Source organism: Lytechinus pictus, chromosome 11 (genome assembly GCF_037042905.1).
Source record: "Lytechinus pictus isolate F3 Inbred chromosome 11, Lp3.0, whole genome shotgun sequence".
Lineage (NCBI taxonomy): Eukaryota > Metazoa > Echinodermata > Echinoidea > Temnopleuroida > Toxopneustidae > Lytechinus > Lytechinus pictus.
In genome coordinates this window covers 27,817,611-27,953,140 of record NC_087255.1, presented here as the reverse complement: position 1 = coordinate 27,953,140, position 135,530 = coordinate 27,817,611, and the positions used below count along the sequence as shown (strand labels likewise).

Genomic DNA, 135,530 nt, shown 5'->3' with positions numbered 1-135,530 from the left:
TACAAAGAAATAGTGAGTGGATGACATCATCAATCTCCTCATTTGCGTACCAACAAGGATGTGCATATACCGGTAACTATTTTGTGAAATTAAGGGAAACTTTAAAATTTTCTTTTCGTAACTTTATTTTACATCTGATTTCTCAAAATTTTCAGTGATATGCTTGTTGGATTTTTCTCTTTTTATTCAAATCAACTTTTGGTTGGGGTAGACCTGTCTTTAATGATCAAGACTATCATAAAGCACATGGCTTATGACAGGAGATGCATTGTGTGATTGAGGTCCTCCTTGGACAGTTCCCCTTTCCACACAAGATGTCACGGACACGAGCGATCCTGGCAAAATCTAATGTTATTTCAGATAACATACCATCTATGGTTCTGGGGGCCGTTTCATAAAGTTGTTCATAAGTTAAGAGTGACTATAAGAATGACTGGTGATCCTTTCTTGTGGTCAGTGGCGTAGACAGGTTCGTACACCTGGGGGGGATGACTGGGCTGCCAACGCTAATGAGGGCGCGAAGCGCCCGAGCGAGGGAGCGAAGCGACCGAGCGGGGGGAGGGGGTTTGTCCCCCCTCCCACGGTAGGGAGCTTTTGCAATTTTGAACTTGAAATCGTGCAATCTGATGCATACTTAATGAGGTAAAATAACACACACAAGCGCGCACGCACACACACACATACTCACACACACACGGGTGCGCGCACCACACACATACTACGCCTTGAATGGACAGACATACATCGACAAGATCTACACACCGTGGCATACGAATACAGAATGGACTGACACATAGTATTGCATATTGAACCACACTACGTATTTATTTATCTCTGTGAATTTTGCTGTTACACCTCTTCAGAAAAACGCAAAACTCGTGGTTATCTTTTGGTTTCCACACCATGAGATTGCGCGCACTGCAAAATATGCGCGATTAATCTTGTGGTTTCCAAACCACAAGATAACCACAAAATACTTGTAAGATTTTCTTTTTTTTACCGTCTGAATTGGCTTTCACCGTGTGAATGCGGCTAATAACAATAAACACAATTACAATAATGATGAGGATTATTATTATCATCATCATAATTATTATTATTATTAATATTATAATTGTTATCATTATTATTATTACTATTATTATCATCATTATGACTTATTAAGTAACCAAATATCATTCCCCAAAACCTGGGGGGGATGATTGTACATGCCATCCCCCCCCCCACCTTGTGAGGTGGGGGGGGATGCATCCCCCTCATCCCCCCCGTTGTCTACGCCCCTGCTTGTGGTGATATTCACCATTTGGTGATTACCGGTATTTAGCGCGTAAGCAAGGATCACCAGTCGTTCTTAAAGTCGCTCTTAACTTACGAACAGCTTTATGAAACACCCACCTGGATTGTTGGTGACTGTAGTAGCATAACAAAGTCCATGAGTGAAGTTCACAGTGAACTTCTAGTTTGATGAAATATTTCAGATTATCATCATTATCTTCAGTGAGATTGATAGAGAGAGAGAGGAGAAGATAGAGGGAGAAGGAGATACAGGTGGGAGAAAGTACAGATGAGAAAAGAGAGAGCAAGAAATGGTGAGATGGAGAAATGAGTGGAAGAAATAGATATAGAGAGAGCCTAATCCAAAGATTAGAGAGAAGGGGTGTTGATGAACATGAGGAAAGGGATGTTTGGAATTTTGTGCTTTGATTCTTTCTGTCCCCCTTTTTTGTCCTTTCTCTATCTTCCTTTTCTTTCTCTTTCTGTCTTCGTTCCTTTCTTTATTTAGGGAACTTTCTTTCTCTGTTTCTTTTTTTCTCTCTTTTTTCTTTCTTTCCCTCTTCCTCTCTTTTTCCATTTTTATTTTTCTTCCATCTTTCTCTCTCCCCTGCCTACATATACTTTTCTCCCTCTATCCATTACGATAAAGCTCCCCCTTCCTCTTTCCCAATTACTCTCTCTCACTCAACACACTAACACACGTACATAAATGTAAAATACATAGTTAAGTTCCTCTTTAATTACCTATAATTACTAACTGACCTGACAGACAATAAGCCTTGACAATACATACAATATACAAGAGTTTGATAACTTTTATTTATCTAAAATTTATGTACAAATATGGATATGATACAAACAACCTCATATCAAGATATTTCCACATAGGGTATCATGAATATCTATACAATAATTATGGGCCTGCTCTTGACCTACTGTATGGTCAGAATTTCTCATTTCTATTTCTTCTCATGATCTCTTTACTGCACCATGCTTCAATATGCCCCAATTTTTATTTTTTTTACAAAAATGGCAAAATGAGGACAAAAAATTGATATTAATAATAACAATAATAATATAGGTATATTTACCCAGGGTAGCCACTTCAGTTCCAAAAACTGTTCTCCCAGCTATTATTATTATTACCCCGGCTTTAGCACGGCTACCTTGATTGGGCGCTCGAGCATTCAAGGAATTTCTTCCTACCGGGTACCCATTCACCTCACCTGGGTCGAGTGCGGCACAATGTGGATAAATTTCTTGCCGAAGGAAATTGCGCCATGGCTGATGTTGGGGAAGGATATTCACAGAGAATGCTGTATGGGAACAGAAAACTCCCCTCTCCCTGTGCGTGTCAATTTATCAGAGCATTTAGGCTCCTGTTACATGTAGCTGCCAGTCAGGAAAGCTAAATGGCTCAGTACTTAACCATCGATTATCAGTGTAAAATAACATTGAAGCGAATTTTCAAATGAAATATTCACAAGCATGTGCAAATTATTTCCTACAGACAGTGTCATTTGAACTGAAAGATCATGGTATGAAGGCCATGATTTATGTTTTTGCAAATGATCGCTGAAAAAGAATTAGTAGTACGAAACTACGACAGTTGCAATGAAACTGGACTTTGTTTTTTTTTTCTGTAAAGCTGATCTTCAGTGCTAAGTCAGCCAATTAAACTGCCTGTGCCTGATTTGGTCAATGTTGGACTAGGGATGGTTGAGATAATATATGACTTAATACACAAATAACATAATGTACACAACAACTACATAACTTCCCTATTATATGTTGTAAATACTGATTACACCCTTGGTTACACATGTAAACAACACCTTCTAATGGATTTAAAGATTCCCAATATGATGATGTCTGACAGTTGTTAGGCATAATGCAGAAACAATGGCACAATTATGGGTTCACCAATAGCGAATTGAACATAAGATCAATCATCTGATACTCTATAATGTAAACATGTACATGTAGGAAGGCCATTGTGGGAAGGCTACCAAGACAAGAAGATCCTTTTTCAAAATATTTCCTGCATGAGTCATGAAATTTGATCAAATCCAACACCTTGCAGAACTTTCATCATACTGCCAACATATATGCAATCAAACCCTCATCCGACAGTCCATTATGGCATCTTTGGCAAAATGACATCTGAAGAACCATTTATGAAGACCAACATGATTGGGATGAGGGGTCTCTTTATAAAATGAAATCATTCTTAATGCTTTGATCGGTTGTTCTAGTTCCATTCAAGAGCTCCTGAAACAGGAAAAAAAATATGTATCAGATCAACTCATTAATAAATAGCTGTAAGAGTTAGTGTCACAAATACTTGATAAAAGATTTAGAGACAACATCCTTAAGGACATTAAATCCCATTCCACGGTATATGTGTAACCACTTGGTCTAAGACACAAGGGTTGTGATTCATAAATCTTCTTACACATAGAGAAGCCTTCTTGTGCACTTAGACCTGGGGGTGTTTCACAAAGATTTAAGTATGACTTAGAGTCGCACTTAAATACCAAGTTGCGTACGGTATGAAAGGCTTGACCGCATTGGTCAGATCGTGTCATGAGGACGCGCACTACTGCGTGTCTATCAATAAGATCGCGCTTTCCATATCACGTACGCGTAGGCATTTAAGTGCGACTTAAGTCATACTTAAATCTTTGTGAAACACCCCCCAGGTGTTCATGTAATGGAAGTGTCTCGAGAACAGTTTTTAATTCCCTTTGAAAAAAATATATAACATGAATGACAAATAGACTGCCCCCAAACAGAATTCCAATTAAAGCATGCTATGAGCTACTAGAGATGAGCCATCCGTCCACCTGAATCTTTTTTTTAAATAATTGATGAGGATTGATACATACATGTGGAATCCAGTTTGCATTTAATTAACTGTTGCTATTTCAACAAATACTTGAAATTTTATGTTAGTGAGTTTTACATTTTATTTCATATTTTAGAATTCAGTTTAAATAACCCTCATGTATCTGCTCAGTGCTCATTCTGTCATGCACTTATCTATAAACTCGCTTATTTAATACCTGTTCATGTTTCATTCATGTCATATAACTACATGGTTTTCTACAAATCATCTAATTTCATTTTGACTGTATAAATGGATGGTCAAAATATCCAGTTTGGCTAACCGAATGTTGTCTATTTTCATACTTGAGCAGTTGAGCTACAAGATAATACATTAATCAGACCAAGTAATAATTAGCCCAAGAAGAAGACAATCTGGTAATTAGACCAAGTACCAGTTAGACCAAATGAAACGTTGTAAAAAAGGGTTAAGCTTGGATGAAGCCGGCCTATCTTGAATGTGGACCAAATTGTTGATCAAGCATGCATATATCCAAGATTTTTAGTAACTTACCTTCAAGAAAGGCATAGGAATCGTGTGCATCAATTGAGAGATCTGAATAAAGAACAATGATGTGAATATTTCTTAATCGATCAAATTTGTATGTTTATGTACATGTTATTTCCTTGGCTAAGGCATCCAACAATTACTCTTTACAAACATTAAAAAGAATGGGGGGATCTTACAACTTTGCATGAAATTCAGTCAAGTGTAGATTTGGTTTTTCCACGAGGCAGTGCATACAATCACACTTGACAAAGATTGGTCAGAAAGAAAAAAAGGCTACCTAATACTCCAACCTGTGCTTTTGTTTTATTATTACTTTGGTTAGTTTTTGCTCCAAGGAGATGGGGGATTGAGAATGCTTTGAATGAAATCAATCAATTTTAAGGACTGGCCGGATTTTCATCATCATTTGTTTTCTGGCAAGTTGTCAAGCTTGACCAAATATCCTTGCTTTTCATTTGTGTTCTTGTCTAACAAGATCAGATGTCTATTACTATAGTGTTTGGATATTGTAAGATAAATTGACAGCATGTCAGTGTGGTCAACTTTCATGAAATGATTCTAAGATATTGATACTCAACACAGCATTGTTGTTTTTTATCTTTTATTTATTTACAAGATAGGATGTGAGCACCTGGATGAAATGTTCACAAAGTTCAGAAATGCATTCTCTATGATACTGATATGTGTAAATTGTAAATAAATAATTGTCTTACCAATATCTTGTTTCCTAATGGTCTTCTTCTTGCCCCTTTCAGTAAAGCTGTATGCAGATTTGGTAAAATTCTCGAGGAAATACTCCTGAAAAGATACAGATATTGATGCAAAAGTTTCAATTACTCACCTTATAGTACATACCCAAACATGTCAAACTCATACATGCTGGGATTGGATGCTGATCTTTTTCTCTTTTTCATGACGAACTTGAAATCATGAGTTGGAGGGTCATGTTTTTAAGATGGATTAAACAAAAAAGAATCGATATTAGTCAAACTTTCCGTTTAGTTAAAACTATTAAGTGAAATATCATGGACAGATACCTTGATATCAGCCACCAAAGTCGAGGCTGCACCTGCATAGAGATGCGTAGCTGACCATGCCAAGATTAAAAGTCAAATGTTTTTGGATAAACTTATCAAACTTCACAAGCACACTAAACAAATTCCTCCCAGTCAAAATGAACAAATTTTGACACAGGTTGACTTCATTAATAATCTTTACTAAGTGCATGTCAATAATTAAGAGATTGGTTTAATCACAAAGAGGCTGTAGCCCCTCAAATCAATTGGTTCCGGAATCCAAAGTCACAAAATGGCTATTGTGAACGGGGCCGAAAATACACTCAATCACGCACACAATCACATACATTAACCAACAAATTCTGGAAGGTTGTCCTACATCATAACCTCTCACTCGACTCCGTGATCCCACTTTGACTTGCACACACAGTCACAGACGTGACGCCCCGTGTCGTCTGCTTCTGACTTTACTTAAACTAAACTACTGTCTTTGTACTGAGACTGACTGACCCCCTCTACCACTATATGGCAAAAGAAAGACCAATGAAAATAAGATGTGATTAAACAAACTTACCAGCTTATTGAAGTTCACAGTATGGCCATCGGCCTATCGGCATGTTTAATTGATTGCCTCAATAAGTTACAATACAAGAAGAAGTTAAAATCAACATTTTTTTTACACACCTCTTGAGGTCAAAGAAACATAATGCATAAATGAATGGACTCAATAGCAGTCAAGCAAATAATGACCATTTGGTTTATATCCCATCCCATTTTCATTGGTCTTTCTTTTGCCATTTTGTGACATTGAATGATTAGTCATTATTGCCATTATTGGATTCCGGAACCAATTGCGCCTACATAAATAAATTAATACCGGTATACCTAGTTGTTGTGTGTCCAGACGATCAGCTTTAGAAAGTCATTTGGAAAAATTTACAAGCGAAGTTTCATAAATGTTTAGTACAAAATGTTAGGAAATATTATAGAGAACAAAATAGAAGATGATTACAACTATTGAATTCATATTTTTAGTGTAATCCAAAGACAAAAAAGAAGGCTTCAAAAATATAAAGTGTCCGGACACCCGACCCCCCATCCTACTCTAAGTCTAAAAAGTCTCTAGAGCAGGGGTTCTCAAACTACGGCCCGCGGGCCGGATCCGGCCCTTGGAGCCTCTCAATCCGGCCCGCGAGACTCTGCTGGTTTTTTTTTAATCACTTTTAAGTCACAATATGAAACATAGCTTAATATGATTACATTGTGTATCCATGTAGACCTAACGGTAACCGTAATAAAAGTAATGGCAGTCAAATTAATTTGGCTTTTAAACAAAGTTTAGTGGAGTCTTTTCTGTCTGTTCGATCTACTTTCTTATTACATGACCAGCGCTGTTCTCACCATGTTTGGATTTACATACAGGTGCGAAAGTGCATTTTCCAGAATGAACAGTTTAAAGAACTAACTCATACCGAAGTACATTGACAGGGGCCGCGGAACGGTTTTAAAAGTGGGGGGGGGGGGCTGGCCATGCAAAAAATCACAATCATTATGGTCACTACGTTTTTTCACATGGTTTTGGAAAAAAGTGGGGGGGGGGGCTGAAGCGCCCCCCTTCCGCAGCCCCTGCTTGACCAGTGAACATTTGCACCAGAGCCTTCGTCTGGCAAACCTTTTGTGCCAAGGTTCAAGCAACTTGTTGCTGACAGACTGTCACTTTTCCCATATTGAAAGTGACTAAGAGACTGACATCCTTGTTAGAGTCTACAACAGACTAGACAGGAATAACCGTCGTTTCTGGGGATTTATTCAACAATTTCTGACATTTTACTGTAATCCCCATTTACCGACGGTAGGGTGTACGTGTGGGCTCGCATGTGTTCTCATTCCCTCCCTTTTGTCAATTCACAGTCCAAAGTTTGATGTAATTTTACACATCGAATTTACAATCTAAGGATGTATAAACAACAAACTTTTAATTGATGATATTCTAACATTTAAATACTTTAAACGATATAGATGAAAAAGGCATGAAAAATATACTTTACCGATGTTTAATTGGGTTGAACACGATAAAAATGGTCAAAATGGCAGCCAAACTATAAAATATTTACAAACGAACGTCAACAATCACGAATGTGATATCGATATTGCTTTCGATATTATACGATCTGCTCCATATGCGAACGAAACCAAAGATAAACGATACTAGTTATACTAGTACGAGTACTAGTTATAATCGCGATATATCGATTCGAGACATTAAGTTAATAACGACAATGACGTCATTCAAGATGGCAACTTGCAAGAAAAACCGTCAGGTCAGGTGAAAATGTCTTAGATGACAGATTTCTCAATCATCCAGAGGATTTTTTTCAATAACTCCGGCCCAAGGTATGCAATTACTTAAGTTATATATATTTCCCTGATAATGGAAACCATGAAACTTTCAATTTTGCTTAAAAAACAGTTTTAAATCGCGATCTATAAAACGCTAGTTCACTATACGTTGGCTGTAGGTACGGGGCCCCATCCCCTTCAGTCTATGTATGGTGAGTGGAGCCAACGTAGTTCAGCGGAACAACCAAAATACAGAGACTGAAGCTTTTGGTCTAACAACAGACATGCTCTATTATTCATTCTACTTTGACTACAAAAAATATTGATACTTCAAGACATTATCTGTCTCCCCAATACCAGGTATGTATAGGTATAATCTAGATTCCTTTTAACAAAGTACTACAATTTTGTTATCATTAATATTGACTCTCGCTACATGTATTTTGAAATCTTTTCTAATTTTGCCTGTGTTCCATATGAAACTGTTATAAATTTGTTGGATTAAATGCTTCCAAAATAAGGGCCAAGACCCGGGGCCAAGAGAGCATCTAGGACCCCGACCGCAAGGGTCTTTGCGCTTCGCGGACATTTTTTTAAATCTTAGTATCCACTTCACCCTGGCCCTTTCAGGTTTACTTGGAGTCTCATCTGGCCCTTCATAGAAAAAGTTTGAGAACCCCTGCTCTAGAGTCTAGTCTTATTAAATTATGCCAGCCAATCTCTTAATTATTGGTATGTGCGTAGTAAAGATTATTGAAGCTAGCCCGTGTCAAACTTTTGTTTATTTTGACTGAGTGGAATTTGTATAGCATTAGTGCGCTTGTAAAGTTTGATAAATATTTTGGAACCCAGTTTATTATAATCTACACGACACATAAAACAACGAATGGGACCGAAGGTAAACTTACTGTAGCCTTCGCTAATAAAAATACAGATTCCTGACTTGCTAGTGTCACATCGGGATCAGTTTTCATAATGTTCTTTATCCTCGTCAATGGAAATTTGTTGTTTCTCGTGGCTGTTTGAGATTTTTCATCCTCTTTCGTCTCTGAGTTTTCATTTTCTTCTTGAACTTCCCGCGGAACCGCAGAACTTTCTTCAGCCATGGTTGATTTTTTTGTCACACTAAAGAGGGCGTCCTAGTCGCAACAACTGGGGGCCGTTTCATGAAATTTGCTGACTATTGTATTTTTCCGACAGCCGCAGTAAGTATACAGTCAGAGGCCATGCCTTTCAGCCAAACAAAACTAAGGAAATAATCAGCACTGACAATTTAGTCAGTGCTGACAACTTTCATGAAACACCTACCTGTTTTATTGTCCATGCTCGGTCGCTCCGCTCACTTTGAACACCGCGGCCCCAATAAACTTGAGCATCATTATCTAAATTTAGACCCAGTGCATTTGTACCGGGAATAAATCGTCAGGAGGGACAAAATATTATTTTGACAATTAAATATAAGGTCATAGCCAAGATCCAGGCACGGATCCAGGAAGGGGGCGCTAAAATTTAAAATTTGCACCCCCTTTTGGAAAATCCTGGATCCACCCCTGCCAAGACCATCGCCATGAGATCTTAAATATATGGAGAGCAATCTATCCCTAGAAGCCCCCTTCTGCGGGTCAAGGGCGGAAATCTCTCCCCAAAGGTAGGTTGACCAGGGGCTGGAAAAATTGACAAGCAAAAAAAAAAAAAGGAAAAAAAAGGTTATCACCCCAAGTATCAGGTCATTTCGACCAAAATGAATTTTTCAAGCAAGCAAGCAAAAAAAAAAAGGTTATCACCCAAAAAATTAAGGTCATCTCGTCCAAAATACATGTTTTATTTCGATTTTGAATGATGTATTTCATTTCTTTCCTTAAAAAAAGACCAAAAATAGTAGGGGGACATTTGATATTGTGTCCCCCTACTATAGGGGGGATGCGTCCCCCCCTGTCCCCCCTGGGATTTCCACCCATGCCGCAGGTACATTATTGTATATAAATACCTAGAAAACCCTTTACGTGTATCCAATGCATCGTGAGAGTACGGTTAAAATGAATGATTTTTTAATTTTATTGTGGAACTACATCGAATTATTTTAATCTTTTATTATGATCACTGCATGCCTCCGGCGGGAGAGAGGGGTCACTGCCATTTGAGAGTGGACAACTATTGATTTATTTATCAAAATTAACACCTTTCAAAATACTAAGGCTGGTAAATCTTCCTTATTTTCTGCCATTGTGCGAATTTAAACCTTGGTATTTTATATAGCACTCTGCATTAATACCATTATTGTATCAACAGCTTAACAAGTGCATGCCTCCTCTCCCTCCTCTTCAATTTGCAGACCTTCCCATGATTTTAATCAATTGAGGACAAGTGCCATTAAAAGACTAGCAACTTTGCTCTCTCACGATAATATTAATAAATAAATAACATGATGACATTCAGAACTATTTTATTTTTTTAAAAATCGGACAACCGTACATCCAATCTTTACTAGAACTGCCAGTGACAGCCGATCGATTTCCGAGCATCACCTGATGACTTAATGTATGCCGGAATATGAATTGCTTCTCTGAGATTATGAATGGAATAGTTTGATGAAGATTGATAATTTCTAATGCGCATATATACCACTCCAGGGAATGCGCAATATAAGTTCAACATAAATGTACAGTAAATTAGACAAGTATCAAATCATACATTAATAAAACTCACACACTAATTCATAAGGTGATGGGGTATGTATAGGTTTTCAAGTTTGTTTGGAAGACAGAAGAGAAGATGATATTTGAAATGTGTGGGGGTTGCACGGGCCTAATCACAACTGGCAAGCAAAATATATTCATTCATTCATTCATTCATTTATTGGTTATTGCAACATTTTTCATAACAAAATTCTGGACAAGAAAATACATATCTGAAACTTGACATCAAGATAATGAACAATAGTTTTGTATATAAATCATCAAATATATCTTACATAAATGAAAATCATTAAGTGGTATTTTCTGTTTCACAATAAAAAATAGGATGGTTGCAAGGGTCGTCACAAAAGCAAAGCTTGAAAACGTAACAACCCTGGAATATAGCCAAAATAATTAATATCTATTGTCATTTAAACGTGCAGGTGCATGAGAGACTGGGGGGGGGGGGGGAGATGCTTGGTCCTTAGCATGGAATTTTAGAAAATAAAACGTTTTGTTGTTTGATTTTAATTTATACATGTTCTAGATAAAAGTCAATGTCTAATTAAAATAATGATAACAATGGTAATGATTTTCTTTTTTTTAATTTGTTAGGTATTGGTTTAATTGCATTTCTTTTATAGTTCGTTTCGTATAAAGGAATAAAATGATCTTGTCAGCTTGAGTGAATCTGGCAATGCATTCCAAATATCAGGTCCATGATGTCTTAGTGTTTTATGTGCAAATAGTGTCCTGGGATTGTTTAAGTGAATATTATTGCATGTTCTTGTTGGATATGAGTGTAAATTGTTATTATATGAAAATAAATCCGTGAATACCGGAGGAAGCATGTCGTAATTATATCTATACATAAACAGTGCTATTTGTAAAGTATATTTTCAGACGATAAAAAAGAGGGTCTGTATGTGAAAGATATGCAGATTTGGAACACATTCTAACCGCTTTCTTTTGCAATAAAAGTATATGATTAAGCATTGTTTTGCAGCTATTCCCCCAAATGAGGTTACAGTAGTGAATATATGGTAAAATCAATGTATTATATATCATAACAAGAGATTTCTCTGGTAAGATTTGTTTTAGTCTACATAGTATTCCAATTCCTTTAGCTACAGAGGAAGACACGTTGCTTATGTGCGGAGTCCATGATAAATGATTGTCTATTGTTATACCAAGAAATTTTACGTATTCTTTTTTATCTAAAGGCACATTATAAATTTTTATATCTTGTATACAATTTTCATTTCTATGAGATGATTGAAAATGCATAATATGAGTTTTACTTATGTTAAGAGATAACTTATTACATTTAAACCATGATGAAACTTTATTTAATTCTAAATTCATTATATTTATTAATTCTGGTAAGTTCTTGTGAGATAACAAAATATTAGTATCATCGGCGAATAAGATGAGAGAAAGAATGGAAGATGAATTTACTATATCATCAATGTATATTAAAAATAACAAAGGTCCCAGAATAGAACCCTGCGGGACGCCGCAATTGATAAACGATAAAGGAGATTTAACATCATTGATAAAAACGTATTGTTGCCTATTGGAAAGATAACTCTTAATCCATGACCAAGCAATGCCCCTTATCCCGTAATTATACAACTTATGAAGTAAAATACCATGGTCAATGGTATCGAAAGCTTTACTTAGGTCCATAAATAAAGCAATTGTGTGATTTTTTTCTGAAAGTGAGTTTACAACTTTGTCCAGCAATTTGGTTATTGCGAAATCGGTAGAGAAATTTTTTCTAAATCCAAACTGGGCTGGTGTAATAATCTTATTAAATGACAAAAAGGAATCCAATCTTTTGTAAACAATTATTTCTAATATTTTTGATATGCATGGTAAAAGAGAAATAGGCCGATAATTTGTAACTTGAGTAGGATCATCTTTTTTATGAATCGGGACTACTTTGGCTATTTTCAATAGCTCAGGAAAGCATCCAGTTGAGAGTGATAAGTTAAAAATATGTTCCAATGGAGAAACAATACATGTTACAATTTGCTTTAACAGTTTTGTACTAATACCATCATAGCCTGTTGACTTCTTTGATGTTAAAGCTTGTACTATTTTAATTATTTCATGTCGGTCTGTGGGAGTAAAAAACATTGTATTTTGATTTGGCTGGGAAAGATATTCTTTAAAATTCGTATTGTCACTAACTATCTTGGAAGCTAAATTGGGACCGATGTTTGTAAAGAAACGGTTGAATGATTGTGCGATTTCAGCCGGTTGAGATATTTCTTCATTGTCTATCTTAGGACTGTCCCTGTTGCTATGTAGTTTGCTTTTGTTAATCAATTTGTTTATAACTTTCCACGTGGCATTTAAATTTCCTTCTGCATCTTTTAATTCCTTACAATAATAATCTTGTTTGGATGAGCGGATTACACTGGTAAGAGTATTGCGATATTTTTTATACTTCTTAAGACTTTGTTCAGACGGTTTAGAAATATACGATTTATAAAGTTTATTGCGTTTTTCAATTGAACGTATAATTCCTCGAGTGATCCATGGGTTTCTTTTATCATTTTTGCGTTGTTTTCTTTGAACAAGTGGTATATTTTTATTATAATAATGAGTTAGTTTGTCAATAAAGTATTTGTAAGCTCTATTAACATCATGCTGAACCATAATTTCATGCCAGTCGTCTCTTTCTAAGTCTTCAATTAAGGCCGAAATAGTATTCAAATTTTCTTTTCTATATTTTCTTTTATTCGGCTTTTTATTATCATTAAGCTTCAGAAGTGAAGAAATAAAAAATATTGGTAAGTGATCCGTAATATCATAAGTAAAAACACCACTATGATTATTATCATTAAAAGAATTGGAAAAGATGTTATCAATTATTGTCGCTGACATTGGACTTATCCTAGTAGGTATATTTATACATGGATAAAAGTCATATGAAAATAGTGTATTCAAAAATGTATTTATGATATTCTCACTGGCATCATGATTTCCGATTAAATGTGACGTGCTTTGTATATGATTTGACAAGTCAATATTGAAATCGCCCATTATGTAAATATGTTTATTTTCTCGTGAAATTTTATCCAATTCACTATCTAAGTTTTCAAGAAAGTTGTTAATATTGCTACCTGGGGGTCTGTATAATGTTCCTATGACTACATTTTTTCCAACTTTATTATCTATTTCAATGAATAAACTTTCTATATCTTCAAAATGAATATCTGTTCTAAGTTTATATTTGATATTTGAATTAATATACATTGCCACCCCTCCTCCTCTTCTTTTCCTCCTATCAATGTGTATCATGTGATAACTTGGTAAATTATAGATATTTGGAGAATTTGACTTCAACCAGGTTTCCGAAATACCAATGACTGAAAAAGAATAATTGTTTAGAGAAGTTAAAAAAGTTTCGACAGAGTCAAAGTTTTTGCAGATACTTCTGGAATTGAAATGTAGTAAACTGAAGTTATTATTAACATCAACATTGCCATCGTTATTGTCGTTTAATTCAAAGGCTGATATAAATTCCTGTGAAGTATAATATTTGCAATTTTTTGCATAATTTCGACTATGAATAGTGTCAATTTCATCCAAATGTGAGGTCATTTAAATACCATAATATAAGAGAAAGGACCAAGCAGGAGCCAACCCATTGCTCAATTTTTTGATTTGCTATTGCTGATTGACAAAAATGAATGAATATGACTGACAATCTAACACTGATTCTGAGGAGGGTATACCTACTGAACTTACTTTTTCCAAATTGGAAAGATATATCACCACTATGGAACTATATTTTTACTGGCGGAAGAATTCGGGTCATTAGTCTTCATAAATGCTGAATTATTTTTTAAATGAGCCGGTCGAGGTACCCTTTTCTGGTCAGATATGGAATGTCAGACATTTATCCTATCCATTGGTAGTAAACATTCAACCCTCGAATTTCCTCCTTATTTTTTATGAATTCTTTTTAAGTGCCACTTTAACACACGAGTCTATGGGAAATGAATTACGCCTGTGAGCCCCCCGGGGGGGCACTCGACCAAAAAAGTGGTAGGGGTGTGCCGCGGGCGAGACAAAAAACGGGGGCCTTGGAGCGGGCTCATTGTAAAAAGCAGGGTCCTCGGAACGGACTTCGGAACTACAAATGTTTGTGAAAACGGGGGTGCTTGGAACGGGTCGCCTGCGTGCGAGTGCGTATGCATCCCTATGGAACGTACTTGCAGCTAGCCCGGCGGCACGACCGACGGGCGCGCTAGCGCAGAGGCGATGGTCGGACAGCGAGCTGCGGCCGCTTTTCACCAAAATTGCGACCGGAACGGCGTAACGGAAAATATGCGACGCCCTGGAGCGGATTTTTTTCTTCTTTTTTCTCGAGAAGAAGAAAATGCTATGCTCTGGAGCGGCTTTCTTTGTTCTTTTTCTCAATAAGACAAAAATGCTATGCCTCGATCGGAACGGAAATTTGAGTGTAAAAATGGGGGTCCCCTCCGCGGCACATACCCACTATGCATTATATACTGAGTGCCCCCCCCCCCCCCCCGGGGTGAGCCCTGGGGGAAGTCCCAGGAATTAAAGTGAGTTCCATAGACGGGGTGGAGCAGCCAGGAATGCTCTGACACCCAAAGTCATGTCCTTTTTGTTCTGGGTTATTTTAGTTTGATGGAACGAGCGAAGACCGGTAAGAGGGACCAAGAGGGATGAACGGGAGAGGAAAAGTGCAAGGTTATGAAGTGAAGATAGTCCTTTAACTAAAAAAAATTCCTCAAGAAAAATGAAAATCTATTTTTTAATATTATATAGCTAATGATACACCCCCAAAATGGTAGAATGAAGACATGAAATGACTGATTTTAATGACAGAAATTTTTTCGTCCTAAACGTGGCTGGCCTATTACGCTTTTGCATTATTATCATTCTTGTGTTAGCTAGGGGCCGCGGAACGGTTTTGAAAGAGGGGGGGGGGGGGGGGTGGGTAGACCATGTAAAAAAAATAACAATCAGATGGTATTTTTTTGCGGTTTTGAGACGTTTATTTTTAGCCCCTCCCCCCCCCCCCCCCTCCTGTAAAAGGATAGTTGGCTTCTCATGTGATGTCAAAAAATAGTTTGGAGAAAACATTGCTTATTTTACATACACAAACAAATTGGAGCTTAAAAAGTTCACTGAACTTAAATTTGCAACCTCCGCGGAATCATTGTTTCGTCATAATGGCTTGCGCGCGTACTTGATTCCGCCCGCTGGGCAACAAAAAGTTTGTTTATACTTTTGAAGGAGCCTCTTATTAGCATCTAGCTAGTTCTCGAGATATCATTGCGATTTCATCGTTCTCGTCAATTCTTCGAAAATTTATCGAAGAAATGGGGTGTATTCAGTCCAAACGTCATCATGATGATGATAATGACAAGTATGAACTTGGGATCAACTTACGTCAAAGAATAACCAACTATCATAAAAAGGTATTGGAAAGTATATAGATAAAGACGAGTTAACAAAAAAAAAAACCACTTTACACAATGGTAGAATATTGTTTAAAGCAAACCCGTAGTGAGAGGTAGGGGGGTAAATTTTTCAAAAGTTTGGACTAATAGGGGAGGAAAAGAGAAGAGGAGAAAGCTGGGATTAAACCCCATACTTGAAAATCCTGGCTATTGGTCTGTAAAGCCTACAAAAAGTATTTAGTAAATGTTAAGATTATCTATGATCAATGTTTGAATTAATATGGTCAGATGAAGTGAAATATTCACACGTGATTATACAATCGCATGAAATTCAGTGAAAAAAAATCATGATATAATCTTAATTTATAGCTTTCTGATATACTGTACAACAGTCGATCAGATCACTTTGAAGTGAATTTGAAAAATATCAGAACTTTACCAAAGTGGCGCTGAGTAATGAGTAATATGATAAACTATTAAGTGGAGGTGCCGTGGCCGAGTGGTCTAAGACGCCTGGCTAAACATGGAAAGTCCGGGGTTCGATCCCCTTCCGCGGCACCTATGCCCGTGGTCAAAGCATTTAATCGACATTGCTCTTTTATCCTGCATTCAATAAATGGAAATGCTATAAGCATTCTTGATAAATAGGTGTGCACTTGTTTAACAAAAAATGCAATTTTCACAAAAAATCAATCAGCATGATCAATAGTCATGTTAAAATGAAAATTAAACAACCGAACGATGTCATAAAGCTCAGGGAATTTAATAATTCTGGATATTTCTTTTTAAAAAAATCATGAACAGAAAACCTCCATTATACAACTTTTTGGCTTTACAGACATGTGTGAATTTAAGCTTCAAAAGAGAAAATCAATTTTGAAGAGAAGATTATGATCATCCAACAGATAACATGACAAAATGATTAACAGACAAAATAAAGGGATTTTGTTCATTTTTCAGAGGGAGCAGGAGCAGGACCTCCCGATGATGATCATGATGGAAGTAGATGGGCCAACACAATGGGATCCATCTCCCATTCGACATCATCATGACGACGATGACGACGATGATGACGATTACATCGTATTCCCTGAATCATCGAGGAAATCAGAGCCAATAGATCCCGACTATGACCAAATAACTGTGAGTACAAAATCATGCTTTGTAACTGGAAAATGAAAATGATTGATGTCAAAATGAATTTTGTTTTCAATGCGAACAAATTCATGCATAAAATGTTTGCATATTATTGTTCTATAAATTCTTTCCACGTTTAACACCTAGCCAAAATACTGAAGCAATGTTATGGATTTGGAAAATTGTATTAAAAAACCATACGGTTGGAAATGAAACTTAATGAAAATAAATGCATGTCTCGAATGCACTTTTTTATTGATTGGAAATGAAATTGTATTTGGTTTTCAAGGTTGCGTTAAAGCAGCGCACGACACTGGCACTGGTCCGACGGTCCCAGACCAGTAAAAATTGCTGTTGGGCCAGAAAATGTTCAGAAATACCTAAATTTACTGGTCCAAACATGACCAGTAAAAACATATCAAACTGATACAATTACAAATTATCTTTTCTCCTCTTTTGTAAATTATAAAAATGGCCCTCCAAAATTGAGAAATTGCTCTCATGAATTATGTTGTGAGTGTGTACTGTTTATTTTTTATTTATTTATTTATTTTTTTTTTTTTGGGGGGGGGGTAAAATTAATAAATGACAGCATAATAATTGTTAATGTTTTTATTTATTTTGGGGACCAGTAAATTATAGGTTCAGACCAGTAAAAAGTTGAATATCTGGGTAGCTACTGGTCCGACATGAATAGGTTGGACCAGTAGAAAAAAGGTGGTAGTGTGGAGCCCTGGTTAAAGGGAACTCTTTCTGAAACTGCCCCCCTTTTCTTTTTTATTATTTTCCTTTTGAAGGACATGGTCGGCATCATGAGTCTCGATGTAATCAACAGTCGCGATCACCAAATCGTAGGAGCCATCGTCATCAATAGGGTTGCTGACGATGTCATTGATGTCGACGAAAGGCGATCTCCATCCGTTGACTTATCGGATGAGATTACTACCGTCAGTGAAGATGCGGAGAGTGAAAGTGAAATTGATCATCAATCTGACAAACAAGGAGGCTCTCTTAAAGTTGATGAAGATAAGGGCGTGGTTTTGGAGAGACTAGAACAAGAGTCAGAATCAATCAAGGTAATTTCTTCATGCTTATCGTCATCTGAGTAGAATATTTTACAGATGAATAAATAAAAAAAGGGGAGGGGATGGAGAAAACAAAATGAAAATATATTGAACAGATATGAGTCCTAGAAATAAAAGTTTAAAACAAAGATGGAATGATTGTTCTCAATTAAGCTGCGGAACCAACAAAGATGCAAGACCAATAAATGGTTTCTTCTCTTCGTTCGTTTTTATTTCAGACTTCTTCCTATCCAGGGCTCGACGTTGCGGAGCCATGTAGAGCAGTATGTCGGTCAATCCACAAGCGACTACTCACTGAAGCAGGTGATGCAGGCCGGGCTTGTACGAGGACAACCAAGGAGGTGTCCATAGAAGAGGAGGCAGAAGTGGAGAGTCACCTCAAGGATTTGATGGAGGAGGCAATCGGTTTGACGGTCAAAGTAGCAGAGGAGCAAATGGTAGAGAGGTTCCTGCAAGTGGTCATGAATGCAGTAGAAGTTGCTGCATACGAAAAGATGGCATTCCAAGTGACCTGATGGAAAGTCGGTGGCACAGAGGAAAATATTGTGGAAAGGTTCATTCAGGAGGTCATATAAGGGCAGTTGAGGTACCTGCATACGAAAGGATGGTGAAGACATTCGGAGAGACTAGTCACTTGATGGGAATGTCAACTGGTCACCGGCACAGAACAAAAAGATGGCAGAACGGTTCCTCCAAGTCAAGGCAGTTCAGGATACTCCCTATACATGAAGACGGATGTTGAGCATTGCAAAGACATTCAAATGGCTTTGAAGGGATACCGCAGACCAAAATAATAATAGAAAAGTTCATCCACGTTGGTTGAGAATGCTGTCGATTGATCGAAGGATGATGGTGAGAAGTGTCAAGAGAATCATGGATACCTTGGTGGAGGTCATTTCCATGATTCTTATTGATGAAGGGGAACAGGTGGTATCCGGGAAGGTGACTGTGCATAAAATTGACCGGTGGAACTGAACATTGCATGAAGACAGAATTTGATGATTCTATAAGTCACTCTAGCTGAATTATGCATTAAAAATGAATTAAAAAAAATCATTATACCCGTATACTGACTCATTTGTAAATCAATGTGTCATTTTTCTTCTCAGTTTGTTTGATTACAAACTAGGTTGGTATGAGGAAAATTACCATTCTGGGAACTTTACCCTTCTCATTAGTAGCAAAAAATAGCTATCATGGTATATATTGAGTTCATCGTGAGTGAGGCCAAATCATGGATTTCATTAAACTGCAAAAAGACTGCAAAAGGACGAAATAAAACAAAAATGACAAACGGTTAATGAAAAGTCCATTAGATGGTCGAAATATTGAGCAAGACATGAAGTGGTCACAAGTTTGCTCAAACCCTGTTGATCCAAAATTTGAGCAACTGTTTCGTTTGTTATCCAGTACCAATAATGGTAAAAGTTGTATTGATTGTACAGTAAGTATGACCCATTAGACGCCTCCCCCCCCCCCCCGATTCATTTTCCATTTTTATGTGAGCGGAATAAGTTAGAATGGATGAGGTAAGGTGGAACGAAAGAGAGAGACGTAGGGGGGTCAGACCGCAGCTCGGGCGATAATGAGCATATTCACGGAGATTTATTCAGCGGCCCTCTAGCGGTCTCCGAAGGAAAACGTGCGATCAATTTGGCTTGATTTTCCCACTGAATTGGAGGGGCTGAAGTTATAGCTCTGTACTGGTCGCTAACTTCAGTTTACGTCGAAACGAATTGTGGTAAGTTATTTTCAAGACCTTCATCTACATTTTGGTATATAATTGTCCATATTTCGACATTTTCAACCTACCATTTTTACCTCTTTAATTGATGCTTATTTTAGTAATATTTTAACCGCGATTTTGTAGTCGGAATTTCACTTTTGGTTCCTGACTTTGCTACATAACCAAATTGTTTCGATCGGGGTTTTTTAGAAAGAAGAAAAGTCACTGTTCAAAATATGTCAGAACCAACTTGACGCAAACTCACCTTGTATTTTTATTTTAGAGAAAATGATACCCTAAAAATCAAGAAATTTACGTTTTACCCGGAAGTAACCTTCTCGTTCACTCCACGATGGCGCGAAATAATGCCAAAATTACGTTCGTCGCGGGTTGGTAGAATTTCGCCTTTGGTCCCATACGTTGAAACTTCTGTAATGATGGCAGATGGCTCGCATTATATTTCTGACTGTGGACGGTGGACTTGTTTTTTTTTTATTATTAAGACTTAATATAAACGAAGCTTAATAAGTAGATCCCTTCTAAAGTTTTATTCAAATGATTATCAGGTTTCCGAATTCCATCAAGTTTTTATAGATTGAGATATTTCTTGATTTATGTTGAAAATTGTTAACCTTTTTTCTTAATTAGTCGAAGATGAGCCCCATGATGATTTTTGCCCCAGGCTGCGGTTAAGAATTAAATGATGATTAGCTCAGACAGTCTACTCTAGAGACTATAAACAGTTTAAAGTCAAAGTAAAAAGTCTGGTACTACCGTACTCAGTAGTATTTATAAACCATTTTGTTCAAATAAAAAAATTGTGTCTGTCACAGACAGTACTTAGTTAGTCTCTTAATTGACTTACATGTAACATAATTCATACTTTGAATAATTTAGACTATTTCTCTCTTTTTTGTCTCTTCTACACACAGATCTGCATACTTTCTGACTCTGGTCTCTGCTTGCTACTTCATTCTGGGAGATTCCATCATGTACTATAATGGTCAGACCATGATTTGGACAAAGCCCTTTTTTCGTTTGCAAATTTTGGACTGATAATGATACAACAGAAAATTGATCTTTATCGATATTGGAAACAAAAAAATTAGAGCACAGTTTTGGGGAGGACGAAGAATACTGACTTGGACAGGAATACAGCTTGACAAAAATAAAAATTCACAATTCAAAACCAAAGAACATTTTTGATGCATTGCAAGAAACTTTCTACTCAATCACACATTCCAAAATTAAGGGTAAGTCCTTTGATTAAACACAAACATGTAGTTGATTTGCAATTGAACATAAGTTTCTTGCAATGCCCCATAATTATATTTTGTTCTCAAGCAACTCTGTTATATGTTATCTAATGTGCTGAAGGTTAAGTGCCATGTATGTTCACAATTTTTTTTTTCGAAAGGTATAATATATTTGTCCTTTTATATGGTATTTGAATGTGGTTACGCCTTGTTTTTGTTTTCCACAGTAATTATATGAACAATAGTGAAATATTTGTTGTGAAGCACTGTATGAATGTTGTGTGATCATGGAGCTATGGTGTGATGGTATTATAATTAATTCATAATTTTTGTTATAAGACTGTAAACCTGGTGGATGTGAGGGGGTGGCCTGGATGAAAGGAAAGTGAGCATGTGTCCAATTACTGATTTGCATATGTTTAGACAATTTTGTTCGTGGATAAATATTAATGTGCATTCCCTATTCCAAGCAAAGAGTAAAGGAGAAGTCCACCCCACCAAAAAAATAATTTGAATTTAAAGAAAAATAAAGTATTGCTGAGAATTTTATAAAAACTATGATTCAAAATTCAAAAAATTACTATTTTGACATTGAGAAATTTGCCTAATTTTATAAAACAATTATATGCTCATCTTGGTCAATGTGCAAATTACAGAACCGATTATGTCACACGCACTCTAATTTCTTGTGTATTTTTTTGTTTGATACATGTACATGACATGTATATTTTATTTTAATTTTCATTAACAAATTTTGAGAGGGATTTTAATTCCTCCATTAACATTCGTAGTTTCCATAAATGTAACCTATTGTGATTCGAGAAAGATTTTTTACATCAAATTTGCTAAAATTTATATAATAAAAATGCAACAAAAATTTAAAAAGTAATTTGATGTGAGTGACATAATCAACTCTATTTGCATACCATTGTTTTGTGTATATAACTGTTTTGTGTAAAAACAGGGAAATTTCTTTATTTATTCAAATACTTTTTTGTTGATGTGCACTTGACCTTTAACTCACTTCCCTTCCCACCCCTGCCCAAATAAGTGTAATCAAGAACTTGAAAATCAAAAGCAGTGATTAAGAAGAAGTAAGAATTAATCATAGAGCTATTAATAATAGCTCCATGATTTAATAAATACAGGCCTAAATAGAACTTCATATGAAAGTAAAAAGAGAATAAAGCTGGGTAGGAACGATGAAGGAATACGATTTAAAGAAAAAGCATAAACATATCCCCATCAACCCCCCCCCCCCCCAAAAAAAAAAAAAAAAAAACTCAATTTGGTGGGTTCGAACCAGGGTCCTTGCACACGTCAAAACATAGCGCTCACGCAATTCGCCATCGATCTCTTCCGTATTACTTCCGGGTTTTTTAAGATATATATAATGTTGTAAGTCTGTGCGCCGCTGTTGACCAATCAGAACGCGTCGGCAATTCTACTACAATTCCAATCATTTCGCGATGGACATTGCCGTGGTTTTTTGTGGTTCCTGACTTTGCTACATCATGAAATTTCATAATTTTTTTTCAGTCGTAAATAAGAATGTCTACGCTTTATATTGATTATAATATCAATTTGACGCAAGTATGATTTCGATGCAAAAATGCGCTCTGTTTATTCACATATATTTCTTTAAAAAACTCATTTTTTCTAAGCTAAATATCGGTCTTGAAAATACATTAAATGTGCATTTTATTTAGCTGATCAGAAATTTCAAAGTTTTATCTATAAAATAAGACCAATTATGTGAGGAATAAACGATTCTAAGAGCAAAAAACACCGATCGGAAAGTTCGTCTTCACAGCTCATTACGTATGCATAACCACGGACGGCTATGCATACCGCTGAATAAAATAGAGCACTTTCGGACGGGCTGCGGACTGACTGCATAATGATCGGACAGATAGTGCCAAATGGTACATGTGAGAAGAGCTAGAGAGAAAGAACTAGCATTAGACAATTTCAAAGAAGAGCAAAGCGGATGATGTACATTCCAAATCAACGGGCTGACAATCTATTCGCGAAGTAGAGACGAGCGGGGTCGGGGGGTTTCTCGTTAGTGTGGGTTGAGAGAGATAGGGAGGAGTCAAATCAACGAACCCTTTCGAGACAACCGGGGATGGAGAGAGGGAGAGAGGTGCTTTTAACGAAAGACTGATGCAGTTTTCGTAACCAATCTGAAAACTATATCAAATAGTAATAGGGGAAATGAAAAGAGTTTGCCTTTATTTTGTTGGGTTTGAATAAATTTGTATAAGTAATTAAGTTCACAATTCTAGAAACCTCATCAAACTTGAGACACAAATAAACAAACGGTACAGGAGCTGAGTACTCGATCAGCACAGCCTCCCGCACAGCCTTTCTTGCCCCCCCCCCCATGAAAGGGTGCCCACCCCTATACTCTACTCCACTCCCAACGCAGACTGTGGTCACAAGGTAAATCAACGAGCCTCTCTACATCCAGGGGGCCCGAGGCGGAGCAAAAAAATTGGCGGAGCAAAAAAAAAAAAAGGAAAGAAAGAAAAAAAAAGGAGGGAAAAGAGTAAAGAAAAAAGAAGAGGATGAAGACGAGTGAATAAAATAAGATAAGGGAAAGATTTGGAAAATAATAATAATCTTTCATGTCACTATATAAAATTTTCGCTCGCGCTTCGCGCTCGCATTGCCTGTTAGGTGATTTTCATATCTTGTTCAATATGGAATTTAAATATCAAGTTTGGAAGTCAATATACAAAGCATATTTCACCTCGGAAATCGAACTTTCATTATTTTTTGTGATTTACAAATTGATTTTTAAAAAGTGCTCTGTAAAAATGTAAGTTTTATGGTCTGAATATTGACATTTTCTGCTAGTGCTGCGCACTCGCAAATTTTGATTTATCAGGTACCTATTATTTTCGTGTATTCCGTAAAGTTTTCAAAATATCCCTTTTCAGGTGTGATTGTCAAAACGTGTCAGCTAGCGCTGCGCTGGCATTTTGATTGTAGAGTTATGTATGTCTCAATATTGATTATACAACAAACGTAAAATCCCCATTTAATGACAGTTTATCAAAAAAATTGGCTCACGATTTGCGCTCGCATTAATGGTTAAAAAAATTAACTGATGCATCCTATTTATGATTGAAAAAGTGCTTGAAATGTCCAGTTTTCAGGCCATAATATCATCACATTTCGTGCCCTCATTAGGCATTAATGAGTAAGATATTAATTTAGCAATTAAATTGTCCCTTTGTTTTATCTCGCGCTTAGCAAGAGGAATAGGAAGATAGTCATCATTTTCATATGATGTCCTAAGGATGTCCCGGTCCTATATGTCAAAACTCAAAGTAATAATAATGGAACATATCAGCTCTTTATTAAGTGCGATCCGTTATCCACCTCACAATTTTCTTACAAAGTGCTTGAAATATAGAGCAGAAATTGACTCTTTTTTTCAGTCGGAATATCAAATAGTTTAAACTTTAAACTATTTAAATCATTATCCAGTTTCAGATCACAATATCAACAATTTTCTGCTCGCGCTTTGTGCTCGCATTATCAAGGTAGGACGATCCCTTATTACTCATTCTTTTCATGATTTACAAAACATGAATAGAGTGTCCCGTTTTTAGGTCTAAATCTCGATTTTTCTGCTTGCATGAATTGTTTAGTTATATAGCTATCCTGTTCAAGATTACAAAAATTGACTAAAATTTTTAATTTTTGTATGTAACTGTCAAAATGTTTCAGCTCGCGCTCGCATTATTTGATTGTTCAATAACGTCTTCATGGCTAAGTGCAAGCAGTCCTTAACAGGTACCTTTTCGATCACTTTAAAATGTATACATAGGAAGATCCCCAATTACTCATCCTTTTCATGATTTACAAAACATGAATAGAGTATCTCTTTCAGTAGGTCTAAATCTCGAAATTTTCCGCTCGCGCTTCGCGCTCGCATCAATTGTTTAGTGATATACCTATTTTGTTTGAGTTACAAAAGTGCTAAGAATTTCCATTCTATAAGTAAAAATTTCAGCTCGCGCTTCGCATTATTTGATTTTTAAAGTATTTAACGTCTTCATGGCTAACTGCAAGCAGTCTTTAACAGGTACCTTTTCCATCGGTTCATTTCTGCTCGCGCTTCGCGTTCGTAGTAGTTATTTAGTTGCATACACATCTTTTTCAGGATAACAAACATTGCCCAGGATGCTTAAATTTGAGGAAAAATACATAAAATTTAGCTCGCGCTTCGCGCTCGCATTATATAAATAATGATTATGATATTATACATTTATGTTGATTTATAAGAATAAAACTAAGAAGTGACTATATTAGGACTACCCCCTTCAAAGAAACCAAAAATTATCTTCGAGCGGCCGATCGGGGAAAATATGGCAAACAAAAATCCGGCCCCCCCCCCTATTGGCGAAGGCTGGATCCGCCCCTGTCTCTATAACCCTTGCAAGTTGCAACTATTGTAAACATGGATTTCTGTAGGCTATACCCCCTCATTATTAATGAATTATTCAATTATGATTCAAATACATACCTCTTATATGAAACAGTGGCGATATCAGTGGAAAGTATGAAGAGTTAAGTAGGCTTGATATATTAAACGATGTATAGTCATTTATTTTTTTTAGTCAAAATTGAATAACAGGTGAAATATATGAGTTACACGATGATAATCGTTATTCATTCTCCAATGTTCTTCCTCTTTGTCTCTTCTTGATTTTTTTTCTTTTTTTTGGGGGGGGGGGTGGTGAAAAATGATGGGCGGTTGCCCATCCCCTCCATCGTAACGCCACCCTTATCTTAATAAACAAACGTCATCATTGATAAAATGTGCATTTAAAATGTTCGTGATCATAAACATGATAAACGATCATTCCTATATACATGATATAGGTGATAGTAATATTACCTTGTTCGCGCCTTTATTTCAATAGCTGGTGGTAAAGTCCATGCAACTTGTAGCCCCCCCCCCCTTATTCTGGGCCCCTTCTCACAAAGCGATACGATTGATCAGATCAACCTCAAACTGTATGGAAATCCAACAATGCCATAATTTATTTTTTCTATAGGAAATTTGCACATTGTCCTTTGTACAGACTGGTAAACAAAAAGAAGCACATTGAATTTTCAAGAAAAACAATGAATGTATAAATGTACAGCAGATCTATAAAATATTTTGAACAAACATGCATTTTAGACGTTGACCTTGCTGGCTTTCCATAGTTGTTGTTAATCGGATCAATCGTGGAACACTGAATCGCTGATGAAAACGTTTCAGACGGCATCTATCGCCTCTTTAATAAAAAAAATGATTCAAGTAAACATTTACTTTCTTCCAAAATGACTATTTTTTTCATATAAAGTCATGTAAATCAACCATAGCGTAAAAAAGGGAGATAAGTAAAGAATGAAAATACAGTTTTTATAATCGTGTGTATACGGAGGAAGGCCCAGAAGCAGAAGCTTGTGACGGCGAAGTCGAAGATGCATCCAAAAACATGAAAATGCCACTTTCTCCATAATTTGTCTGCTCGTCTAATATTTTCATCAATCTATGGTTTCATTATACAGATGTACATCTGTCTGTATACCGTTCCTTCTTCGGGCTTCCACCACCCATCTCTCCTCTCAAATCGCTTTGACCCCCCCCCCCTAGTTCGCCCCTCCCACTGAAAGAAACTAAACAATATTGCTCTCCATTGGTCTCTAATAACGACTTGTGATTCTAGATTACGGTTTACGGGGGTCTTTACACGCAACACTAATCCAACATTATTGGACGCTATTTCGATCGAATATAAAAGAACAAAATGTTTAACAAAGATTATGAGAATCGTAAAATATCGGGATTGGAGTATTACTATTGTCTGCATGGTGGCGTTTAAGCAAGTCATCGTAATAAACCACCAGAGCAAAGACGAGTGACTTTTAGCAAGTAGGAGCATTGTATAAAGAATAGCTTATTCATCTGAAAGGTGACAGCGTATAGGTAAAGTAGACATTTTGATTGCATGGGAAACGGATATAAAGTAACCACAATCGTTGTGATATAAGGTCTACAAAGAGGAATACTTCAGCATGAGTTTTATCGGAAAATTATTGTTCAACGCATCTGGATATAGCGTAAATAAATCCGCGTATATATTATCATAAGCGATCGTCAGCATCTCCGTACTCTCATACTCTCATTTTCCAATCCGATCCGATTGAGAAAAAATGGACGTCTAACTATATATAGTTTGAGATTTTCGAACTAGACTGGATTGGTCCCTCGCAGTGGCGTACCTAGGATTTTCCACAGGGGGGGGGGGCACATTCGTCCGCCAAAGAATCTGACAAGAAAAAAAAAAGGTCTTCAACCACAAATAAAGGATTTCGTACCAGAAACAATTTGACAAGCAAAAAAAAAAAAAAGTCTTCAAGACTCGTCAGGGGGGCCAGGGATATGTCCCTTGCATGGGTTGTGACTCGTCAGGGGGCAGTCTGCCCCCTCTGCCCCCCCCCCCCCCGTAGGTACGCTAGTGGTCCCTCGTCATTCTCACGTGCAATCTAAACTTTATGCAATAATTATTAGGATCTCAATAGAATGCCCCTATTTACCATCCCTGCTCATCACAACCTTGTGTTCGTTGATATATCAGTGTTAGGTTGATATATCAGTGTTAGGTTGATGTATCAGTGTTAGGTTGATATATCAGTGTTAGGTTGATATATCAGTGTTTGGGGGATACCTCTTGGCCCCATGCACTAGTTTTGAAAATGTACTTCCTCCATTCAAAATTCCAATAAAAAATAATTAATCAACCAAAAGTGTAGTACACCAGATCATAAAATTTCAATTTTGAGAATGAGAACACTTTAATTCTCACGACCAACTCTGTTGATTCGCTCTCTCGCTTGCATGTTTTCTTGAACTCCTGTACTGGGCCCGTGAGGGGGGGGGGGGACACCTTCGGCATCTCTATTCTTTGTGATTCTCTAGCCCCCCCCCCCCCCCCCACCCCTCCACCAACGAGAAATATGGGAATTAAGTTTAACAATACGGCTTTTTATAGACCACGTTGAAGGTGATGGTGAATTTTCTATACATTTTCAACAAGTAAAATAATTAGAAGCTCGAGTGAAGGTTTAAAGTTGAACGTAAGTCAGTGTAATCTGGTCTTGCACTCGAGGCCTCGCGAATTCAATAGAGGTTCATTTCGAGTCGCGAGTCATTTATCGATTGCTCACCATTCCCTGGAAAGCAACGACAATTATGTTCTCATGGCATTGTCTTCAATATTGATTTTGTTTCTCAAGAAAGATGTCAATCGTGATCGAATTGATCAAGAAAGGACATTGTGAGATCGGTCGATACTTGTTAGTGACTATAGTTTTGTTGATCATCTCATCTATGGTTGAATAAACATTCATTCGTACGTGACTATCTGTTTAAATCATCGCGATTTTTATTATCGGTTGTATGATGCCACCGGTTGTGTTTGTTTTTGGCACAATCGTGACTTTGCTATAGGAACTTGAACGCTGATCCTGTTAAAAAAAAACTCAGTCTGTCGACTCTAAACGAGAAGGATCTTAAATCTTACAACTGATTTTGGATTTCTTCTGTAATTTATCGTAGGACATACTCCGTGTGATATAAGGTGAGAAACATATACCTCTTTTTCATGTTCGAAATGCTTGTTTGTCGGGTAAACACTGTTGGATCATCTGTTGTTACCACAATTCAAAATGTTTCTTATATGACTCGCTTATGAATGGTTGATTAAGTAATATCAGCTTGCCTACCGAGCCCGTGCAAACTTTTAAGGTGAGGGGTCTCTTACTTCGTCAATATATCGTTATCGTGAAAACAAAAATCGACCAGAGAAGTAGGTCGACATTTGGCTTATCAAAAACTGTTAACATGTTCCCATTTCTTGGTATTTACTCTTTTTTTTAGGGCGGGGGGTGTGGCGTTCGCGCGCCCCGAACCCTACACCGATCCCTGTTTCTACATATAGAAATACCCCTTTCGGAAGGTTCAAATCTAAGGTGTTTTTTTTTGCTCTATTTGGCAAGGCTCATTACCGATCACCAGTGAACTAAAACGTTCAATGATTTTCGGATTATCCCTGACGTTGGGAACCATAGCCTGTAGTTTCCATTTTATTATTTTAATCCTTATTCTGGAATTAGGCTGACCTCTTTAATCCCCGAAAACAATACATTCTAAACGCAGACCAGCGAACAAAGAAGATAACGTTCTACCATAGCTCCATGATGGTTCTACCATATATAGAGCTATTAATAGCTCCATGGTTCTACTGTACACTGCTAAATGATGTCAAAGCTGTCCGTCAGATTTAAATTCTAATAATCAATGAGACAGGCAGACAGCAGATATTATCGGTTTTTTTTTTTTTGGTCATGTCTCAGCAAGCCATGTTAGTAGGTCTGTTTCCTTCGGCATTGATATGCAAGAAAGGGTAGCGACCAAGCGGAAAAAATATGAAATAAAAGCCCTTTTCTTTTTGTTTTGTAAAGGGTTGGGGTTCACGAAATTTGGTTCTCGGCTTAACATGGTCGATTGCAGTCGAGGTATTGAGCCGATAGTTTCCTCCCTCGAAAATGTGACAAGCAAAAGATAATTAAAGTTGTCAACATTAGTTTTGTCAAATATATTTTCCTCCCAGAAAAATACACTAAGCAAAGTATAAAGGGCAATTTGAAACATTTTCAACAGAGATGTAATTAGTTTCTAAGTAGTGAACAGAGTATCCTTTAAAAAAATACTGTGACTTTTGAATTGTTGCCTATCAGAAAGTTTTGAGAGGAAAATGCCTCCGATCTTCTTTTTTTCAGGGGGGGGGGGGCGGGGGGGGGGTAATTTTGCTCCAAAGAAGTATTACCCCCACCCTGATAAGGTTAGCCAGATACGCCATGGGGGCAAGGTGGCTTCACTTGACTTAATTTGGTCATAAAGCCCTAAAAATGATCGGCCAGTGGAAAGGGAAAGGCGTAGGCCAACAATGTGACTCTATTTTGGCGCCTCATGATGGTCCAATTAAAGTTTCTTTAATAATCGTATGCCTGTATGTAGGTTTAATCGCTTTACTCGAGTGACTATCATAATATAGACTACTGGGTATGTATTTCTATTTCTTCATTTTGATCTTCAATCAATCAATTAATCAATCAATTAGTCAATCAATCAATCAAAAAATTGATTGCTTTCCAAAATAATACTGAATTTAGATCTCATGAGAAAAAAAATAACAGAGCGAGTGAGGAAAAAAATAAACTAATTTTAATGTTCAAAGTGTTATTATTTTCACCATCAAATATACTAACTAAATTATTATCAGAAGTTCGCGGTAACCTAGATTTCCGAGTTTGTATGCTTTCAGTAACCTGCATGGATGTATTACTCAGATTTTCTTTTGGAGAATACTTATATGAACCTTTGGATCGGCCAAATAATCATAAAAATGGCGGATTTAGTATAACACTCCTCGTTTCAAGTTTGAATCGAACCCGAGTTATTTCATTCACGGATAGATAAACTTGCAGTTGAACGAACTGTATGGCGTCAAAAGAAATTAAAAAAGGTCACGCAAGAGTGGCAAGTACAAAGCTTTCGATTCCAACTCAATACGACATCGGTTTATGTCGTCATGGTAACCAATATAAACAAACCTATATTTAGTTCTGGGCTCTGAATGCTTGCTTGCATGTGGTTAAGAAGAATTCGATATGAGCCTGAGGCAGGACTAAAGAGGACTGAACTGACCTACATCAGAAGTCAAAATCGATTACTTTAAAACAAAAAAAGCTTGGCGGGTCACGATACGAAAATGTTATTTCATGCATCGCGCTCGAATAGTTTATTTACTATAACTCCATGATTTCTTACATGCCAAATGAGTTTAAAACGTTCCTTTTCGGGTCAGTGAAGGCCTTAAGAAAACAACAACAAAAAACATGCTCGAGCTTCGCATTATCTTTTAGTGAGATACAGATACTGTTTGTCATTAAAATTTTAAAAATCTAAAAATTTTCAGGTCTGAACCACAACAATAATCAGCTCGCGCTTCGCGTTCTATCAATTCGATTCATAAATTCCGACATATACTGACTGGCCTTCTCAGGTCTGAATATCGTTCCGTGCTCGAATTATTCAATTTGTGAGACGCAAAGACCCTTTTATGTGTCTAAATATCGAAACAGTCCAGTTTATGCGTCATGATATAACATAACAGATAATGATGGGCAAGTAAAAGATGTGGGTAGGGGAGGTGAGACAGGGTAGCAGATGTGACCCCCATGCACCAATGCATATCAAGCAGTGAAAATGGAATAATAAACCCCTGATACAAACAGCTTTTAAAAACATTCAATCAAGGTTAAAAAAGAAGAAGAAGAAACTAAAGAAGGAATGTCTGGGCTTTGTAACTCTATACCCCCCCCCCCAAAAAAAAGTATGACATATCACATATTGGTTGCGCCCCCCCCCCCCCCCAGTTGGAGGTAAATTTCCAATTCGTCTACTGCCATGCAACTGCCAACTCGTCCACTCATCACGTCGTGGTCTACTTTCATTAAGTATAATGCCATTCAGTCCATCAACATTTTGTCTAACAACCATTCGGTCCAATCATCACTTCGTCTAATCACCATTTTGCCTATGACAATTTCGTCTCATAACCAGTTGGTCTAATATCTATTTCACTTTCATTCATTTTGCGCAATATAACACATAGTCCAATTAGACCAAATGGTATATGGACTATACTGAACCAACTGGTTATTAGACGAAATGGCGAGTGGACGAAATAGCAATAAGACCATGTGAATAGTGGACGAACTGATAGTAGACCAAATTGGTAGACGAGTTGGCATTAGACAAACCCTAGTTGGGTATTAATAGCAGGTGAGAAAGAGAAATCTCCAAGGACACCGAGAGGGAGAGGGCCCGGGGAGAGGGAAAGAGGGAGATGTTGGAGATTGAGATATGTACATGTTTTCGATAATGAGTGAAGGGGGGGGGGGGGGGGTAAAGGAAACTTGAATCATGAGCTGCGTTTCCCGGGGTCACCCCCTAGTGCTCACCCCGACAACATCAAGCTTGGGGTTGCCATGACAACCATCCCAGACAATGTGGTAGCCTGCATTGTGCATTCATCCCAAACTGCGGTGAACTTGGTTTTGTTCTCCCCCAAAGCAGCGATCGATATTATCTCCTTACGGTGTACTAGTAGTGACAGGATAATTATGGAAAGCAGTTGTATGGGACAAAATTTAGATACTTCAAAAGTTTGCTTCATCGATTAAGAAACACAAATTATCGGAGGATTTGCAGCTAAGAGGATTTGAGTGAGAGAAGTTTTAAAATCATCATTTGCATTTCCTAATTTCATCATCGCTGTTCATCTTGTTCCCCAACGATTATCTCATAATAAAAATGATTCAGGACCACTGATTGTATACTTTCATAATTCTTCATCATTGGAGATATCAACGACATCGGATTTCATGTTCCTCCAGGTCATATTATAAGTCTTGTAAACACATCGTTTATTATTGTAAGTGCAAATTTATAATTCTAAAGTATAATGTAAACATGTCACATTCTCATTGACGTCGGTTCACTTCGAAGTCCTACAGATAACTGACTTTAATACAGATGAGGGGGACTTTGGGGCTTTGCCCCCCCCCCCCAAAAAAAGTTCCACGACCAAGAACGAAAAACAATGCAGAAGGAGAAAATGAAGAGAAAGTATACATGTCATATAATTTTTTTAGTATTAAGTAAAATCATATCATTTTTAGCAATGCAAAATATTCACTCGCTCGCCTCGCTCCGCGACTTTTTAGAAAATGTTTTCACATAGCCTACGTCACGCTGCGCCGCCTCAATATGTCTTCATCATTTCACCACTGCTACTGAAAGTGATCAGCTTTCTTTTTTATTTGTGAACGATTGCTTGTTTTGTAGGTCATGTTTTAATGCGTTGAGATTGTTTACGATTTAACGCGGTGATGACTGTGGAGGTCCAACGTGTTGCATATATTGTATAATTATGTATATCATTACGAATATTGTATTTTCAATGATGTTTGTGGATATTGTAATTGTTGGTAAAGGAGGTAAATGATGGAGCTTAGGGATCGTACTTTTCACGAGTATGTCCTAGTTTAAATGGAAATGTGATATTATTGGTAGAGGTGACCTGGCAGATTGATCCTCAATGATGTGTCATTGTTTTCTTGTAGGTCCATGTTTTTACCATGTTCTTCAAGGAGGTCTCAAATAGGTTTAGCGTTTTTTTAATGAAAACTTGATTATTATTTGCATGCAAAGATCCATTTGCAATTTAATTATTAATTTCTCTATTTTTTTTCTTTTCAGCTTAACGGCAACGAAAATCTACCGCAAGGTTCCTGATGTGATAGTGTCTATTCGGCTCCGGCAATTTTGTCGTGGAATCAAGTTCTTAAGCAAACAAATATGTGGATTTCAAGATGAGTTGTGATTAATTGCAAGATTTCTATTTACGATCTGGATAGAATTGATATTCGCATCGTCACATCATCGGTTTGATTGTAACGTGGTGTTTCAGTTTCACCTCTATTTTCATCTTAAAAAGTCAAGTGCTCTTAGAACGCAATATGGCGGCGTTAAGTGAGCGGAATCTAGAACAGTTTAACCAGCAGCAGCCGACCGGTCGACGCAGACCATCGGTAATGTCGCGACGCGCATCGATCGTAAGCAGTCACTCCACATCCAAAGAAGGCGACATGATGGGACCACCTGGTTATCAAGGAAAATTCCGACGACTGTCCAGGGCATATTCTATCTCCATGGGCAGTCATCGAGGCAACCACGCCCTGCGATCGGCTGCCGATTCTCAGCATTCGAAACCGGCGGCCGTGAAGTATGAGAACACCTTCAAGATGAAACCTGATGAGGGGGCGGTCTTCAAGCACGCCGCGGTCCAATCGATCCTGGAAACCGTCCTGGAGCGGTATCTATCAACCGCGCAGTACGCACCGAAAACTGTTTCCATGTTCACGCAGAATATCGTCGACGAGGTGAAAAGGCGAGTCAAGGACTTGAAGATGCCGAGGTATAAGATAGTCTGTCAGGTCTACATCGGGTCCAAGAACGGCCAAAGTATGCAGATGGTCAGCCGAGCGGTCTGGAACACAGAGACAGACAACTTCGCTACGGCAAACTATCAGAATCAGTCGCTCTATGCCATTGCTTCCGTACACGCAACTTATTTCGAATGAACTAAATGACTGAGCAACTCACTTGTACAGACGTTTTAAGACCTTATATGGGCCCTATATAGCTGGAGCGAAGACACAATGTAATGTCTATTTGCCTCACCCTTGGCCATTGAAAAGGTGTAAAAACAACAACAGTTTTGATTTTTCTGAAGGACGATTGATATAATGGATTCAAGAGTAAAGAGTGAGGTTGTTCAGATTGACACTGGTGTGTAAATAGTCATATTAATTCAATTCAATTTATTTATTCAACCATCATCATATCCAGATAGGCCCATCTACTAAAATTGTGATTTTCTTGAAATTCAGTTTTGACAAGGTGCTTTACCTACCAGTTAGCAATTAACTGAGTGCATTGTGAAGAAACGGTCGATTCATTTGGAAAGCAAATTGTATTCTTAGCGTATATAGTCGATTTGACAGTCCCATAGGCTCAATACACCAACCTAGAAATGTTCTTTCCGATGAAGATTTTATATTGAAACGTGTTCCTATGGGGTCCTAGGCCAAATTCAACTTGGTTGCCCAAAGTTGCCGTTTGGGCAATTTTGCTAATTTGCATAAATCCAAAATGGCCGCCAGATGCCATCTTAAAGACTTAACTTTTGAACCCCTTGCCCCCAAATGATGAGTAAAGACTCTTTTTAGAGGTTTAGTGGGATGTAGAATCGATTTCTTTTATAATGTTTGCAATGTAAGGTCATCTTCAGGTCAAATCCAAGATGGCCGCCAGATGCCATCTTGAAAAATTGACTTTTGATCTCCTTGCCCCAGAATGATGAGTAATACCTCTGTTTAGGGGTTTTGGGGTGTGTAGAATCTCTTTCCGCTATCTATTTTGCAATATAATGTCATCTTCAGGTCAAATCCAAGATGGCCGCCAGATGACGCCATTTTGAAAAAACAACAACTTTTGAACCCTTTGTCCAAGAATCATGAATAATACCTCTTTTCGTGAGTTATTTGATATGTTGATTCCATTTCTGGTGATAATTTTGCAATATAGGATCATTCAGATAAAAAAAAAAGATGGCCGCTAAACGCCATATTAAAAAAACTACTTCCCGAGACTATTGAACTTTGAACCTTGAAGATAATCTCCCCAAAAAGTACACGTTGTCCTAAAGAGGGTTACTATTATGTGTAGGAGCTCATGGAAGGGTATTTCAGTAAGAATGATTAATTTCTTTTAATTTCTCCACTTTTAGTGGTCAAGTCAGGTCTCAGATGGTCAGATGGTTGATATATTTCGGCATTAACCGCTCACTTTACAATGAAACCATTCAAGGTTTGGGCTATGACCCATTTCGGGAGTTCTCATCATTTTTTTTTTATGTCCAGCCATATTTTTATATTGAAAGGACTTAAAAGTATTACTTTTTATTAAAAAGTGATAAATCCGTATTTTTCAGAAAATTGGTTAACTTATTACCTTCCTTTATAATAATCATTGGACTTTTCATCCTGACAAAAGCCTTTGACTTGGTCAGCACGAGTGCAGTTTTTAGCCTCCTGTAGAAGATAGGCTCCCCAAGACTGATCCATGGTCACATCATTTACATGAGCACAGTTTGCTACAATGCTGGAACATCTGGTAGCTTCCCTCAATTCCTGTGAGCAGTGGCGTGAAGCAATTATGCTGTGCCTGGCCCTGACACTCATTGGGATCTTCTTCTTCATGCTTCCTCAGTATGCATTTGGCGGATGCAGAGAAGGTATCTACATGTATATCCGTACCAGAGCAGATGGGAAACTCTTCAACATCGACCGGCTTCGTGCCAAAACAATGGTCACGATGGTTCTCATTCGTAAGATGTTGTACGGCAACGACGTGACGTCGCCCTGCCTTTTTATAAAGAAGCGGTAGTAGGCCTACAAGACCTAGCAATACAGCCACCTGTCCTGAGCATGTAAGGAGTTTGGATCACCCATCAGCCTGTACAGCTGTAAGACAGAAATCCTGATAGACTCAAGACACTGACTGTCCTCCAGATATCTCTATCAACAGCACGCACTCGTCTGGTTGTGGTGGACTCCTCACCTACCTTAGATTGACTATCTGTCTCTAGTTCCCTTTCACTGGACAAGGAGATAAGCACCAGGATGGGAATATCTGTCACAGCCATGGCCAAGCTCCTGAACGGAAATAAGTCCTCGAAAACGTACGCCGATCAAGAAAAGCGGCTAAACACCTTCCATGTCAGCTGCCTCGGACGTATCCTGCACATGAAATGGCAGGACAGGGTGAAAAATATAAGGCCCTTCAGCGTACGTGCATGCTGTCATCACCAGCTTATTCTCGCTTCTTAGTGAAAGGTGCCTCAAGTGGTTGGGGCATGTTCGCCGCATGAAACTTTGGCAAATCCTAGAAGGGATTCACCAATGTAAGGTGAGCTATGTGATTGGTCCCCAGATAGATCACACCTCTGTTATAAACACATCTGCAAACGTGACATAAAACTTGGCCGGCATAAACACTAACACTTTTGAAGATGTAGATGATAGTCGTCATCTATGGAGAGCTACTAAGTACAGGGGTCAATACGTCAGAAAATAATCAGAATGCTACATTGGCAGGCCAAAGACCAAGGAGGAAGGCTAGGGCAGCATCACTATCTGAACCTGTTTCAGCGCCATCCTCCTTCATCTGTACAAATTTGCTTTAGAGACTGCCACTCTAGAGCGGAGCTCTACAGCCACTCTCGAAAATGTCAACCCTAGCGACCCCAGACTAACTGATGCCTACCTATCATTGGACACTTTGATTTAGGAAAAATATGGAGAAAATACTTTCAAATTCAAAAAAGACTTTAAAGCCTCTTCAGTACAAAAGTATGGATGGACATTAAAAGAAATAAAATTACACGCGAAATTGATCATAGCCCAAACCTAACGAGGATTCTAAGGTGAGCATTTAATGTCGAACGTCTGACAACATCTAAGATCTGGCTTCCCCTTGAACTAAAAATTGAGAATTAATAAAAAGAAATTAGTATTCTTACTGAAATCCCCTTACATAAGCTCTTACATGGCATTTGGCGGCCATCTTGGATTTGATCTGAAGATTATCCTTTATTACGTCAGAAAATTGAATCAACATACCAAATGACTCACGAATAAAGTTATTATTCATGATTCTGGGGCAAAGGGTTCAAAAGTTAATATTTCAAGATGGCGTCATCTGGCGGCCATCTTGGATTTGACCTGAAGATGACCTTATATTGCAAAATAGATAGCAGAAATAGATTCTACACACTCCAAAACCCCTAAACAAAGGTATTGCTCATCATTCTGGGGCAAGGGGTTCAAATTCAAGTTTACAAGATGGCATCTGGCGGCCATATTGGATTTGACCTGAAGATGACCTTATATTGCAAAAATAATAATAGAAATGGATTCTACACACACCTAAACCCATAAAAGGAGTTCTTCCTCATCATTTTAGGGCAAGGGGTTCAAAAGTTAGTTTTTTTAAGATGGCATGTGGCGGCCATTTTGGATTTATGCAAATTAGCAAAATTGCCAAAACGGCAACTTTGGGCAACCAAGCTGAATTTGTTGTAGGACCCCATAGGAACACAAATCAAGAAAAAAACTTCATCGGAAAGAACATTTCTAGGTTCGGAAAGTGTCAAATCGACTAATAATGGAGATGGGAATGGGGATGTACCCAGCTATTTGAAGTGTATCTATATAGTTATTATGGGGCCATTTCCCACTGACTCGAACCCCGCCCTCTCCCATCATCTCGCCCAGTTATAATGGCTTATGTTAATGTTGCCTTGATATATTATTGTACAGATGTTAATTGGGTATTATTTATGAATGCCTATTATTGTACAAACGTCAACTATTAAGGATAATGCATTTCAATGCGTAATAATTATTGCTTCACTTTAATTTTGTACTATATGCACGTGTTAATCTTTCAATCGCTCAGATTGAATATAAATGGTATTTTCATTTTCACATATAGGATACAAGTAAGGAAAAACAAATCCAAAAACTAAGTTTTGAATTATATTGATATGTGATTATAATGATGAGATATTTATTTTGATGGTTGATTTTCATAATGTTCAGCAAGAAAATAACGCTACACGTGCCTACATGCAATTTTTGTTGCAAACTAACGTGGAAGCACCTGTTAGCTAAAACCGGGTTGATAATGTTTCTAGAGTGCTTACAGCATGTACAGATTTCCCATAGAGCATAGAGTAAAATGATAATAAAAACTATTATTGTCATAAAGCATTGGACAACGTCAGAACAGAATTAAGCTAATAATTATGACAAGAATAGGCAGTTGCTGACGGATTCCTCCGTATTTTATAGAGACGATTGTTATAAACCCATGTTTTATCATTACGGTATCCACTTGCACCGGTCTGAAATTGGATCGGGTAATTTAAATACACGCACGGTCAACACGGTTTAAAACGTTCTTATTCCTATATACATATAGGTTGACTTCACAACTTTATACTTATGTTTGGGGAATAAGCCTTTAATTGTGAACACTTTTAGGTAATAATGAGGAATATCATTAAAATCGTATCAAGTCTTATACAGACATTTTACAAGAGCCCAGAAAGAAACCGTTGAGCAATGGTTGCATTATATTCGTTTGTTGTGCAACATGAGCAATTTTGGACATTAAATGCGATTTATGTCTTCAATAACATGTAAAGCCCCTTTCACAATTGACGTACGACCACTTGCGACCTTTTGGTCGTGCGACAGGCTGCAACAGGCATCAATCGCCAGTCATCTCATAATATCGCACAGAGGCTTTCACAGTTGCAACAGCTGTCGTACAACAAAAACAACCAGTAAAACCCGTTGCACGAGTAAGTCGCTTATGATCCTATTGTGCTCGTGCGATCACATGCGAGTGTTGCACGAGGGATTGCGAGGGGAACGGTCGCACACAACGGTAGTGCAATGTTGTAAGCCGTTGCGATCGGTCTTGCAACAGTCTTATGGCCCATCATATTATCGCACCCAGTCGCAAGACAGGTCTCTGTACATGTAGGTCGCTAGCACATGTGCAAGTACGTGTTGTACGACCTCCAGTCGAGTAAATGCGACTACTTAGTTGTGCCACCTGTCGCACCAAGTCGTGCAACGTTGAACAACACTCCCACGATGATCGCCCGACCGATGGTACGACCCCGGATACGAGCTGATGCGAGTGAATCGGTCGTATTTGATCGCGTTCGGATTTTGAACATGTTCAAAGTTCAGATGTGACCAGTCACGACCACCTTGAGTTCGTGCGACCGTCTACAACGACTGCGAGTGCTCGCAAGTCACCAAGAGATCGATCGTGCAACAGCAGGAAAAAACTGTTGCAGGCGGTCGTAAACTGGTCGGATGTCAATTGTGAAAGGGGCTGTACGGTCGCATACATGCGAATGCAACGGTAGTGGAATGTTGTAAGCCGTAATTTCGATCGGTCTTGCAACAGTCTTATATTATCGCAACCAGTCGCAAGACTGGTCTCTGTAGGTATCTAGCGCATGTGCAAGTGTTGTACGACCTCCAGTCGACTAAATGCGACTATACGTAGTTGTGTCACCTCTCGCACCAAGTCGTACAACGTTGAACAACACTCACACGATGATCGCCCGACCGATGGTACGACCTGATGCGAGTAAATCAATCGTATTTGATCGCGTTTGGATTTTGAACATGTTCAAATTCAGATGCGACCAGTCACGACCACCTCCGACCACCTCAAATTCGTGCGTTCGTCTACAACCACTGCGAGTGCTCGCAAGACACCAAGAGATCGATCGTGCAACAACAAGAAAAAACTGTTGCAGGCGGTCGTAAACAGGTCGTACGTCAATTGTGAAAGGGGCTTAAAGGCGGCCGCACACGGGCACACCTTACGATTGGTGCGACCCGATTTCAGAATAAAACGTAGTAGAATTTGATGCTAATATTGAGACTTGGAATATCTTACTGTGTAATGTGCTAAATCATCGTACAAATACCTATGTTCAAATCTGTGACTATGCAATCATCCTTATTAGAATAAAGCCCCTTTCACAATAATTATTGACGTACGACCATTTGCGACCTTTTGGTCGTGCGACAGGCTGCAACAGGCATCAATCGCTAGTCATCTCATAAGATCGCACAGAGGCTTTCACAGTTGCAACAGCTGTCGTACAACAAAAACAACCAGTAAACCCCATTGCACGAGTAAGTCGCATATGGTCTTATTGTGCTCGTGCGATCACATGCGAGTGTTGCACGAGGGATTGCGAGTGGAACGGTCGCATACATACGAATGAAATGGTAGTGCAATGTTGTAAGCCGTTGCGATCGGTCTTGCAACAGTCTTATGGCCCATATTATTATCGCAACCAGTCGCAAGACAGGTCTCTGTACATGTAGGTCGCTTGCACATGTGCAAGTGTTGCACGACCTCCAGTCAAGTAAATGCGACTACTTAGTTGTGCCACCTCTCGCACCAAGTCGTACAACGTTGAACAACACTTGCACGATGATCGCCCGACCGATGGTACGACCCCGGGTACGGCCTGATGCGAGTGAATCGATCGTATTTGATCGCGTTCGGATTTTGAACATGTTCAAAGTTCAGATGTGACCAGCCACGACCACCTCGAGTTCGTGCGACCGTCTACAACGACTGCGAGTGCTCGCAAGACACCAAGAGATCGATCGTGCAACAACAAGAAAAAACTGTTGCAGGCGGTCGTAAACTGGTCGGACGTCAATTGTGAAAGGGGCTGAACGGTCGCATACATGCGAATGCAACGGTAGTGGAATGTAGTAAGCCGTAATTTCGATCGGTCTTGCAACAGTCTCATATTATCGCACCCAGTCGCAAGACTGGTCTCTGTAGGTCTCCAGCACATGTGCAAGTGTTGTACGACCTCCAGTCGACTAAATGCGACTATACTTAGTTGTGCCACCTCTCGCACCAAGTCGTACAACGTTGAACAACACTCACACGATGATCGCCCGACCGATGGTACGACCTGTTGCGAGTGAATCAATCGTATTTGATCGCGTTTGGATTTTGAACATGTTCAAAGTTCAGATGCGACCAGTCACGATCACCTCCGACCACCTCGAGTTTGTGCGATCGTCTACAACGACTGCGAGTGCTCGCAAGACACCAAGGGATCGATCGTGCAACAACAAGAAAAAACTGTTGCAGGTGGTCGTAAACAGGTCGTACGTCAATTGTGAAAGGGGCTTTAAAGCGCGTCATAGCAGTCGTACGATTTGAAACTAATTTGGCCTTTACTCCAAAATAAGGGCTTGCTATCTTTCAAAATGGCTATATTAGTATTCTTTCAATTAATTTTAACCTCAAATAAAATGATATGTTCCATTCACATTTTCAGAAAATGAGCAAAATGCGATTTGTTCCAAAATCGGATCGCGAACAGTCGTAAGGTGTGCGGTGGCCTTTAGATTCTTCTTCAATTTTGAAGTATATTCATGTATATCTGTACAATAAATTCATGCTAGCTGTAATAGCTGTATATAGTCTTCAATTTAAAACACTAAAAAATCGCCGAGAGATTATCAACTATAAATAAGAGAGATGCTGGAGAGAGCGAGGATGGGGGTAGGCCTATAAATACAATGACAGATAGAAAAGGAGAGAGAAAGACAGAGGCGCAGATGGAGAGGAAAAGGGTAAGGGAGAGGGGGATAGAAAGCGGAGAGAGAGGGGAGGGGAGAGAGAGAAAGAAAGAAATAAAGAAAGGAAGGAAGAAAGAAAGAATTAAAGAAAGTAAGGGGAGGGGGATAAGAAAAAAAAAGAGACAGACATAGAGAGATATGGGGGGGGGGGTCGAGTGAGATGAAAAAAGACGCTTAAAATTTTTTAGTGGTTGTTAGCATTTTTTTTTATTACAACTATATTTTCTCCAAATATATGAAATGTTCCAAATCGATGAAAGAGTTAAAATTCATGAGTGAATTTCAAATTCTAACGCTTTTTGTCTTGTCGAGTAAAAGCTGAAGTGGGAAAGAAAATGTTTGACTTTTATGTTTTTCAGGCGGTTGATGCATCATATTTTTGTAATTGTTTATTACATCAGCCGTATTAGTTCATTATCACTAATACACCATTCTTACATCATGCACATTGTGTTATTCCAATAAGACAGAGGAATTATATTTAATTACAAATTGGCTACAATGATCGCATAGCATAGGTCTACCTAAGGGACTGTGCCATATAAGGAAGAAGGGGAAGCAGCGGTTGATTGCACCAGCACCCAAATTATTTTTCAAGAGTTGAAAAAAAAAGAGTAGAAATAAAAAAAAAATGAAGAAAGATAAAATGAGTGAGAATTTCTTGGCTATAAAATGTACAGTCCTTCACGCACCACTAATTCTAATTATTTACAATTGAATGTACCATCTATACCGCTCTTGTTTATCAATGCATGATAGGCCTATTGCTCATGGCAGTGATGAGAGCGGATTTTCTCCTATAAATTTCAAGGATTCAAAATGAATCCAGATCGGCTGTGCATATTAGTGACCAGCTAAATCTAAAAAAAAATAATAATTATAATATTTTAGCTTTACATCCGGCAATTTACAGTCTCCCTTATTTCTAAAACATTTTGCTGTTATATATTGTCAATTATCATTTATTGGTATACATTGTATTTGTATTTGTAAATTTGTTGGTAACCAGCGAGCACCAAATTTCTATTTAGTTGGACAATAAATTCAATTCAATTCAGTTCAATTCAATTCAATTCAGAGAGAGAGAGAAAAAAAATAAAAAAATAAAGAAACAAAGAAAAGAAAAGAAAGAAAAAAAACCTGAACTATTGATGGCGCTATATAGATTCTTCTTTTTCATAATATTGACTATCCGCATCTGCACCATTCCGCCAATGATTTATTGAGTGTGTATTTAGACACTAATTAATTTCATCACTGGCGTGCACAATCATGAGGAGATAAGGCCATAGGGACACTAGCGTACCTACGGGGGGGGGGGGGGGCAGGGGGGGCACTCTGCCCCCCCTGACGAGTCACAACCCATGCAAAAACGTATCTTTGCCCCCCCTGACGGGCTTGAAAAACCTTTTTTGCCCCCCCTGACGAGCTTTAAGACCTTCAATGCCCCCCTGACGAGCTTGAAGACCTTTTTTTTTTTTTTTTTTTTTTTTTTTTTTTTTTTTTTGCTTACGAAATCCTTTATTTGTGATCGAAGACCTTTTTTTTTTTTTTTTTTTTTTTTTTTTTTTTTTGCTTGTCAAATTTTTGGGCGGACGGTTTTGCCCCCCCTGTGGAAAATCCTAGGTACGCCACTGCATAGGGACCATGGACACCCCCCCCTCAAAAAGAAGAAGATGATAAAAGCACACAAGGGATTGGGTAGGGCGTATAGACTTGAATCCCTAACCTTGATCAGTTTTATCTCCCTAATGATCGATCGCAATAAGAATGGTAAAGATAAAAAAAGATGAAAACTGTCATATATGAGATTAATAATCATTATAATGATGATGACGATGATAATGATAATGATAAATTAATAATAATAATAATGATAATAATAAATATAACAATAACAATAATAGTAATAATAATAACAATAACAATAATAATAATATAATAATAATAATAATATCGATGATGATGATGATAACAACAATAGTAATAATAATAACAATATCGATGATGATGATGATAACAATTAATAATGATAATATAACAGTAACTCTAAATCATATGATCCCTATTAAATTCATCATTCAAAATAACTGGGATCGACTTTGTTCAACCTTGCATGTAAATTAGTAGACTCGATCGAGGCTACATGTGACTGCTTGCATTCAGAATAATCCTTTAAACTTGTGTTTCTCTCGTCAAATATCATTATTCCCAGGGGAGGATCCTGGGTTTTCCAAAGAGGGGGGGGGGGGGCTCATTTTCCCGAGGAAACTTTGACAAGCAAAGAAAATGGAAAAAGGCAAAAAAAAAAAAAAGAAATAAAAAGAAAGAAAGAGAGAGAGAAAGAAAGAAAGAAATAGAAAGAAAGAAAGATCGAGAGAAGAAAGAAAGAAAGAAATCAAGAAAGAAAAAAAGAAAGGGGTTTTAACCTAAGGGGGCACACTTGTGTTAGAACGGCATATATTTATATGTCTCTCTATTGAAAGGGGCGCGGGGGGACGGGCTGGATTAGCCCCCCCCCCCCCGGATTCGCCAGTGATTATTCTCATAATGTGTTTGTTGAGGTATGATTTAATCATGGAGCATGCTGCTACTCCATGATTTAATTAAAAAAAAAAAAATTATATTCTATATTTAAAAAAAGAGAAGGGGAGAGAGGGAGAAAAAAATAGTACCTTCGAATATATCCGGGTGCGAGGTTGGTATTTGTGTATCTTTTTCCCCCTCATGATTATTAGTTTTATGCAGATCCTAGGTTGTGAACACAGGACGTCAGCTATTTCTGAGGTAAGCGTGAAAATCCACTAATTATCTCAATGATATTGGTTATTTATGCTGGTGTTTTTCTTTGTACACATTTCTTAGTTGTAAGTAATCAGATAAGAAGGTATTTTATGGAAAACTATTCGTATAATGTGTCTAAATCTTCGCTTGAATTTTTCGGACACACCTCGCTTTACCACACGGGGATACGGTGATGGGTACACCACCACGATACCGCTAGACGCGGGCCGCGGCCGCCGAGCATAAAGCAGCTGCTGCCCCTCGACCTAGGCCTAGCCTAGACCAAAAGCTTCGGTCTCTGTTATGTTGGTTGTTCAGCTGAACTCCGTTGGCTTCACTCACCAAATACAGAGACCGAAGTTCTAGCGCGATCTGTACAGGGGACTCAATGGCCATATGTTTATGTACTTAAGATCGGATAAAAAGGGGAAGTGAATTTGCGCGACAGCCGAGGTAAGTCACTGTTTTTGTTCCTTTTAACTTGATTTTTCTCATTTTTTTGGCAATTGATGCCAAGAGGGAATATTAATTTGCATTTTGGTCGCATGAATTTTCAAAATTTTGACTCATTAAAGACAAAAATTGAAGAGCCCCGACGGGGGGATTTTGCATTGCAAGTCCCCTAATGGTGGGTGCACGCTAGCGAGCCGTCTGTGTATGAGGAGAATTTAAAAAAAAAAAAAATGTTAAAAAACTCCTCGAAACAGATGGCTGCCAGCTGTCTAGGCCTAGCCTAGTCTTGAGGACGCAATGATGATGACTTTTAAAATAATGAAATATGGTACTTCTTCATCATTGACGTCTTGACACTCTTCCCATAGTCGCAGAAGAGAAGGACCAAAACTCGTCAAAAGGCAAAACAAAGATGGATTTCCCTAGGAAATCCATCTTTTGAAACCAAAATCACGAGAAGTTTATTTATTATGAATTTTATTGATTTTCACATTTTTAAAATTATTATATAAAAATGTAGAAAATAAAGGTTTCTTACCTAACTGATGCCGCGTAGACCCCTCGATCCTCATGTAAACAACGGAAATACAATAGCGTCGACCCTTTAACCGTTTATGTATGACGTACTTCCAGCTAGCAATGCCGTTCTGACGAATAATTCATAGAAAAAAATTATTATTTCACAAATACTAAAATTTATTACGTAATTATAAATAATTATTTTAATACTGATAATTATTTATAATTACGTAATAAATTTTAGTATTTTTGAAATATTAATTTTTTTCTATGAATTATTCGTCAGAACGGCATTGCTAGCCAGAAGTACGTCACTCATACATAAACAGTTCAAGGGTCGACGCTATTGTATTTCCGTTGTTTACATGTGGATCGAGGGGTCTACGTAGCCTGGAGGCGTCTGGGGAGTAAAATGATTTCTACTATACGTAGGCTTTACTCCCCATGACGCCTGGCAGTGCCACGGCAAGGCATTGGGCCACAGGAAGGAGAGTTTTTGGAGAAAACAATTTTGCTCCAAAATACTTGATTTGTTTAACTTGCCTATCACACAATTTTGTAAATGGAAAAGAAGTTCATTTCCCCCCATTAGGCACTTATAAAGTTTTTTTTAAAGAAAAATAATACAAATATTAAGAAAAATCATGTAAGAAGATGAGCAGATACTCACCGATGATCTTGTCGCCATATTTCCTTCTTTGTTCGTAGCCTAGTTACAAGATGCGTATAAGAGAGGGCCACGATATCATGAGCAGTGCCAATTAAAAAAAAAAAAACTTCAATTGGCTGATTAATATCGTGAATTGTAAAATACTTACATTAGCTCATAAATATTTTTTGGCTTTTGGGAAGTTTGTGCTCTTTAAACTTTGAAAGCCTGTTTAGACAAGCTTTGAAGCTTTATTTCAAAGTTTACCTCCAAATAAGGGGTATGATATTCTCAAATAGATTATTCTTTATTTTCTCTTTATTCCTTTTCTCTTTTGTGTTTTGTGTGCATATGCCCTCTAAAAGTGCTGTACAGTACACATGCCCCCTGCTCCCTACATGTAGATATTGTTGGCAAATAAAAAAAATGTTTATAGAGCCGGGATCTCCAATTGTAAAGAAGGGAGTTAAAAATCACTTTCCTTCCATTGTCAATGGACCATTCCAAACTTTTGGACAACTTAACCATCAATATATATATTTCTGTAATTAGCCTTTGCGCAGCAAACTGAGTATGGGAATTTCAGTCAATAGAGTCCTCCTTCATGGTTGGTTTTTTAGATAACATACCGGTACATGTCCTATTGGCACAAGAAGAACACTGGGCAGACGTCCAATTTTGCAAGGAAAAGCTTAAATATTTTTATGATTATTCTATCAAAACATTTGGATCAATTGGTAACCATTGAATGTTTACAAGTTTGATAGTACCATATTGGCCTGAAGAAGGCAAGAAGACTTGCCAGGAATAATATGGATTGACTGATTAAGATTCTCCACTTCATGGAGAGGCTGTCCTGAATGAAAGGGTTTTATTCTCCTGAATCCTTAGGGTTTAATTGTAGAAAAAGTTGAAGGTCAGTCTCTTAGACTCTCTTTTTGGTGTATAGAGGGTTTTTGTCTCGCCTGCATAGCAGAGCGAGACTATAGGCGCCGCTTTTCCGACGGCGGCGTCGTCAACATTGAAATCTTAACCAAGGTTAAAGTTTTGAAATGTCATCATAACTTAGAAAGTATATGGACCTAGTTCATGAAACTTGGACATAAGGGTAATCAAGTATTACCAAACATCCTGCCTTAGTTTCAGTTCACATGACCAAGGTCAAAGGTCATTTAGGGTCAATGAACTTAGACCATGTTGGGGAAATCAATATCGAAATCTTAACCAAGGTTAAGTTTTTGAAATGTCATCATAACTTCTAAAAGTATATGGACCTAGTTCATGAAACTTGGACATAAGGGTAATAGTGTATCACTGAGGATCCTGCCTGAGTTTCGGGTCACATGACCAAGGTCAAAGGTCACTTGGGGTCAACAAACTTTGACCATGTTGGGGGTATTTGTGGAATTGTCATCATAACTTTGACATTTTATGGATCTAGTTCATGAAACTTAGACGTATATTGTAAGAGCAATTAAGTATCCCTGAACATCTTGTGCAAGTTTCATGTCACATGATCTAGGTCAAAGGTCAATAGGGTCGACGAACTTTGATAATGTTGGGGGTATTGGTGGAATTATCATAACTTTAAAGATCTAGTTTATGAAACTTGGGACATAAGATTAACCCTGTATCCCTGAATATCTTGTGCTTGTTTCTGGTCACATGACCAAAATCAAAGGTCATTTTAATAGGGTCAATGAACTTTGGTCATGTTTGGGGTATTTGTTGAATTTGCATCATAGCTTAGAAAGTGTATGGATCTACACATGTAGTTCATGAACCATAGACATAAGGGTAATCAAGTACATGTATGAATGATTGTTTTGCACATGTCTTAGGTCACATGATCATGGTCAAAGGTCATGTTGGGTCAATGGACAAAGTATTCTTTTGTGAATAATTATTTAATAGATGTTTTCAAAGTCAGCACTGCTGCTATATCGAATCGCGTAATGCAGGCGAGACTGCCAGAGGCGTTCCACTAGTTTTTCTAATTTGTTTTAAAGTGTTTGTTGCAGGGATCAGCCTAGACAGGCCAATGGCTTATTGATGCTCCCCCACATCCACTATTAGTTTTGCACATGTTTATCCCATTCTTTATCATTTTATATAGAATTTACATTTCATTTTTTTTCCATCTTGCTGTTGGTTTCTTTAATGTTTATTTGCTTTCTATTAGTCATGTGTATTTATATTATTCTTTAAAATGTTTATTTTTTATTGTGAAAGATGTGAAATATACATGAAAAATTACATAATTTCTCCAGAAGCAGATCAACTTTGGTTTTGGGGACTGTAGATTGAAGACATCTAGGGAAAGACAAGACAAGACAAAATATTTTTTTTTATCTTTGGGCCTGATGTTGCCATCATGAAATGATGAAAATTGGCCCATAAATGCCACAAAATAAACCATAATTACATGTGAATAGTAGAAAGTTTTACATCAAGCAAGCTATAAATAAAAAATATAAATTAACACTATCAAAAATATGAATTAACACTATTCTTTAATCTGTCCATGTTGGGAGACAGCCGAGCTTTCCTTGGTATCAGGGGCGAATACAGGATTTTCCAAGGGGGGGGGGGGCACATTTTCCCAAGGAAAAATTTGACGGGCAAAAAAAAATTAAAAGCTTTTCAACAAAAGGGGGTGGGGGGATCTGCCAGTGCTTGGTATTCCCTACCTCTTTTGCTGTAACTTACACTCCATGCGAACCAAAGCTTGGGGCTAATGAGAAAAAAACATTATAGTGTAGACCGTTACTTTCACTCTGGACAGTCCTTCAGTTAAGATACTATCGAGGTAATGGTACTGGCACTGCTGGCTTTTTGACAATAACTATTGAGTGCAAAGTAATGTACATGTTTAGAAATTATGTCTTGTTCATTGAGAAATACGGTTTGAAAATTAATTGAAAAATCATAAGATTTTGTAACATTGTCGATTTAGATCAAGATTTCTTGTCAGGGCCCCTTTTATATATACATTGTACATGTATATGTTTCTTTAAATGCTTTTCATCTAAGCAAAATTTATCTTGTTTGTTTCCTGTCTACACAGTATATTAAAAGTTAAAACAAAAATGCACCAGTAATATTCTAATTCTATCAAAGTGAGGAGTCGCCAAGTGCAATAAAGCATACAGACCCTTCTGAATGCATGTGTACAGTGAGTGTACTGTATATGCTCATAGTCTACAAGCTGTGCAGTGGCCCTGTTGAATAGGATCAGTGTTTGTCTGATGATGTGAGTCGATACGACAGCCTCAGAGGAGCTCAGGAAATTGAGTTGATGATCGTAGAGGGGAAACCTGACCGTGAAATGACGGATGACCTGAGATGACTAACTATGTGTGAATATCTACATGTAGTTCTTATCCTATGACTGGAATCCTATGCAAATGATTTGATATCCACAGGATCATTGGAGTCCCACCTGTCTCTAAGACCACACTGCATTAAGTCCTGCGTTCTATAAATTTAAGCAAGACAGAGCCTTTGAGCGTACCACATGTTCTGATACTTGAATGCTAGGAAACTCTGTTCTGTGAAGGTAGACTGTAGTGGAAAGTTTTGACTTTGCTCAAAAAGAATTTGTTCCTTATTAGTTCTTCTGATAATACAATTTGGAATATCATTTTAAGGTGAACAACAATATTGGAATAGGCTATCCTAATGATTTGAAGGTGTTCACTCTTTGTTTCTTTTGTTTGATTTTACCACGCCATGCCCCTCACCCGCTCTCCCGTTCTGCCAGTTGGTCTTACCAAGGATGTTAGTAGATACGCCATGGATCAGTTACAGAAGCCTGCACCATTGAGTCCTGAGGATACACCAAAGACCACGCCTTCGTCCCCTTCATTGTCTTCCAAACCCCATGGTGCTGGCAGGGAGGGGGATGTCAAACCCCCCATTCCTCCCGCAAGGGCCCCCAAGGCCACACCCGCTGTTGCTAAGCTGCCTGAGTTACCGGCTGTGATCGTGGACCCAGAGACCGGTGATAGGTACCGAAGAGGCAGACTACTGGGCAAGGTAAGCAACACTGAATGTAAACTTAAAGTGGGTGTGAGAAATGTTGAGAAATGAGAAATCTTTGCAGATACATTTGTTGTAGTAAAAATGGGGAAAAAAATCAAAAAGGGCACAAGAAATCTCAAAGGCCAATGAAAGGTGCAGTAAGCTGCAGCGCGCGACACTGGCACTGGTCCGACGGTCCCAGACCGGCAAAAATTGTTGTCAGGCCAGTAACTTTTCAGAAGAAGCCAGATTTACCGGTCCGACATGACCAGTAAGATTATATAGATCTCACTGATACAAAATATATTTTCTTCTCTTTTGTAAATATTTTAAAAATGGCTCTGGCATCTCAAAAAATGGCTCTCATGAATTATGTTGTGTGTGTACTGTATGTTTGTTCTTGGGGGGGGGGGGGGTAACAATAAGCAATAAAAGACAGCAAATAAACTCAAGTCTTTTGTATATTTGTCTTTATTATTTGGTACCAGTAAATTTTAGGTTCGGTCCAGTAAAATATGGAAAAACTGGGTATGTACTGGTCCGACATGATCAGGTCGGACCAGTAGAAAAAAAGGGTTAGTGTGAAACCCTAAAGGCCAATCGAGGGTATCCAGGGTCATTGCATACCGTAGTTGGTCTTAGGTTAATAAATGTTCTGGGTATACTCTAAAAGAAATTGAAGCGGAAAAAGGGTATCGGAATTGAAAAGTCGACTTGTTTACTGGAACCAGTCCGTCCCTGAACAAAGCCAGTGGGCATTGCAGATTTCCATACTTCAGTAGCCAATGTGTTGTGCCACATTACATACATGTACAGTATCTGACACAAGCTTCTCAAGATATTTGAATGTGCAGCATTAATGAATACTTGGTTTTTTGATTAACTTTATGCCATTGTGATGGATCTATGCAAAATTGAAACAGTCTTTCATGAGGTTGAAAGGAACTGGTACATTTTACTTTTAAATGTTGAGCATTTGAACAGAGCATGTACATGTACATGTAGGTAAGAGGGGAACTTCCTATGTATGAGGAGATCCCCATGCCTGTTTCTTTGTGTCACCTGCACAAGCAAAGGCCTGTCCTTCAACTGCAAACTGTGTGTTCAGTTTTATCTTGTGCAGAGTCTGTATTTTGGGGGCTGATACTGATTCAAACCCAACTTCGTATTTAAACTTGTTGAACCTTCATGAATCTTGAATACTTGAAGAAAATAATAATTGATACTTGAAAACAAATAGAATTTTATAGATAGATGTAGATAGGGTAGGTAGGTCAATAGATATACACTTAGATAGATAGATAGATAGGTAGGTAGGTAGGTAGGTAGGTAGATATATAGATAGATAGATAGATAGATAGACACTTGGATGGATGGATGGATAAATAGAGATGGGTACAGATAGATAATTAGATGAAGTAGAAAGAAAGAGAGAAATGTTCACCATGCAATGGAAGAATGAAAGAATGTGAAAGGAAGGGAGAGCTCTTGTGACGTTAACTGGAAAGAATAATCACATTCCCCCACCCTCAGAAATTGGTGTAAACGAGGGTGTCACAGTAGCTTGGGTGTGATGCTATTAGTCAATTTCCTGTTATTTGACTTGAAGTGAGGGTTCCCCATCTCTGTTTCATGTTATCAAGACCTTTGTGCCGATGTTGCTGTCGGCACTCTGACGAAATCATGTCCTTACTGCCTGAACAATAAGAGCTACAGGTATATTCTACATGGTACTATTAAGTATGATCGGCTTTATAGTTTACCCTGTACAATGTAATTCATTTATTTACTTTATATTTGAGAATACATAATGGCAAGAAAAAATGACAATCCGAAGTAAAAGAAAACAATACAGTATACAAATTATCATATGTACAAAACAGTCTTTGAGTGTGGGCTGGTAGATCTGACAGATACATGTATGTAGTTCCAGCCCAGTATGAAATAAGGAACAAGGAAGGAATACAAAATAGAACATACATGTACATACAGTACAAAGACAAAAACAAACAAGGGGAAAACAGACCCTATAGGCCTACAGTAAAACAGGGATATGGAATGAATTATATATTTTTTTTATCTTTTAAGTCTTTCCAGTTTTTACTTTGAAGAAGAATCTGATAGCCTAAAAGTTTTGAGCTTTGAGAAATAAAAACCCAAGGAAATAGTTTACATGTATATTTCCTCAAGCTAGTGAATGAATCAATGGCTTAATATATCAAGAGGAAGGGGAGGAACTTTTCTGAGAGAGAAGGAGAAAGAGCAGGAAAATGATAAAAGCATATTGGTGAACCTTCCTGTTCTTCATCATAAATTTGACACTTAACCCTTTAAAATCCTTTAGTATAGCTTTGTTCAGTACCTTTATTTACCATCTTTACAGTTCTGTTGATTCAATACAGTACAGTTACATATAGGCCTACATGTATATTTGATGAGTAATGCTCATAAACTCACAACAAAGCGAATTAAATCTCATAAAACCCCTGCTGGTTGTCAACTAAAACAACTTTATCCCTATTTAATCTACGTAGGCCTTCTCTAAGCTTTAGCTATTAAACTGTAGTTTTGTTAATATCAGTGACATCACAAAACATTGTGAAAATCGTCTGATGAAAAAAAAGATGTATGGGGGATTATTACATGTAGGATATCTAAGAGCAACTTTTTAAGAAGTATTGACAAAGAAGCTGTTTTGAATGCACTAGTGCCACTGCCTGAAAATGATGAGAAAAAGCAGGAATTTGATCTGTTTTTACTTGTGAAAGAGAATGATACAAAAGTACATTTTTGTATAGTGTTTACCAGCACGTTGGAGGGGGGGGGGTGATTTTTATAGGGAATATTTGTTTTTTTCTTCTGTCCATTTAAATCAATCTCTTTGTCCAAAACTTTGGGGTTGATCTTTTGCAGTGATATATGATGAATGAAATGGGTACCAAACTTAAATCATAAAGTACTAGGGCTTTTTTCAAGGAAGAAGATAAATTGGAAAAGGGAAAATGTGAAAAAAAGTATTAAAAACTTTGCTGACAATGAGCTTGATATTTATGTGTATAGAGTGAGGCTATGAAAACGTTAAACTAACAAACATTTGAAAAAGTTCCTTCTGGTTGGATTTCCAGCTAGAACAAAGTTCATTCAACCTTTCACCAGTACAATAGCAACTCTTTTAATGGTGTAATCTTTTCCGGTTCTATTGATATGATTTCTGATTGATGAGTTTTGATCAAAAGATGTGTTTGTAAATATATTTGATTTGTGTAATTGTTGTTGTTTTATTGACTATTAATTCTGTGTTTTGTTGTACTGTACATGTACATTGTAGGTGTTGTTGGAAACAATTTTAATTATAGTCATAAAAGAGCAAGGTATTTTGTAATTTTTCATGGTGATAAAAAGAAAAGAATAAAATTGAAAAGTGGACCAAATGGGTAAGAATTTTATAAATGTAGGTGTTCTCATTTATTTTGGTAGGCTCATATTTCTGGTATTATGAATGATATTACAAAAATGGTGTAGGCTATAAATAAGGTTGGGGAAAATATTTTTACATGTTACACTTTGTAACCTGAAAGTAAAAAATTCATATTTCATGATAATTATCCTGAAAAAAAATTGTGAACAACTTTATCTCTTGTTTGAAAGGTGAAAATACAATTAAAAAATCTTGATGAGATGTGATGTCATTCTAAAGTGAACTCTTCAAGTGTTTCTTGACCTTTAGGAGTAAGGCAGGCTCAAATCTTTATATACATCCAATAGTGATGGTCACTAATGGTCAGCTGGCCAGAATATGGGTCATACATGTACTTTGAGTTCCTGATGTCAATTAGTAGTATCCATCATAGCAGTTGCGGATCCAGGGGGTGGCGAAAGGTGTCGGTGCACCCATACATTTTGAAAAATATAATGGGCGCTGTGTAGAATGTGCAATTACACGCCCTGTGAAATATTAAGACCAAGTTCAAGTTCATTTATTTAAAACAAAAAAAAATCACATTATACATAGTATACAATGCAAATGAGTACATACATGATATCAATTAGATTATAGCATAAATTGGATTTACAATGTAGGACCCAAGATAAGATGGAAATGTCACAGACTCACAGTCCAGCATAAATCATGTCATCATCATTATGGTTTTAGCAGAACAGTGCAGTTTGTCTTTTTTAAATTCAGAAAAAAGGTTTGCTTTCCACTTGAAAGTTTTTAGCAGATGGCATTCATTTGCAGAATGATGTGGTTTTCTCTACCGAGTTCATGCGATTGTTTGTCACTAATTAGACTTCAGACTGTGTTTACTCATTAAGTGTATTTCTGGCTTTGTCTTGATATTTCTTCAAACCACATATTTTTATCTGTCCATACTTTACAGAGTCATGAATCTCTTCACATCACTCATCAGGCAAAATATTTTTGGGAGCTACATTGTACTTTCCACTACTAACTGCCCAAATCTTTGACATTAGATAAGCTTTAACATTGCACAGGGATTTTCCAGGGCTCTTATGAACATTTTGGGGGCAAAATCATCCCAAACCCCCATATGTATTTTCCCCTGCTTCACATCATGTAATTAATATTAACATACCTGTATGTAGAATATTCATTGAAGAGTGAATGTTTCTATTTAGAAATTTGAAAATGAAGCCACATTTGTCCACTTGTATGTAAGCCTACGTAGCAAGGAGCAGACTGTGCACACTGAGCTCACAGTATGAAACCATGGAGCTCTGTTATTAGTAGCTCCATGGTTGAACCTCAAATAAAAAGATACTTTTCATTAATTTACATTTTCAGAAAATGAGTAAAATGCGATTTGTTCAAGGTGTGCGGTTGCCTTTACGGCCACATCATCAGCTCATGATAAGCTACCTATTGCAGTTCCTGGTTCCTGACCTAAACTGTGACATTTTGGTCATGTATATGTTGTAGTCATATTTGATAATAGAGACTTTTAGGAGCAGTGAACGAGAATGACGTAGCAGTCGTCTGATCGTTCGAGTCAACGGCGTCGTCTGCCCTTGTTCACTACAGATGCGAATATTTTTAGATTTCACTCGACTTGTCCATGTACGTACAGTCGTACACTGTAAAAAATGAAGTGCTAATTTTAATAGCACTTAATACAGTGCTTGTATAGTGACTGCACTAAGAGCGCTGATTTTCTAGTTCAAATTTGAACTAGAAAATCAGCACTCGTAGTGCAGTCACTATACAAGCACTTTATGTGCTAAATTAGCACTTCATTTTTTACAGTGTACGTCCACGTGAAACAGCGCGATAACCAGCGGTCATGGCATGCTGCCCGACCCGGAAGATCTGGCGTACCATCGCCTGGCGACTCGGGTCGGGTGATGCGAAGGTGCAACTTGTGCACCCTTGCCCTTTCACTTGCTTTGATTCCTTTTTACGCGAGTTAGGATATATATCGATATATATTTTGGAGATCAGAAAGCAATTACAAATATGATAAACATTATGCATCGTACAACTTACATTAATTTTGTGAAAAGTCACTGAAAACTGTGTTTTAAAAGGGAAAAGGTTGATCTTCGTGCTGGGCTTGAACGGTTAAAATGACGTCACTCACGTGCCGTCGACTATGATTTTGGAGAACCGCAAAATGGATGTGGCGAGGTTCTCGATTCTGATAGTGGACGTGTGTGAGGACCTGAGGCATATGGAACGCCAAAAAATGACGTCATCTCGTATTATTCGTCTATGTCGACGTGCATTTCTAAAAGTGCTCAATATTCCCTTTTGCAAATACATTCTTTCCGCAATACCATATAAACATTCATTCGTTTTCCCAGGAAACAAGGATATCGAGGACTTCCAAGTATTCCTGTTTTTCAATGAAGATCAAATGGCTATTTTTTCCCAATATCCATGATATATTTTCAATGAAAGGGTACAATGTTTGCATCAAAAAGGAATTACTATTTGTTTTTTTTATAGATGTTTTACAGGTTGTATAACTGGCATCTTGATATATTTATAATAATTTATCATTTAATCATTTCTTATCATGTTTTCAAAATAAGTTTGAGTTGTCTGATTGTATGAGTTCATACATGTACTTGTATGTTTTGCATTATTTAGCCTTGAACAGAGTGACCATTTTATCCTTTTCTTGATCTTTTCCTTGAGCTGTTGGTAAAGAAATAAATGAGAAATATTTGCATCTGAGATTCTCAATGAAGTTCACCATTGATCAGATCTTATATTGTACATCATGCATGTATACATGTAATATTGAAAAAAATAATTTGTTAAATATTTCTTGCAAATTTCTTTAAATCGCTGTCGGAACATTTGTCTGTGTATATTTGATATTCGTGCGCTTGAAGTGTGGTATTTCCAAACCGAAATACAAATAATCTTCCTAAATTGTGTTATAAATATTAATAAACTGCTGTTAGTGCAGGCCGTCCACTCAAAATACTTCAGTGTATAATTTTCAAGCCTGCTTGGATTCTCTTGTCAACCCAAGGGCTGCCTCAATTTTCCCTGTTTCCTTCCCCCAACAAACCAAGCGACTGTGAGTCATACGACATCATCAAAAAAACGAATTCATATGAATCAACACAAGCCAAATGGGAGCTCCCTTAAAAACACTCTAAAATATGTCATCGCTGTAGTGGAATGGGAGATTTTTAGCCAGCATGGTGAAGAGCTTTAATAGACAGTGACTTGTTTTAATGGCTCGTTAAATGTCCTGGGCTCTGAGATGTAATTATTGAAAGTAATTGGTATATGCTTGATGAGTATTGCAGGAGTGCAATTTAATTTTAGTTTTGTTTTACCATTAGTTAAAGGTGGACCTGATAAAATGAAAGAAAGTTTGTGATTATACTGATCTCTTTAAAGTTATTATAATTGAGAATATTATTATTATTATTACTATTGACTGTTGTTATTATCATTGTTGATTATTTTTGTCATCATTATCATCATTACTAAAGTACTACGTAGGGGAGATCGGGGTTAGTTGGAACGCGGGGTAAGTTGAAACATTGTAATTTTCTTTAACGCAAATTTATGCAATACTGCCCTCAATTTATTGCTATTAAGCAAAAATTGAGGGCAGTATTGCATAAATTTATTTTACAGGCGTTAAAGAAAAATTACAATGTTTCAACTTACCCCGCGTTCCAACTAACCCCGATCTCCCCTACTACTGCTTCTAAAAGTACAACATATAATATTCATTTTAAAGAAAATACAGCAAATTTACAAACCAAACTGCAGGTACATGTATTTCTGCAGTGTGAAATCATATCAACTTTTGATGTGAGATATTAGCATCCTATACATTGCAAGATTTGTTCTTTTTGGCTCATAACTATTAAAACTCTATAGAGGCAGATGTGAATTAAATTATTAAAACCAATTATTGCATATTTTAGGGTGTGAGCAAGTCAATTTACATACATTTTTGTTATTAAGAGCATATGAAAGTGCTAATAAAGGGCAAGGATATGGAATATATATGTAGGTGAAATTGAAACTCCCATTTATAGTTTGTAGAACTACATGTAGCAACTAGAACATCAGTTTGCTGCTATTTGTATATTAAAGTAACATTTATGTATGTACACCCTGCATACATTGCCGTGTACTGACCGCACAGCTGAGACATTATTAGTGCTATCGTGCTAACAGAGGCCCTGTTACAACCAGTAATGTGGCAGCAATGCGTAATGTTACAATAATGCATTACTAACACGGTGAAATAAATGTTTTGACAATCTGAAAGATGTGACTGGGCTTACTGTTAGGCTCACAATGTTTCTGTGCGGCCGGCACTGGCTAATATCCCATTATTCTAATAGTGTAGGCCTACATACGGGGGTGGTTGCAAACCACAGAGAAAAGCATGACCTTTATTTTTTGATTAATACAACTCACGTATGATGGTGTACTATATTGGAATTTTTTGGAGAGCAGTTTTTTTAGCATTATCTTTTTCGTTATTTTTTAAAATAAATCAAGAAACACATTTTATGGCACACTATCAATATATATAGGTCTTCAAATGCTGTACTACCTCTTTAATATTTGTTCTCAAAATGATTCATCTATCTCATTCACACTAGACCCTCTTTCGTTTCTTAAAACACTCAACTTACATTTAGAATTCCACTGTTACCATAGAAACAGTGGCTGAGTACATGTACTCACTGACTGAGGCCCCTGCAGCAAACAGGGTGTGAAGATTGGAGGAGTCTTTTAGTTTTTTCTCTATTTGAAATTCTTTAGTTTTTAGTATATACTTGCAGAGATTGGCAGAGGGTTTTAAAAAATACAGGTACATTCTAAATGTGTGCATTTAATCCATTAGTCTTTATGCTAGAAATCACAAACGAGAAGGCAAATATTCTATCATGCTGATTCTCATTTCAAGCCCACCCACCACGTATCACAGCGAGCTTGGCCTGGGAAGTCAAGGTCAATCCGGAGTGTGTGAATTTATGTCATTATCATAATTGAGACCTGTATTGAGTTTACATGTAGTTGACTTTAGAACATCCTTAGTTTTGCGGAACCGCCTTTCAAAATGCATCTTATTCACGTTTCGAAAGACATTTAAAATAATTGTGCAAAACCGTGTTTTAATATTACATGTATGCACAGTTGTGTAATTATCCCTACCTTGGGGATCAGCAAATTTTTGCAAGGATAAGATTTAACTTTGAAAACTAAAGTACATACATATAGTAGGAATTCCTGTTTTAGTATCTTTTGGCTACAGGACACACCAGTTTTGTCTACAAAAGAGCCTATATGATTTGTGTATATTTTGATCAAAGTGGTGTATCAATGTGTAGCTGTATCATACAGCCAGTACAAGCGAGGTCAGATTTTGAGATTATATTAACGAGAGGGGTAATTATCTTCAGGATTGGTTCTCTTTAAAGTTTAAAGTGCTAATGAGAAGTGAAACAGAGGTCATTACTAAATTCATCAATCTAATGATCAAACCATATTTAATAAAGATATTCAATTTGTGACATTCTGAAGGGGGTAAGGAAGCAATTGCAAACAGGGTGACTAAATAAGACCAAAAAAAATTTAGATGGACAATGATAAAGAGACAGCATAAATTTGGGCACATCTTCTTGATTATTAAAAAGATTCCCTGAAAATTTGCATTTACGATAGGTATAGAATCTCTCTGTCCAAACATTTTTTCCCCCTTTTTTTTTGCCCTGTGGGCTTGGCCTTTTGACGGAAAAAGAATGCCTGGACTTATAATGAGGATAGTGATGAGGATGATGATGACAATGATAATGAATGGTAGTGGTTGTGTTGGTGGTGGTATTAATGATGATGATGATAATGATGATGATGATGATGACCGTGATGATGGTGATGATGATGATTATGATGATGATGATGTTCAATGGTGACGATGCTACTGACAAGGTACTCCTAATGATGATGATAACAATTATGATAATGTTGATAATGATGATGAAGATGCTACTGACAATGCACTCTGTGTTATAATGGTCCCATGTTTATTTTTCTTTTTCTTGTAGGGTGGTTTTGCTCGTTGCTATGAGCTGACTCATCAAGACACCCACTATGTCTATGCAGGCAAGATCGTACCCAAGGAGAGGATATCAAAACCATCCCAAAGAGAAAAGGTTTGTACAGTATGAATTCAACCCAGAATACTTTCAGCATTAATGACACGTTCAAAATGCAAATTTGTTGTATACACACTAGACAGTCAAAATCATAGTTTTCATAAAAAACTTTTAAAAGCACAAAGTGAATTCAGATGTTCACTTGTGTGATCATCATATTCCAGCTTGGTGCTTTTAAATATTTTGATTGTCATCTTGGATTTTCTTTAATGATGGAGAAGCAAAAGGTCTTTCATAAATTGTGAGCAAGCAAAGCTAGCAAGTGAAATTTGTTTAATACCTAACTTAAATGATAAAAATTGAAGAATTACAGTACATATGCAAAATATGTGATAATTTTTTAAATAGAAATGCTGATTATTTCTTTTTTTGGAGGGGGTGGTTCTTGGCCCACCTTACTCTTTAATGGTTGGAAAGTTCAGCAATTGAATTTCAGATAGGGGGAATGTATTGTAGTTCTTTCTGGAAGATTACATTATTAATTCAGGATGTTCATTTGGAGTTGTATACAGTGCGTCCCAGAAAAAACGAAACCGAGATTTAGCGATGATTTATCATAACTTGATCACAAATAAAATAGACAAATGACCTACCAATGTAAAGCTTAGAATCTCCTCTTTCATCTGGTATTATTTATATTATTTCTCCTTCACACATGAGTGAGCAAAAACAATTTGAAGAAAGGATACCAAAAATTCATTTGGCGGGGGGTATCTGAATTTCAACAAGAAAATCACATGTCTTAAAAGTTCAATATCTGCTCTTCAATTTGATACCTCAATTACAGAAAATGGTCAAGAAATAACAAAGTTCTGGTTATTTGAAATAAGGCTTGAATTTCCATAATTTCATTAAATAAACTGTTTTCACCGGTTTCCCACAGAAGCTATCGCATCGTTAATAAAAGACTTGATGCATGGCTGATCGTAGACAAAACGGAGTGTCGACTGAGTTTGAACGCTAGCCTGTAAAACCTCTTCATTTTATGAAATTATTGAAATTCAAGCCTTATTTCAACTAACCAGAACTTTGTTATTTCTTGACCATTTTCTGTAATTGAGGTATCAATTTAAAGAGCAGATATTGAACTTTTTAAAAATGTGGTTTTCCTTTTGAAATTCAGATACCCCCGCCAAATGAGTTTTTGGTATCCTTTCTTAAAATTGTTTTTGCTCACTCATGCGTGAACGAGGAATAATCTAAGTAATATCAGATGAAAGAGGAGATTCTAAGCTTTACATTGGTAGGTCATTTGTCTATTGTGTTTGTGATTAGGTTATGATAAATCATCGCTTAATCTCGGTTTCGTTTTTTCTGGGACGCACTGTATATTAGAATTGGCCCTATAATGACGTTTCTCAACCGACTTTCTGGATAAGCATTTTCATCCATACAGACTGTTAATGATTCAAGAGAGCTTTGCTATAAATACATCCAATCAATTTCATGGAATCTGATCAAGATATAAATCCTCATTAATTATAGAGAATAGGATCATTGCTAGGAAATCACCCATTAGCCTGTGGTTTTTCCTGTGATTCCCGATATTTTCCTGATTATTGAATGAAATTGCAGAAGGGATTATCAGACCTTGCCATTATGGGCAGTTGCACTTTTGAACTTATCATGAACAATCAATTTCTTTTGCCTGGACAGTTTCGAAAGTACTAATTGCAGCACTTACATACAGTACATGTAGGAGTTCGAAGCAAAATACTTGGATTCCCAAATTTGTTGTACATGTAGGTCATTATATATATACCCATTCTCAGACATCATCCTTTTTTACTGATATGAAGTTAAAAATAAAATATAGATTATAATGCAGATTTTCAAAAATTTTGGAAGAATTTTTTTCTTTTAAAAACACATCGGTAGAGAATATATTCAGGGGAGGGGGACAGAACTTGTAAAAATTACATAGAAACTTGAAAGCGAGGGAATATAGCAACTGAACTCGTCATAGGGGCACTTTTGCATTTTCCAAAGTGAAATTGAAGGATTTCGTGCACACTTTTAGTTATTTTGTGAAAATGTTTAAAATTTCTAGGGCATCTGCCCCCACTTTGTGTACGGTCATGCTTAAAAAGATGTAACTACAGGAGATACAATCAGACTTCCCTTGTTCTTTCACTATTGTGCGGTAGACTTTTGGTAAATTTATATGTACACTATTGCAATGGTCATCATACAGCCAACCGTAAAGCTCCTTTCATTTTGATTCCTTAGACCAGTGAAATATCTTTGGCAGACTGTATGCAAAAGTTTCATAACTTGACTATTTACAATTAAGAAAAAATGCTGAGTGTACTATAGTATAGGCAGACAAAAACAGAGGGGTGTTTGTATAATAGATTTATAAATTTTGCTATTTATTTTAAGATAACTTTTGCTATATATTTTAAAATAAATTCTGATATTTATTTCAAAATAAATTTTGCTATTTCTGAATCTCATTGCATGAAACTCTGCAAACAGTGAGTCAAATCACAAAATTTAATGAGGATGGTCGTTTTAAATGCTTCATCTTTAATTGTCTTCTGGAACATACATTCATTAATGACAGATGCGGGGACAGACTTATTTAACACATGTTACTGTCACATGCTATTGCTCTATGATACTCAGATGTATTCTCACCTGTCTGACCAGGAAAATACCAAAAATTCTTTAAAATTGTTCAGGTCTAAAAAAACCCTGAGTGATTCCTGCATTCACTCTTTTCTGAACCATATTATTAAAAATTGAAAGAAATTGTAATTATAATATAAGCCATCACCAAGACTCCTATATTATTAAAAGCAAATGATGGGCTTGCTTTGTTATATGATTGCATACTTGCCTCATTAATATCTTCAAAAATAGAAATTATCTTCAAATCAAAATTGAAATCACATCTCTTTTAAGTAAGAAAATTGCTGTGTACACATAGAAATAATTAAAAAGAGCTCGGAATAAGCTCAGTTGAATAATTTCATATAAAAGCTGCACTATATAAATTTATGTTTATTTAATTCTATGTACGTATATTGTAATTTGGATTCGCACTGCAGCTATCCCCACAACCTTGGAGAAATCTGAGCGAAAGTTCTTAGTTCTTATCATTTTAAAAAGTACCAATGCGTGCACATTTTTTTAAAAAGTACTGTTACTTTCATGTCAAAATTCCAGGTATTTTTCCATGATTGTATGGGTGTGATTTGACCTGCCCTGTATTGTGAAGAAACCGATTCACCATATATGCAGTATGACCTTTCGAGTGCTATACTTTTAATCCTTGCCAAATCAATAACAACTCCGGATGCCAATTTCCTTTTTATGGTTTGGCAACCAAAAAATAAAATTGTTGAATTATATGACCATTACAAAACAACATGCACATCTCCAACTGTTATTTCTTTTGATTGAGAATTAAGTACTTAAAGTGTACATATAGAAATACTAATTTCTAGATAAATTCACTTTCTATCATAATGCTTCATAAAAAATAAAATGAATTGGAATAATGCAATTTCTGAAAGAATACTGATTCTATTTCAATTCTTTCATTTCTATTAGATGGAGAGAGAGATAGCAGTCCATGCACAGCTCAGACATCCAAATATTGTGGGCTTCCATAAACATTTTCAAGATAGTGAAAACATATATATAGTACTTGAACTATGCAGACATAAAGTGAGTATTTATGGGCCCATCCTTGGGGCTGTTTCATAAAAAATATTTCAACTGAAATAAAGTGTATATTGTATCATCTGTGTTGTGTATGGTAGACTGCTATGGGCATGTCATTTGTATCATGATTCATGTTGTGTCATTTTGAAATTGTGTTTATTGATGTATTTGTGGTGTTTTGTTTATATGTTTGTGTGTTGTTTTGTGTTTGTTTGCTGTTTTATATTTTTCTTGGGGGGGGGGGGGCAAGCATTGAATCCTTCTTGTCTCTCCCATCTGCAATTACAACATGTGGGTCTATATACCTACAGGAAAATGTAATACTTAGTATATAGTAGCCATAAATGGGGGCTTCCAAATTAGGACAAAATCACTTTTAGTAGTGTTATGCAATGAGCCAGGTGCATTGCTATGCATGTGCATGAATTTTAGTTTGTTACCCATTCTTAGAGCCCCCAAGTCAGAAATTACCATAAAAACAGCCCCCAGTTTAAAATTACCATTAAAAAACAGCACCCAAACCACGTTGGTCTATGCCTGTAGAACCATATATATATGTTCACTTTACTTCTGTACTTGTAAAGAGTACTTTAAGTTTAGACCATCAGGAATTGAAGGAGAGTATAATTTCTCACTTCCCTATTAACTGATAACATTTCAAACTCACTTAGCACTATACACTGCCCCAGAAGACTAATTATATCTCACTTTATTATTTTGGCTTACATTCAAGTACTTTTACTGCATTCAATCGATACCTTTTACCCCAGAAGCCCCTTTAGAAAGACAATTAATACAAACTGTAGATGTGTTCAAGTTACTATTTTAGGGGGTTGATCGAAGGTAAACTTAAAAAGATGAACAAATACTGAATGGTGATTTCTTTTCCCACATCTACATGTACATGTACATGTGTCACTTTTTCGCCTTTCAATTCACATCCACACTCTCTGTTTTGATATCTTATATACTGTATAATTTTTCTCTTAATTCCACCATCCAAGGCAAAAGTATATGTATATTTTTTTCAATTTTAAAGAGCTGCTTTTCACGATATACTGCCTAAATCTGAGCATTGGATTAGGTCTAATGTTTCAATGAATGGGTAATTTCCATGGTTCCTTGATATTTTCCAGGGGTGAACCCCCTTCCCTACCACCATCACAACAGTCCTTTTTGGTTTTTTAACTGTTAACCTTTTCTACCCCAAAATGAGCATTTATAAATGTGATTCTGCATAATCATCGTTGTTTCAAATCGCTGCAACTGAAAAATCATTCCTTATAAATACTGTGATGTAACAGTAGTCACTTACATTTAGACACCGTTCTCACTACGTTCCTAAAACTAGTTAGTGGAAACTAGTTTTATAACGTGTATTGAGAACGGTCGAAGCAGTCTTGGAAGCGATCTTCCAAACCGGTTCGGAAAACCACCTCGCAATGTATTTTTTTGAAGATCGCTTTGCCTCGTTAAACTGGTTTTAGCATAATTGAGGACACAACCATTCTTCGGGAAGCGACCTTCGCACATTTTGAGCACGCTACTCTACACACTGTATGTAGAATGCTTACGATTCGGTTTTTAATTTCGGGCGAAACTTGTCACCCCACTGAGAGCGTTCCCATAGCAACAAGATTACTTTACATGAAGTGATTTTGAAAACCACTTTCGGGTGATCATTTGGGAACGCTAGCAAAGCGATCTTCCAAACTGGTTTCCTGAACTGGTTCCAATAAACTAGTTTTAGAAAGCGTAACTTTTCTGGCATGTTTATAGTATTTATATGTGAGAGGGAAATATACATTTCACATGGAGAGGAATAACATACTATATGTATACAGGAATTTCCTTATTTGTATTTTGTAACTTTTTTTTTTTTTTGGGGGGGGGCATTACGGTATAAGGCCAACAAATAGACACAGTTTCTTACCAAGTACTATAGGCTTTAAATTGTAGGGGTAGGCCTACATTTTGAGTAGGTTATAATGTAATTTTTTAATTAGTTTAAGAAATTATTATTTTTTCTCAAAGATTGCCATGATTTCCCTCAAAATTGAAAAAAACCTTTTAATTATTAAATTTCCCTGTACGTGTACATTGATGTACCGTACATAGTTATCATCAAATCATGAAATTCATTCCTTTTTATGGATCTATAATCTAGGAAGGGAAAGCATTCTGTATGCATTTATTTCCTCAAATAATATCCTACCATCATTTACATCAAATTTCAGGTATAGGCAGACAATGATCTTGTTTCTTTTGTCCTTGATAGAGGTCTGTGTTTCGAAAGTGATACATTTTAATGACACTTCGTTGGTATTTTCCGGATACAATTTTTGTCAGTTATGATGTATAATGGACTGCAACTGGCAACCTGTATACATGTATGTATGACAAAAAAAGTGTATCAAACACAGATTAATTCAGGTGTATAGATCCATGATTTCATATAAGAAGGGGCATCACTCGAAAATCGATGCAATTTGGTTCTCCCAATATCTGATCTGATCTGGAAAATGACCTACATAGGAATGATAATTTAGGGCTAAAAATAATCTGGATCTGTCTCTGGATTAATATCCATAGTGCAAGCTGAAGACTACCTCTTTGGTAATACTATTGATGATTCTTTTTAGTAGCAAAATCTATCTTTGATATTTTAAATCAATAATAGCAAGTTCAACGTCTGAAATTTTCCCAACACTTGTAATTAAACATTATGCAAACCATGATTAATGTCAGGATATAAAGTCCAATGATATTGCGCAGAAATTTTTTGCTTTAAAAAAGTTTAATACTGGATTTAGAATTAGGAAAATATATCTTTAATAGGGTAAGTAGTACATGTAATTAATGATTTAATAGAACTTTCTTGTTAACCCAGTGTGAACGTCCCCACCTATAAAACGTATATGGTACACGATGACAATACACAATCATATAAATTTTGTTTGTTTTCTAATTAAAACCACTTAAATATGAATTTGAACCTGCTAGCTCATCATTGTTTATTTACATGTACATGTATGTTTTATGACATCATGATACCACACAATGTTTTTTTTACAAAAGACAATGACTTCTGTGAGACATAACAAACGTCATATCTTATTTCCTTATTTGATAATATTCCTTTCCTCATAGTTTAGTAGCAAAACTATATATTTGAATGCAGAGTCCAATGTGTCCATTCAAAGCCTTGGTATTGTGGAGCACATTTGATTATACATGCATGTCAATAGTGTACTAATAAACATGATCATTTTGATGAGCTTTATTTGATTTCTTGCTTTTATGTATTAAAACAGAAACCCACATTTCTGGCAAATACTATTTCATTTATGTTTAAAATACAATTCAAGTTTATCAACACTGCAATGAATTATTTATTTTTGAGCTAGGATTATGCCTTCACCTGCATCCTTCCCCCCCCCCCTTTTTTACGTGATTTTGAAGTGATAAACTTTCTTTTTCAATAGTCCACTGATTATGGTAAAAACTCTTTTAGCTATAAAACAAGCACATGATTCCTTTTCTTTCTGTTGAAGTAACTTACATGTATTTTGGAACTCAGCAGCACAGCTTTAACAGTCACATAAACCTCTGACAATCTTTCATGACAATAATGAGATATTTGATCTGTCCCTTTTTATGATTTCCATACATGTACAGCTCTTTAATATTTCATATTAATGCTCAAGAATTTTTTGAACAATCGAGAATCCAGATGCAAACTAGGTGTACATATAGGTGTCCGGACATTGGCCGGAGCACCCCACCCCCTCCCCCTCCCTTATAATGGGGTATTCTTTTTCCATTCTTCATTCATTCTCTCCTATTTTTCTTCTCTCTTTCAGTCTCTCCTTCACATGTTGAAGTTGAGGAAGCACCTGACGGAGCCAGAGGTGCGTTATTTCATGCTTCAGATCATAGAGGGCGTTCGTTATCTTCATAGTCACTGTGTCATCCATAGAGATCTCAAACTTGGCAACATGTTCCTCACGGATACCATGGGCGTCAAGATAGGCGACTTTGGCTTAGCCGCTAAACTGGAGTTTGAGGGAGATAGGAAAAGGTTTGTTTTTGTTATTGACCCTTGTTGTCATGATATATGTTCGTTGATTCCAAAGGTTTGTTATTCCAAAGCCTGCCAATTATACAAAGTGTATTCCAAGATGAGTCTGAAAATGGAAGAAAGGTTTGTCAGTCATTCATGGCATTATTTCAAAGGTACTTATGCCAAAATGAAATATAGTTTGTTTTTACTAAGATTTTTTTAATCTGACAATAAAATCAGGTTCCTTGTTCTTTGGATTTACGAACCTTCGGACTGATGAACCTTGGGAATATTAAACCTTAGGCATATTCAAAATCTAGAGCTTTTAAAACATGAAAACCATGTCCTCTGCATTTTCAGTTTTTGATATTTTACATTTCGAAACACTACTGCCTTTTGGGATTATGCATCAGTGCACCCTTTTGTGTAACTTGGAACAAAAGTTTGAGCTAGAAAAAAATGAGCCATTTTTGTGCAGCTCTCAAATATCCAAAGATATATAGATGATCACCAGTGCCTATAGTAACAGACATACGTGTACATGTAGCAAGTACCTCTGACTCAGTCACTATTAAAAGTCAAGGTAAAACATGTACTTAATAATAAAAACAGAGAGGGAAAGTGGGGCATAACAAAGTGAAGTGCATGATTTTCTTGTTGTGGTGTATAAATACATGTATGGCCATGTGTCTTTATAGACTTGCCCCCCCCTTCCCCCTTAAAAAAATTGTTTTATGATGCTAGTGATAATTGCCAAAATTAAATCTGGCTTTTGTGGAATTATTGAAATAGATGCTTAAATTATCAGGTTTAAAGGTGTCCAATGTCAGGGAGGTGTGATAGTGTGAACAATCATTGTCCTGGAAGAAAAAAAAAATGCTGAATAAGATTAAATTTGGATCAAGTTGTACCATTCACTGTCGACGGAAGCCTGTGCTCACTCGCTGTCATAGGCTGTATGCTACAAAACTAAACTTCAGTGAGCTAGTATCAAATGAGCTGTACAAATATGTTTCTGAAAACGTCTTGGTAAACATTGAATAGGACAGTTTGGTGCAACTTGCACTAGCCAGTGTAAACGGAAGCTATAGCGATGAGTCACAAGCATGAGCTATAGGGGCTAACCCCTGGCTAGGGTTCGCTCGATGCGTTGAAGCAAACTATTTGTGATGGCCTTTATCAGAGTTTCCTTCCCGACCCGTCTGAGCCAAATATAGAGCCCTCTATAAACACTGACGGTGATCAACAATGATGGTTAATGTCAGGGAACAAGTTGTTAACTCCTCCGGTGCCAGTGAATTTTGCTTCTCACCATATTTCACAGAATTATAAACGGTGCTTGCTTTTCAAATGCCTGTACATGTTAATTCTCAACAGTAGGCCTACTTTCAATGCAAATGTGTTACACATAAAGTTTGTAGGGATTGTACAGTGTATTTCCCTTTCAAATGATATAACAATAATTTCAGCACCTTAATGTTGTGCATGAAAATTATTTTGAAATATAATAGTCTTCCCTCTTGCTCTTTTTTTTACTTCTATTTTTATTTCCCATGTTTTATATTTCTATGCTGAAGTAAGAAATGGACCCTTTCACAAAATCTGTAATTTTCTAAAACATAAAAATGGTACAAGTAGCATATCATATATGATATTAATCCTCTAAACATTGACTTCATTTCCTGACCATATTGATCTTTCCAAGTGACGGAAAGCATTTCTCTTTAATAAAAAAGTGATATTCCACACATTTTGCTATAGTAGCGTTCAGGATAGAGAGATAATGCAAGGTTTCTTAATCTGGAACTAATGTATTTCGAAATTCATGCGCACATGTAATTTTCACTGAAAAGCATCTTGGCCTGGGTTGTACATGTATACTTTATTGAAAGCTTGAAAGCAATGCATGTAATGTCATTGCAAAGACTCTTTGCAAGTTGACAAATTTATGTCATCATTTTGCCAGGTCTCTCTTTTGTCATGCATTTTTTTTTCCAATTGTTTCCATGAAGCCTTATGAACTATTGTATAAAATTTCAACTTCAAGTAGTAATTTGTTTCACTTCTATTAGAATATAGTAAAAGGATGACTAGAATAATTTACTCTGGGATATCTCTACAATATGTAATGAGTTATTCAAGCCTGCTTTCTCCCAAGGATCCCGGCCACCTGGCCTTCATCCTTTTATCTCCCTGTATCATCTTTCTTTCTTCTTTTTTTTCTCTCTTTTTTTCTCTCTTGCTCAATTTAATTCTGCCACTCTTTATTCAGCCTCATAATTGTGTTTTAATGTGTACATAGTCCTTTCAAAAATGAATTATATCTCTTCCAATAATTGTGTTTCTAAAAATGTACATGTGTATTTAAATCATATCTATTTAATTGATATCTGTACTATAGAATTGTAGAATCTGTGTAATTCAGCCTGTTGGCTACCATGTTTGGTTAATAGATAATCAATTGTTGAAGTTATGGGATGCATAATGCTGCATTGTATTAAGAGGGGATTGACTCAATACACCCCCCCCCCTTCATCCCCAACCTCAAACAGCAGTTAAAGTTCATATAATATCTTGTTTTATATCTAAAAGTAACCATCCTGTTTGTATTCTATATGTCTGCAGAACGATGTGTGGCACACCAAACTACATAGCCCCTGAAGTGCTGGGTAAAATAGGACACAGTTTTGAAGCAGATGTTTGGGCATTAGGTTGTATAATGTGAGTATAATAAATCTACTATGCTACCGTTACACAGCCGAAACCGACTCCAGACCAACCAAAATTATTGTGTTAATGCCAATATGACATACTATTGGCTGGTTTGTAGTCAGTGGCCTGTATTCTGAAGTTAGGTTTTAGACCACGGTCTAAATTCTGGGCTAAAATTATGGGGAGCCAAAATTTAAAAATTCTGTTTATATTGTATATTTCTTATGTCTACTAAATATGTTTCCTTTTGCTTTCATAATGAAGAAAAATACTTCAGCTATCATTCCCCCCTTTCCCAGACAGTCATGAGCAATCTGGGTGTCATGGGAGTTACTCAATGGAATGTGTACTGTTGGGGATTTGTGCCCCAATTGACTCTCGATAGTTAAACCACAACTTTAAACCAGGGTTTGATTTAAACTTGAGTTCAGAATACGGGCCAGTTTCTTTGGTTGTGACTGTGGCATTACAAAACTATTTCTGAATTCTGCAATTCATTTGAGAGTTTGCACATGGAGATGCAGAAGTTTCTCGCATTCTAAGATCCAAATTAATTAATGTTTGGTTCCTCGAAATGGCAACAAGTAGATTCTATGGCCCGTATTCTAAAGTCGGGTTTAACTTAAACTCAGGTTTAAAGTTGTGGTTTAAGTATGGATAGCCAATTGTTACATAAATCACTAACAGTAGAGATATCATACTTCAGCTCATTTGGCTCTCATATCATTCATAATTGTCTAGGAACTATAAATAGATGATTGTCTTCACCATCGATGAATCAGGAAAGAGCACAGTAAACATAAGAAACATACAACTTAGATAAACATTATGATACTTTTGGCTTCCCATACTTAAACCACAACTTTAAACCTGAGTTTAAGTTAAGCCCGACTTCAGAATACGGGCCTATAACTTTAATAATTTCATCCTTATAGTAATTGGAGGAAAAAGTTGAACCTAACCAAGGGTGGTGTTTCATAAAGCTGTTTGTAAGATGTGCACAACTTTTTAGCAAACTGGAAAGCTGTTCTTTGGTGCTTCATCAGGATCTTGATCTTTTTATTCCCAGCAGCTACCATTGAAATCAGATCTTTGTAGACTAAAATTTCATTGAGTACTCTTGAGCATTTTAATCCAAACTTCATAATTAGTCAAAATGTTTGTATGGGAAACTCACTCACAATATTCAAACAGGGTTAAAGGGGAATCCAGCCTTGGCCATAAAATGTTGTGTTGGGAAGGAGAAAAATAAATTAAACAGAATGGTGAAAGTTTGAAAGAAATCGGACAAGCAATAAGAAAGTTATAGCTGCTTTAAAATTGAGATCACTAATACTATGTTGATTTCAAATTGGCAACTGGGTAAGTAAATTATGACAAGGGGCAAGGACAACTTTCCCATAGGCCATGTACTTTATTATCAGGGATTTGTGGTTTTCTCCTAAGTACCCATTCCCCTGGGGCAGTAATCTAGATATAAGTATAACCCAGGTAGTATATTGTTTTATGTCCTCATGAAAGAAAAATATAATTTGAAATAAAACTATTGGGAAAAATGACATTTTAGCCATAATATGTATTGAAGTACATGGAAGATTAGTCCTTGCCTTACATCATTGTGACATCCCATATGCGGCCAATTTGAAGTCTCCATGGGTATAGTGATTACCAATATTTACAACTTTTAAAAATTCATAACTTCTTGTCTTTTGTCCAATATTGTTTAAACTTTCACCAAACAACTTGTCTGATTTTTCTTTTCCTTATGAGAACAAGTTTTCATTTGGGTTGGATTCCCCTTTAAATGGATGGCTCATTTAGCATAAGAACAGGGGGCTGTTTCACAAAGAGTAAATATCAATAAGATCATGCTTAAATGCCAGCGTGCGCATAATAAGTAATGCGTGATCTCCTTCATCAATCACACCCCAAATCACTCATCACGTGTACAGCCGTCCATAAGTTTACAACCAACTTAATGAAGCCCCCACTCAGGTCTCTGATAATAGCCTGGCAATGTACTTTCTGATGATTAGGAATGCACATGTGGGATAATATTGTGTGCTTGTCATATACAGATTGTTATATCATCAGCACATGAAATTTCAGAATGTTTTTCATTATAATGTAGTGACATGTACAAGGTCATTTTTAAGCTGTTGTCCAGGGAATTAATATCTGTTTGAGGGATATTTTTCTTCCTTATGTTCTTTTCAAATTAGGGTTTTGTTAAGAAGACAATTATGGTGCTTATACTGGGGCAATTTTTTCATTTCTTTGTTATGAATTTCTTCAAGGAGCAAATTCTGTGTGGGAAAGAGATGTCATTCTCTTCAACTTAAGTTTCAATAATTTCTTTCTGATATGATTATTATCCTGAATGTATCAATTCAATGGGAATGTATTGTCTTGATTGGCTTATGAATTGTAAAAAAAGAAGGTACCATGAACAGTAATTAAATAAACCATATGACTTGATAATATAACTCTAATAAATCATCACGATTTCTTTCACAATTTTCCTCTTTTTTTTTTCTTTCAGGTACACAATGTTAGTCGGTAGACCTCCATTTGAGACCAGCTCACTAAAGGAAACCTATGCACGTATCAAACACAACAAATATCATTTTCCAGAAACCCTATCCCCAGTTGCCAAGGAAATTATCTCGGACTTATTATCCTCAGATCCGGAGGAACGACCACCTTTAGAGGTGGTTATTGATCATGAATTCTTCACACAGGGTTTTGTCCCGGAGACGTTGTCTCCGACGGCGTGCGTGACGGCGCCGGACTTTCCAATCACCAAGGTTCTTATAAGCGATCGCAAGGGAGAACTTGTCACAAATGAATTCTGTAGGTTAAAACGGGAAAGCACGCTTCAGAGGAGAGATGTGACGGCTCCACTGTCGGATATTATTAATAATGAGAGTAGCCAGCCAGTATCAGGATCCAATACAGTGAGTTCATATGTTTACAGTGTACTACATGTAGAAGGGTTATGATGATGAGCTACAGTGTATGCATGCCACTGCATCTGAATATGGGCCCATTCTTCCATACTTGATATCACTTTTGTCTCATTTATTTTCAGTAATGTAGAGTGAAACCAGTTGTAGCAAACATCTGGGAAGCGTTACATGAAGGACTTGTTGGAAATTTTATCCGACAAGTCCTGTTTAATTAACAGTTAACAGTGCCTCTCAGCCAATTAAAATTTTAAAAAACTGTCAGATCTGACAACTTGTCGAACGAAAATGTTTATGAAACGCTCACCTGGGGGTATTTCATTAAAGGACTTGTTGGATGTTTTATCCCACAGTTACCATAGAAACTGTGAAAATGAAAATCAAGGAAAAATTTTCAAATCTCTCCATTTGTCAGACAGAACATGTTGATGTATTACTCGTCTGATGACAGAAGGGCCCTCTGTCTATTAACACCAGAAATTTGGTTTCCTTTGAAAAGTACTCTACATTGAAACAAGTATTACATGAACCTGTCATGAACCTGTCATGAATCATCGAAATGCAACATTCAGTTTGAACAATCAGAACTTTGTCATTCCTTAATTAATCTTCCCTTTATGGCAAAGTCATATCAAAGGACTATACTAGTTGTGCTTTTCTCTTGGAAAAGAGAAACGCACATGAACAAAAATCTATGGGATGATTTGTTCCATTGACGTAAATCTGTGACGTCATACTAATGAAGTGAGGGGGGATGATAAATCAATAGATCATCCCCCTTCCCTCACTAAACAATAGGTTCACCGCTCAGATATACGCCACTGATTTGTTGTATTCAATCATTAATGTGAAATATGTACAGGTGTATGATATGATTTGCATCAAATGAGAGGAATATCTAAGCAGTATGAATATGTCATTCATTCATTATTTATATAATCAAGTTACATGTATTATGATCAAGTTATAATCAAGTTATAGAATATTAATAATATCGATATCATGGGACACACTGTACAATACGACATGAATTTTGTCTTGCATTATACAGCTCATTGGCATGTATGCAGTATTTATTGATACTCATTCTCCTTGCTTAAAATCAGAAAGTTTTGATCAAGCAATTTTATGTTTTTCTGCAACTCAGTGATACAGAATATAAGTTCATGTTCCTTTATATTACTCTGTTTTTAAGATTTTTTTTCAAATGATTATTTTAGGTGCATGTATTAGATATTTTTCAAGGGGGGTGATTTTTTTTATATAAGAGTAGGGAGTCTGTAATTTGCTCTTTAAAATCATATTTAAGGAGCTATGTAAGGAATCAAAATTCAATCAAGATCTTTTAACAATTTATAAGAAACAAGCTATAGTATACATTTTTAAGCTCTTGGTATTGCTATCCTGTAATAATGACAAATTGGTTGTCAGGTGTCATGAAATGTATATATTTTATATATGGAGTACACATTTTGTCATTCTTTTTACTCATATTATGTGTATGTACAAGGTCAGAAATTTTCACTGAATGATTTCTCTTCTCATTTTTTTTTTATCAGCAAAACTCTAGCAAGCCCACCAATCAAGCAAAGCTCAGAACAAGGATAGCAGGGACACGACCTATGACCCCGGTGACCACCGCTATCAAGACAGCCATGGTGAATGTTATAGAGAAGAGAAGTGCAAGTAGGTTTTAGTGAATATTTCAGGTGTTAAAGAGTATAAGGCAATAATTAAAAATTGTGACTTTGAGGAAACTGATGTTTAATCATTATCCACTTGGCAAATCTATTGATATATCGGAAAGAGCTTCTCTGCTTCATAGGCAAAAAGAAGCTAAATTGAGTTAAACCTTGGTTTTCAGAATCATTAAACATACATGTAGGTGGTATTGTTTTACTTCCAAAATCTCAAAATTACAAAAAAAATGTTGGTGTTAAACTAATTTTTACACCAGCCACAGCACTAAACTTGAAAAAAATAGCTCTCAATGATATTATAAGTGATTAGTATCATTCTTGTGAACCCATAATAAATGTAGGTGTTGAAGCTTGGTCAAGCAGCCAAAGTCACATTCTCAACACCAACACCAAGCCCTGACACCGACACCATACTTGAAATCCTCCATCGTACATTATGATTGCAATATTAAAGGCTCAGAACAGAGTGAAAAGTAAAATTGACACATCAAAGCTACATATCATAACAAAACAATGCTGGGTTAGGCACTTTCATTGTTTACCAGCAAAGTATTATGCTTGAGGATAGCTCAAAGTAGTGAGCTTTGAGAAAATGTATAAAACTTGCATTGTTGTGCTTTGTATAGGGTTTTGATTTGCCAATTTCAAGTTTATCTTCTGTTTGAGTCTTCATGTCTGATATGTTTTGATTATGAATTTATGAATTGGAAGTTTATACAGATTCTTTGTTGTTTTCTAACAGCTGTGACGATGGTCAAAAGTGCATCAACCTGTTCAATGGACAAGGTCTATGAGATGCTTAATACATGCTTAGAACACATGCCAAAAGGTAAGATATTGATAAATCCATGCACATATAAGGGGGCATTCCTGTTTGGGGAAAGATTAAAAGCTATTCTGAGCTTTCAAGTTCCATGATGGATGAATTTCTTTGTTTTCATTGAAGATTGTATGGAATAATGTGTCAGATATTGCAGATGATGCACAAGTAAAATCATGTAAAATTGCAAGGGTGAGATATTTATAGAATTTAGAGTGCATTACATAATCATATTGTAGTGGAGCTTGCAAATATGACATCAAAATATACACCAACAAAATCATATAGGTGTAATTTTTTGTCTTTTGATTGCTTTTTTCATATACTCATTTTCATGATTTAGAAGAAATTAAGTCACAGGGGCATGCTGCTCATGTTTGCAATTTACCAAATCCAAATGGAAAGTAGAAAGAGCAGGTGTTAGTAGTCCAAGTGACAATTAATAAGGAACTTGATAACTAACAGTGACTACACATGTATTTCTGTCTCTCCCACAACTTCCATTTTAATGCATGCATCAGGGTCCCGTTTCATAAAGACTTATTATAATAACAAATGCACAATTTCTGTAACAAATTTACTATCAGCCAATCAGATTGAAGGATTTCAGTAGCTTTAAGCTGTTATTGTGGGTCCCTGGGGTGGTATTCAATTCAATGCTTAAACCAAAATTTTTGATATTTTACTCACTATACTGCTGAAGTAGAAAACTTTTCCATCTTTGTTAGTTATTTGTCATTTTTGGCTCAGTATTTTGCTTAAATCTACATGTAAGTCAGCCTTTGCATGGCTTAAGTCTGACTTGCGTAAAGTTTTCAAATGTAAATGCGTGCAGCCATTCATCCTGGGCACATGTGGATACACTAATTGTGCATCATTTGGCTAAGATGCTATGACGTCACAATGGTTATTACTAAGTATTTTGCTTGAATTTGGGTTTATAAAGTAAAATAAGTGATCTGAATATGAGTTTAAGCATTTTGCTTAGCCAAGTAAAATACTTACCCCATCATACCTTTAATTGAATACCGGCCCTGGTGGGTGTTTCATAAAGCTGTTTGTAAGTTAAAAGCGACTTTAAGAACGACTAGTGATCCTTGTGGTAAATGATATATTCATTGGCGATGGTTAAGCGCATAAGAAAGGATCACCAGTCGTTCTTAAAGTCGCTCTTAACTTACGAACAGCTTTATGAAACGGCCCACTGTTCGTAAAGTTACGCAAGACTTTAAGCATGACTGGTGACCTTTCTTGTGCCACACTATCCCTATATAGCTCACTTAGCGCCTAAGATCATGTTCCACTCGTGTGTGAAGTTGTGTGTAACTTTATGAAAGCTTTATGAAACACCTACCAGATATCTAAATTCCTGACAGCCTGTACCATGTAATACTTTCCTCTCCTTTTCACCATTATGCAGAAGATCACAGAACCACACCCAAATATAAACCTAACCCAAGTGAGGTCGTCTGGGTCATTAAGTGGGTTGACTACTCCAACAAGTATGGCTTCGGTTACCAGCTCTCCAATAAGGTTGTAGGGGTCATGTTCAACGACAAATCAAGAATTAGCTTTACACCCGATAGAAGGTAAGATTAAGCTGATTCAGTGAGGGTCATTATTGTTATTATTAGTAGTATTATCATCATCCCCATCCTCATCGTCATTTCTTTTGGCATCACCTGTGCCTAAGAGGTGAATAGGAAACTGAATTGATGTGGCCCTCAGGTCTCTCCTCCCGATTTCCTGGATATCTATGGCTTATAATGATGAAAATAATCAGCAAAAATCACTATTTCTTTCATGAAATTCCTTCCTGAACTTAACTATAACTGATATAACATGAGCTCATTTTCTCCTTTGACCTCACAGTTCAGTGCAATATTTATCAACGGACAGCAAGGTTCACTCATTCCCACTCAGCTCCGTCCCCAGTAGACTGTCCAAGAAAGTCACCCTCCTAGATTACTTTGCTACGTACATGGATGAACACCTCATCAAGGTGAGTGGACTGGGGTTGGTTTCACAAAGCGATCCCAAGTCTGAATTCATGGATATCCCATAACAATGTGGGTAAAGGTTTTACACACATTCAACCAGTTGTCCTACAAGTTAGAATGAGAACTGTGTCAAGGAATAGCACCAGCCTCTTCATTCTCATTATCAAGGGGAAAAATCTAAGTTGTTATATTCAGGGAGGTTAGTTTTACAGCCTTATTAAACAGATTGTATCACTTGAAAGCATTTCTTTTGTCACAATTTGACTGAAAGTATAAGGAATTCGGTCATGATTTTCACCTCCTCTGAAAAGATTTGAGCACCCTGTTTACATGTAGCACTTTGTGTTGAAGTTGTTCACAATCCAATAAGTCAGCTTTGTAGAATTCACAAATAGATGTTTATGTATGCTCAACACACAAAACATTTGTCAGTGGAGAAATCCCTCTTGCTTTATATCACTTTCAAATGTTAAGTGTGAAAGAGTTATAAATGGAAATATATTTCACTGAAGCTTTCTTGTAATTGTGATAAATTCAATCATTTGAGATAGAACAAACTGCTAATTGCTATAATTGTAGTACTGATTTTTTTATTAAATAAAATATCCTTAAAAGTGTGTCTACATGTACAGGGGACAAGCCTTAAACTATGTACGCATGACATTAGAAAATATTTCTTGTTGGGCTTTGCAAGAAACTTGCAACCAATTGCAAATTAATTTTAGGTCCAAACAACCAATCATATGTCTTGCACTAATTGATGTGCTATAGTTGACATAGATTTATCACCCGTAAAATGGCAGCAGAATGTCGCAATTGATTGCAAATATTTTCTTGCAAAACCCTCCTATATTCTTTCATATGTTTGTAAGGGGTGGGGGGGTATGTTAAAACTAGAATAATTCATGCTTTGAATTCATCATCATCCTGATCACATGATCTCATTTCTTCATCCCATCATGCATCATTGACCTTTGCCAGGGTCCTGCAGCTGACCTTGGTTACAGAGATTCTTCACCCATCACTAACACTCCTCAGGTAGCTCATTCTAACCCATTGCTGTTCTGGTAGCAGGTAGCCGGTAGCAGAAAGAGCTGCTATCAAACACAACTTAAGAATCAAACGCAAAAACACAATTGAGAACATCAACACAACTTGGGACCTATTGCATAAAACTTTAGCCATAAAAACTCTGGCAAACATAATTTATTTCAATAACACTTAACACGTTGAAAAAAATGTGAGAGTTTTTTTTAATGCAATTCTCCCTGGCCATAACCTTCATGATCCTGGTATTATTAAATCTGTAAGTGCTTATATACATACAATGTATGTCCTAAGTGCCTTATAAATAATCAGATTATTGTCATTAGTATTGATATGTGGGCAGTTCCATATTAAAATGACTAATCATTATTTGGTAGTCCAGCGCACACTTCTCACAGTTCTTCCCTGATTACATAAACTGCTCAAGCGAATCATGGTCATTTGAGAGCATTGCAGCTTTTCATTTAAAAGAGAGACAAAGAATTTCAGGTCCTGGTATGGAACACACAACTTGATGAATTTACCAGTTTTCAAACAATATTCATCATCATCTTAATCATCATTCAGATCACATGATTTCATTTTTCTCTCCCATCATGCATTATTTGCAATTGCATGTGATTTTTGAGGTTGTGATTAGATGTAACTCTTTATGCACGTTTTGGCCCCTTGTGTTTCTCTAGATTAGTGCTTATCAGAATTAGTGCAATCTGGGTGACTTCTATTGAAAAGTATATATATTTTTTATTTTGACAATTTTGAAATTGTCCGTTTGCTCACATCACTGGGTCTTGGAAATTTCCCCCTTTTTTAGTGTTTTTTGGATGAGTATGGAGTCCACTTTGTAATGAAAGTGGTCACCCTGGGTGGATGTGAGGCCATTTGGCAGACTTTTGCAGTGGACCATTTTCTTAATGATAATCTTCCCTAATGATAATGGATTTCAGAATTCTCTTCTGCATGGTCATCTATCAGATTCTTTTCAAATATATACATGTATTTTGAGTGTTTGTGCTATATTTTCATTTTTTTTTTAATTTATTAACTATTAATTCTTCATATGGAGTGGTTAGCATGTTTTGTGACTTGTCTGTGCATTCGTTTTCTGAGGCAGGATTTTTTCTTCTTTCCTTTCATTCTATCAAGCATTTATTTATTTTGTGTGTTTTGTTTTGTTTATTTATTAAATGGGTTGTTATGCAACTCAATGACACATACATGTACTGTACCTGCAATCCGTATGTTGTGTGGGTATTCCTAATTCAATAGTGAAAAATCAAGTGAGATTAACCCCATTGATGTGAAATTATATCTTTGTCAACATCTTAGTATTGTCTTTATTTCTTTTTATAGATACAAAATTACAACATTTGTGGTTATTCTTTGTCCTTTCCTTTGTGATTATATGGTGTGTATTTTGTCATTTGTTGTGATTTTCATCAAATTTGTATATGTGACTTAAGTGACTTTTTCGTTTATTCTTACAAGTAGGGAATCGGAATCAGATATTATTTCCCAAATGATTTTGTTTTCTAGATTTGCCAATACGGATTTTGACTTGAAGGAATAAATGTGGGCAAAACTATATTTACGGTTACCAATGCCATTGTTTAAGAATAAATATGACAAAATTATGATGTTGTTTTGATCAAATCATTTGTGAGGCAAAACTAGAATAAATTGTTTACCAATTTCTCTTGTGCTGATATTTTATCTTTACTGGACCTACATGTATATTTTCAAACAGCCTTAAAGGAAACCAAAACCCAAGTAGAGGATTGATGTTGTTGGAAAGTGTAAAATGAGAGGAGCAATTTAAAACTAATTTCATCAACATGGGTTATAAAATAAGAGAGTTAAGGAAGTTTGAAATGTCTTGCGACCCTTTCTATAAAGATCCTCAAATTGGCATACATGCTTCAGACCTGCCAACCAGTACGTTTTAGCCGTATTTAGTACGTTTTTGCAACCAAAATACGGCAGTAGGTTTTTTTTTTTTTTTTTTTTAACTAAATCGTAATTTATTGAGAAAATTAATCTCTATATGTCTCTATTTCAAAAAACGTGCACAAATATGGTTATTAGATCAATGTAATTTCAGGTAACTTGTTTTTTTTTTCAATCATTTTGTTCAAACCAGGGTGAAGATATACACATGTTTTAATATTTTTTTTTCATCTGCAAGAGCAGTGCGCATTTTAGCTTGCATGCAGCTTGAGCGCCGCGATGAGCGAGTCCGCCAAGCATTTTTATTATGAAATACACTTTTTTGGGGAAAAATACAGTTTTTTTTATCACAGAATAGTTTTTCATTCCCAGAGGTTGGCAGGTCTGATGCTTTATAACATTTGGTTAATTTTGTGGAAACTCTTGTTTTGTTTTGAACACAAATTTCAGATTTTGCCCTTTAGTTTACATATTTATAATTATCTTCTGACCTGGACATTTGTGGTGTGAATCATATTTCCCCATAAAAATGATTGAAAGAAAAAAAATCAAATTCAATTTCAATTTTCTTGACAGGGCATTGATTCAGACAAGAAAGACGGCATTAGATCGCCCTCACCTAAGAGGAAAGGTGTGGACAAACCAGGACCAATAAACTCAGCTCAGCCTTATCTAGAGAAATGGAACAGAACAGGGAAAGCTATCACAATGTACCTCAGTAACGGTACATTACAGGTAAGAATCAATTCTTCATATTTATTTTGCAATTCCGATCGAAAGAGTCGAGGTGAATATTTCATTAAACAAAGTAACAAACAGTCAGTGGTATTCACTAACTATAATAATGATAATAAGTTACTGAAATCCTTGCATCTGATTGGCTTAGAATGAATTAGTCAGTGAAGTCACCAACTGGTTTATGAAACCATAGGGTCCATGATGAAACATTCCCCAGGGGTCGGTTTCATGAAAGTTATTATGATAGCAAATATGAATTAACAGTTTAAAGCTACTGTAATCATTCAATATGATTGGCTGATAGTAAGCTTGTTATAGATATCATGCGATTGTTTTCTTAACAAATCTTTATGAAGCAGTACCCAGGAGTGTGTATTGATTTTTCTTAAGCATTGGTGTCCTGGTACCTGTTTTTTTTTTTTTTTATGTACACCTACAAATAAATGCAGTTATTAACATACGGTATGCTTAAGTTTGCCTTTCATATAAAGTTAAGAGACTTTTTTAAGATCAGGTTATCCCAAATATGTGTTATTTACAGGTCTTTTCTAAGCCATAACTTTCATCATTCGAATAGAATTAACAAGAGATTCAATTATTTAAGTTAGAGCTACCTGTAGTTAGAATCAATTGAAATTGATTTATGTGAATTCATGTCTGTTCAGTACTCAATTGTGATAAATCACACATTTGAAATTAACATGAATCATTTGCAGTTCTTTGTGTGTTGTAATGATTGAACGTTTGAAGTTCAGTCATTATAATTATGGCAAAACGAGATGCTTATCAACTGCCCTAAAATTAAATGTATATCTAAAGCATATTCTATGTTGAGATCAATGTTAGCACAAGACGACGATAACAATTCAAACTTAATTCTGAACTATAATAAAAAATAAGAAATAAATTCTATGAAGTGCCATATTACTCCAGACCTGTAGCTTTAGCTTTTGTTCCATGATGAAAGAAAATCTATGTACAAATAAGATTCAGGTCTGAATGATTTTTCAAACACACATACATCTCCCCAAAGAATTTTCTGAAACCGATGGTGTCATACCATGATATTTGAAATTCTATTTAAATATATAAATGTTTTGTGAGTTCTTAATTTGTTGTTATTGTTTTTGATGAAATTGGGTGTGTATTTTTATGTTGTCATGTGAAACAGTTGTCAATTCAAGTTGCAATCTCATGTTTAATAAATCTATAAATCTTGAATCTTGAAGGTCAACTTCTTTGAAGATCATACCAAGGTCATCCTAAGTCATAACAACAATGATCATCTAGTGACCTACATCAATGAATCCAGAACCCCCACTACGTATAGAGTATTGCATATCACCCATCACGGCTGCACCAAGGCACTCCACACACGACTCACCTATGCAAGACACGTCCTCTACGGCATGATGGATAAAGGCGAGGAAGAGAACACAAAGCTATGACCCCTGATGATCGGGGCTGGGGGTCAAAGGTCATAACCCCTGTCTGAGATAATGTTATGGCTTTCACAGAACATTGAAAATGGAATATGTGTTGCAAGGACAAATCAGAATCTTCCTTTCATCAGGTGTAGCAAATCCTGAATGCTGATTGGCTGAAGAAGTCACATGGGTGAAAAGAAAAATTTGCTTATACAGTTTGATTTGGGTGTGTATGTATTTGTGTTGATCCAGCGAAGTTGGTGTGGAAATGAAGATTGTAGCCTTTTCCTCATTGGCTTGTATTCTGAAGCCCAATTGAACTAAGCCATGGTCTAACTCTGATAAAGTTATAGGAATCTGAAAGGAAAATGTTTACATTCATACATTGAATGTGTCTTATGTTTTCTGTGCAATTTCCTCATTCTTTAATTAGTGGAGAAGGCTTTCTAGTTATTATTCCCTTACAGCTGTGAAGGGTTGTTTTTTTTAGTTTCACATGAACTTGTAAAATGATCCTGTCCTATTTGTAGAGATTCGTGTCACAATTGGGTATCCAAAGTTATACCACTACTTTAGACCAAATTTTAGTTTAAATCTTAGTTCAGAATACTGGCCATTGGGTTCAAACTACATCTGATTATTTCCTTCTTGTGTGTGATGGGTGAAATATTATGATGACATAATGAGACTTATAAAAAAAATGTATCATGTACAACATCATCAAAGTTACAACTCTTGTTTATTGTGATTGCTGCACATGTAAGCAAAACAAACATGAAAATATAATTTCTTGAATCTATGTGATTTAATAATTGTTTTAATCATGAAAATAGCTGTATGTCAAGATATTGACTTATAAAAGGAAATCATGTTTGAAGCTAACATAAAATAGTTCCTTGCCACACATAAAAATTAATTTATTAGTCACGCCAAATCCTTGAAAAAATAAAAACAATTTTGTATGAAAAGTACAAAAGTTATTAGTCACATCAATTTGGCCTGGTTATTTTGTACTTGTACAAGATTTTGATTTTTGTTAGTATGAAAGAAGGAATCCACTTATTGTTAAAGCATGGACCTACTAGTAGGTCCATGGTTAAAGTAACATGATTTAACAGCTATTTGAGAGCAAAAATTGTCCAGGATAAAAAGGTAAAATAAACACATTGGCCCGTAGTCTGAAGTCAGGTTTAACTTAGACAATGGTCTAACTCTGTGCTAAAGTTATGGGGAGCCAAAAATTTAAAAAATCTGTTTCTAATGTTTACTATTTGGCTTTCATAATGAAGAAAAATACTTTATTTATCATTCCCAGACAATTATAAACAATTTGGGTGTCATATGAGTTAATAGATTGGATGTGTACTGTTAGGGATTTGTGCCCCAATTGGCTCTCCATAGTTAAACCACAACTTATAACCAGGGTTTAATTTAAATCCGAGTTCAGAATACGGTCCATTGTCCACTATTCATGTAGTTTAAGTAGTAAAAGGATGAATTTTAGTAAGAACAAAGTTGATAGCACTCTGCTCATCAAAATGACAAATAAACAGTAATTATGCAAAGAAGCTGTCCTTCATATCAAATGTAAGTAGTACCAAATTATTTTTTAATATTCAAGGAATAGATCTGTATAGGTTTCCTGATGTGAAATTTTAGTGAGATTTACACAAGGCTTCAAAATTTTGCAAACATTCCTCGAAAATGTCTGCTGGCACATTGTTTAAAAAAAAATCATTGAAAGTGCATTACATTCTTGAAAATATATTGCTTTTATGCTTCCATAGAACTCCTTTTGAAAGTTGTGACGTTTAATGCGTCTACCCATGGTGCTATATTTCATCATTATAAGAATGATCATGGAATGTTGATTAATGTGTTTAGCAATTAAAAACACAGTAATTAAGTGCTGATTCTTGCCTTCTAATCTCTCTAAACTTGCTTTAAATTGATATTATCGATGAATAAATATAAACAATTATTTAAAAATTGATAGAGAGATAGTAATTGAAAAAAAAAATGGGAAAGAACATGAATGAAAGAAATAGCCAAGTATTAATGGTTAGATAAGTAATGAATGTGCAAATAGATTAATGAATAGAGAAATAAAGAAATAGGTAATACTTATACTTAGAGGCTTAAAGTTGGACTAATGATCACAATAATATTTGGGGGTTATTATTTTATGGTTGATTTATTTATATTATTTGAAAGAAATTGAATTAAAATGTTTCATAGCTAAATCAATTCAGTAATAAAAGGGGATCTGTATGTCAAAGGCCAATTGCCATATTTATTAAAATAATAACAATAATAATTCAGGGTATTTGTATAGTGCACATATGCAACTTGTTAGCTGCTCAAAGCGCTCCTATATTTTTCTTACTTTTTCAGAGAGCAATATGTTTTATGATATGTGTTATTTGTTAAAAATATATCATTTTATTTTATTTTGTTTTGCCTCTGAAATAAGGTGAATGTGATTATGAAATTAACATGTGACTAACTTGTTTTTGTTAATGTTTTGTCAATACCTTGATACAATAGAGGCTTATTTTCCATTACATGTACCTCATTGACACAATGGACTGCTATGTTGTGACATACTTTTCCAGGTGTGTCTGATGTTTTGGTATTGGTTCAATAATTCACATTACGCTTTAAACAGGCTTAATGTGTGCCATGCGACAGAATCCCTCACAGTCATTTTCATTTTAACTGAAAAGAAAAGAAGGAAATCATTCATTTTCTGCACTGTTAGAAAATTTATCCTTAAAATAAAAGAAGTTCCTGCAGCAGAGTCTCGAGAACACCTGTAATCTTACCAGATTGCGGAATCTTACAGGAAATTAGTATTTGGTGTATGGAATCTTACAAATTTCCTTAATAAAACACCCTTTTCCCCTTTTTAAACAGACCTGTTCTGTTAAATTGCAGAAAAAATCCTGTTTTAGGAATTTACAGAATGATTCTGTTATTGCTTTCTGCAAAATCTTCTTTTTTTCTGTAAAATCATGTTTTTTTTAACAGTGTGTATTGAATAATGTGTCAATGAATTGACATATAGCAGTAAACTCCAGAGTCTTACCAGATATGTTGCATTATTCTTGCATTAAAGCATCTTGCCCCTATCTTGTATGTATGCAACTCTAAAGAACAAACAATGTTGGTGTATACTTTAATATTTATTTGTATTTTAGATTTTTGTTCAGTATTGCTTGTCTTCCCAATTTTTTAAGCAATTCTTTTACCATTTCACATAGCAATATGGTTTTGTGATGTTATGTTTGTTTGTTACAGAAATAGCAAGACCATTTCATTGTTCTATTTGTTTTGTTTTGTTTTTGATGTTGCAAACTTTATAACCTGGTTCTGGATTCACAGAAAAAGCTCTGTATTTTAAATATCATTGTGCAATTTTTTAAACATAATTTAAATATACCTTTTCTAAACCAAATGCTGCTTTTCCTTTGCAACAAAACATTCAGAATGATGTTATTTTTGTAATTTGATGCTCAGTGATACCATTTTCTGAGTATAAGACCTTTATCATCAGTATCAGTGTTGCAGGTAATGTGAGCACATTAATGATTGGATGGGTAGGTCATAAAGCACTAGCAAGGACAGAATCTGGCCTCTTATGTACCTATAAACAATTCAGTTGCTGTGATCTGACCTTTTTTTAATTTTACAGGCACATTCACTGCTTTTGTGGAATAATGCTACATGTATGTGGTGTGAGTTCGTAGATGAGAAGCGAGGAATTTGAATAGCTTACTGTAGCTGCTCTGATGCTGTTAAAAATTTGTTATGCCCAGTTGACACGTGCATTCATTGTGGATCACGCATAGTTTGCGGACATTGTGAATGCCATCGGGACAATGCGGCACTGATTTAGGCAAGTCATCACATGCCGTAAATTGTCCTGCACTAGCTAGCCGGCATCAATGCAGGGAAGTGTCGATGGGGCAATAGGCTTCATTCGAGACCCACTTGTGAATTGAACTGTCAAATAGGGTCTGTGCCTGCAGACTAACATGACTTCACCTTGTGCATACATGTATGTACTGAATGTAAGAGTGGAGTGTCCTCATGTATCCCCTTCCCCTCCAGTCCTTTATGTGCTCAGAGTGTTTCAGCTCAACTGATTAGTAGATACCTTGTTTATTGTATTCAATTTGCTGTTTTGTTTTTGAAATATATCTTTTATGTTACTTGGAAAATATAGTATTTCTTTCTTAAATAGCATATACTTTATACAGCAGAGTAGATATAATTAATTGTGTATTTGTAACACCCAAGTGTGTGGTGTCGTTTTTTTATTAACACCAAAGTGTTAACAGTGTAGTGACCTATTCGATAGCCCACTGGAGTTCAAACTGGAGTGCTGACTTCCTTGTTATTAGTGTTTAAAACCCAGTATGAATAATAAATGGCCATTTTGTGAAAAGTATCAGCACTCCTCTTTCTGTCTAGTCAATATTTATTTATTTATATCTGAAATTACCTATAATGTCGAGTTCTGGGCCTGGTGACAAGAAACTAGTGACAAATTGCTTAATGCATGCACAGTTTTTTTTTATAGATAAAAACAAATATTTTGAATATGCTGTTCATAGAATGAAATGATCTTTTGCTAAAACTTCCCATTAAAATTGAAGAGATTGTGATTTACATGTAGAGTGATATACAGTACATGTTCTGTAGTCTCCCATATTATATGTATTTGTAAATGGTATATAATGCCCATCTCCCACCCTAAACCTCCTCTCTCCTCCTGCTCTCCATCCTCCCCATCCCCCTTCCCATCCTCCATCCTGCTCCCCTGCACTCCTCCACCTCCCTTCACCACCTCATTCAATCCAATGAAATTAAAATGTAATTAATGTCTATATCTATTGCTTATGAATGTTATTAAGTAAAACTTTGTAAATAGGAATATAGAAGGCGTCTGTATATTTGTAAATAAGACAGAAATTTTATATGGAAACTGGATTACAATACACGTGTTTGTCTGGTATTCCTTTAATTTGTGATCAAATCATTTACTTTCATATCGAAAGTTGTTGAATTCATGTGCAATTTATTAGGCAGGACTTGGTTGATCTAGCAATTTATTAAATAATTTCTCTATTTCTCAAATTCATGTCGCCTTAATGTTGGTAATCATCAGGGAAGTGTTCTATTTCTTTCAAAAGCCTTCATATCAATCTGAAGTCATTGAAATCTATTTAATTGAAACTGAAACCCAAGAAGAAAATCAATCTGAGGAGAAAGAGTAAATTGAAAAGAGCAACTTAAAACAAGTTTCATCAACATCAGTTGTAAAATAAGAGTTATTGACTTTTGAGAAGTCTCAATTTACTATGAAATAAAGGTTGAAATCTGAAAATTTGTGTACAAAACAAATGGAAGGTGGTCCATGAAATCAGCAATTTTGTAGCAAGTTTGCCAATTTGAGGATCACTTAACTAAGTGTTGCAAGTCTTTCCAAACTTCCATTACTCTTTACAATTTTACTCCATTACTCAAAATCAATTTTACATCTGATTTTGATTGGATTTTTAAATTTGTTTTGCTCTTCTGATATTACTCTTTCCAGTTAGATTGACTCTCGTCTTGGGTTTTGGTTTTCTTTAATGAATTTTATTGGTGATATTCATTCACAAGAATCAAGTTACAATTGATTGAATTTTTAATTTCAATTTGAATGCATAATTTTTTAAATTGTATTGAAGATATAAAAAACAAGGTTGTGCAGAAACTGAACAGAGCTTTCTGAAGAAAGCTTTGCATAAAATTACATTCCAACTACATAATAAATGACACAACTGTACAGAAATGGATAAGATTATGAAATGCACACAGGATTGTTTTTCCTTAGGGGCAAAGAAATGCTCAAAGATAAATTCAACCGAGGGAGTGAAGCAAGTGAGCTTAATTTTAGGTTATGTTTTGTATTCTTACATTCAGACTGAAGGATCTGATACATACAGCGGAATTTGTGAAAAATTTTAATAGAAGAATGTAGTTGGGCCTTTTTTTCAGGGGGGGGGGCAAAGGTCCCACTCTGCCCAGCCCCTCTCCCTTTTTTAAAGTGTAGGTAGTCATGATAGTAGTCTACTATTACATATTTCAATTAATTGTTATGTATGCCCTACTTTGCCAATTCACTCAGTATTATCACGAAAGGTGTTTGGACTGTGGATGAGACTCACAGTCTCACATATTTTAATAACTGATGAAAAGTATAATTTAAATTTTGTTCAATTTAACTTTTTAATGTAGAGAATAATAATGGTAGTGATTCATGATTTTCATGAATCTATCTGAAATGGTGTTAGATTTTCTTGGGCCCATTTCAGACAGAGTCGCAATCAAATGCACCTCCCAAAAGTAAAAAGCAACTTCATTTTGATCCCGTCGAAAGCAGGCATTTAGGACTTGCGCTTAATTTGAGTCTTTTCTGCAATGGGTCCCAGGATCACTGAGAAACCATTCACTTTAGAAGGCTTGTGTCATCACATTGGGTTGTCACGTCGGGTCGGGCAATCGCATAACCCAACCATTCGAAAGAAGGGCCCCCCTCAAATCCTGAAACGCCAGGTCCAGTTTACCCTATGTTTCGTAGCAAAATTATAGCAAAACAATTGGATGGTTGGGTAAACTGGACCCAACGTTTTAGAAATTTTGGGGGCCCATTTGTCCATTGGTCGGGTATATGTGATTGCCAGACCCAATGCGACAGCCTGATGGGATGACATCAGCCCTTAAAAAAGTGCTGATCCCATACTTCACTTTGGACTTAAATCCATAGAACCCACCCTTGGAAATTGAAGTTGACCCCTTCCTTTTAATCAAGGTATTTTTTTAACTTCATGACATGCTCTGTGAATGGAGCTTGGTTTACTTTCCTACTATTGTTTGCATATTCAGGTGGGGGGGGGGGGGGGTCTGAAATTTTAACACTGCTTTACAAGATGATATGCACAATAGGTATCTACATTCATGATATGCCTGCTATGCCTCGGACCAATAAATGTACATTTAGGTCGTGTAAAATTAATTGAAATGAATATTCGCAAGGAAGGAGAGGTTGATAACAGAAGAAACTTTAATGCGGTAAGGAGAGGGGTACAAAAAACTCTTGAAAGCCTACATCTGGGCTTCAAAATTGATGGCGTTAACAGGCAATAAACTCACCTATTATCTGCTACACCAGTAGAATACTCCCCATGGAGAGGAGAAAGCAGGCAAGAGTGATTGAATCTCAGACCTAGATACTGGTAGTCAGTATATCCTCAGCCCCTTTAAATGCCTTTATTGTTATCATCGTTATCAATATTATTATTAAATAATGTGTAATTATAAAATGGTGACTGTTTGCTAATACTGTAATTTTGAAAATGATACAGTATATGAATGTAATTTGTGCAGAATGCATGATGATTAAAATACATCAAATGCTGAATTTATATTCTTTGTTGTATTAGGCTTGCATTTATAGTGTGTTATCACATTTGTGCTGAAGAAGGAGAAGGGGTTGGAGGGGATGTTTGTGGTATTAAGACAAATGGTTAGGAAGTTAAAGAAAACATATATCTTCTAAGCTAGAACGCACATTTTCTTCTATCCATGTAACTTGTATGATTTTTATCAATTTTTATTTTATTTTTTCTTCCGCATTCATCAGTGTTCACATCATTTGTATGATTCATTTTTTATTACATAACAAACATAATTATATTGACTGTTTTTTTTAATTACTTTGATCACATTGAACTGAGATAAAGTCATGCATAGAGAGGAAAAAAATATCTGAGATTTTTTATTCAATTCAATTCAATTTGGTTTATTGTTAAACTGTCCAGAGACTGACATATACAAAGCTTATAGAATATATAAAAAAAATGAAATGAATATATACTTGCAAATAAACAAAATACAATCAAATAAGTATTATAAAAAATTATGAAAAAAGATAACATAAGACTGTTGCATTAAAGGAGTATATACATGCACATCATTTAAGGGGAAATTCAAATTTAGGCTATAAGAATAAAAAGTGAAAGCAAAAAGGCTGTAAAATATGCTGAAGTTGTAGTTTTCATTGGTATGAGAGAGCGAACGATGCAAAAGAAAAAATGGTATGTTAATATATTTCAATGTAATGAAAAACAATTCTAAATTGGCAGAAATAAATTGGTAACCCTAAGATAATTGGAGAGAAAACTACATTACATAATGAAGTGCCTCTCACTAAAATAATGATAACAAAATAAATATCAATTAATGATTGAATGGATAAATAAATGAACAAATAAATAAAATATGTAAATAAATAAATGGATATATAAATAAATGAAATTAAATAAATTCAAAAACAAAAAAATTTTACCAATTACCAATTTGATCTAACCCATCGAACTCCCTGGCTATGTACAGGCTTGCCCTACTAAGGAGCGTTAATTGTGGTTAGTCTTTGCGGCGCATGTACGTTATAATCATATGTGCTATACAAAAGCTATTATTATTATTGTTCTTATTATTATCATTATTATTAGTAGTATTACTAGTAATAGTATTAATAGTAGTAGTAGAAGTAGTAGTAGTAGTAGTAGTAGGAGTATAGTAGTAGTACACTGTAAAAAATATTGGGTAATTTTTTTACCACCACGAGGGTAATTATGTGTCCAACCAATTTGGGGCAGTATTTTACCCAATGTGGGAAGCAATAACTTTAGAATGGGATTTTTTTTTTCATCACACTGGATAAATAAAAATGCCCCAAAGAAATGTCCAATGTTGTTTAATAATAATACTCCGCATTTATATAGCGCTTAATACATATAATGACCCTCATGGAGCACTTTTACCCAATATTTTTAGAGTGTATAGTAGGACAGAAAAGAAAGAAAAGAAGAGAAGAGAAAAAAGAGGAAAGGAAAGAAAAGAAAAGCCAAAGAAAATATTTTTAAAAAATTAGAAAAATAATGAAACGAAAAGATTATGTACATCCACCCCAGGGTCCCCATTCCTATGTCCACTGATATTAAAAATAATGATGATGATAATAAAAAACGACTTTACAACAAAACACTTTGTCTTTTCCCCCCCCCCCCTTTTTTAACTTACTCCCGGTTAGATTAGAGTTTCATAGTTCCCCTCTACTACTACCAAATTAACTATAACCTAATGGAGGGGCATTTTTTCAATTTATTTGAGTAAACGGTATATTTTTATAAATGATTTTTTTGTTCAAGACAGTCTAGTCTGGAAGATTTGTCCTGTACGTCGCCCTCTACGTTTATTTTCCACCAATTTTTTTGGGCACATGCGATATGCATGCGGAAAGTCTTGTACCAACGAACGTAGAGGGCAGCAACACACAAGCGTGTTGCTATAAGGAAGGTCAACTCGATACGCGCATGCAGCTGAGCTGCGCGCGTATTTTATTGTTCATGCCAACGAAATCAAATGCCGATCTAATACAACAACAAATTAGTAGCGATCAAAAAACGAATATGAAAGAATATGACTACAACAATATCAAAGATATTAAACTTAAAAAATATGTTAAGGAATATACATACATATAAAAACATACTTTGATATTTAAAACTTTACAAATATAAGTTTCAGGAAACTAAAATCATTACCAAATCGGTGATTGTTGTTATCAGCGATTTCACCAGACGGCTGTATTAGGTGATTTGCGTCGAGACGATTTTGTGACCACTCGCAAAGCATTTCGGGATTGAATATAACCACCTTATTTTCTCTGAGCTCTTCGCTGAACCCATCATCACAGTGCAGCTGCAGCGCAGCGCGCAGCCAATGCAATGCATCCGATGCATGGGTTGTTTTTTCGCCGTCCATGCCATGGTCTCGGACTCAGAGTTGAAATTTAGACCCAGATTTCGGGGATACAGCGCCTTTATTTCAGATTTATAGACTTAAGAGTCAAATGACATTTAAAATTTGAAATCTAACCTTGAACAATCATCGTTGATAAACATCAGCCCTGAAGCCATTACACTTCAAATCAGGCCAGGCAAATTAGACGTCATTGTCTAAGTTGCTAGATCTATGACGAGTCGCCTGAAGCCCCAGCGCATCATCAACGTCACTAGCTAGCTGCGCGACCGGCCCATGCCCCATGCAGACTCGGCGCACCCAGGCCAGAAAAATGACCTCGATTATTACGGTGGTTGTCTATGCATTTATTAGTGGTGCAGCGAAATTCAGCAGAAGAAAATAAGAGATATGAGGTATCCTCGTTACAGGCGTAATATTCCAAAATGAGGAAAAATGTCAAAATCATGATTATTTAAGCTAAATATTTTCTTTAAAAATAAAACTAATATCTTTAATATTTATATTCAGAATAACCGATCTAATAATTGTTCATTAAAAAATATTTGAAATTAACAAATGAAAAAAAATCAACTCGACAAATTTCCCAAAACCCCACCTTATTTTTTAAAGTGGTCACAAAATTCGAGCGGAGTTGACCTTCCTTAGAGCTAGAGCAACACGCTTGTGTGTTGCTGCCCTCTACGTTCGTTGTCTTGTACGTACGTTCGACTTCGAGGTTGCTGAATTCGTCTCGTCTTCAATATTTTTGTAAATTTATTATCGTTAGGAACTTAGGATTACAACTGGCCACATTTCTTCCATCATGGGCGAGGTTAAACTAATTGAGAGCATGGTATGTATAACACTGTCATACATCCTTCCAACTAGGATGAATAAAAAAATTATTTCGGCTTACAAATACAATTATCAGTAGTCAGTCGGACCCCGGTCGGACAGCTGCACTGCAGCTCGGCAGAATTCAGGGGCTGATTGCACGAAAGGGTCTTTGCAAGGACCGTCTTTGGTGTCGCCCATTTTTTATGATGCGCAATGTGAAACGCATTTTAAATAAATTATCTGCAAACATATTTTATTCGTCCGCTAAAATAAACAAAATATTTGTTAATAAAATGAGGTGATATCTCACAAATTTGTATAAAATTTGATTTAAAAGCAAGCTTACGAATTGTATTTGTTTATCATAAATTTCAGAAACACCCCGCTTATAGCGCATCATAAGAGATGGGCGACACGAAAGACGGTCCTTGGAAAGACCCTTTCGTGCAATCGGCCCCAGAACAACGTGACGCCGCGGCGTGGGCCTAGCTTAGTCTTGAGGACGCAATGATGATGACTTTAAAATCCTTGGAACTACCCCTTATCGACCACCTAATCTTCTAAGGCTAAGCATCATATCTGCGAAAATATTCATCAATTTTACCCAGTTTTCGTCTCATTTGTGCAGAAAATTGAGCAGATCAGATTCCCATGTTTCGCTCGGCGACTCCGATTCAATTTGCGTATATATCGACGATCAACGAATGCGACGATTTTCCATTTGCTCATTTGCACCCGTCTTTTGAAACCGACCACCCGCGGTACACTAAGTTTACGGCCGATTCTTGTCGCGGTGGCGAAATATTTTTACTCTTTCAAATCAGTTCTATGACGTCAACATGCTAAATGATCGCCTCACTACTTCCACTGCGAGCTCCGACGCATGATTCGACGATTGACGACGGATATTTGTTCTAAAGCCGTTTCCTATCGGATTTCTTGGTTTTTCAGCGGGTTTTGGGTTTGGTCAATACAATTTTGATTAATTCTACTAAATCTTTACTGTTTGTTGCTTCTTTTTTTCTCGTAAAATCGATTCTTACCGTTTCTATGGACACTGCGCCTACTCTCCCGCGCGTATCGTTTGTAATACGCAATAATTTTAACGCGCGCAAGGTGGTCGGTTTCAAAAGAGGTGGTCGATATGTGGTGGTCTTACCATACTTCTTCATCATTGTCTGACGTCTTGACACTCTTCCCATAGACGCATAGCCATAAGAGATGGACCAAAACAAAGATGGAATTCCCTAGGCCTAGGAAATCCATCTTTTAAGACCAAAAATTAAAATCACGTAAAGTTTATGAATTTTATTGATTTTTACACCTTCCTACGGCTACGGCCTACGCCTATTATTTTAGCGTAATGCGTACAGCGTAGGACTAGGTTTTTTAAAATGTTAGATAAAAATGTAAAAAAATAAAGGTTTCTTACCTAACTGATGCCGCCTAGACCCCTCGATCCACATGTAAACAACAGAAATACAAGTCAATCATTGTCAATAGCGTCGACCCTTGAACCGCTGCCTTATGACTGTAACTATGACTATGACGTACTTCCGGCTAGCAATGTCGTTTTGAGGAACAATTTATAGATAAAACTATTATTTCACAAATACTTAAATTTATAACGTAATTATAAATAATTGTTATAATATTAATTATTTATAATCACATAATATTTAGTATTTATGAAAAAATAATTTTTACTATAAATTGTTCCTCAAGATGGCATTGCTAGCCGGAAGTACATCATACATAAGCGGTTCAAGGGTCGACACTATTGTATTTCCGTTGTTTACATGTGGATCGAAGGGTCTACGCGGCATCAGTTAGGTAAGAAACCTTTATTTTTTACATTTTTATCTAACATTTTTTAAAACCTTCCTACGCATTAGGCGTAGGAAGGTGTAAAAATCAATAAAATTCATAAACTTTATGTGGTTTTGGTCTAAAAAGATGGATTTCCTAGGGAAATCCGTCTTTGTTTTGGTCCGTCTCTTATGCGTGTATGGGAAGAGTGTCAAGACGTCAATGATGAAGAAGTATATGTCGGGATTTTAAAGTCATCATCATTGCGTCCTCAAGACTAGGCCTAGCCTGGAGGCTTCTGGGGAGTAAAAGTATTTCTACTCAATGTAGGCTTACTCCCCATGAAGCCTGGGTCGCGATGCCATAGGCTCACACGCAACGACGAATCGGGCAACAATAATATTGCGCCAAACTGCTAGTTGTTTCGAATGTGATCTTAATAACAGTAACCCTTATGTCGATGGGCGATAATGTTGGTTGGCAACATTTGGCAAAAAAATTGATATTAAATTTTTTTTAAATATAATGATGCTAAAATGAAATGAAATTATTAAAAGTAGAAGAGCGTTTTACTTACATGTTATTGACGCCATCTTGTCTCTTCCGTTGAGTACAGTTGTACTTGGCTGAGGCCGCAATCACAAAAACACATGACATTTGGTGCAGTTGAACAAAACTAAACTATAGTGCAAGTAAAAAGATGCTCTCAACTGGAGAGCTAACGGAGGGTGAGTGGTTCCAGGTGGCTCCTGAAAGACTCAGTTGAAGGAGCCAAACCCACTGTTGTAGGCAGGACATTCCACAAGCAGATGGTACTTGGGAAAAAGCTGTGTTGGTAGGAGAGGATTCTACAATGCTGTTTGAATTGTAGACAATGTCCTCTGGTTGGTTCAGATGAGGCATACAGGAAAGGTGGTGCAGCTGGGATGGCGATTAGACCATTGACGATTCTGTACATCATGATGACTTTGTTGTGAGCTCGTCGTTCATGAAGAGACTGCCACCGTAGTTCTTTCATCATCTGAGTGACACTGCTCTGTCGGTCATAATCACCTTTTACAAATCTAGCTGCATGCCGCTGAACCATTTCAGTCTACTCTTAGTGATAAGCTTTTGGTATGAGGGTCCCAAACTGAAGAAGAGTACTCAACAATTGGACGAACGTAGGTCTTATACTCTCTCTCCTTTATGCTAGCTGGGCATTTCCTCAAGTTGTGTCGAAGGAAGCCAAGAGTGTTGTTACTCTTTTTACAGATGGCGTTAATATGGGGTTTCCAGCTGAGGTTTGGTTGAAGTATAACTCCAAGATACATGTACTTCGCTTCATCAAGGGTGCGGAGAGCAGTTCCATGGATGGAGTAAGGAGATGGTCCAATGATGAGATTTCTTTTGTTTGAAATCCTCAGCACCTCACATTTGTCAGCATTAAACAACATGAGCCATTTCCTCTCCCATTCCTGAACATTGGCTAGATCTCTGTGCAGGGACTCAATGTCATCATGGGAGTTTATTGATCTGTATAGGAGGGCGTCATCAGCATATAGCCTGATAGAAGAAGAGACACAATCAGGGAGATCATTGATGAAAATCAAGAACAGAAGCGGACCGAGGACTGTACCTTGGGGCACGCTCGATGTGACAGAAGTGGTGTTGCTCATCTTTCCATCAAGTATAACTCGCTGTGTACGCCCTTTAAGAAAGTCCTTTATCCATGAGAGTAAGTGACCTCGAACTCCATAGTGGTTCAGTTTAAGGAGACGCTCATGAGGCACTCGGTCGAAGGCCTTTGAAAAGTCGAGAAGAATGGCATCGATCTGTTGCTTGCCTCTGAGTCCTGTCGCAAGGTCATGAACTGTTAATAACAGTTGCGACTCACAAGATCGTCTCTTTCTAAAGCCAAACTGACAATCTGTTATGAGGTAGCATGTATCCAGGGGAGCGTTTCATCAACAATTTTGTCCGACATGTTGTCAGATCTGACATCTTTCCTTGATTTTGATTGGCTGATAAGCAATGTTACTATGGTAACTGTCGTATAAAATAGGACTTGTCGGATAAAACGTCTGACAAGTCCTTTCATGAAACGCTCCCCTGGTGATGCATGATTTGGCTGTGTACGATATGCTCTGCAACCTTACAGATGATAAAGGTAAGGGAGATTGGTCTATAGTTCTCTGCCTTGTGTTTATCGCCCTTCTTGAAGATGGGTACAACGTTGGCTGCTTTCCATGCATGAGGTCTCCTTTGTGATTGCATCCTAGCGACGCGATGCGTCTATAGAGGGCGACAAAATCATGAGCAGTGCCAACCTAGATTTTTATAAATACTTGGAAGTTGCATCGGCCGATGAAATTCATGAATCGTAAATTACTTGCATCGGCGGGTAAATATTAAAAAACAATTCATGATATTTACCGGCCGATGCATGGAGAAGGTTCAGAATAATATTTCTTCATACCACAATATGGCTTTATTCCATCAAGTTTCGAGCAGGATCTAGTGCGTGTTATTGTCCATAGACATCGGTTTATTTAGTCAGTAAAGGGTCTGTGAGTCTAGACTAGTCGAAATATCGGCTGATTAAAAATCGTTAAAATACCTCTTCTGGTATCAGCGCTTCTTGCTAGTTTAGTGGGAAGAAGAGGTACTGCAGATAAAACAAGGTGAGTTCGAGTTCAAAGCAAGAGTAAAAAAATGATAGAAAAATCTGAAGTGAACGAACCGGAAGTCTCAACAATCTTTTGTTACATGTATTTTTGGTGGGGGTGCATATGGAACTCTTTCCGGGCCAGTCAAATATATTGCTGTACACACGCATGACCAAAAAAATGCATCTAAAGGGGTGTTTTTTCAGTTTTGGACGCAGGCCGCGCGTGCACTCATTAAGGGCATCAAAAACACTGATTTTCAATGGTCAATCGCAGGGTCAAATAAAGCCCGAAAAGAACTTGTTTAGGGGGTTATTTTGCGCACATGTTAAGGGGGTGTTTGGAAATTATTTTTCCATGCAAATGTCAGACCTGCTAACCAGTAGGTTTTAGCCGTATTTAGTACGTTTTTGCAACCAAAATACGGCAGTACGTTTTTCTTTGAAAAAGTACGTTTTTTTTTAATACTAAATCGTAATTTATTGAGAAAAATAATCTTTATATGTCTCTATTTCATAAAACGTACACAAATTTGGTTATTAGATCAATGTAATTTCAGGTATGAACTTCTTTTTTTTCAATCATTTTGTTAAAACCAGGGTGAAGATAAACACATGTTTTAACGTTTTTTTTTTCATCTGCAAGAGCAGTGCGCATTTTAGCTTGCATGCAGCTTGAGCGCCGCGATGAGCGAGTGTACCAAGCATTTTATTTTGAAATACACTTTTTTGGGGAAAAATACAGTTTTTTTATCACAGAATACAGTTTTTTATTCCCAGAGGTTGGCAGGTCTGCACATTTATCTCACATGGTAAAAAGACTGATTTTTTTGTCAAAATACTGATTTGGGGGGATAAGAATACTGAAAATGCAAAATACAACTTGGCAGCTGTGGTACAGTTTTGTACATATGTACAACAATACATTTGACTGCCCTTTGACTGTTTGGCATATTTTTTTTCAATCTGAAGCTGATTTTCAAATAAAAATAAAAATCATACCATCAGAAAGATTGCCAAACTTACAATGTACTACCTGGCACTCATTCAATGAACAAGGTTACGATATAACCATTGTTCTCTGTTACATCTCCATGTGTGGAAAAATAAGGTTGGCAATGTTTGGCTTATTTTCTCTTTTTCTTTGGGACAAATGCTTGATTTTTTTACACTGTCAGTTTCCATTACAGCTATTCATGATATAACTTGGCTCTTAAGTAAATTTTATTCTTAAATTATTTTTTTGTAATTAAAAATAGAGATTGAAAAATGAAAATGTTCTTGCCATTTTACTTTCTACCAATAGAGGGCGAAAAAAAAAATGCCCAAAATTCAAGTTTTTGAGCGCTCTGGTGAATACAAAAATTATTCCCAAGTTACGAATGAAAAATAAATTGCAACTGTACAAAATTTAGTATTTTGGGGCACAAAAGTGATATCTTGATTTTTAAAGTGTGTGCTGTGTACTGCATTGGCATACCATAGTCCTGTAGTTTCCCACAGGCAGTCCACTGATGGTTGCAGTGAGCAAGTGCTACCTGGCACTCTGGACAAATTTTTGGCATTCAGAATAAATTTTTAACAGCTCTCACCAGATATTTGTGTGTGTTTTCTGTTTGTTAACCACACAACCTATGGCCTATGGCAGGAAAATGCTAAAAATTTGTCTGATTTCATTCTTTTTATTTTACAGCCATTAATTGGAATTTTTCATAAAATATCACATGTCTGACTATTCTGAAGGTTATTTGACTTGTTTTCCTTCAAATCCACATTGATCTAGCACATGTATACTATTTTTTTTTTAAAGCAAAATAATTTTTTTTTCTCCAGATTCCTGTAAATAAAAAAGGTATCTTCAGAGTTATAATAAAATCTGTATTCTGAAAATTCTTGTATCTTTTGTTGTAACTTTCACTGAGCACGTATGATGTCCGACAATGATGCGCAGTCTAAAGATAAAAATGATGCATGTGCGCAAGATTCCTATCTTTTTATTTTTTGCGTTCTGCTTGGAAAATACAGTAAAATTTACAAGACTAAGAGGTAGGAGGCTGTTGTAAAAAACTTATAAATGTTTCATGCGATATATCTCTGTCAACATTCACAATAAAAATTTCTTGCTGCACCCTGCAAAAATATCTTGTTTTGCAAAAAGAGACATTCTGGAGACATTTGCAGACATTTCAGCAATTCTAAAGTCTTGAGATGGTGAATCTTTTCAAAGAAAATATGCCTGGTAGAACAGCCACAAATTGTGCAGGGGCTGTTTCATGACGGGATTATGTCCATGGACCATTTTTACAAGAGTAGCAACATATCATTGCTTTCCTTTTCACTCAAAGGTAACTTTTGTCAGTCTGCGACATTTCGTGATATTGATATCAGCAAAATATCTAGTATTTTAAGCTCATGGGTTTAAGTTTGACATGTGCAGAGCTGCCAAGTAGTACGATTTTTCCGTATTTAGTACGTTTTTGCAACCAAAATACGGCAGTACGTTTTTTTCTTTAAAAAATACGTTTTTTGTATTAAAAATTAAAAAAAAAAAAAAAAAATTATTGAGAAAAATCATCTCTATTTCATAAAACGTACACAAATATGGTTATTAGATCAATGTAATTTCAGGTAACTTGTTTTTTTTTTCAATCATTTTGTAAAAACCAGGGTGAGATATACACAAGTTTCAATGTTTTTTTTTTCATCTGCAAGAGCAGTGCACATTTTAGCTTGCATGCAGCTTGAGCGCCGTGATTCAATTCAATTCAATTCAATCTTTATTTCTCAAAATAAGATAAAAATACAAAGAAACATCAAATAATGTGATTAGATAATAAAATAAATTGCGTGGCTTTCCATGAAGGTTATAAGAAACCTGTAAGGATGGATCGCCAAAACATAGTAAAACGACAACAATATTGAATTAAAAAAAAAAGAATGTCATATCATTATAGTAAATACAATGTAGGAAAAAGGAGGAAAAAAACAACAACAAAGAATACAAAAAGACACGAATCGAAGGAGGGGGGGTAGATATGGTACAAGTAATGCATTGATATCAACTGCGAAAATTAATAATCATTTACTAGAAAATTTTTGTACTGTTTTCTAAAGGATGATATAAATTGTGAATTAGTTATTATTTGGGGAATCTCGTTCCATTGTTTGGGACCTACATAACTCAATGATTTAGCTTCGTGACTAGACTTGATAGACCATAAATGAAATTTATTGGAAGAACGGGTATTATGATTATGAACTTGATTATTGTATTGAAAAAGATCTGAAAAAGGAGTGGGTAACAACCTCTTCTTGTACTTATACATAAATATTGCGAGTTCTTGCTTATTAATATCATATATATTAAGTAAAGACAATTTCTTAAATAAAGGTGCGGATGGTGCTAGGTAATTATTCTTAAACATTTCTTTTGAATTTTGAATATTGAGTCCAATTCATATGAGGTTACATTGGTAGCCCAGACAATATTGCAATATTTTAAATAAGGGAAAATTATGGAATGGTATAGAGTTATCAGATTTTTATGAAGTAAACTATGCTTAAGTTTGTAAATTAAACCAGTATTCCTACTTATCTTATGTAATACATTTATCATATGGTACTTAAAACTCAAAAGATTATCCAATGTGACACCTAAAAAGTTAATGGAATTACTTAATTCGATACGTTTATTGTCGATAAAATGTGAATATGAGCGTTGTCAATTGGATTATAATTATTAGATTTGTCAGTATGGGTTCGTGTTAAAGATTTATTTTTATTGAAATAGATGCATCTAGTTTTATTGATATTCAGGGACAACTTATTTGCTTTCAACCAGTCGGAAACATTTTGGAGTTCATTGTTCAGGATGTGGATGGTATTATTTAAATCTTTAGAAGAATAAAAAATACTTGTGTCATCAGCAAATTGATAAAAGGTTAACAAATTAGATGATTTACAAAGGTCGTTTATATATAAAAGAAATAACAAGGGGCCTAAAATTGATCCTTGCGGTACCCCAACGGAAACATTTAATGAAGAAGATTAGACACCGTGGACAAATGTATGTTGAACCCTATTTAAAAGATAATCCCTAAACCAGTCTAACGCGATCCCTCGAACTCCATATTGATTATGTTTAAATAAAAGTAATGAATGGTCCATAGAATCGAAAGCTTTAAAATAGATAGATCTATTAAAGAAGACCCCAATTATATGTTCATCAGCAATAAATGAATCCATTATTTTTTGTTTAACTCTTAAAAGAACATGCTCACAGGAATAAGTGGGTCGAAATCCGTATTGAGAATCACTTAAGATATCATTACTGTTTAAAAACTTATGTAATCGATTATATACTAGTCGTTCAAGCAATTTGGAGAAACATGGTAAGAGGGATATTGGTCCATAATTTACAAATTTATCGGGGTCATCTTTCTTAAAAACGGGAATTACTTAAGATTCTTTGAGTTTTGAAGGTACTTTCCCAGTTGCAAAAGACAGATTAAATACGTGAGCTAAAGGCAAGGCAATGGCATAAATGACACGCTTAACAACTTTACAATTTACGTTATCAATTCCACAACTTGCACTACTTTTAAGGCATTTACAAATATTAATCAATTCATTTATATGTACAGGTGATAAAAAGAAGGAACCAACCACATTTGTTCGACAATAAAAGTGAGAAGAATGAATAGATTGTGGGACCATATCACTAATATTTTTTCCAATATTTACAAAATACTCATTGAATGCATCAGATATTTCAGATGGTTGAGAATATTTAAAAAAATCTTATTTTTCAGAAAAATTAATCGTACAGCCTTGTAGACTCGCAGACTACCACTGTGCAAATTTTTGCGGCGCTCGTGCGATCGACGGCCGAGATCTCGGGGGGGGGGGGGGGTGGGGGGCGGAATCAGCCCCCCCCCCCCCTCGGCTGTGAGATGGGTCCAAATAATCCGGCTCTTTTAGGGTTAAAACCACCCATTGTACATGTACATATTTTGCATCTAAATAAAGCAAACATATTCATTTATCTATTTTTTTTTACAGGAGGATTGTGCCTCTTTCTTGGAAAACAATAGCTTAGCAGTTATAGATTTCTTTGCAGAGTGGTGTGGACCTTGTAAGATGATTGCACCAAAGGTTAAGGTAAGCTCAGGAAAAAATACATGGGAGGGATGAGCGATTTCGCTCTCGTCTGCTCTGGGATAGCTCTGACTTGCAACTTCCTAAAACTGCTATAGACATTACAACTGCACTTGGACTGCTTTATTACTTGGTGCTTTGTTACTTGTGATTAGTCAAAATTGCATGTTAATCACGCTCTGAGTGGCAAAATCATAGTCCAGGGTTAAGGCGTTAACCCCAGCTAAGCAAATAGTATGGGGTTAAGAAAGACAGTGTGAAACAGCAAAAAAAGATAGTAAGATATCCCAGGGTTAAGAATAGTGTTGGGTTAGGGAAATGCAGTGTGAAAAGCATGTAAGATCGCTCAGATCTGTGATGTCACAGTTTTCAGTAAACATTGCTATTTGCTTCACTATATAGTCTCCAGATGTTTATAGTAATTTATCTAGAGAAAGACTGGCAGATACACTGTAGACCTACATGTTGTCCAAACTTTGGGTGGAAAGAGGCGGATGAAGGTATTTATTACTGACTTTCCTTTCGTCTTTGTATTTTTTACAGGATCTTGCGCTTGCATTCGCAAGTGTGAAATTTGGCAAAGTTAATGTAGATGACGCAGAGGTAAGTACATGCACAACTACATCATACATTGTAGAATGTATTAATAACAAATACAATGTAGGGGAGAGTGGGGTAATTGAGGCCCTGGGTTAAATAAGGCCCCTAGTTTTAAGCGTATTGCTCAAGTATACCAGTGCCAAATGGATTGCCATTTGTGTGGTATTTGAGACAGTTCCTTCGCACAGATTTTGAGCATAGACAATGTGTCTTTATAGCTTAATGCACATGGCCAGGAGGAGCACAAACCTAGCAGCACCTTGAAATAAAAATTTTGAAAGTAGAATCGCCACATTAGAAAGGCTAGTATTGTATTAAAGGTCAAGTCCACCCCAGCAAAATGTTGATTCAAACTAGCATAACGCTGAAAATTTCATCATATTGGATGTAAAATAAGAAAGTTATGACATTTTAAAGTTTTGCTTCAATTTCACAAAATAGTGATATGGTTGACCTTAATATGTAAATGTAATATGTAAAATGTAAATAGTGTTTTTAACCAAAATTTGTAAATGTTTCATTATTTTTCCTTTAACTAATCAATTAATTTCATCTATTGTATGGTCAAAATAAATTCCTAGACAATTTCTATTGAAAAAAAACACAAGAGACAAATAGTCGGAAAAAAAAAAAAAAAAAAAAAAATTAGAAAACAATAAAATACATTAGAAAATAAATGTGATTTTTTAAAAGTACATTTAATCAGATTCCTATAAAGAGTCTGCGACCCCAAAAGTAGCATTTTAGGGGCATTATTTAGTAAATTAGAGCAAACTTTTGATTTTATGCATGAATTAGTATAATCAATTAGCAATGAGATTTTTCACAGAATTTGATCTTGTAGTTTTATAGATTAAGCCATGGGTAATTTTTATTGTGGTCGTGCGATTGACGGGTGAGATCATAGGGGGGGGGGGGCTAAACCAGCCCCCCCCCTCCAGTCTTCTTAGGCATCAAAATAGCCCAGTCTGTTTAGGGTTAATGGTCAAGTTCACACCAGGAAATGTGGATTTTAATTATAGAGAAAAAGCAAAGTTATGACATTTAAATGTTTCGCTTATTTTTCACAATACATGATGTGCACAACTCAGTGATATGCAAATGAGAGAGTCGATGATGTCCCTCACTCCCTACCGATATTTCTTTTGTTTTTTATCGTCTGGATCATACAATATTTCATTTTTTACAGATTTGACAATAAGGACCAACTTGACTGAATCATATAGTAATGCTAATTCCACATATTCAGGGAGGATTTAATCTTTATTTCACTTGACAATGAGGAGAAAATTATAATTTGTTGCTTTCAAAAATCAAAATAGAACTCTCATGTATTACGTTCAGTGGGCCTGTCTTTTGAAAAAAAAATTTTAAACTAAATTAAGTGGTTCAATTTCTTAGTGATTTTTTTTTGTCGAGAATAAAAAAAAATAATGAGGTACTGAACAATGTATGGAGAAAATTTAAAATTTATACATGATGGTTGTGTTCAGAATAATTCACTAAAGAGTTGGACAAACTTGGATTGTGTTTTAAATTTGAAAAAAAGTAGTATTTACTCTATCAAAACTTTTGAAATTAAGTTTGTAAAAAAAATTGTATGAAAGTTTTCTGATAAATACTGTACTGTCCAAATTTCTACAAAGTACTAGTAAAGGAATTCTTTCTCCCCCCTCACACTAGAGCTATCTTCATCTCTCTATATTTTTATTTCTTCACTTTCTCCATCTATTTATCCTTGGCTACTCCTATTTTATTATTTTTCTTTAGTATTATGTACATGTAGGTCAACAAGGTTGTATTGTATTTGTTGTGTCCACATTATTGATATTTGATACGTATTTGGATTCTGAATCATACTGATATGATTTTCTGCATATTTCCTTCCGTCACCTGGTGGTTTTTAAACTAAGGAGAATCTGCAATTTGAATTAGCCAAGAATAAGCTCTTATGAATAATTGTTTAAAAGATGACTTTGATTCAAATGATTGATTTTTTTTGCATTTTATTTATTTTTGTGCAGGAAGTAGCTCAAAAGTATGACGTCAGTGCCATGCCTACATTTATATTGTTCAAGGATGGACAGAAGGTGAGTGAATATGGTGATACGACTTTTGCTCCAAGGTGCGGCAATTGCTGCGGGCTGTAATTTATATCATGTAGCGGTTCTGACTCTCGCCTTGTAATCAGAGGGTCGTGTGTTCGAATCCCACCATGGCCTAGCGTCCTTTGGCAAGGCGTCAATCCACAATTTGCCACTCTCCACCCAGGTGTTAAATGGGTACCCGGTAGGATGCGATAGCCTATGTAGTATGCCTAGCAATTGAGTCTTGGAACTCTTTTTGGAATGCTCCCCAGGGAGTGGAGAAGGTGCATACATTGTATGCGGGCATGCAAGGATCCGATGACCGGGGTAATAATATATCTGTAAAGCGCTTTGAGACGTCGTTCCGATGTGTTAGGCGCTATATAAATGCGGAATATTATTATTATTATCATGTAGGGTTAGGGTTGCCATGTAGTAATAATATAGGTTTAGGGATATGCTTAGGTAGGGTCTGGCGTTAAATTTACGGTTGAAGTTTTCAATTAATGTGTGAATTTATAGCAAATGTGATGGAGACGAATATAAAGCCCACAGCACACTAGACGATTCAACAGCCGCCAGACTTTAAAAAAACCCTAAAATGTTCCATTAATCACGAAATTGTAAACAAGTTCAAAATGATCCAAATTGGACATTTGAAGTAATGTTAAGAATACTTAATATTCTGCATAATTGCAAGCCTTGTGGTCGGTGTTATTAAGGCCTAACTCAGGATCATATGATAGCCAATTGCAAGATTGCTATGACAACACTATGTTAGGATTTGGCATCGAATTCACTTTAATTTCTAACAGATTAATTTCTACTCACAACAGACTGGACATTTGATGTTCGTATTTGTACCTCTCTTCGGAACATTAATCGTTTTAATTCCTTTAGATTTTATTGGTTGGAATGCTTATTTCAATGCTATGATGATTTTCGTCCATAATCGGATCTTACATGTACATGTTTGTGGAATGTTGTGTGTACTTTGCATTACATTTAATAGTCTTTATGGATACACGTGACTCTGCTCAGGCTCATATGAGATGGTGGGTTTCTTTTTCTGTATATATTCCCAAGGAGCATGATTGCAAACATACAGTAATTGCTAAGAAATTTTCAGATTTTAGATAATTTTTGTTGTTGCTTCAATGTGATTTCTTGTTTGATATGCATTTCATCCCCCATGTATTTACAGTAAGTGTTGCGATTATACCTGCTGCAGAGTTTAATTTTGATTGAAATACATGTAGATACAAATTGAGCAATTTCTTTGCATTTAAGCAAAAAACATTTTGCATTCATTTGTCTGAATATATGCATTGTACAGGAATTTATATAGTAGATAAAGGAAATAAATGCACCCCCCAGAAAAAAATTTAAACTGGGGTGATTGAATTGCATTCGTTGGAGTGTACTGAAATTATACACTTTTTGTTTGGATCTAATGCATATTGTAAGTTACTATTTACTAATTAAGTCTTCAATGTTATAACCGCATTGTTATGAACACATTAGTAGATTTTATAGTAGTTTGTTATACGTGTACATGTACATGTAGCCCATGTGGTATAAGGGTGTGTTTAATGTTGGCTTCAAAATTTAAATAACAAACATGAATCATGATTGAAAGCATGATTACAAAACGCAGATATAATGAGAAACAAAGGGTTTTTCTTGAAAATTGGTGTTTTTGATGCCCTTAACGAGTCCACGCGTGTACCGCGTCAAAAACTGAAAAAACACCCCTTTAAACGCGTTTCTTTTGTCATGCGTGTTTACAGCAATATATTTGACTGCCCCCCCCCCCCCTGGGGGTTTATAATGTTTGACATCTTGAACATAATTTTTAATTATTTTTGTTTTTACTTTTTCATTGACTCTGCAGTTCGATACCATTGTGGGAGCAAACGAGGCAAAACTTAAGGAAGGAGTTGAAAAACTTGTTAAATAGCTGGATCCTAGATGATAGACCGTGCTGCAATACACGCTCAATTGGCCTTTCCTTTCACGTAAAGCCATGTGTTTTCTATTTCCCCAATTTCATGGAGTCCCTGTCGTCAAATGGTCTTAGCTACTTAAGCTGACTGATGATTGTGGCAGCAAATATATACCTCTCTATAAATGTATTAATCTATCTGCTTCAAGTCCAGAAAATGTATGATCTTGTTGTAGTATCTTCTACGTAATTTAGAAAAAAAATTGGATTGAACATAATAATGGTGGACTTCAAGGTTTTTGACATTTGTTGCTTGTAAGAGTTAGGGGACTCGAGTTCTGTGATTTGTCTCATTATTTTCTGGAAGCACCAGTGATAGCTGGCATCCTTCTCATGCACTTTGTGATGAGTCATCTTAATTCATCTAAACTTGGTTCACTTTTAATAGGGAATTAATGAATACTTGGTTGAAAAATATTTGAGTTCACTGCGAGTTGAGTGGAGTTTGACAGAGGTTCGCACTCTTTGTTAGTTGTCATGATTTGTATGTAGAGCTGTATGTGAGGTCTCCCTCTCACAATCGCACTAGAAAGTAATCAGTGACAAATCACACAGTCACCATATTTGTCCCTGTAACTTGGCATATGTTTAACTTTAACTGTACTTTCATCATTTATAATGTGATTTCCTGTCACTTATTGTGAGATATGTATTTGATTTGTTCCATACATTTACACTTTCTCATGCACCCCCTCCCCTTCATTAATCCACTCACAATTTAACAAAACATCGATGAAATATGATTTTGAAAATGAACAATATTAAAGTGCCTTTTGAGTCGATTGATTGATTGACTTTAGTTGCATTGTTGTTCATGAATAAGTTTTGTTCTTCATGTAGGAAATAAAATCCCATGTTCTGGAATGTATTTGAGATTCCTAGTATGAATCAAGATGGGTAATTATTTTCTTCACTCGGCAGGTCTTTAATAGTCTTTATCATGTTGTTTAAGGGTATTTATTTTTAGAGTGATGAGGCATACAGTTTATGTCCATGGTTAATAAAGTGCATCGCACAAGGGTCTTACTAATCCCTTTCCATTGCATTGAGTGAGCAGCATTACGCGCATGAAAATTAAATGCAGCTGTACCGTAATTGAGTATATCTTATTGAAGCTATCTCAGGTTATGATGTAATAATGAAAAAGACAGAAACTTAGTGACTACATGTATACATTCTGTTTCTCTCTTGTATTTGTTTTTTTGTTTGTTTTGACTTGTATTTCAATGTGTAATATCTTTGGACTCACAAGACCCTCAGTATTTTCCATTTTCATTTTAACGTGTAGAATGCAGCACTAATCTACATGTATATACAGGGATTTGATGCCAGTATCACCTATGAAAAAAGGATATGTCTAGATGTTCCATCCAATTCATTTTCCAAAATCTTTATTGCTGATTGTGTATCACAATTTATTGTTAAAATACATGTGTTCAAAACTTTTAATGAAGAGGTGAAGTACAATAGCTAGAAATCTACATACATGTACATGTAATACCATTGTCAGATTTGTATATCATTTTTACTGTTCAAGTAATCTGATCTACAGTGTATATCTCTATTTCAAATACAGGTAATATTTATATTATTATATGTATAGCCAATATAAAAAGTTCAGAACTGTTTAATAGCAACTTCACACATTTGTGCCATGCACAAAAACAATGTTAAATAATCCTTGATAAAAGTCCTTGTGAATTTTGCATTAATTTCTTGTAATTATGTTTTGTACATGTAACTTTTTTTAAATATCCTATTCCTAAAATTGCAAATCACAAGCCAAATTTCATATTTCTCTTGCTTTCAAATAGTGTGTTGGTGATTTTGTTTTGATTCACGCGATATTCTATTTTTTTATATGTCACTTGATAATCTATTCCAATGATCCTCTCGAACATGAAAAATGGGATTTGTTGTGAATGTAGTAAATGTAGGCAATTTCTAACAACACATGCAGTTTCTGGCTATTATTTCTGAGTGCTGTAGAAATGTTAAAATTGAATTTTTTCTAAAACTATAGTTTGATACTTGTACATGCACGGAGGGGGGGGGGATTTATTATAAATTATTCATGAGGGGACAGAGTGAGAGAGGCATTATACAAACATCTACAAAGAGAGAGAGGGGGGGGGATGAAGAAAAAAGATAGTTAAGGTATATTGATGAGCAAAAGAAGGGGAAATTGTGAGACGGAGATTGAAAGAGGGATGGGAAAAGAGATAGGGAGACAAGGAGCAAGATACTGTATAAGCATTAGAGAGACACCCCGCCTCATTACTAATGATACATTTGTAAATTGTTTTAAAGTAGAAATTTATGAATTGGAACATGAGAGAAAGGGGGCAAGACCCTGTAAAGAGAAATATATCTACAACATAAGAGTGGAACAGAAGAATAAGAGATATGGATGAAAGGGGAAGGGGTATTAGAAAATGATACAGTTCAATACAGGCGAGTTAAGCTATAGGGGAGGAGTGGTTTATTTTGCATCTACAGTGTATGTACATATTTTCACAGTATCCTAAAGAGAAAATATCAAGCAAAAGAAATTTTGAGATGATACATAACCTGAGAATAATGGAACTCGTGTCATCACTGGCGCCAATTTCATCACTGAAACATAAACCTTCAACAGAACAGATTATACCTTCTTCAGTAACAAAAACACGATTTACTCTCTTGACATACTACATGTATAAATACTTTATTCCTTTTACAAGTGCAAAACCACAACTATCCAGCACCGGTGCTCAAAAGGTTCAGACATATATTTTTCAAAATACATACAAAATAAATATATGTATACAGTATATATCTCCATTATGGTTAGCATACCATCAATCTAATTTATAAAGTTGTGAGAAAACAAATAGTCCTTTTCTCGGCATCATCATCACTTTTAGCATTGATACAAGTATTGCACTACAAAATCTAATTGCTAACATCTGTAAGTTTCCAAGGCGGAGTATGATCAACGCTGCAGCTTTACAGTACACCGAGCATTCTTTCTTGGGCACATGTTTGCTCCTAAAAAAATACCGCCTAAATTTGACTTTTCGCAGCTTGTTATTCAGATGGATCAATGCACCCCTTAACTAGTATTGGCATGTGAAACCCTACCCTTAACAAGTATTGGATACAAATTGGCACCTTTGACAAGCATTCCCTGAATTGACCCCCCAAACAAGTAACAACGATATCATCGTTTTATGTCACGGACGTGATCATGGACGTCGGCTTTACTTTCATTGGGTTTAGTACCATCCAACACACCTCACTCAAATCGGACCCTAAACAAGTATATCCTTTCGAAAGTATCTTAGTCTTTTTTTACCCTCGAAAATTGGACCGTAAACACATTCATAGCGAAATATATACCGTATTTTTTCATTACTTTAGTGTTTTTGATACCCTTATTACATTATGTACGTACCATGTCCTATCATGAAAAAGATTTCCTTTTTACGTGTTTGTCACGCATGGTATCCACTCGTCAATGGAAGTGCCCGCCCCCCCCCCCCCCCACGGAGTCTTGTAAAAACATCAAATTTGGGTGGTCCACATGCCCAAGCTAGAAGAATACATGGTCTACCCAAAGCCTTTTTCCTTACTCCATTTTATATTAAAATACTCTGATATATACCGGTATATATATATATATATATTAACTATTAAAAAGTGAAGATACAATATAATGAATTGATGGAAAATATTGTTGCTATAAAATATTTTCCAAATTGATTTCTCTTAAAATCCCTAACCTGTCAAGAATATATATCTGTAAAAAATACACATGTAATTCCCTTAGTCCCATGAACATGTTGATGTAGTCCTCAGACACATATGCACAAAATCTTTACAATTACAACCAGGGTAAAATTGTATTCCGTTTTTTTTTAATTCTTTAAAGAAAAATATCATTTTGAAAACAATAATATTTTTGATGTCATAAACTTCTTACTTTGGGATTTGGACAAATTCTGACTTTGAAACTTTTCCCCACAATACAAAAGAATGCATCCAAAATACCTTATTGATAAATACATGGAGAAATTGTATGGAAAATTCGGGTCAAAACAAGCCACTTCAACCATCCGGGTTGAAAACTGCGTACTATAACATATGGCACAATCTGTCAATGCATCCTATCTTGGGAAACTTTAAAGGGGTATTCAACCCAAAAATTGAATTCAATCTGAAGGAAAATTCCCCCACTTCAAATTGGTTTTAATTAAAGCAGAAACAAAATAATATAGGAGAGAATCATAATCAAGTTTATCAGAATTCATCAAAGATAAATGTTAATTCTTTTTTACATGACATGTACATGTACAAGTCAGCAGCTCACCCATAGATAAATTAATCTTTTGTCATAAATTGAAAATTATTTCACATTCAGTCAATTATGATATTTCATATATGTTAATTCCTTACTAAGAAATATATCCAATCACAAAGAATCATTAAGAGAGGAGGAGCTACTTGCATGTGACATCACAAAATATTAAATCATGCATATTAAAGTTGAGATATGGGCCCGGGGGGGCCACTTACATTGACGAGTGGATACCATGCGCGACCCAAAAAACGCGTAAAAAGGATGTCTTTTTCAAGATAGGGCACGTTACGTACGTAACGTGATAAGGGTGTCAAAAACACAAAAATAATGAAAAAAGGGTATCTAATTCGCTAGGAAAGCTACGTGTTTAGGGTCAAATTTGCGGGGATGATAAAACAAAATTAAAATATTTTATTAAGGATGTCCTTTTTGCCCCAACACTACGTGTTTAGAGTCCGATTTGCGCAAGGTGTGGAAGGTGGGGCCGTACTTAACCAAATGATGTGTAAAGGTAAAACCGACGACCGACGGACCCGTGACATATCACTGTACTTGTTTAGGGGTTCATTTCAGGGAAAACTTGTCAAGAGTATCGTTTTGTTTCCAATACTTATTTAGGGTAGGGTTTCACACGCCAATACTTGTTAAGGGGTGCATTTTCAGAATATGGAAAATACGTGTTTAGGGTGCTTTTCGAGACCCCATGGCCACGCATGGTATCCACTCGTCAACAGAAGTGCCCCCCCCCCCCCCCCGGATATGGGCCTGTGAGCCCTGTATGCCTGAAGTGTTTTTACTTTCAAAGTAATATCCAAAGTAGGGAAAAGTAGCTATTGCAGCAAAGTATACTCTAGCCTCATGAGGTGGAAATAGTCTGTATCCGTTGCATAATAATACATAACTTGACAATGGACAAATCGGTTCAGTAGGCACCTTTACTGGTAAATATCCACTATACAGGAAACAGTCGGAATGAACTTTATTTCCTTGTGGCTTTTTGAATAATCCAAACTAGTATGCCATGTTCTAAAGAGACACAAAAACCATAAAATCCAGATTTAATCGGATGAGATCACAAATTTCTTTCTTGTTTATACATATAAATAGAGCTATTTTCTAAGGTTTTTTAAATACCAAATGAAACTACTTTACTAATAAATATATAGAAGCAAGACAAAGGCAAAATGTACAGTTTGCTCAAGCATCTACTTGAATAATATACAAATAGAGACAAAATATTGATACCCATGTTAGATTAAATATAGCTTGCCCTTGGCCTTTTGATATATCCTCACCGTGATACACCTAAACATCATATGAAGCTAATTAATACGTCCTTTTTGCCTGCAGTGATAGTGCGAAAGGGGCAGGGCATCACATATGATATATATTAGGTGTATACTGAACATAGAGATACAAAGTCCTACTGAGTGATTAGTATACATGTATATCTCTACGATACTGACATTGTGTATAGTTCCAGTCAAAACCATGGACCTAACCTTGAGAGCATCCATATATTGCACATAAATACATTGATATTCACCAAAAACCATTAATGAAATGTCAGATGATGCAGGTATAGCTTTCTGAAGGTAGGTTACATGTAATTTGACATTGCATTTAATTAATTTCCAATCAATATTCTCACTGCTATAACACTGGTCGTAAGCAAGCTATAGCAACTGATGAAGGAAAAAAACACAGCAGAAATCCGAGACGAAGAAATTGTCGAAGATTTACTTTAATCATTTAATTGGTGAAAGTGATCATTAAAATCATCTGTGTAACTGTTTGATTATTAGAATTTGCATACTTATATTTCTGGGTTACTTTGGACTGATTTTGTGATTTGTGCTTTAAAAAAAATGGTGCATTGTACTGAATATAATGGCAGTTTAAAGGAAGTGAAAGTGAATGTATTCCACTTAAAGCGTTCAGTAATTGACAAAGCAATCTTTTTTTTCCTTTCTGATATAAACAGTTCTATATTTAGAAGTGATACAAATCTAAAAGTATGAATACAATATTTAAGCATGGTTTTGAAACATATTCCAAGCTAGTTCATACAATTATCAGAGAGGGGGGGGGGGGTTCTCCTCCAGTCTTAGAAAATAAATGAATATAACAAGAATTCTCTCCTCCCATCAAACGAAGAATCAACAGGCATATTAGCAAAAAATAATCCAAGCAATTATCATTTTGTAAGAAAATTATTACAATTATTGGAGAGAAAAGAAAGCCTCCAATGTCAATATTTCATTTTGTTATCAATTGCATGAAAAGAGCTGTTACCTGCTGCATATGTATTACTTTGGATGGTGTATCTTACAATTCGAAAATATTCTCTCCAGTAAAAATATCCTCAAAACCGGTATATTGACAACTCACTGCTTATCATTAACAGCTAACCTTAGGCAAACAAAATTATGCTGGGAGATGCCCTTCATTTTGATTACTCTTGCACAATATCGTGTCATACATGCCCAACACTAGCACTGCCAATGCAGAAAGCTTAGATAACTAACAATTACACTTCTCATCAGTAGATGCATGCAGACAATGATGCAGTTGAAAATCAATCAATCATAATAGCGGTTGCAGTTACGGAAAAGGCCATTAGATATCGACAATCAATTGCTTCGCTTCACTAGTAGAGTGCATGGCTCCAATATCCCCTTCAAATGGGATTCTTAATGAGCAACCTGTAAATGAGTATGGGAGGAGAGGTGTGTTTTTTTTTTTTTGGGGGGGGGGCTATACCTATATTTCCTTTCCATTTTCCAGGCTTGCGGGCAATTATAAAGTACAAGGTCTATTCTTGATATTGGGATCTGTAACATGTTAGCTAATTGCTAATTGATGTAGGGCCTGCATCAGATGTGATCGAGACATGCAATAGAGATGGCGAATTAGAGTACAAAAATAGTAGAAGCTAAAGAGAACAAAGAAATAGAGAGAGAGAGAGAGAGAGCAACAGAGACAGAGACAGGGAAGAATTGAAGAGGAAATGGAGAGTGAAAATGGACTAATTAATATAAGGCCTACACTTATCCAAATAAATCATTAATATTACATTATATCTAGGCTAATGAATATTGCACTATCTGAAAATATCTATCAATAACCACCCAGAAATCTTTAATTAATGCTAATAAACAACAGAAAAATCTCAGTCTTGGCTGTCAGCTACATGACTTTCATGTATACAGTTGGCAAAGTATATTGAAATGCCATCTCATGCACGCAGCAGCAGCCTCAGACAATAATAAAGTAGTATTATTTACCAATCATTTGTTGTATAAGTTCACTGATTGAAAAATAAAGTCACAATGTAATATAACTTGTAAAATCGAATGTTTAGGGATGTCTTTTTCAAATTAATGAATGATTTTTAAAAACATCTATTGAAATCGAGGCAAACTTGACACCATTTCTGATATATAAGATCGGTTCCCCATAAGATCATTCAACTTGTAAGGTGCATTTGATTGGTAGATTGTAGATTACATGAAAATTACACAGGACATACTTCTCTGAAATCTACCCATAAGATAGAATACAAGAACATGAAATACACAGACATACACACAAATATTCTCTATCCCCTAATCTGTAAACAAATAATGCAAGTCATCAGTCAGAAGGTACAATGACTTGCATTTTTCATTAAAAGGTAGGCCTATATATAACAATTTTGTTATTCTTCTTTCTTGTTATACTAAATTCAATATATTTAATTTCTCAATACAATTTTCACATTTATGATAAGGGCTTGAAAATTTGAGAAGGGAGAATCTGCGATTTCAGGCAAGTTTCATCAGCTCTTGTACTTCATTTGTCTCAGAATCTAAGTGCAATGCATTCTCTACACTTCCTCCATAGACAAGAGAAAGAACAGAGTAGTCTACCGCCCTCTTCTGACAATTACCACACAATGTCTTGGAGAAGTTATTGGACTCTTTTTTTTCCAAAACCCCTGGATATTCCATGCATCTATTAAGGCTTTTAAAAGTCATTAAATAACTATTTACAGGTTTTCATTTTAAGATTTACCATACAATGTCTTGGAGAGTCATGAGCTTTATATTTCAAACTCCTCATTCCTGGATTATATTCCACAAACCTTTTAAGACCTTTTAAACTCAATAAATACTGAAAAGTTTCAGGTTTTCATTATTAGGATTTTCTTTTTTAGATATAAATAACTTTATAGCAGGCATACTGAATTTGAATAATTGTAATTGCCAATAGCTTTGAAAATTGTTCATAAATTACAAATAATGGAAATTATGGAGGATCAACCTGTAGATTCAGAGTCTACCAAATATTAAACCCAAGGGCCCCTAGATATAAATCTATAGATGGCATCCACACACTCTCCTACCTCCCAGCACCAGTAAGCACCAATTCCAACAAAAAAAGAAGAAAAGAAACAAATCATTGTGAGCATGCAAGGCAAGGGGGGGTGGATACGGGAAGGGGGCAGTTTCCCACTCAAAGCTCAGAAAATTTGAAGTGTCCTCGATAATAGTATGAATGATTTCACACTAACTTTATCGATTCCAATTCAGGGAAAAATTCAGGGGAAAAAACAAGCCCTGGAAACCTCCATCCAATGCAATGTTAAAGGTTATCAAACGTTGCAGATTTAATGCAGTAGGTTATGAAAAGTAGCCCCCGAAAATAAAAAATTGATTTTATGCCTGCTCAAAATCGATTCTCTTTTTTTTTTCATAAGGAGAAAATTTAAGAAAAGGCAATTGTCTGATTGTGGGTGAGCGTCATGCATTATCAAAGAAGCCCCACACCCTCCAGGCTATGCACCTGTCTAAGATAGTTCTTCTAAAGTCCACAAAATAAAAAAAACAATAGCATATATTATTTTTTTAAATAAAAATGTAGTTTCGTGCAAATGATACAAATGAAACCAAATATATACAATACACCAGTCAGGAAACACTATGATTTCCTTTAAGTAAATAAAAGTAGTCGCCATCAATCAGCAAACATGATCAAAATGTATACCGTGCAAATATAAAGTACCATGTTTTCAATTCTAATAATACATTTTGATTTTACTCAAAAGGGCATGGGCCTTGTTTATGATTCCAATAATTTTAACTATGGAAAGCCAAAAGACCTTCATCTAGATTCCAATTTAGACTGTTCTGTCAACATGAACAGTCGTTCATGCATCCAGTCTGTTTTGATTAAAAAAAAAATTACTTAAGATACCTCCTAGATGAAGAATTGACATTCACAGCTTTCCATAGTAAACACTGATTGGATTGATCACAATTATTTGTATTGCAGGGCCCAGGCCAAAAAAAATCCTGAAAATTAATGATCAAATATCATAACAAAGAAACATGGATAAATTCATTTTGCTTCTTACCAGAGTAAAAAAAAAATCAGCATTTCTGCAAAAAAAACACACACTAATTTTTACAAGCTTTAAAAAAGTGGGCAGTGCTCACCCAAGTATTATATTCTGTCAATAATTGACATACTGACATCTAATATGTGAAAAAGAAATCATCCCCATATTGTTAATTCTTATTTTCCAAAAAGACTTTTTCAAAGTGTAAACTTTTTATTGATATGCACGGTATAATGAAAAAAAATCCCTGAAAACAACTAATTCAGTTGACAAATTCAAAACGGCCCTTAAAACCTATTCAAATTGTACCTGAACTCCACAAAGAGAACTTGCCAACACATCTTTGGTCTCCTTTATTTTCTGAAGCGTATAGAGAAATATTCATTATGTTTTATATGCTACTAGTAGATAAAAACTGACTATTATTATTATTATTAATGAAAAGATGACACATACCGCAACAAGGTAGGGTGGCACAAATTTTGTTTGTAATCGTTCGTGCAGAAATAACGTACAAGCATTCATTTAACAGTACTGATATAACGTAAAGCTTTTATAATTATTTATGTTTATTAAGTTATAAAAAGCATCTACATCGTAATCTAGATGCCATTTCCAATTGCTCTCTCAACATGTGTTACAGCATCTTTATATTGACCAGTCAGTGTACCCTATTTGTTAAAAAAAAAACATATAACTCACAATCCGTGCATTGATATTGGAATACAAACTAGCCCAAAAATATCACCTATACATGTACATTCTATACTTCTCACAAAAAATAGATGTCATGATCAACTGTGTTGACATGGTTACTTGTGTTTTACGATGTATTCTCTCAGCCTTCCCTTGCAGGAACCAGAAAAATAGTCAATCTGAAAGAGAGAAAAAAAGACAAAATATAGGTACATGAGTTATAAACAAGTAGTATTCCACGTAGAAACTGTTATGCCTGCAAGATTCACATCTAGTCTTCATATAAACTTGGTTTATTTTCACCAGGGTCCCATTTCATAAAGGACTTGCAACTGTTGTAACTTTGCCATTATGGCAACTACCTTGGAAGCCTTGATTGTGATTGGCTGCTGAGCCATGTTACCATGGTAGTTGCCATTATGGCAAAGTTACACAGTCGCAAGTCCTTTCTGAAACGGCCCCCTAGTCTACTAGCAGTGTTTCTACTTATCAGATAGTCTTATAGCTCATGGGTTAAACCTAACTGGTCAACTATTGATCTAATTGCCATTTGGTCTATAGGGCCTACTACAATCAGTCTATACCAACTTTGGCTAATATCAATTTTATCCAATTATTTTTTGGTATAGACCTCTTATAGATTTGTACCCAGTAATCAATGCTACAAAATTTCATGAAACTGGATTTCAACTATAATTTTGACTTGGATTTGAATCTTGAGAAGACAAATTCATTGTAGATGAACTTAAGTTTATAGACCAATTGGTATCTGACTCCATGCACAGAACAAAAAGTTACAGTTAACAGAAGAATGAACCTTGATATATTGGAAATACAGTCTCATTTTGTCAGACAGGTAAGATAAAAACCAACAATTCTGACCGGTCATCCCCAAACCACCAATAAGTCGCCAGTAAAGGTTTTCTGTAAATAGCCAAAATATTTTAAATTGTTTCGTCTTCAAAAAATAAAAATTAGAAAATTGGCTTTAGAAACCTGAGAGTACTTTGTCTTCTGCATACCACACGAATTTGAAATTGTAAAGTTGAATAAAAGATACAACAGTCTCTTTCATGCGTGTACGCGGGGGGGGGGGGGGGGGGGGGTTGTTACAGGGGTTCAATCCCTTCCCCCTTCAAATGTTTTTGGAAACTTTTTTTTTTGCTTGTCAAATTTTCATTCAACTCAAACCCCCTTCAAAAATCCTGTGTATGCTACTGGTCTCTTTGATACAATTTTCTTTTTCCTATGATAGCACAGTGTGCACATCTCATGCTTCAGTGACCCAAAAAAATTCAAACTGTGTTTTCTCGTTATTCTGAAGCTGGCCCCATGACATTTCTTCTGCATTCATTCAAGTATAAACCTGTTTGGTTGAATGTTGATCAATTTGACAGGTTATATATCATTTGATCGCTAATAGGATGTGCATTTTGTGGGTGACTTATTGTTGGTTTTGGGGGTGACAGGTCAGAAGAGAACCCTTATTGCGCTTGCAAACATATGCTGTAAAATGCAGTTAAAGTTTGGTTTAGCCCTCCATCCTAACAACAGGTTGTTAAAACTTTTAAACAATTGTTTATACTTTTTTGACATTGTTTAAACTTTTCTTGACATATTTCAAACTTTTTTAAAGAACATGATAAAGCTTTAAACAACAGTTGTTAGATTGACAGGCTTAAGTAATGTGTTGCTTAAAATTTTGAATAGCATTTTTACAGTGTAATGCACATGTGCCAGTTTGTCATTTATTATTATTATGGGTTTTTTGTGTGGGGGGGGGGGGGGGGTTGTGGGGTGTTGTTTCTTTTTCTCGATTGATCGCAGATCTAATGCCTAAATTGAGAAACACTCATGTACAAAATCAACAAATTTGAATAATGAAAGAAAAAAGGATGCAGTAATACTAAGTTAAAGGCAACTTTAGATTTATTACAGCTAAATGAAATAGAACCCTCAGCTGCAAAGCTTAGAAAATCATTGTAAAACAACATATTACGACTGATTGCTTTGACTATAATGCATAATCAATGGTACAATCATTCAGTTTTAAAGCTTGTTTTAAAACATTGGATACACCTTTGGAAATATCCATAAATAAGATTTTATTAACATTATACCTTTTCTTGGTCTCTGAAGAAGCAGAATGTTGGCATACATTGGACTTCACATTCTTCTGCTATTTCCTGGAAAATAAATTAAAAAAGGAAAGAACAATAAGTCACAAAACATTACTAGGCTCAAAAGTATCATACTAAATGGGATTTTATTTTTCACTTTAAACAAGTGATTTTTTAAATAATTTTTGGCATTTTAACACTCTGCCCATAAAACATCAATTTTCTGGTGTCCCCCCCCCCCCATGGATGCTGTCCTTACTTCAATAGCAGCAACCCCTGCCCCCCCCCCCCCCCGGTCACCCCAAATGACGATATTTATACGCGTTCTCAAAAGAGTTAAAGGAAACCAAAACCCAAGAAGAGAAGCAATCTTATTGGAAAGAGTAAAATGAGAGGAACAATTTAAAAAAAGTTTCATCAAAATCGGTTATGAAATAAGCAAGTTATGGACGTTTAAAAAGTCTTGTTGTACTTTCTATGGGGATCCTCAAATTGGCAAATGTGCTTCAAAATGGCTGATTTTGTGGACAACTCTCCATTTGTTTTTTACACAAACTTTCAGATTTTCCTCATTATCTTTCAAATTGCATCTCGCCTCCTTCTGAGCACAACATATGTCATGGGAAAATATAATTCACACCACATATGTCAAGGTCAGGAGGAGATAATGTGAAACATGTAAAATAAAGGGGGAAATCTAAACATTTGTGTACAAAAAAAATGGAGAGTTGTCCACATAATCAGCCATTTTGAAGCACGTTTACCAATTTGAGGATCCCCATAGAAAGTACAACAAGACTTTTTAAACATCCATAACTTGCTTATTTCATAACCGATTTTAATGAAACTTTTTTTAAATTGTTCACTTTTTCCAATAAGATTGCTTCTCTTCTTGGTTTTGGTTTCCATTAAGTATTCACTGATCTTCTTGAGGAGATGAAATCTACTTCAACTGCAATCTCTGTTTAGGATAGTGAGGATAATTGTAGTCTCAATGGTCGATCATGCACTCCCCGTCTCATCTTCCTCAGGGTCTTCTGATGAGGATGAAGCTTTCTACATCAAAATTACTTTCTGCTTAGCATAAACCTTGCTTTCAAAACATGCCTTCAAGATGCATAGTGGTCAAAATTACTGCAGGGTTTTCTAAAATGTATATTTCAATTTATGATGAAAATCAGGCTTATTAAGATAGCTGAAATCCTTCTGATGTACGTAGACAAACATACACTGCAAAAACTCTGATGTTGATTTACCACCAGCCCGGAATCTATATGTCCACACGAGTGAAGTGTTAAACAACACCAGTTTGGTTTTGGTCTAACGCCAGATATGTGTTTTATACAACATCAATTAGTATTAAAACAGCATCAGTTTGATTCAAGACTACATGTAGTGTTGTTTCAATGTTTCTCTGTTGTTGACATATATTCAACTGTAGATACCGATCTGGTGTTACATCAACACCAAAGTTTTTGCAGCGTATCAGTACACCGGTAAAATAGAGCAACTTTAATTACCATCACAATTACAAGGTGCGTATTATACTTACTGACACTTCGTCGACATCACATTTACAGAACACAACATCGACAGTGAAATCTGGATCTTTCGAAACAGCCTGCATAAAAATAAATATTATATCAGTGATAATATTTCCATATTGGAAATACTTCTTTTCAAATCAGGTACTTATTAGGCAGTTACATCAATCTCTTTTGACAAAACCCATCTATTCAACATCATACAACTACATTCATTTTGATCTAATATGAATATGTGCTTACAAGTGTGATTCAAAGCAATTTATTCAATTAACTATAAAATGATATGAATACATAAATTGGACAAAAAAAGAAAAAAAATCCTTTTCAAATTCTATACAAATATTGCATACATGTATGCTGCATGGTATTTTTCCACTCATCATTATAAAGCAAATTTATTGGATGATTCCCTAGATAGCTAATTAGAATAGATGTCTCATCACTCAAAGGAAAAAATGTTTTAATAGTGACTAAATCTTATTCTTACTTTAAACTCTGGGAGTGCAGAACGACATGGTCCACACCAAATTGCGCTGAAGTATATTACAACCAGTTTGTTGGCAGAAGTTGAGAGTACATTGTCAAACTCTTGCTATAAAATAAGAGTGAAGAAAGAAAGAATGCATTAAACAGTAATTGTAACTTAAAGGACAAATCCATTCCCAACAAACAGATGGTTTGATAAAAGAGAAAAATCAAACAAGCAATAACAATAAAAATATCATAAGAGTTAGTTGGAAAATAAAGTTATGATGCTTCAAGCTTTCGCTTAATTTCACAAAAGAGTTTAAAGGGATGGTCCAGGCTGGAAATATTTATATCTAGATAAATAGAGTAAAATTCACAGAGCAAAATGCTGAAGTTTTCATCAAAATCGGATAACAAATTAACAAAGTTACTTTAATAATTTGAAAGTTTATCAATATTTTGTAAAAGGAATTATATGCACATAGTCATGAATATTCATTAGGTGAGCTGATGATGTCATATCCCCACTTTCCTTTTTCTTATGTTATTTCATGAAATAATAATTGTTTTACTTTTTCATACATGTATAAATGATGTGTCTCCATTTAGTCCATTATGATGAAATAAGTTGTGGCAATATTAAATAACTAATGTACTTAATCAGTTTTCAATCTAATTGTTAAGTTCTTGGTAAAAAAAATTGAATAAACCTAATATCATATAATAAAATACAAAAGAACAAGTGGGGATGTGACATCATCAGTAAACCTGATGAATATTTATGAAGACATAACTAGAACTGTTTCATCGGAATAATACAAATTTTTACAATTCAATAACTTTGTTATTTGGTATCCGATTTTGATCAAGTTTTCAGAATTTTGCTTTTGTGAATTTTACTCTATTTATTAAAATATAAATATCTCCAGCCTGGACAATCCCTTTAATATTCACATCCTGGTAAAATGAGGTGACCGATGACATCATCCACTCACTATTTATTTTGTATCTTGTTAAATAAAAAAATTAATTTTCTCCTCATTTCCATGTGAAACAAAAGTTTCTTCCTCCCTGAACATGTGGAATTACCATTCTTTTAACATTCTGTGGTTCAAATAAGAGGTCCTTATAAAATAAGTAAAATTTAATTATTTTAATTCAAACAATGATTAATAAAAAAAAGTGAGTGGGAGACATCATTAATTCTCTCATTTGCATATCACTGAGTTGTGCATGGAATTTCTTATTTTACATCCAATTTTGATGAAATTATCAGTGTTCAACTTCTTTGAATTTTCTCTTTTGATTCAAATAAACTTTCTTCTGGGGTGAACTTGACCTTTAATAGAAACATTTTTCATAATATAATCTTTTTGGTGGCACATAATTATATTTTGGGAGCTAGAGTTTCTACAAAGCCGAGGGTCCAAAATTTTGCCATCTTTTTCCTTTAGCCAGATTTCAGAAATGGCTAGTAACATCTTCGAGGTAAAGGAGGATAATCAAATCTAATGCAACAGTGCCATCTATTGACCTAAGACGGTGTATGTGTGTAACAGTGCTGTACTTCTACAAATTTAGGCATTGTGGTGTGTGTCTGTACATGTAATTCAAGGAGGGGGTAATAACATATAGAGCAGGCAGAGCACGACATGGGAACGGAGTGACCACTACCTCCCCTGCCCCCAAGAAATTTCAAGTAATACAGAAAAAATAGTAGATACAAAGAAAAGGAGGGAGAAAAAAAATAGGAGTAGAAGGAAGAGAGATGTGGGTCATGTAACTCTATATTTTTTTATTTACATTGTAAGATAAAAAAAAAGCAGTGATGGTTGTCTCATGCCCGCATACATTCGTAATTCCGAAGCTTCGTAATTCCGAAGGTTCGTATTTCCGAAGGTTCGTAATTCCGAAGGTTCGTAATTCCGAAGGTTCGTTAATCCGAAAACGAAATAAGGTTCGTAATTCCGAAGGTTCGTCAATCCGAAAACGAAATAAGGTTCGTAATTCCGAAGGTTCGTCAATCCGAAAACGAAATAAGGTTCGTAATTCCGAAGGTTCTTCAATCCGAAAACGAAATAAGGTTCGTTAATCCGAAAACGAAATAAGGTTCGTAATTCCGAAGGTTCGTTAATCCGAAAACGAAATAAGGTTCGTTAATCCAAAAATTAAATAAGGTTCGTATTTCCGAAAATGAAAATTATTCATTTTGGTAACAAACACGGTGTTGTCATTACAAGATAAAACGATATTATGCAATGATAGTAATAACGATCGATGATACATGCGTGTGTTGTGGCCAAAAGCATGTATTTCATTAAGAATAGGCGCCCGGATCAAGCATAGGCTAATTTCGATTTTATCTGAGCAATTGCTGCCTTTAGCAAATGGTTTAAGGATGCAGGGGATTAAGTTTGTTGGTCGCGTGCGAGTAACCTCCAGATAATAGGATTTGTATTGGAGGGGATGTCATTTTTAATAACAGCTTCTGCTGGTAATAAAAATAAAAATAATACTAATAATGATCCTTGTGAGATTTGAAAGCGCGAATCGCAGGCTCAAACTAGTAGACATTTATGTAACAAAACTTGAACTTAAACATTCTGAGCATTTTTTGTAATCGTGAGAAAGATGTGTATTTTACTAAAGAATTAACGCGAGCGCGAAGCGCGAGCTGTAATTTGTTTATATACTGACCTGGGGCCCGTTGCATAAAACTTTTTACCTGAGAAAACTCAGATTGTTTTTACCAGAGTTTTTGCCCTGTGCTAAAGTCAATGGCGGAAATCAGACTAACCTTAGTTTTCAGTTTTTACCAGAGTTTTCTCAGGTAAAAAGTTTTATGCAACAGGCTTTAGAAAGTAACATTTTAAGGACTGCATTTAGTGACTCATGAATAGTATATCTCACGAACTAAATAATGAGAGCGCGAACAGCAAGCTTTAAATTTGTGATATTCCAACCTGAAAACTGGACATTTTATACATTTTTTTTTGTAACCAGGAATAGAATGAGTTCTTCAATAAACAATACTTGATGCGAGCGAGAAACGTGAGCCAAATTTTTCAGATTTTCCAACCTGAAAACTGGACATTCTAAGCATTCTTGTAAAAAAAATAATTGATGCAAGTGCTAATAAGCGCGAGCCCAAAAGGGTATTCCATTTTGAAAAAGGTCACTTTTTTTCTGACGGGATTTTTTTGGGCAAGTATCCACCCCCCCCCCTGTCCCCGGTTCCGCCACCCCTGAGTGAAGCAAGCAAGATTTTGTTGGAGCATGGGCGATTTAGCTCTAGCAACTTAAACTCCTTTTGTAATCATGAATAGGGTGAGCATCTTAACAAAACAATTAATGCGAATGCAAAGCATTTTAAATATTTGAATATATATATATATATATGTGTAAAGTTATACATGTACAACAGCTTTGGCAACTCTTTTTATTTAAATATTGTAAAGAAATGGATGAAGAGAACAATGGTAGGCGTAGCTTAAATCCCTACGTGTACTGTATCAAAGCAATAGCTTTGATCCAGCTGAAGCATGGCGGCTTGTCATTGTTCGAAACCCACCTTCACCCGACAAAGGAAATTATAATTGGTATAGTGTCGAAAATTTGTCTATCTGACGGTCAATCGGATCGGGGTCGCCCTAGCCACTAACCTGTCTCTGTGGTCTAGTGGTTAAGGCACCGGCGCTCAAAGCTGGGGGCCCGGGTTCAATTCCCGGCAGAGACATTTTTTCGGCATCACCAATTTTTCCAAAGGGTAGATAGCTCTGGGGAACCTTGATTTAAGCTACGCCTACCATTGTTCTCTTCATCCATTTCTTTACAATATATATATATATATATATATATATATTTATATATATATATATATATATATATATATATATATATATATATATATATAATATATATATATAGTGTGATGATAAGTTTACTTCTATATATATATATATATATATATATATAGGCAGATAGGCAGATATATATATATAGGCAGATATATATAGGCAGATATAATATATATATATAGTGTGATGATAAGTTTACTTCTATATATATATATATAGTGTGATGATAAGTTTACTTCTATATATATATATATATATATATATAGGCAGATAGGCAGAGTGGCCGACTGACAAGAAAAGTGGATATTTCAAAGATTATTACTTGGAGTTCAGGAATGGGATATACATCTCTCTAATCAAATGATGGGAGCTCGTAGCACAAGCCAAACATTTTTTCCATATTCAGTACTTTTGTAATCATGAAAAGAATGCGTAATCGCGTATCTCGCTGAAAGCTACAAAAATCGAATCGTGAGCACAATAATCTGTTTAAATTGACTAGAAAATGGCCATCATGAAATTAAAAAAAAAAAATAAAAAAAAAAGCTCGCTCCTCATCAGTTTTTTATTTGGTATAAGGTATTCGTCCAGTTCTTGGTAACAAAACATGCATAGAATGTCCACTTTTAAGGTTAGAATGTCCACTTTTAAGGTTTGAATATCACACATTTTTGGTTCGCGTTTTGCGCTCGCACTAATTATTGCTCATTAAGGTAGTCATTCTGATCCTGCATGGTGAAATAAAATTCCTAGAATGTCCATTTTCATGGATAGAATATCACAAATTTTCAGCTCGAGCTTCGCCCTTGCATTAATCGATTGGTGAGATATGTAGGCCTAGCACATATCCCATTCATGAGTCACCAAATGCAAAAGGTTCCTCTCCTGGTCAGTATATGAAAAATTTCAGCTCGCGCTTCGCGCTCGCGTTTGATTCTTTAGTTAAATTCACATCCTTTTTTCATGATTACGAAATAAAATCGGAACATTTACTTTTTATGTGGGGCGTTTTGGCCCAGTGGATAAGTCTTCTGACTTTAAGGCAGAGGGTCGTAGGTTCGAATCCAAGTCATGGCATTATTTCCTTCAGCAAGAAATTTATTCACACTGTGCTGCACTCAACCCAGGTGAGGTGATTGGGTACCCGGTAGAAATTCGTTAATGCCTTCCTTTGGGCGCCTAGGCAGCCCAGCTATCCGTGATAATACAAGCTGGGAGAACAGTTTTCAGAACTGAAGTGGCTTCCCTGGATATCCATATCATTATTATCATTATTATCATTTTAGGCCTACATGAAATTTCCAAAAGTTTGAGCAGGTGATCCGCTCGCAACATCTCACAAGGATGCCCTTTTAACAGTAATTGACCAAAAATGTGAATTTTACATCTTCAGATTTGATTTTTTCCCCCAAAACCGCTTGCTCGCTACGTTCGCAGAAATGAAACGTAAATATATAACTTATCAATCAGAGATCACTTAAAATGTTTTGCTCAACTTAATTACTACAAAACACACAACCTCTTTACACAGATGATAATCTTATGGCGAAAATATCCGTTTGCACCAAAATGCCCCTATTGGCCCCTTTTTTGGCTATGCCCCCCCCCCCAAAAAAAGAGGAAAATACGTTCCGCCGCCACTGATTTAAAAACACGCATCGTCTTCATGGCTAACTGCTAAAAGTTCTTAAAGTGTCCCCTTTAGATCAGGTCAGAGCTTATATTTAAAATTTCTGTTCGCGCTTCTTGCTAGCAGTTATCATCTAGTTACATAGGCATCTCGTTTTGAAGATCACAAACATATTGCCCATCATATTAAAAAAGATATAGCTCGCGCTCGCATTATTTAAAAAGGGTTTATCATGTTATTACATATTTACTTTATTTTATAAGTATAAAGCTAATTATTGACTGTTAGGACTACCCTTTCAAAGAAACAAACAAAAATCAACTTTAAGCTGCCGATCGAGGAAAATATGGCTGAAAAAAAATTTGCCCCCCCCCCCTATTTGACAAAAGTTGGATCCGCTGGGAGGGAGGCAGGCGGCACTTGCACCCCAAAAATGAAATAAAAAACAGGGAAATGCATATTTTTCCAAAATGGGAAAGTTCCTTTTTCAAAAATAAATATGCTGTTTTTCGAAATAAAATACTCTTTTAAAAGTATACAAGTTAAATTTTCAGGCTGGAATATTGCAAATTTTCAGCTTGCGTTTCGCACTCTCAATTATTCGATTGGAGAAATTATGTATCATAAAGAGGTCACTAAATGCTTTCTTTAACAGGTTCCTTTTCTGGTCAGTATGTTTAAGCTCGCGTTTTGCGCTCGTGTTAATTATTTTGTTAGATGCACATCTTTTAAATGACAGCAGAAATCTGCTCGGATTTTTAAAACTTATTTTCATTTTTTATTGAAATTCCCTTAAGTTTTAGCTTGTGATTTACGCTCGCAACACCTCGCAATAATGCCATTTTAAGAATAATTGACCCCTAAACGAGTTTTACAACTTCACCTTTAAATTTTTTTATACCAAGCCGCTCGCTCATTATACTCTCTCCCGAAAAATAAAGCCTAAATATACATTTTGCCATAATAAGAAGTCACTTCAAAATTTTTTTTCTCTACTTAATCACTATCAAACACACAATGACTTCAAGCAGATGATAATCTTAAGGTGAAAATAACACCAAAGTGCCCATTTTGACGTATGAGTTTCATTTTTTGGCTTTACCCCCCGAACAAAAATTCATTCGGCCGCCCTTGCCTTCCCATCCTCATAACAATTGAACGGCAACAGTGTCCCCCGCCCCCCCCCCCTTGCCTCTGCCTCTGCTTTCCCAGTTTTCATTTTTCGGATTAACGAACCTCATTTTGTTTTCGGATTAACAAACCTTATTTCGTTTTCGGATTAACGAACCTTCGGAACAACGAACCTTATTTCGTTTTCGGATTAACGAACCTTCGGAAAAACAAACCTTATTTCGTTTTCGGATTAACGAACCTTCGGAACAACGAACCTTATTTCGTTTTCGGATTAACGAACCTTCGGAACAACGAACCTTATTTCGTTTTCGGATTAACGAACCTTCGGAACAACGAACCTTATTTCGTTTTCGGATTATCGAAGCTTCGGAACAACGAACCTTATTTCGTTTTCGGATTATCGAACCTTCGGATTAACGAACCGTCGGAATAACGCCACAAATGTTCGGATTAACGAACCCTTTTTCGTTTTCGGATTAACGAACATCGAGGTATAGGCAATTTACGTGTTTCGGAATTACGAACCTTCGAAATAAAGAACCTTCGAAATAAAGAACCTTCGGAATTACGAAGCTTCGGAATTACGAAGTGTAACCCTCATGCCCTCCCCCATCCCAATATGCCATGGTTATTCAAGTGTCTGTCACAGGAGTCTGTCAGTCTAATGAGGGAGGGGGGGGGGGGGTGGGTTTACAGCCTACAGGGATATCCCTCTTTACAATACAAATGTTAGGTCGTGGAAAACTCTTTGGCAACAAAATATGAATTCCCATCATATGAATGCACTTTTATTTCCATTTTTAATTCCAAACCTGAAATGAAAGTGATCTACAGAAGTAGAAATTCATGAATTCCATCTCAATAAACTCATCAATTACTTCCGTACACTTCATACAACATGTACATTCTTGAATGCATTTCATGAAAATACATATTTTAATGAACTCGCTGTGTTCTATTCTCAACTCATCAAACCATAGCAGGGCTGTGGTTAACTGCGGAATATGAGATCTAAGTAGGGCACACAGTTTTTTTATAAGCAGTCGCCTGGTTATAATACTTGAAAAGGGAATTAACTTACCCCGGAGCTAGATCAAAATTACATTACAGTGGCGTTCACCATTCCAATTCTGGAGAGTAATGTACATACATATACTGTATATAGAGAGAGCTAACATGCATGGAGAAGATGCTTGTCAAAATGGCGACAAAAGCATTCAAGGAATCCTTCAAATAAAATATTCACATTCAAAAAATGATGTTTACTTCAATTAAGTTTTATCAGTTGGCTGAAAGAGGCACAATGAAGTTTGATGTGATGTTATGATATTGATGGAGACAATTGACTTTATGGTAACAAGTAAAAAGTAGTAGGCCTCCAGACAATATTACAGTCTGAAATCTAAATATCTTTGTACAAAATAGTACACATATTATGATGGAGTATTATCAGTATATGGAGTCCTCTCCGCCACTAGATGTATAATCATATGTTGACAGTTATCCTTGAATTTACAGAATTTTCCACAAAATGAATCACTATGACCCGCAGGTCTCTCCTCCCGATATAAGAGTACTGCTTGAGGGAGTGCAGGTTAGTTACACCGGGGTTTCCCTCTACTCTTATACAAATAGTGCAGTAGGTTCTTAATATGCAAAGGTGGTGACTCTACTCTACATGGAGCCTCCATTTAACATCCTATCCGAGGGACGGAGTGTTTTCCATAGCCTGCATAGATTCTAAGGAACAGGGGAGAGACGTTTACACACAACGCAGACTTCAGTCATCAGCCCAGGATGGACTTGAACTCATGACCTTCCAAGTGTCATTTTGTGTCATAGAAAATAGTAAAATGGGACGATCAATATTAGATGTGAAATAACTAGTCTCATAAACCACATATTCAGAGTTTTATTTATCAATGATGTGGAGCTCTTCCGGCATCTCGCAACGAAATTTAACACAATTCTAATTTCAGCCCAATTGACACTGTAGTGAATTATATTGCAGGCATGAAAATTGGGTATGAAAAAAAAAGCTGAAAGGGTTTTGGAAATGTCGTTGACAAGACGGTGGGCGAAGCCCACCGGGCGAGCGGCTTGCCGCTCGCTGCTAACGGGTGGGGTCCAGGGGGCAACGCCCCCTTAAGCTCCTGGGTTTTATCAATTTTACAACTCCAAAAACCTGTTTGAGTTGAATGATTGTAATGAAGTATTTATATGGATTTTTTTGTCCAAAATTCAATTAAAAAAAACTAAAAAATAGCAATAGCACTTCCCTGGTTTTTAAAAAAAATTGATTTTTTTTTTTTTTTTTTTTTTTTTTTGGGGGGGGGAAATTCAGCAAACAAAAAACGCGGAAATCCGCGGAAACGCGGAGAATTGTCATGCCTGATATTGGTGACATAAATTGAGTATATAGAATTGAAATTGACGAAGAAATGACATAGAAGCATTTTTTGTGATCTATGAATAAATTTCATATAAATTAAGCATAAATAATTTTCTAGTAAAAATTTCATAACTCTGTGTAGAACCTTGGTGAACCTCATGTAGCTCTCAGATGGAACAAAATTAATCAAAATCAATAGACAAATATATAAGTATTTTTTTGTGAGTTTAGAAAATATATGAATAAATTAGCATATTTAATGAGTTTCAAAATTCTGTGTTGAAATTTTGTATCACCACCTCGAGCTATCATATAAAGCAAACAAAATTGAAATTGATCAACAAATGAAGAATTTCTTTTTGTGTGATTTATGAATAAATTTTGCATAAATTAGCATAAAAATAATTTTTCTAGACAAAATTTTGTGTACAAGTTTGGTGAACCTCATGCAGCTCTACCAGATGGAAGAAAAAAATCAAAATCGGTCAACAAATAAAGAAGAGGCATTTTCTGTGATTTATGAATAAATTTTGCATAAATTAGCTTAAATAATTTTCTACTGAAAATTTCAAACTTCTGTGTAAAAGTTTGGTGAACCTCATGAAGTTCTACTAGATGGAAGAAAAAAAAATCAAAATCGGTCAACAATTAAAGAAGAAGCATTTTATGTGAATTTTTAAAAATACGCATAAATTAGCATATTTAATGAGTTTCAAAATTCTGTGTAGAAGTTTTGAATCCCCCACCTAATGCTATCATATAAAGCAAACAGAATTGAAATCAGACTTGAAGTGACGAAGAAGAAGCATTTAGAATTCAGTCAACAAATAAAGAAGAGGCATTTTCTGTGATTTATGAATTTTGCATAAATTAGCATAAATAATTTTCTACTCCAAATTCAAAAATTCTGTGAGGAAGTTTGGTGAACATTATCAAGCTCTACCAGATGGAAGAAAAAAAATCAAAATCGGTCAACAAATAAAGAAGAAGAAGCATTTTATGTGAATTTTTAAAAATATGCATAGATTAATTTCGCATAAATTAGCATAAAAATTGTTCTAGTCAAAATTTCATAATTCTGTGTAGAAGTTTGGTGGTCCTCATGAAGCTCTACCAGATGGAAGCAAAAAAATCAAAATTGGTCAACAAATAAAGAAGAATTTTTTTTGTGAATTTTGAAAAATGCGCATAAATTAGGATATGTAATAAATTTCAAAATTCTGTGTAGAAGTTTTTAATCCCCCACCTAGTGCTATCATATAAAGCAAACAGAATTGAAATCGGACTTGAAATGGTGAAGAAGAAGCATTTTGAAATTGTGGACGGACGCCACGCCACGGCATATGCTCATCTGGCCCTTCGGGCCGGATGAGCTAAAAACCCTACCCATTATCATTAATTAAGTAAGAATTCTAAGGGGATCCAACCCTTTGTGGGGTGAAAGGTAAAAAAGTTTGACTACATTATGAAAAGTAATAAGAAATTTCTGAAGCTTTCAAAGCTGTAAAAAATATATACTTTAAATTTTGATTTGTTAATTAAAGCTGCAAAAATTCTCCATGACATGTACTCCAATGCACAAAATATTATTCTTTTTCAAGACTTGTACTATCAAAGAATGATATTACTTTTCATGAGCACATCAAAAAAAGAAATGCAACTCTATATCACACTTTACTAATTTATCTGCAAATTGCTTAGAAAATATTGGACACACTATACATGAGAATCTTTGCATCACATAGCTGTCAGATTGAATCAACAAATTGATCTCGAGGGGGATCAGGATAAATGCCAAGCATAATTTGGAAAAGTCCTGGTTCATTTTGTATTATCTCTCCCCTACCATGCCTACCCAACATAAAAAGATGTTCATATTTTCAACCCTTGAGTTTAAAGTTCTTGGTTCATAAATTATCTCTCCCCTACCCAACATACAAAAATGTTTTTATTTTCAACCCTCGAGTTTGTAGTTCTTCCATGAATGACAGACAATTTTGTTACAATTCGATTGAAAGAGCAATACTTTACTTTGTAATTAATGGCTTGTAGATATTTCCAAATTAAAAATTACCATTTTAAATTAAGATTTCAGCAGAACATAGTGAAGTATGACATTGATTGTCAAATACATAAACATGATTTTATAACTGAATTGCATTGATTATTATTTGTTTTGTTTCATTATGGACATTGTCTTTAAGGTATAACTTCTTTGTATTTTTTTATTGACTTGAATAAATATGAAATATATTTAGGCATAGAGGTTAAAACTGAATGTCTAGGAATGTTTTTTTTTTTTCATATTTCACTTCATTTTTATCTTGTGATGTGTAGTATGAGTGTATACATGTGCTGTGGTAACAGTCTATCTACACAAAAATCTCATTTATTTCATAATTAAAACCCCAAATAAGCTAAAAATTCTTCAGTTATTGTTAGTGTTTATTGTGCTTCTTCTTTTCCCATTGCTAAAAATGCATTATTTCCGTCTCATAAAAAAGCTCAAACCTCTAAACTTTAAAGTCATTTTTCTCAGAACAGCGATTTTCAAGACAGACGGTTTTACCATCTGACAGCCGATTACGGTACAACAGTGCATACTTTATCTTGATTTAACTTTTAAAAAGATACAAGTTAAAATCCTTGTTTATCTTGTTCATTTCACCATTATTCAAATATTATTACCAAACAGTTCTTCATAGAAGACCATCAATTTGAATACATATGTCAGAAAATACATATTCAGAAATTAACAAATATAAAAAATAGGCAGTGAAAATACGGTATTATATACAGCATTTTGCCAGTGTATTAAGCATTAAGCTGCTGAAAGTATGGGAAACAATGATGACAATAGCTTATGGATTTCTGACAGACATCTCAATATCAACTTCCATTGTGAATCCTTCAATCTCCTTGTTGGCCAAAATATAGCAAGAACAAAATAAATATTGACAGTTTAAAGCCTTCATTAGGATAAGGATGATGAGTTTAATTATGTGATATGGAACTCAATGCTAGAATGAAAGAGATAGCCTAGATATGAAATACAATAATTCCATCAATAAATAGAGAGTTGATCAATACAAAGAATGTTTGTAACAGAGCAAATGGGAAGAGGTAAGTACTGAAATGATATTACCAAGTTGGCTTTGGCTCAACGGAGCTCATAATTTTGAAGGAAAAAAAAAGTCTCAACTGAAACTAACTTCTCTTTAATATTTTAATGCTTCTATATTTATGTACAAAATGAAATGTGGTGTATTTTATTTGCCTGTATTTTATAAGAATGTATTTCTGTTGCAAGAATGTGCCTTTCATCAATACTTTAGATGTGGGCTTGTGCTTTATTACACATGTAAATTATGCTATAGTATTATTGTTATCTAACATTTCAAGAGAAAGTTTTTTTTTGTACATACTGTAAACCATGCCAATTGAT

At 35.8% G+C, this 135,530-nt stretch overlaps 4 protein-coding genes and 1 long non-coding RNA gene across 11 annotated transcripts; 4 read left to right on the top strand and 1 right to left on the bottom strand.

Moving 5' to 3' along the window:
* Positions 1-2,072: 2,072 nt before the first annotated feature.
* LOC129271618 (DNA polymerase epsilon subunit 4-like) lies at positions 2,073-9,162 on the bottom strand. The gene is made up of 4 exons (XM_054908919.2): positions 8,937-9,162; positions 5,386-5,470; positions 4,676-4,717; positions 2,073-3,546 (listed from the first exon to the last, which is right to left on the bottom strand). Exons 1-4 carry the CDS (start codon positions 9,132-9,134, stop codon positions 3,527-3,529), a joined length of 345 nt encoding a protein of 114 aa, XP_054764894.2. The 5' UTR covers positions 9,135-9,162; the 3' UTR covers positions 2,073-3,526.
* Positions 9,163-19,973: 10,811 nt separating this feature from the next.
* Positions 19,974-21,547, top strand: LOC135155985 (uncharacterized). Its single transcript, XR_010295109.1, has 2 exons — positions 19,974-20,116; positions 21,034-21,547. It is a non-coding gene; the product is annotated as an uncharacterized LOC135155985 (long non-coding RNA).
* A 7,221-nt stretch (positions 21,548-28,768) lies between these two features.
* Positions 28,769-42,159, top strand: LOC129271111 (dynein light chain Tctex-type 5-like). Of its 2 annotated transcripts, none has more exons than XM_054908470.2 (2): positions 28,769-29,006; positions 33,755-42,159. In XM_054908470.2, exon 2 carries the CDS (start codon positions 34,015-34,017, stop codon positions 34,636-34,638), a length of 624 nt encoding a protein of 207 aa, XP_054764445.1. In that variant the 5' UTR covers positions 28,769-29,006; positions 33,755-34,014; the 3' UTR covers positions 34,639-42,159. The 2 variants fall into 2 exon arrangements, with proteins under 2 accessions (XP_054764445.1, XP_054764446.1); XM_054908471.2 differs by lacking the exon at positions 28,769-29,006 and adding an exon at positions 32,816-32,927.
* A 2,907-nt stretch (positions 42,160-45,066) lies between these two features.
* LOC129271108 (serine/threonine-protein kinase PLK1-like) lies at positions 45,067-86,237 on the top strand. 6 transcript variants are annotated; one of them, XM_064106251.1, is made up of 14 exons: positions 45,067-45,117; positions 50,499-50,773; positions 60,314-60,421; positions 63,983-64,099; positions 67,960-68,177; positions 70,785-70,880; positions 73,414-73,828; positions 75,397-75,523; positions 76,280-76,366; positions 77,778-77,946; positions 78,230-78,359; positions 79,339-79,395; positions 81,928-82,086; positions 83,319-86,237. In XM_064106251.1, exons 2-14 carry the CDS (start codon positions 50,531-50,533, stop codon positions 83,535-83,537), a joined length of 2,145 nt encoding a protein of 714 aa, XP_063962321.1. In that variant the 5' UTR covers positions 45,067-45,117; positions 50,499-50,530; the 3' UTR covers positions 83,538-86,237. The 6 variants fall into 6 exon arrangements, 5 of the variants coding, with proteins under 5 accessions (XP_063962321.1, XP_063962322.1, XP_063962323.1 ...); XR_010295017.1 differs by lacking the exons at positions 79,339-79,395; positions 83,319-86,237 and adding an exon at positions 82,539-83,251 and having other exon boundaries at positions 81,928-82,459; XM_064106252.1 differs by lacking the exon at positions 79,339-79,395.
* Positions 86,238-94,009: 7,772 nt separating this feature from the next.
* On the top strand, positions 94,010-110,467 carry LOC129272065 (thioredoxin 1-like). The gene is made up of 5 exons (XM_064106248.1): positions 94,010-94,227; positions 103,729-103,827; positions 104,368-104,427; positions 106,449-106,514; positions 108,406-110,467. The coding sequence occupies exons 1-5, from the start codon at positions 94,198-94,200 to the stop codon at positions 108,469-108,471; spliced, it is 321 nt and encodes a 106-aa protein (XP_063962318.1). The 5' UTR covers positions 94,010-94,197; the 3' UTR covers positions 108,472-110,467.
* Positions 110,468-135,530: the final 25,063 nt, after the last annotated feature.

Bases quoted from the DNA above. Each gene is read 5' to 3' on its own strand.
- LOC129272065 (XM_064106248.1), top strand. From the start codon at position 94,198: ATGGGCGAGGTTAAACTAATTGAGAGCATG. The intron at 94,228-103,728 runs GTATGTATAACA...TTTTTTTTACAG, and splicing joins TTAAACTAATTGAGAGCATG to GAGGATTGTGCCTCTTTCTT. The intron at 103,828-104,367 runs GTAAGCTCAGGA...TATTTTTTACAG, and splicing joins TGATTGCACCAAAGGTTAAG to GATCTTGCGCTTGCATTCGC.
- LOC129271618 (XM_054908919.2), bottom strand. From the start codon at position 9,134: ATGGCTGAAGAAAGTTCTGCGGTTCCGCGGGAAGTTCAAGAAGAAAAT. The intron at 5,471-8,936 runs GTAAGTTTACCT...GTATCTTTTCAG, and splicing joins TTTTATTAGCGAAGGCTACA to GAGTATTTCCTCGAGAATTT. The intron at 4,718-5,385 runs GTAAGACAATTA...TTCTTTATTCAG, and splicing joins CATTAGGAAACAAGATATTG to ATCTCTCAATTGATGCACAC.
- LOC129271108 (XM_064106249.1), top strand. From the start codon at position 50,468: ATGCCCCTCACCCGCTCTCCCGTTCTGCCAGTTGGTCTTACCAAGGAT. The intron at 73,829-75,396 runs GTGAGTTCATAT...TTTTTTTATCAG, and splicing joins CAGTATCAGGATCCAATACA to CAAAACTCTAGCAAGCCCAC. The intron at 82,087-83,318 runs GTAAGAATCAAT...TGAATCTTGAAG, and splicing joins TCAGTAACGGTACATTACAG to GTCAACTTCTTTGAAGATCA.
- LOC129271111 (XM_054908470.2), top strand. From the start codon at position 34,015: ATGGCGGCGTTAAGTGAGCGGAATCTAGAACAGTTTAACCAGCAGCAG.